This window comes from Chamaea fasciata, unplaced genomic scaffold, assembly GCF_029207755.1.
Source record: "Chamaea fasciata isolate MVZ Bird 193981 ecotype frontalis unplaced genomic scaffold, bChaFas1.0.hap1 SCAF_1, whole genome shotgun sequence".
In the NCBI taxonomy this organism is placed as follows: Eukaryota; Metazoa; Chordata; class Aves; order Passeriformes; family Sylviidae; genus Chamaea; species Chamaea fasciata.
In genome coordinates, this window is record NW_027094086.1 from 41,913,065 (window position 1) to 42,057,243 (window position 144,179).

Here is a 144,179-nt window from a genome sequence, read left to right on the forward strand (position 1 = left end):
TTTAAATCCTCCTGAAAATAGGCAAAACAAGCTAGGATATTTTTCTCGGTATATATTAATAATAATATACAGACCAAATGCTAATTCAACTAAAATCCTCTTGATCAGGTTAACTGAAAAAAAGGCTTCGGGGAAAAGTCTTATAACTGTAATTTGCAATATGCAGCACCTTTTGTCTAAGGGTTTTATAAATATTAAAGCCCAGAATGCAATACATCATTGTAGTCTTGACTAAAGGGAGTACTTACCCTCAAACAGAGAGTCAAGGTCACAGTCACAATTTCAGACTTCAGGACTATTCCTGATTCAACAACCATGTCCCGGAAGACCAGTAAGAAAAGTCATTGCAGACTGGACAAGGTTGCCCAAAGGTAGCAGTTATAGGCTTCATCAGCCTGCAGAATAAATGATCTGCATCATCCTGATTAGCCTGCAGATTGGGAAGGCATTAAGCATCATTGTATTGCAAATTCCTAATTACATTCTGCCTCTCATTCATGCAAGGCTCTTTGTTTCTGTGGCTGGAAGCCACAGTTTAGGGTTTTTTCTCAATTTTAGGCTTCTTAACGTGTTTTTCACAGAAAACCAATGTCTCAAAAATATATTGTTTTAAGAATGTGTACATTCTGGGATTCCTAGCAACATGAAGAATACCAAACCTCTGTGGATTTTAATGGCTTATCCAACCAAATTTGTTAATAATGGATTTAAAGCTGAGAAAGAGCCCATCTCTGCTGCTGGAAACACTGGGAGAATTCTGTCCTTAAATTATTTTCTGTGGTATGAAAATTCTCACTTTTCGATTATCCCTAGGTGCCTCTGTAAGTCTTTTTAAAATACCATATTGTAGCAACAAAATTTTCTCTTAATGTAGTCTCTCTGTATTTATACACTCCACCTTAAAACTAAATGCTGAAAAGCCACACATACATATATATATATATAATTTAACTATTCATAAATAAGAGTGACATTTAAGAAATTTACCATAAGACTGAAATCAGCAAGTTGCAGAGGAAAGCAATGTACTTTACAGAAAATGAAAAAAAAAAACCCCTCACTCTTCTTCCTCAGTCTTATGCCCAGATGTCAAAGAGAAGAAAGATGTATTTAAAGCCAAGCTTTCATAAGAAAGGTTTTTCTTGCATTTAGACATGCCAATCTTCTACATTCATAAAATATACATGTTCTGAGGAAAAAAAAATCTACTCTTTGACTGATAGAATAGTATAATTTGCAAAGGTTTGAACGGTTATGTTTAAAGCACTGAGATGGACTGCTTTGGTGTACAGCAGATATTTTTTCTGGTACCTGTTACATGTCTATCAATACAGAGTTGTTTTTAGACTTGTTAAAAACAAAAGAACAGAATCCATTGGCTAAAGACACTATGCACTTTAGCATTATCTCCAATTTCTTCCATTTCTTTAAGAAGTTTTAGAATCCTACTGCAAGCCGTGAGTCTTGTTTTCATTATCATGTCATGTATTCAGAATATTAATGTATGCACAGAAGTAAACGAGATACTGTAAGGGTTCTGAGACAAATGTGTATGCCTGTGCATGTCTCACTGTTCTACCTAGCTCATTACTTGATTTTTATTTTATTCAGTTGGTGGGGATGGGGATTCTTTGGTGGAATAATGTGTTCGCTGTTTTAATGTGGATGCAAGCATAAAAGCTAGAAAATTAATTGTTAGGAGAAAACCTGCTGAATCAAACACTCAGCAGATTTTTTTGTTCTTAAAATTATCTTGTATCAGCACATCGTTTTATGACTCATATATACTATAGAGGATGAATATTAAGATTAGATTAGAGAAGGCATTAAACTTAAAGTTGTGTACTTTTCTAATTTTTTAGTTTACCTTTAATAGTAAGGAAGGGTAAAGTCTCAAATTTCAATTATATGTGAAAGATATTGAACCATTATCCTCCACTGAGGCAACTGAGATTGGTTAGAAACATAGTGAAAAAAGCAGAAAAGAGGAAAGATAAAATGTCAGGTAAAAGATAAATGTTTGACCTAAATTCAACTTTTACCTATGTGGGCACATCTACATGGGGACATCAGTGTGCTAGGTTATGTCATGTTCAGCTGTCTCCATACCGTATATTAAGACTGAGTAATTTGCCCCATAACTAATGACAAGTCAGCTGCATCACGCAAAAATATTTCTGGGGCTAACATGGGAAATCACATTCTTGAGAAGTGAAGGAGTGTATGAAATTAGAGGGTGTTACCTTTCCTGCACCAAGACCCTCACACACCCTTCTCCTGAAGCCTTGTTCCTTTATGAACCTACTTGTGCATGGACTCACTAACTAAAAGAACCTCATATCCAAGATCTAGAGCTTCTTCTTAAGAGCCAGGTTGATTACTCTGCAGCTAACAGGCCCCTCTAGGCACCTCAGGCTGTCTTCATGTACAGCCTTGTGCTGGTGCTGTGTCTCTTCTGTGTCAGATTACATCTGAGCTCCTGCCAGGTCACCCAAGGCACATGGTGATCTGGTTTCCATGCCATTACCCAGTACATGGAGCTCCATAATTGGGTCAGGAAAACAGGGAGAAATATTTTAATTAGTGTCCTGGGTTGAAGTATATTCTATCACCATCTTCATGAACTGTTGAAACCAGGTGAGGCAGTGCTCCCTGCCTCCTCCACTCTGGCTTATCTTCTGTTAATGGGCCATCAGCACCTTTGCTACACAGCTCACAGATAACCCCCTCCTGGACTACCTCCTGTTAATGGGCCCATCAGGCCTTATCACATGACTCACCATCCCATTGTGGGATGCTCCGCCCAGAGGGAGAAACCAAGCATTCCAGCCTGGATATAAGCTGAGACTCTGAACACCAGAGGGGCGCTTACCCACTGGATTCCCAGAGGACCCGAGCTACCAGACCTTTCTACAGGATCACTGCTTCAGGAAGACCACCTCATCTGGACTGCTTCCATCACTACGCTCAGGTTGTATTCTGACTCTGTCAGTGGTCTTTTGTATTATTGCATCTATTTTATTTTACTTTCTTTCCTTTTTTTTTTCTTTTTTTTTTCCTATTAAATTGTATCTCTGACTTGGAGCCTCTCATTTGTTTTGCCTTCAAACTACTACATTTTTGGCGCCCAACGTGGGGCACAAGGCACTGAGAAAAGTCAGAATTACAATTTTGTATTGAAGAAGACACCTGTTCGCTATGATGCTCAACATGCTTACATGTGTCTTATATCTATCTCTCTATATTTTTCCACAACTGGGGTACTATCTGCCAGTCTTAATGCTCCTGCGTAGACCAGGGTATGGTACGAAAATTGCTTTAGTAGTCTATTATGTCCATTGCTTGATAAACTCTGAGGCAATGAACATTATTCAGAATATACACCCACTTTTGTTTTCTTGTTCTGGTCTAGGATGCTACATCTGGGGCCTCAACAATCTCACCCAGCCCCTGTGGGGAGGGGTGAAGAATGATTTTTTCCAGCTTTTCAGGCATGACACAGCAGTTTTTGAAAATATGGAATACCCTCTGGATGCCAAGGACAGCATGATGTTGTTGTTAGTCCTGCTTTGTCTTCTCTGCACGGCCCGCACCATGCTTAGAATCAAAACACTACATGGTGTGATACAGCGTGTTCTGAAGGAAGAGGAAGAGGGAAAAAGAAGCAGAGCAACGATATCAGTGTCTACACAGAATGTCACAGAGGTGAAAGGAACCAAAGGCAAGGCAACAGTGTCCTCATCTACACAGACCGTCACAGAGGAGAAAGAAGCCAAAAGTGAGGCAACAGTGTCCACATCTACGCAGACTGTCACAGAGGAGAAAGGGACTAAGGGTGCCATCAGCATCTCCACACAAACCATCACTGAACCGGAACAGCCTAAACCAGTAGCAGTTGCCCCCGTTCAGAAGAAGAAATCAAGGACCAAATCAGTCCGCATAGTGACTGATGAGAGTGCAGCAGGACCTTCACAATCAGCAGAAGAGACAGAGCCAGAAATCATCACTCGCTCTCTATCTCTGGGTGAGCTGCGTGACCTGCGAAGGGAATTCACCCGCCAGACCAACGAGTCCATCCTGACCTGGCTGCTCCGCATCTGGGACGCTGCAGCCAATGACACCATTCTGGATGGAAGTGAGGCCAGGCAACTGGGATCGTTGTCCCGGGATGTGGTCATTGACCAGGGGATTGGGAAAAGCCAAGAACCTCTCAGCCTCTGGCAGCGACTGCTAACAAGTGTGAAGGATAGGTACCTTTGTAAAGAAGACCTCCAAGTGCACCAAGGAAAATGGAACACAATAGAACAAGGTATCCGATGCCTGAGGGAATTGGCTGTGTTGGAAATCCTTTTTTCAGAAGATGAGAGATTTCCTAAAAACCCAGATGGTGTCCAGTGCACATCACGGATGTGGTTGAGATTTGCACGGCTTGGACCCGAGATGTACTCACGTTACCTGGCAACACTGCAATGGAGGGAAGGTGAGGACAGGGTAGGTGTCTTGGCTAATAAACTAAGAATTTACGAGGACACTGTCACTGCCCCAGTTCGTACCCATGTCTCGTCTGTGGAAACAAGACTGGCTGAGCAAGTCCGGAACTTGATTGAAGAAGGCCATCAGAAACTGAAAAAAGAACTTAAGGAAGAAATTTACCATATCCAGCCAGAGCCAATGAGAGTCTCTGCCATTAGGAGCAGGCGCTCCCCAGCCAGGGAGAGAGGATACACACCCCGAGGTAACCTCTGGTCTTTTCTTCGGGAGCATGGAGAAGACATGAGGAAGTGGGATGGAAAACCCACCTCCTCCTTAGCAGCCCGGGTACGTGAACTGAAAAGAGAAACACCTACCACAAAGAGCCCATCTAGAATCAATGTTGCTCCGGTCTCTCGTACACAGAACTCCAGACGGTACAGGAATGATGATATGACTGATCCTCTTGAAGGAACCTCAGAAACATATTTACAAGAAGAGAGCAATGTATGCCATGACCAGGAATAGGGGGGCCCTGCCTCTAGCCAGGTAGAGGAAAGGGACAATCGGATCTACTGGACTGTGTGGATCCGATGGCCTGGAACATCTGACCCACAAAGATATACGGCTCTGGTTGATACCGGTGCTCAGTGTACGCTGATGCCATCAAGGTACGTGGGAGCAGAACCCATTTCCATTTCTGGGGTGACAGGAGGATCCCAGGAGCTGACTGTACTGGAAGCTGAAGTAAGTCTAACTGGGAAAGAATGGCAGAAACACCCCATTGTGACTGGTCCAGAGGCCCCATGCATTTTGGGCATAGACTATCTCAGAAATGGGTATTTCAAAGACCCAAGAGGATACCGCTGGGTTTTTGGCATAGCTGCTCTAGAGACAGAAGGCATCAGACAACTGAGTACCTTGCCTGGACTCTCAGACGACCCCTCTGCTGTGGGACTACTGAAAGTTGAAGAACAACAGGTGCCGATCGCCCGAGCAACAGTGCACCGTAGGCAATATCGCACCGACAGAGACTCTGTGGTCCCCATCCATAAGATGATTCGTGAGCTGGAAAGCCAAGGGGTGGTAAGCAAGACTCGTTCACCCTTTAATAGCCCTATATGGCCCGTGCGTAAGTCCAGCGGAGAATGGAGACTGACAGTGGATTACCGTGGCCTGAATGAAGTCACACCACCCCTGAGCGCTGCCGTACCAGACATGTTGGAGCTTCAGTATGAGCTGGAATCCAAGGCAGCAAAATGGTATGCGACCATTGATATTGCAAATGCCTTTTTCTCCATTCCTCTGGCAGCAGAATGCAGGCCTCAGTTTGCCTTCACCTGGAGGGGCGTACAGTACACCTGGAACCGACTGCCCCAGGGGTGGAAGCACAGTCCCACCATTTGCCATGGACTGATCCAGGCTGCACTGGAAAAGGGTGAGGCTCCAGAACACCTGCAATACATTGACGACATTATCGTGTGGGGAAACACTGCAACAGAAGTCTTTGAGAAGGGAGAGAAGATCATTCAGATTCTCCCGAAGGCCGGCTTCGCCATCAAGAGGAGCAAAGTCAAGGGACCTGCTCGAGAGATCCAGTTTCTGGGAGTGAAGTGGCAAGATGGACGGCGTCAGATTCCCACTGAAGTCATCAATAAGATCACTGCAATGTCTCCACCGACCAACAAGAAGGAAACACAAGCTTTCCTAGGTACCATAGGCTTCTGGAGGATGCACATTCCCGAGTATAGCCAAATCGTGAGCCCTCTCTACCTGGTTACCCGCAAGAAGAACGATTTCCACTGGGGCCCAGAACAGCAGCAAGCTTTCGCCCAGATCAAGCAGGAAATCGCTCATGCGGTAGCCCTTGGCCCAGTCAGGACGGGATCAGAGGTGAAGAATGTGCTTTACTCTGCAGCCGGGAGCCATGGTCTGTCATGGAGCCTTTGGCAGAAGGTGCCGGGTGAGACTCGGGGACGACTACTGGGATTCTGGAGCCGAAGCTACAGAGGATCCGAAGCCAACTACACTCCCACAGAGAAGGAAATCTTAGCCGCCTATGAAGGAGTCCAAGCTGCCTCAGAGGTGATTGGTACTGAAGCACAGCTGCTTCTGGCACCTCGACTACCGGTGTTGGGGTGGATGTTCAAGGGAAAGGTTCCTACCACACATCACGCCACCGACACCACGTGGAGCAAATGGATCGCCCTGATCACGCAGCGCGCCCGTATTGGAAACCTGAATCGCCCTGGGATTCTGGAAATTATAACAAACTGGCCTGAAGGTGAGACCTTTGGATTATCCTCTGAAGAAGAGGAGGAGCAAGTGACACGGGCCGAGGAAGCCCCACCATATAACGAGCTACCAGAGAGTGAGAGACGATATGCCCTTTTCACCGATGGTTCCTGCCGAATTGTAGGTACTAACCGGAAGTGGAAAGCTGCTGTATGGAGCCCCACACGACGAGTTGCACAAGCTACCGAGGGAGAAGGTGGATCGAGTCAGGTCGCAGAGCTTAAAGCTGTCCAGCTGGCTTTGGATATTGCTGAACGAGAGAAGTGGCCGAGGCTCTATCTCTACACTGACTCATGGATGGTAGCTAATGCTCTGTGGGGATGGCTGGACCGCTGGAGAAAGGCCAACTGGCAGCGCAGAGGGAAACCCATCTGGGCTGCTGAGATTTGGCAGGACATCGCCACCCGAGTAGAAAGGCTGACCGTGAAGGTTCGACACGTGGATGCGCACGTACCCAAGAGTCGGGCTAATGAAGAACATCACAACAACGAGCAGGTGGATCGAGCTGCCAAGGTGAAAGTATCTCAGGTTGATCTAGACTGGCAGCACAAAGGAGAATTATTCCTAGCTCGTTGGGCTCATGATGCCTCTGGTCATCAAGGGAGAGATGCAACATATCGATGGGCTCGTGACCGAGGGGTGGACATTACTATGGACAGCATCTCCCAGGCTATCCATGACTGCGAGACCTGTGCTGCGATCAAACAGGCCAAGCGAGTGAAGCCTCTGTGGTATGGCGGACGATGGTCAAAGTATAGGTATGGGGAAGCCTGGCAAATTGACTACATCACCCTTCCCCAAACCCGCCAAGGCAAGCGCTACGTGCTCACCATGGTGGAAGCAACCACTGGATGGCTGGAGACCTACCCTGTGCCTCATGCTACTGCCCGGAACACCATCTTGGGCCTGGAAAAGCAGGTCCTGTGGAGACATGGCACCCCTGAGAGAATTGAGTCAGACAACGGGACTCATTTCAAGAATGGCCTCATAAGCACTTGGGCCAGAGAACACGGAATCGAATGGATATACCATATCCCATACCATGCACCAGCTGCTGGGAAGGTGGAACACTGCAATGGACTGCTTAAAACTACCCTTAAGGCACTTGGTGGAGGGACCTTCAAAAATTGGGAACAGAACTTAGCGAAGGCCACCTGGATGGTCAATACCCGAGGGTCCATCAATCGAGCTGGTCCTGCCCAGTCTGAATCCTTGCATACAGTGGATGGAGATAGGGTCCCTGTGGTACACATGAGAGGTATGTTAGGAAAGACTGTTTGGATTAATCCCACCTCGGGCAAGGGCAAACCCATCCGTGGGGTTGTCTTTGCACAAGGACCTGGTTACACTTGGTGGGTGATGCAAAAGGATGGGGACACCCACTGTGCACCACAAGGAGACCTTATTTTAAGTGAGAACTGTGTGTAGGATTTCATTATATATATATGTGTGTGTGTGTGTAGTTTAAGGAAGGTATTGATTTGGGATGATGTAGATGGTAATAGAATAAGGGGTGGATAATGTCCTGGGTTGAAGTATATTCTATCACCATCTTCATGAACTGTTGAAACCAGGTGAGGCAGTGCTCCCTGCCTCCTCCACTCTGGCTTATCTTCTGTTAATGGGCCATCAGCACCTTTGCTACACAGCTCACAGATAACCCCCTCCTGGACTACCTCCTGTTAATGGGCCCATCAGGCCTTATCACATGACTCACCATCCCATTGTGGGATGCTCCGCCCAGAGGGAGAAACCAAGCATTCCAGCCTGGATATAAGCTGAGACTCTGAACACCAGAGGGGCGCTTACCCACTGGATTCCCAGAGGACCCGAGCTACCAGACCTTTCTACAGGATCACTGCTTCAGGAAGACCACCTCATCTGGACTGCTTCCATCACTACGCTCAGGTTGTATTCTGACTCTGTCAGTGGTCTTTTGTATTATTGCATCTATTTTATTTTACTTTCTTTCCTTTTTTTTTTCTTTTTTTTTCCTATTAAATTGTATCTCTGACTTGGAGCCTCTCATTTGTTTTGCCTTCAAACTACTACAATTAGTCAACCTGCTGTTTCTTCATTCCTGATGTTCTGTGCCTGCCTCCTGCACAGACATTTCCTTATGGAGCAGCCCATCGCTGCCATGCCTGTCTTCTGACTTGACTCACACTAACCTTCCCATACAAGCAGTCCTTTAGTACTAAAAAAGGCAGCTCTGGAAGGATATGAGTTTGCTCTGGCTGTGTTATGAGTTAACATACAGACCAGCAGGCTCAATGACTCTGTCCTGCTGGTGTGATCTGATACAGGTTAGCATGTGGTCAGAGCATAATGAACCACATGTAAATGCATCAATCTCTGAGGGTCCAGCCTTTGCAGAGAAGTGGCTAAAATTAATTAGTGAGACTGCTCTTCAGAGGCATTTTGTAAAGCAAAAGGTTTAATAAGGAAAAATAACAAAATAACAAACATTACAGAAAACAAAAGATAAGCCACGCACAGGTGTCTGAGAAACCGCTGACACCCTGCTGGAAACACTCCTAAAAGCCGTTTACTTTCTTTGGGCCCCTTCCTAAATACTGAATGTTTTAGGAGGGACAATTTAGCTTGCTGCCAATAAGATCACCAAGAGGCTTTGAGTTACACTCTCAGAGCCCAATCCACGCTCTTGTGCTGGCAGTGAGCCAGTTACTGTGAGAAAACCACAGAACTTTCTAGTTAAACTTCCTAAAATGGCTAAAGGTAAACTGAAACAATTTCCCTATTTGGGAACACCTGCTGGGGGTGTGGGGAATGCATTCCTACAGTGATCCATCACACGTGGCTAGCGAATGCCTACTCTGTGGCCAGGGCAGAAGGAGTATAGAGTATTTGTCTGCATGTGTTGGGAAAGGTGAAGGGAACGTACCAGCAAGGTTTAAATCAACACTTTAGCTTTCTGTTTGGGAGCTTGTAAAGATAGATAACTCATTACATGAGTTTAATTGGACAGGCCTCCCAGCTTTGCCAGGTTTGGGAAAACAGTATGGCCCTTGCTACAGTCTCCATGTAGAGACTCCCCTAAGAGTGTTCTGCTCTTCTGCAGCACATGTTTGTTGCAAAGAGTAAGAGAATAAACCTCTTTTTTAAATCTACATTGAGCAACAACAGGAAAAGAAGCAGGGTCTTGCACTGCAGCCAGAGATAAACTCTCCAATGGGAAGATCATTGAGTAATGAAGACTGCCCAGGGAGTTATAATGTCTGTCTCACTGGGGGTTTTTTTGAGCAGGACATAACACAGCCATCTGTCAGAGATGATTTATATAGAGCTTATTCTGCCTTGGAGCAGGGCATAGTCTGACCGACCTTTTTGGATCCCTTCCAGACCAGTTTTCTGTTATTCTCCATGTTAAGGTGCTTGTGTGGATATGAAGTATCCTTTTACATATTGTATTTCTTTGGTACTCAGGGGGGACAATCCCTACCTCTTATAATTTATCTATTTCCTGAAACCAATTCCATTTCATTAAGTGTAATTACAGTTTAATACACTTATCTTCGTCCTATATGTACAGTATTCATATATATATTAAAAAAAAAATCATCTGTAACTCTGCAGTACTGGAACATAGCCACCTTTAGTTTTCCTTTTAATCTGAAGTTCACAGCTCTGCCAGAGTCTAGGATTAGGACTTTGCCCAGATCTGTCCAAACTGTAAAGGTGAAGGATAGAGTTGATCATCTACAGAGATGAATATTTATGTGTTGTTGTTTTAAGCGGGCAATTAAAGCCAGACTGAAATATAAGAAAAAGCTGTGGCACAGGGAAAGAAGAAAAAAGCAAAGCACAAACAGCTTTCTGTAATGGCTAGCTGATCACTGCCCCATGATGGAGTGCAGTATCTCTGGCGATGACCCTGTTTTTCTCATCCACAACCATGTAGAACCCAGTGATTCAACAGGTCATTTTAAATTGCTTTTCCTAACTGCACAGTGAGATAGGCAAAGGCAGATTATTTCAAGTTAGTAATGTCTAATGTTGTCTAAGATATCTTGAAAGCAAAAATAAATTCTGTATTAATGCATAGTGCCATAGGCACCATGTCCAATTCATTACCTTCTTCAAAGGGTTTTTTAATGGAATTTATCAGTTTCTATTGACTGATTAATAATCCAGTCTCTGCTTTTCTCTGGTGTTCACAAATTAGCTTGTGTTAGACATTTAATACACTCTCCTATATGTTATGCAGAGCATCTTTTGAAAAACTAGTAAGAATCAGATTGTGCATGCTATGCAGGTGCTATTTTATAAACAGGATATCCTGGCAGATTCTTTTTGTGCCAGTGAAATAGTTCTAACATGCTGACAAATTAATTGATGACACTATAAGATTGTTTTCTGCTCAAAATCTCATCACTACCATGCACATAAATTATTTTTACATACTTTCTATTAAGACACATAACTAAGTAAGCTATTCTTCACCAAAAGCCAGTCTCAACTGATTTTCTTTTAAAGCATGCAGATGATCTGTGAGCTATTTCATAGAAGAACATGCTAGGAATATTATTTTAACAGTAGCTGTGACCCACTAACATTGACTGGTTATGAAACATATAGTGTAGACCTCCCCAGAATTTATATCATTAAAAAAGGTGTATATGCATGTACATATGTATGCTTAGAATTTAAGAAAGTCTTTTATTATGCTTTTCTTCTTGAAAATCCCAGAAGGGGAGCAGAGTTGGGCTAATTTGTGTGTAATTACTCATAGCACTAGCTGAGTTATTAACTTCAGTCTTTACCAAAATACTATTGCTTTACCTTTCCCCCCATTATCTCATCTGATTGTAGTGAGACCCTTTCATTTTCTTGTCTTTGACATACAGCTGAGCTGCTGAGGTCAGTAACACTCTTCCCCTATCACCTCTCTCCTACTGCAGACCAAAGAAAATTAGAGGCAGAGCATGTTCATTACTGTTTGCTCTTGCTCCTTTCTCCTGCCCAAACTTACATCAGGTCCTTAGCTCCTCTTCTCAAAGGCTCATAATACTTGATGTCAGTGGGAGAAAAGAGAGACCCTGTTTCATATCCATGACCTGTTAAAGGGGCCATGTCATTTAAGTTGAGCTGGCAACATAGCTATAAACAAATAGAGCTGGGTCTGACTTCTGGGAAAGGTCATAGAGTGCTTTCTAACCATGGCATGTGGATGTACTTTCTGCTTTCCAGACCAGTCTGCCTCACACTGACCTGTGGACCGAAACCCCAGTCTATACCAGCCCCAACACCACACTCAGGAATTGTGTAGGAAAGATTTCTTGCCCTGAACTGAAGTTATGCCAGGAAGCATGCTAACAAATTTTTATTTGTTTCAGCAACATGCTGCAATTATGTGATGATTCTTGACATAGTTTTCTTGTCCTGTGTCATTAACTTGAATAGTTATGGAGTCAGTTGCTACACAAGGCTCAAATCCTAGAAGTCACAAGAAATTATTTGCTCACAGCACGTAAAGATGGGGCTGTATCTCAACCATAGTGACAAAAGCAACCCTGCTGCTACCATTTTCCCTCATGGAAAGCACTCCCTCTGGATCCATACCAACACCATGGTAGGACTTGTACCTAAGGGGCAGAAAGAAGGTTAACAGACCTTGACAGGGAGCACAGACTCTTTCAGTCTGCAAGGTTTGATATGTGCTATATCCTTCAATTGGCTTGTACAACCACAAAGAAAGACGCAGGCATACTCCTAGGACCCACCAATCAGGCAATCTACTTTGATGTTGCTGTGAATGAATGTCTGGTCTTCAAGTGCTACAGTTCCTTTTCCCAACTGGACATTTTCCAGAATGTACATTGCATGAATTTCAACAGATACTTTCTGCTTTTATAGTGTTTTAAAGAAATGAAATATTGCTGACTATTTTTATTACTGTAAGTGCTCTTGAGTAATAAGCTGATAAATAAAGTTTTGTAGTTGATTTTCTGGTTTAAAATAGGGAATCAATACATTTCATTAACAGATGAATTAATGGCTTCGTATTACCTACTTCCTATATAAACTTAGCAGAGAAAGGCTTTGATCCCTGACTACTTCCACATAGAGAATCTGAGGCTGTGGGTCTTACAAAAGGTAAGTTATTGCTCTCTTAAGTACCAGTCCATGCTTATTTAAATTTTTAATGCCTCATAAAGGCTTCTGTGCCTGCTATAGTCTTTCTGTCTTGTTTTCACTGTGCCCCACACAGAAATTTACCAAACACCGGCATCTCTCTTTCAGGAAGACGCAGAGTCCTGTGTCTTCTCTGGAATGGCAGGGTCGTCATCAGCAGATGCACAAAATGTTAGCCCAGGGGTGTTTTTTACTGCCATCATTATTCAGTGTAAGGTCACTATAATACTGCAGAATTTGCTTTCTGCATTTGTACTGCTTAGTGTAATATAAAAATAATAATAACCTGTGTACTTTGTAATGTACTACTGATTCTGATTTTACAGTCTTTTCACATGAGAAATTGCAGCTGAAATTCACCAAGAGTTTGCATTTTCCATTATTTGCATATTGCCAGTAATGTTAAGGTTTCTTGCATTTCAACAGGTAAGAAAAAGGCACTACATTGCCTTCTCATTAAGAAAAAAACTGAACTACATTTCTCTCTCATCTAAGCATTTTAGCTTTCCAAAGTGTTTTTCCCTTTCAGTTTCTGCCCAAATTTTTAACAAGCCCAAAATAATTGGGATAAGAAAATTTAAGAAATTAAATATTCTTTGTTATTTCAATCTGAGTCTTGTAGTGTGCTCATCAGTTTTGAAATTAGGGTTACTAGCCTCCAAAACATAGACTTTCAACACAAAATGGCAATACATTTGCACTCTTATTAGCTTTAATGACATGTTCATCACCAACTTCCTGATCTTCAAGCTGATAAAACTTATGCTTTTTTGTGCTTCTTTGGTTTTACTTAATTTTCCAGCAATTACAATCTATGTGATAAATACCTTCAGAGCTTTGGTAATTGGCTGATTTATGTGCTCAGTTCTGAAAGGGCAGAGATTACTCACCAGGGTTGTTTGGAGAATATCCATTAAGGAACAGAAGGGACGGTAAAAAAAAATCTCAGGTCCCTGGGCACATAGGATAGTTGTCTCTTAGACGTTGGGTTTTTTTATTTTAAGAAAAAAAAAAAAACAAACCTCAACAATCTAAATCACCTTGGGAAAATTAGGGGTGACAAAGAGCAGCTGTTCTTTTTTATGATGAACCAGCCTCAACATAAACAAAAGTGTTGAGGAGGAAAACAGAAGTCTTGGGAGCAGAAAAGAATTGTGATGCAGATGTTAAGCTTGATAGCAGATATGGCCTACAGTGAACTTTGTCCTGTTTTGGTGCATCACTTATATGACATTTATAATCACTCTAGTATTTTAAGGACACTGAGTTGTGATTATATTTAGGGTTGAATTTCTTATTTTAAAAAAAAAGAAAGGTCAATATCAAGAAAAGATAACATCTAGTACTGACCCCTACATGCTGAAATAGTATAGACTTTTGTTGTGCTGACTTGAGAAATAAGAGGCTGAAATTAAGAAATAACAAACATAACTATTTAAACTTTTATAGCACAGCTGTCTCCTGCAAAATGTTGTTTGGTCTAAAAACAAGGTGCTCATTTTGAGTACGTTTCTGGTGGGAAATTATTGGATTATTCAAACTCAAAACACAGTGTTTAGTACTGATTCTTCTCTACAGTTCTGTCTAGAATCTTGAATTCTATGCCACAGAGGGAAATTTGGAGCTAATGTTGTTACAGCAGGCATTACCAAGATTAAGTATTGGGACATAACCTGGGAGAAGAAAACATTTTAGCATGATGATTTTGGTATTTCCAGATCAAAATTCTCTGGAAAACATTTTATCTCCTGAGAGAAACTTAAAATTTTATTCTTTAGGATGAGAACACTACAGATTGTGAGAATTTACCCCCTGGCTAAAATCTGGTTTTCCAGCCAGCTCAGCAGTCACTCACTGTCCCCTGGAGCACAAGTGCCACAGAGCCCTCACTCTCCAGCAAGAAGTGACCAGAGAGGCAAGCAGAAATCTCATTAGCCAGCACTGCTACAACTCTATTTTAATAACAGCTTTAAATACAAAAAGAGGCCTTATACCTCAGCAACAATACAGCTTGCTTGAAAATATAGAATCAAGTTCTTTAGGTTCTGGAAAGAGGGAAAGAGAGAAAGAGAGAGGGAAAAGCAGAAACCATTTCTCCATTTATCACATTTAGCAGTTAAACTGCTTATGCTATATACACCTCTATAAACAAGGTAAAATCCTGTCCTGGGTATCTACAGTCAAACTCTCTTTGAACTCATCTGACATTTGCTAAAGTGCAAAATCTTTTCCATTATTTCAATTCAATATCTATATTGATCCTCTATTATAGGCAATTCATTCTTTTTACACCACTGCTCAACTTTTAAACAAGTTAAAAATTATTCCAAAACAGAAAATATAATCCAAGCTTGGGAAGAAACAAATAAAAGATGGATTTAAAGGTGTAGATCAGCCTACTGACTCCAATTTCCACTTCTGAAAACTGAAGATGATCTTCAACTTTCTCAGCTTTGTATTCTCTCTGATTTTCAAGTGAAGGAAATGAAACATTGTCTGGTCTCATTTAGATAATATCTGGACCTTCAAGCTAGCAAATGGATTTTCACGCTTTTCTTGCTTACCCGGGTTTTGGTCACTGCAACATAAGAAACATCTAAAGCTATTAGAAAGCATCCAGAGCAGGGCTACAAAGATGGTGAAGGGTCTGAAGAGGAAGCCATGGGAGCGTAGGAGAAGGAAATACAGGTGACCTTGCCCCTGATAAGTAACAGCTGTATTAATTATCCAATACAGCCTTGCCCCTGATGAGTCACAGCTGTATACAAAGATAAGTGTGATAAAAGGCAGTGGGTTAGCTGGTAAAGGAAGAGGAACTTTGAGGAAGAGGGAATGAGAGGCTCATGAAGCAGGATCCTGGGGAGAGAGAGAATCACTGTAGTGAGCTCGGTCTGGGTCTGTGGCTAGAGCTTGTTCTTGGAGCCTGCAGTCACGGTCTGGCTAGGTAAAAATCTGCATTCAGAGCCTGCAAACTAATGTATGCAATCATAGTTTAGCAGGAAATAACCAGCAGTCAGAGGCTGCAAGGGAAACCTCCAGTAGGAGCTTGCTGTAGCCAGAGTCAGTGAATGGTTGCAGTCAGGATGGCTGAGCTGTAAAGAGGAATAATCCAGGATCCTTTTCATGCTGTGATAAACAAGAAGTCTGTGTCTTGTCTGATTTCAATTTTCTAGCAAGAGCATTGCTGCAACGTATGAGGAGTGGCTAAGGTCACTCTTAGCCTGTTCAGCCTGGAGAAGAAGAGACTGAGGGGGAACTCATTGCAGACTACAACTTCCTCATGAGGGTAAAAGGAGGAGCAGACAGTGATTTCTCTCTTGTGACTAGTGACAGGACTTCAGGTAATGGTCTGAAGCTACATCAGAAGATATTTAGGTTGGATACTAGGAAAAAGTTCTTCACCCAGAGCATGGTTGTGCACTGGAACAGGTTTCCCAGGGAAGTGATCACAATACTTGCCAGAATCTAATATTTGGGACAACCTTCTTAAGCTCATGGTGTGATTCTTGGGGCTGTCATGTGCATGGCCAGAGCTGGACTTCGATGATCCTTGTCAGTCCCTCCCACCTCAGGATATTCTATGATTCTAAGATGTGCTGATAACCTTAGACTCTAGTTCTATATATTTGCTGACATGGTGCATTCAGCAAAAGCTAGCAAACTTCCCTCTGTTTACAACCTGTTGTGCATGTCTAACTCGGTTCTATGCCTCTAGAAAAATAAATTGTTTATCAAATTGTCCCCAAAAGAGAATGTTTTCTTAAGTTTCTTTTTAGGGAAATGCAGTGTGTCTTGTTCCTGAAAAGGGCTGTAAAAATCTATGTATTTTTAAATGTTTGGGGGCCATTTTGTTTAGGTATCCTGGGCTGTGCAAAGGTGACCTATAAACAGTACACTTAAAAGTATAAAGCAGTGATTTATTAGTCAGTTCACACAGAAGGTGGTGGCTGTGATTTCACAGCCTTCGAGGCTAGACATTAGCATGTTCCCCACCCCAACAAGATACTGAAGAGAAATTTTGCCAGTGAGGAGAGGATCGATCCATGGGGGCGGAGAGTCAGGGAGCTGGAAATGAGCTCCTGACTGGTGCTGAGCTGCTAACATGTGCCAGTTCCATCAATACTGACACACCAATAGCACTCACATCTGGATGAATCTCCATCACCTTCTTCTCTTGAAAGTTTTATACCCTGTTGGGCCAATATTTTTCTCATCAAATGTTGGGCTCCTCATTAGCCACGTCTCAAAAATTCTTAAAGACTTGGCAGACTTTGTCATAACTTTTTCTCAACTTGGCAACTTTCTCAGCAGTCTAAGTCAATGCTGTGCACCCAAAACATATCAGAGGTGAGCTGTCAATTCTTGAAATGTTGAGCTGAAGGTCTCACACCTAGTTTGTTACAAAGAAGGCTGCAGACAGAAGAGGGTATATTAGGGAGAACCGCCATCACACTACAAATCTAGATGTATCAGTCTTCAGTTTGCTCTAGAAATAGCAAAAAGTGACTACTACTTTTGCAAAACAAGGCACTGGCCATATTTTTGAACTGCTTTTTTTTTTCCCTATCAACCAGGGTCCTCCCTGAGACCTGTGTTATGATCATGTATCAACCACATGTCAGGCTCCACAACCATTAGTTAACTTATAAGCCATAAAATTATATGTTTTGATTAAAAAGTTATAGCCATCATCATTTGGCTAATGGCATAATCTTTTAATTTCATTCCTGCATTAGAATAATGATGAGCAATTTACTGCTTTTGAATACACACAGCAATAGCATGGGCATTTATTTATCGTACTCATTATCATCTAGGAAACCTAATCAAATCTTCCTATATGAGAAAAGTACCAAAGTTTATAACACCATTATTAAACAGCTTTGAAGCAAACAGGTGTGACAGATATAGGGCATAAAGACATCATTGCCCAACCATACCTGGCCTCATGCCCAGAAAGCTTAGGACAGTGAGTGATACCAAGGTGTCATTGTGGTCAAAACATGCCATGCTAAAGAAATTACTGCTTTCTCTTGTCAGGGATTTTCATGTGGATCACCTGCCTGGTTTTGGTGTTGAACTTACAATGTCTTGTATTCCTTTTATGTTGAGAAACAGCAAAATTCTCATTCACATTTAGCAGCAGGCTTATAGGGAACCCTCTACTGTTTTTTCCTGATTGCTTTTTTGCTGGTCTTAAGTAAAAGCCTCCTCTGTTGCTGAAGGGAACTAGACAAACACAAAATAAAGAGAATGAACAAGTTTCTAAAATATGTTCTTAGGGAAAAGTGAGACCTGAGCTTCCTTTCCTGGGTGGTTCAAGGCATACTTGGGGCTGCCCTGCACAAAAGACATTCTCAGAAAATGCTGAAAGATTTCAACTTCACATACTATGTATCCATACTCCTGAAACACAACTAGTTATTCCGCAGTCTCCAAGATGAAAAAAATAGAATTAATTTAGAATGGATGATCAGGGGACCAGAGATGAAGCTTGAAATAAGTATCATTTGAAACAGAGAGAAAATGTAGCACTGAGGATAAGGTTGGAGAATGTAAGGAACCCTGTATGTCCTCACTTCTTCAATAGTATGATCCTAAACATGTAATCAAATTATGTCTGCATTAAGGCATTTGGGTATGAAAATCTTCCCTCATAAGAACAAACTAGGTAAGCTGTTCACCTGCATATCCTTTCCTGCACCTCAGATTTATTGTCAGGTTTATTGGCCACTGGCTCTTGAGAGGAACAATTTGGGGCCTTTGAATGGTACTTTAATTTTGATAAAATGTAGGATTAATTTCAAGTCCTGCACTATTATTCATGTTAACCAATAGATGCCACTCAAGGCAAAAATAACTGTGTGCATTAATATTGAGTCATAGCCTTTGACATCAAGAAGTCTCATCTGGTAAGTCTACATTCTTAAGAACTGTCCTGAAAGATGTATCATTGAGATGGCGCTGTTTTGCATCCGGTCTCCAGATCAGTCAATATTAGTGGTTCTAAAGATGTGCAAAGTGTTTCTCTTGTTTGACAAAATGTCATACAAACACACAAAACCAGCCTTAGCCAAACGAAGGTAAGAAGGAAATTATAATTTCTTCAGTCAAATAAACAAGAGAGATGATGTCTAGAAAATGCCTTGCTTTGTTTACATAGAGACTGAAGGACATGATATAGCCTACTCAGATTCTGTGCCAGTTTAATTTCAACTGAAGAATCATAAAAATGTGTTAATAATAAGAACTTCTGGGAAGAATCTGATCTGTTAAAATGTAATTTCCAAACAGTTTAACCCCAGTACTACTCAGTTGATTCCATTATGTCACCCCAGATTTACCTCTGACACAAAGCATAGGATAATTGATGTCTTATATTAAGTGGGATGTTTCATTTTTAATGAGGTTGCTTGAGGATTGCAACTGGATTTATCCCCCAGGGTATTGCACTGAAGTCAGCAGAAAAATAGGGTAAAGTAAGACCATCCTATACCTTTGTAAAACTTACTTAATTTTTAAAAAGTGAAACTAATAGCAGTCCTATTGCACCACTACAATTTTAATAAATTACTTTTTTTTGTCATTCACTTTTTGTACATTGCTAGTCTTCTTAAATTGTATATTTTTTGTGATAGATATGTGTATTCATATAAAAGGTGTCACAAAGCACCCCTTTGTGGAGGGTCCTGTAGACTGCTTGGAGTGCTTGGGAAAAGCAGCTCATGCAAACATGGAACAGTGCCTCAGAGAGCACCAGATAGTGAGTGAAATTTAGTGCTCCAGTGTTCCTTCCCATTCCTGCTCACGTGCACCCATCCTGCTGTGTTTATTTCTGTTCATCTCACTCTTGCCGTTTCTGGTAAGGTGCCACAAGCAGTCACGCATGGTGGGAAGAACCATCAATAGTATTTTCCTCAGCATATAAACACAATAGAGCATTTTCCTCAGCAATAGAGCTTATTTTTAGGTTAGAGAGGATAACAGACCTGATACACTACCTTTATTTTCACCATATCTTGTATGCTGATTATCACAGGACCTGGGGCCTGTTTGACCTGGAATGAAGACTCGGAAAGGAAAAATCATGATGTAACAGGAAAGAGTTGAGGAGGGGTGGTATTATTGTTTTATCTATTAAGAGTTACCTTTTAGTCAGACCTGCAGCTGTGTACCTAAATGGGAAGAAAGGGAACTCAGCATCAAAGTTACATACTGCCAGGCCACCAAAACTTTGAACCTTCTTACAAGACTGCGGGAAAAAAAGAACAGTGTACAAACATGCCTGTGAGGTTTAAATTACCACAGTGTAACCAGAGTGTATGTAGCTACATATTTGTAAAGATTGCTTTGGTACCATATCTATAAATCCTCACAAATCCATTTCTGCAGGGGCAAAGGCCATTTTTGAAGGAGAATGTTATACCATGTTATAGAAAATTCATGTTCTGTTGTCATAAAAGTTTCAGGTTCGTTCTCAGTTTTGCTATTTTCCCTTAAATTGAGTTTAGATTGAAAACTACTGTGTTCTCCAGCTGTGAGAAATAAAACAGCCCTCAGTGACTGCTTGGCTATACAGCATAACCAAGAGCATAATTTGTTCACTGGCTCTAATTTGCAAGTTTCAATTAACGGTCAAAATACTCAACTTCTATTAGGAACTCACAAAATCTTGCTTTTTTGAAGGATTACATAATAAGGACTTTCTTCAGAACCAGAGTGAGGTAGAGAAAAACTTGATTTCCTGAAAAACTCTTGTGTCTTGACTCTTCAGACCCCTAGCACAGTTCACATTACTAAAGCAAAAGCTACCTCTCTCACTGATATTTTTGGGGACAAGAATATATAATCAAAATTCCACTGTTCAACAAAATTTCTTTAGGTGAATTAAAAAAAATCAACTCTAATTTTTGCCGAAATTTTTTTTAAAAAATTGTCTGTTTGATGTAGGCCTATATTTACCTGGCATCTTACCCTGCCCCAGAATCAGGGAGAATCAGACAGGGATATCCCTTTCCAACAGATAACATTGCAAAGCAGATCTGTATCACCACCTTATTCTAGCAAATGTTAAATTTCCAATAAAGGAAGCTTGAAGGTCTATGTATGTTTGCTAGAAATGACCACAAACTTAGAGGAGTTATCACTGTTACCAGGTTATAACATAGAAAATCAGATGTGTTTTTCATTGAGGCAGTGGACAGAGAAGATGAAGAAACTTAAATGAATCACCAGGTGCTCATGACAGGTCTTCTTTGTGTGACAACATAAGCACTTTAGTTGAGCTCAGGAGCTCTTCGGAAGTGTTTGTCTCTACTTGGTTCACAGGATGAACTGTGCTTGCATGTTGTGAAGGTGACTTCTTTAGCTAAAGACGAAGTCGCAGGGGAACCCCGAAATAATGAAAGGAGTCGGCAGAGCAAACACAGGTCCAATCAATATGATTACTGCTACGTTTCTCCTTTATTCTGTGTAAGATGGCAGGTTTTATACGCTCTATATTGTTTACACTTACAGCTACATTCTCACTGGTACATGGCACAGGGAAGAATGCAAACACCTATTGTTTAATAAACTGTTTAAGGTAGCTACTATGTCCACACCAATTACTATACTTGTTAACTACTATGAAACCGTTTGACCCTTGCAACACCTTAAGCGAATATTTCTACTGTGACACACACTTGGCACTAATTTCTATCTGCGCCACAACCTTACAGGCCTCAGGATGAGGCCCAGTCTGGATGACTCACTTATAGTCCATATCTGCTACATAAAGATAAGCTGGAAAAGTTACTCCACAAGCAAACATAAAATCTCCTGCTATTTATGAAGTCTACAGGATGAAACTAGAAAAACTACAAAATAAAAAATAAATAAATTTTTAAAGAGGTGTGGTGTTGCTATCCTATTAGGTTTATGCATTTATTTTACTGTGAGAGGTGAAAGGGAATCTAAATGTCCTTAGTAATACTTAAAATAACTGTACAAATACTTAGCAATCGAATTGAGATAGATCTGCTTTGAGCAGGATTTTGAACTAGGTGACCTCCAGAGTGCCCCTCAGATCTAAATATCCTGGTTACAGGGTTATGAGGTGGAGTTTAGTATTAGGGGTGACTGCCAAGGAGGACTGTAAATATGCTCAAGTGATTTAGTAGTTGGAAATAACCCTTGGTAAACAAGTGTGAACAGCAGGCTGGTAATCCTCTGGTGTGGACTTTCAACAGCATGTGCATCTCTGCTTGTGTGCCTCTACCCTTTTTATTTTGCTTCAGGAAAACCTAGTAGTAAGGTAGAGGAAATAAATTTACTCCTCGTATTCTAACCATGGGTTTGTGGTTGTCCCAGCTGCTTGCATGTGGGGACTCAATAAGTATAGCAAAAATTATAGGTACAGCAAATTATTAGGATGTAGTAAAGCTTGAGACTGATAGGAGATAGAAACTTGAGAAGCCAAGACAAGAGAATGTCAAAGAAATAATTAGGAACAGCAGTACATTAAACTTTTTATGAAATTAGCATCCAAATTTTGCTGGACTTATGCCAAGATGAAATGATTCAAAAATATGAGGTCTGTCCTTTCTCACCTTAAATGTTAGCAGACCAATTTGTAAAATACTAGTCAATCTTTATTCATATCTATCATTATTATGGATTCAAAATCTGTTTTAGAACAGCAAATAGTATCTTTCTTAGTGATATTTTAAAAGACACTTTTAATTACAACAAAATTCACCATACTCAAAGCTGTTCATTGATTTAGTTGTGCCTTCACTTAACCCAATATGGTTGATGTCCTATGACTCCACATTTATCTCACCTACATTACAAATATATTTATTTGAAAATCAGCTATTTTTTATTTGTATAAAACATAGAAAACAGTAGTTCTATGAACACTGAAAACAGTACTTCTGAGGGGCAGCTGAGAGAACTGGGTTTGTTTAATCAGAAGAGGAAAAGGGGGCTCAAAGGGGAGACCTTATCACTCTCTACAACTGCCTGAAAGGAGGCTGTGGCAAAGCCGGTGTCAGTCTCTGCACAAGAAAGAAGTGATAGGACAAGACAAAAAATCTCAAGTTGTGCCAGGAGAGGTTTAGTTTGGATATTAGGAAAAATTTCTTCACCAAACATGTTGTTAAGCATTGGGATAGATTGCCCAGGGAAGTGATTGAGTCACCAGCCCTGAAGGTATTTGAAAGGTGTGGATATGGGGCTTAGGGACATGGTTTAGTGGCAGACTTAGAGGTGTTAGGCTCACAGCTGGACCTGATCGGAAGGGTCTTTTCAAACATAAATGATTCTATAGTTCTGTACAGGTACATTTGACTGGAAGGTATTAAACACTTCATTAACATAAATCAAATGTTCCTGGTAATCTCAGAGAAAGTAAATAATAATTTCATAATAATTATTAACTTATATAATTGCCTATTTAATGGGAATACCCAACATTTTTGTGGTGTGGAAATGCAATAACACCTGTCCTGACAAAACAGAAGTTATTAAAAAGCTAATCTAATAATAATTTGGTAAGGAAATCTGTAGTGTCTTTGACATATTAGTATCGAGTAATTCTTCCTACAACACTAAAATTAAATGAAGTTAAATTAAATATGAGAACAGGTTAATGAAACTTTGGTCTGCAATTGTGAAATGGCACAAAGCATCCAAATGCCCAAGAATGACTATACTGAACTTCCATTTTACACATATGCTCATCTGAAGTCTATTATATGTAGTAGATTCATCCTTAATTACTAATTGCAGAAATGTTCACACAGAGACACACAGCTTCAGACACTCAGATTTGCAGGGAAAAAAAATGAGGGCAAGGAAAATATCATCTGACTGTTTCCATGATGAAAATGATATGGATTGCACTATTTCTCACTGCCATTCATTATTTTCTAGTTGCAAAGTTTTTCTTCGTTTTGAAGTCCCTAAATTTTTTTTGAGGTCCTTTCTTTTGTAAAATGTGGCTTTGTAAAAATCTTCAAAGCCAAACCTATTCATACTATCCAGTATCAATGCATATTTAAATTAGGAGATTGTGTATTCCTTTTCTGATGTGATGTTACAGAAGTTCTTTGCTGCAATTCAAGTCCATCTCCTCTCTGCAACAGATGTGGTTTATATAGGTTACAAATCCAAAATGCATTTAAGCTCAAAAAGATGTAAAAATGTTTATGGATCTAATGAAAACCCCACATTCTTGAAATAAGTAGCTTACTTTATTGGAAGAACTGTGGTCTTATTGAGTATGAAATAAAGTTTCCATGTTTTCTACCTTTTCCATATCATTCATCTCTCTCAGTGTATGTCTGCCTATAAACACAGCACAGAATCTATAGTGTTACCAACTTTAACTACAAAGGCATTGACAGAGTATGTAACTACTTGAATTGATAGAGTATTTAACTACTTAGATGAAGGTGATGTCTTGTATTTGGAAAAAAAAATTTGCAAGAATTTCCATGGGCAACTCCTTTACAAGAGTTTCCAAGACATAGGAGTGGCACAAAGAGGATAGAAAAGAGAACTCTGGTTGAAAGGAAATGGTTATCTGGACAAGAAAATAAAGCTATGGAAAGGCCTTCTGCAGCCAGATTTATGGGTACATTTGTGCTCAGCCTACCAGGTTACTGCTGATCAAATTCTCACTGAAAATTTTAGAAACTGAAAGAATTGAAGAAGGTGCAGTCTTGTGGTATTGCAACAGGTAGTACAAAAGCAAACTTTCAAAGGATGCTTCCAAGGAGGTCCTTAGTGTAAATAAAATTAATGTGCTTTCTTTCCATGCAAGAACAGAAGCTATGACAGAGACCTGTATCCTGTGAACAGAACAGTGGCAACAGTGAAAGAAGGCTCTGAAACTCTGAACCTTTTTTTAAAACACTAAACTACTATTTTTTAGAACAAAGGGTTTACCTTTTAAACACTGCCCCCCTCCCCCCCCCCCTTCTGAAATATCAAAATGTTATCTTTCATTTTAACTCTTAGAAGAAGAATTTTTGGAAGAAAGTCTCAAACAAACATGATCGTAGTCTGGGGCAAGGAAACTCACAGTGTCTAAGGCTGGATTTTCCTCACATTCAATGGCACAAAGTTAGAAAAGAAACAACAACTAAAGTGTCTGGCTTTCCCTCCCTCTTCATGGTTTTAATGAACAGCCAGAAAACATTTTTCTCACACACCAGCTCAAAGTACTGCTTTGTGACACATGGATGTTAATTGTAACTTTGATGTGATAAGTACATAAAGCAGCTGTTTCTGAAAATTATTTATTGCCTGATTTTTTACTCTTCATATGAATATTTCCTGAGAATTTTTACTTCAACACTTATTTAGTATTACTTCTATTTTCATCATGATTTTGTGAAGCACTGAAACTTCACTAAACACACCAACCCTTTCTCGCATATCAACCAAAAATTAATAAAAACATGCCAAAGGCAACTGCTTTTTAACTTCCATCCAGTTTCTCATTACCATTCCCCTTCTCATCTCTTCCTTCATTTGGATGCTTGGATCAGAGAGACACTTGCTCCAAGGCTTACTTCATAGGTAAACAGGCACTTGTTCATTTTAATGACTGTCACTTTCTCAACATGAATACAAGAAAGGGTTTACTCTTTAATTCAAATAATGGTCTAAGTATTATGAAAATAAGTTACATGTGAAGTATTTCATGCTGGGCATGTAATGGACTTGAGAACAACAATTGTTTTCAGTCCTGCTCACAATTTCTTCTGGCTGTCTGTTGGAAGATGTGATAGTCAGGGAGCACAAGGTCAACTAGTGAAAAGGTGCAGATGAAAATGCAGAAGTGCTAGGCCTGGGTGAGGATCAACTCAACATTTTTTGACATTTCTCATAAAACTGGAACTTCTTGGGCCTGTGGCAAAATCAATGCCTCAGTGAAATCACATCCCTGTCAGCTCTATTTTGAGTAGTTTCTCCAGATTCTTGAGGCTCTGGGGACTTCCTGACTTTAATAGACTTTCCTCTGTGACAGACCCTCCTGGCTCAGTTATCAAGACCCAGAGCTTCTGTTTTGCCTCATCAGATAGCATCTCATCAAAGATCAAGTTTAGACTAACATTACATTCAAAGTGCATCTATTGCCCTCTCAGTGTTTTCAGTGTGTTTGTCTTAGCCTGTATTTGTATTTGCATTAGAAGGTAGAATTAAGGAGGGGAAAAAGGCTTAGTTTTAACATTCACCACTGCATAATATCTAGTGTCACAAAATGCTAGCTTAACATCAGCAAACACATGTAAAATGCCACTGAATATTCCTGTTCTGCAATTACAGGATATTGTTATGCTAGCAATGACCTTTCACGGATTAGTATCAAATTAGTGTGGTGTTCTGAGAGCAGAATCATCACTTGAGATTTGGAACCTAATGGCAAAATGATGGAAGTTAAATAATCCTAAAATTCCATCCTGGATTAAGTGCTAGAAGCAAAATGGCTTCCTTTTTTCATCAAAAAAATGCTGTAGTTAGGACTGACAGTTTCACTCACCACAGTTATAGTCAGGGTGCTAGCCAGCTCCTTGGGAAGTAGGGAGGAATTTGGTGTTTCTTGCTACAAAACTGGATTTCAACATATTCCTTGGCCCAGTCTTCCAACTCCTAAGGCTTCCACCATGAAAGTACCAGTGCCAGTGACCCATGCTGGGTTCTCACTGTCCAAGCCAAACCTCACATTTGAACAGCAAGTCCCCAGCCTGCCCTCAGCAGAGCACAGAGTCTGGGTTTACACCCTGCCCCTAGGACTTAGCTTGCTAGTAACCCAGCATCAGTAAGAAAAAAAACACAGCCAAAGATTCACAGCTGTCCTAAAGATTCTCCTCAAGGTCTCTTCTTCCCCCCTCTTTCTTTTTTGCTTTGCCTTGAAAGCTACCAAATTTTTAATTCTCCCTCACAAAACAGTTAGCAAGTAATATTTGAAAAAATTCATAGGGGAAGAAAACACCGAATCAAACATAATTATTTGACAAAGAATTGACCTGTGGATATATTAAGAACAAGAGCAAAGAAAATGGAATAGCTGTCTGTATTTTGCCCAGCTTTTATCAATGTTGTATAACCATGTTATCAAGCAAGGTTTTGACAGCATCTAAAAAAAGAGACATATTTGAGGCACCGGGGTCACGCCACCAAATCTTGTCACATTATGGTCATAAAAATGTAGCTTTGCATGCAGAGCAGTGCAGACAATCACCTGAGCGGGATTATTGCAGCTTTATTACCAGAAATTCACTTTTTATCGCCCATTGCATGCCATCAAATGTCATGGTAAACAACTCTGAAAGGACATTTTAATTTCTTTACTAGTTTCATTTCATGTTCCTTATAAGCTCAGGTACAAAGACTATCAAGAAATTTAATGCATAACCTTGTCTTTTTCATACATTACAGTTGTTTCTCTCAGTTTCACCTCCAGTTCTACAGTTCTAAAAGTTCTATTTCTCCTTGTCAAGATATTTCCAAAGGGCTAAAGCCGGACAGCAGAGAAAAGACATAAAGCAAGAAGGAAATTATAGGTTATTTTAATCTGATCTCTCTGATGGCTAAAATATGATCTCTACAAAAGTGAGATAATTTTTTGAAGTCACAGAACCATCCCTTGACTCACACTGTGTTTCACTGTTTGTTATCAGTGAGTTTAGGACGTTTATATTTTGTGTATCTGGATAAAACACTCAAGCTGATTGTATACTCATATTTTATGAGAACCACTGCTAGAAGACACTGCAGCTGGCTTGTTTTGCAGGTATTTATTGAAATTTCTTTCTGTTAACCCTTCTAAATAGACTTGATTAACCCGGCAGACATAATACATAAAAATTTTATATTTTTAAAATCTTTTCCATTATTCTTTCAACCCATTTGTAATGTCACCTTATCTCTGCCCAAATGGTTGATGCACCTCTGGCCCAACTTCTGGTCAGAGGTGCTTGTCCCACTATGCAATTCTTCCATTTTCCCTGTTGCAGGTCTGCATCTCAGCAGCAAGGCCAAGCAGGACACTGTGACCCAGAGAACAACCCCATCCTGCAGATGGTCACACGTCTCCATGGCACAGCGAAAACATAGGATTAGAGAAGGGGATTCCCTTTCAGGAAAAGGAATGAAATCTGGAGATTTCAATGAGCATTAATTGGGCAAGCATTGGTCAACTTCCCTGCACTTCTCATCCCATCCACTTTTATTGTTTTCACTTGGTTTCAGAATTTTTCCGGTTTTATTTTTAACATTTCATTTCTTTAGATTCATATGCTCTCCCTTGATTTACATTCCTTCCCTTGTTCCCTGATTAAACAATATTAATTGGACTAAATTTGGCAAGTTTTGGTCCCTTTCATCGCCCATCTTTTCTTCTCAAGTCCAATTGGTTGTAGTCACTCCCTTTCCAAATTTTCTGATGTCTTTTCAATTGTGTTTCATTTGATTATATCTCCTTTCCAGAGTGTTTGTTCGACTTTGTGCTCTGATTTCAAGATTTCATTCCCTTTCCCGAAAGGAAATTTTTCCTTTCGGGAAAGGGAATGAAATCTGGAGATTTCAATGAGGATTAATTGGGCAAGCTTCACGCCATTTCCCTGCTCTTCCTGTAATCCCATTCATTTTTATTGTTTTCACTTGGTTTCATAATTTTTCCTTTTTTTAAACATTTGGTTTCTGCAACTTCTTTTGCTCTCTCTTTTTTGCCTTTCTTCCCTGATTATAGGTTTTTAATTAGGATAATCTTGGTACAAATCATTTGTTTTCCTTGTCCATCCTGTCATCTCAATCCAATAGGCTGTAGCCACTCCCTTTCCAAATCTTCTGATTTTTTCAGTTATATTTTATTGATCATATCTCCTTTCCAGAGCATTTGTTAGACTTTGTTCTCTGATTTCAAGATTTCATTCCCTTTCCTGAGAAGGCAATGTGGAGATAGTGTGTTGCTCTTTTATCAGTCTTAAAAAAGAAATAACACCACATCTGGAACTGACACCCAAGGAAGCAGAGGAGATAAGGCGAATGTCTCTCTGCAGGCTCATCATGCAGAATTAACAAGAATGTGTGAAGAGTATGGGACCTCCCAAGCCTAAACCAGGGAGAGCTGTTAGAGCTGATCTGGCAGATGTTCTGAATGAGTGCTTTGGTCACTTAAAGAAACACAGTGAAAGATCTTGTCAAAATCAAGGTTTGATATAAATTTGTGAAAATACTACTTTACAGAGTTTGATGACAAGGTTTACTCTATTACTTACTGCACAGGGCAAAGCATACAAAGGAAGCCAGTAATGTAAAACGGAGTAAGGGTGCAAAGGATATGGATGCAGTTAAGGGTGAAAAAGGTTTTAGCAGTACTTAATCATTGAGTACTTTAACATTCACAAAGTGATTCAACGGGATTTGCTACAATTATACCAATGATTTAACTATAAGTTTGAGATAGTAACATTTGTACCATATCCAATTCACTGACGCACAAAGGTAAAATTATGTATACCTATTTTGCACCTATGTGTTTAAAAGTACCTATCAAAAATTACCCTTGGGTTCAGTGAAATACTCACATCAAATCCCTTTGTTTTTCCCAGCAGGCAAGGGTTGCACCTTGAGGACTATTGAGAAATGTGGGGGGGTGGGTATAGGTTTAGGCCTCATTTTCACCGATGGTTCTTCAAGTCTTGCAAGCTTGAGAATTTGTGAGCTCTGAAAAGCATCCAATTCAGAGAGAGGTGCTGGCACAGCTACTGCAGTCCAGAAGAGCTCAAAGAGCCTCTCTCAGGTTGCTTTGGTTATCAGTAAGTTTCCATCCTGGCCATAACCCCACCCAGTAACTGCTAGGCTTTTTTCCCTAAGTGCAGTAACAATGGTACCATTCCACCAGGGCTAGAACTCACAGCAATACTGTTCCACTGCCAGGATAGAGTTCTGGTAAATGTTTTACCAAGGCTTTACAGAACTGCTTATCCTTTGTTTCACTTGATTGGTAATCCCATGTTTCTGATTATTCCCACGTGTACCATGCAAGATCTCCTGCTACAATCAGGGAGTGTGTGCCTTACAGCTCAGCTGGTAGGGCCCAGGAATGTTTCACTGTTCAGACAGTTTGGTCTAGGCTTAGCAGGGGCTTCTGAGATCAGACTCAAGGAGAATCCCATCCACAGGTGTGGAATATGGTCACATGCAGGGAGCAGTCGTGTGCATGCCCAGAGGCTGTCAGGATGTACAGCTGGAAATCTGGTTTCTCATGTTGCCTTCTAGCCTATCCTTTCAATATTTCTTGCCTAGAGCTTAATTTCTCCTTTTTTCCTTCCTGATTTTCATTTTCCTGCTTTTTCTGGTCTTGACCCTTTTTTTACTAGGTTTCTACTCTTTCTTGAAGCTGAAAAATAATACCCTGCAATCTCTCTCAGCCTTTTCTTTTCAGCAATTCTCATCTTCCTTACAGACACAATAGAAAAGACCTCAGCCTCTGCTTTTTCAATGTAGGGTTTGTGAATCATATTTTTCTATGAAGAATAATTTTCAAACCATTCAGTAATGTAGAAATTTGAGCATTTCAAACCTGGAAGGACACGTAAGGCAAATATATGAGCTCTGAAATTCTCAATAACTGCTTGCATTTTAATGTTTCATGATCTGCAGTATCATGCACGGTATTTTTCAAAGTTATGTGTAATGAAGGTGACCTTTTCACTTCTCAGAAAAAAAACCTAAATAATTAATTATCTGTCTGGTGCTAACATCAATAAACATAATCATAATTTCTTGAGCTTTCTGACAGCAGTGGGGGAAAACAGCGCATTTGGGTCTCGTGGACTTTGCTGAAGCTGGCTTCCTCTGGATTTACAGTGCTCTCTTGTGGCCAGATCAGGTCTCTACAAGACAATAATTTGCTACCCTAGGATCTGCAGGTTTTTTTGCCAGTACAGTCATTCTCAAGCTGTCACAAAATATTACAGTTGTCAAAATCTGCAAAAACAGATGTTTTAGAGAACTGTCTTCTCTCGGGTTTTGTTGTTGTTGTTCTTTTGATTTGTTGTTTTTTGTTGTTGTTATTGTTTTGGTTTGTTGTTTTTTGTTGTTGTTTTGTTTTGGTTTGTTTTTGTGGTTTTTGGGGGGTTTTTTGTTGGTTTTTTTTTCCCTGGGAAAACTACCTAAGTTCCCTAACTGATAAAATTATCTAAGTTGTTAATTTATCAAAAATAGCCTCCAAATATTTAACTACCTGAAAACATTGCAGAGAAAAGAAAAAGATTACTCCTTTCATTGAAATAATAATTTAATATGATCTTCCCTTTAACCAATATTAATATTTATCCTGGATTTTTTAATCATGCACAGGTTTTCACAGTATTACAGCATGGTTTGAGCTGATTGTTCAAAGCACAATCCAATTGGGCCTTGAACACTTTCAGGGGTGGGACATCCACAATGTCTCTGAGAAACCTGTTTCGGTGCCTGACCATCTTTACAGTGAAGAATTTCTTTCTTTTATCTTGTTTAAACCTACCCTCTTTTACTGTAAAGCCATTATCCCGTATCCTGTCACTACATGTCCTTGTATAAAGTCCTTCTCTGTCTTTCTTTTAGTACCTTTAGGTGCTGGAAAGCTGCTATAAGCTCTCCCTGGAACCTTCTCTTCTTCAGTCTGAATAATTCCAAGTCTCTCAGCCTGGTTTCATAGGAGAACTGCTCCAGCCCTCTGATCATTTTTATGGCTGTGAGTTCCCTCAGGATCCACAGATGTGTCTCGTTGGGTGCCATGGGCTTGTGCACCTTCAGGCTCCTTACATGGTCTCAAACCTGATCTCCTATGGTTTGGATCTTCTACCCAATATATTCTCTCAGTCTCTGTCTTTACCTGTTGTGATTTGGGCAATGTGGCGGAAGCACTTGCTGGTAAAATTGAGGCAAAAAGTCTTGGAGTACCTCAGCCTTCTACATATGCCAGGTAAACAAATCTCATATTTCCTTTTGAAGAGGGACCACAACCTTCCTAGTCTTCCTTTATTCACCAACATAGCTGCTATAGAAGCTTTTCTTGTTGCACTCAATACCCCTGGCCAGATTTATCTCTATCAAGGTTTAAGCTTCACTAACCTGATCCTTGGCAGTGAGGACAATTCCTTTGCAATCCTCCCAGGTTACCTGTCCTTGCTTCTATCCCCCTGTAGCCTTCCTTTTTTTGTCTGTGTTTGTCCTGGAACTCCTTTTTCATCTACACAGGACTCCTGGCATTTTGCTGACTTCTTTCTCATTGGGATGCATCACTCCTGATGGTGGAGGTGATCCTTGAATATCGTTCAGCTTTCTTGGGTTCGTCTTCCATCCAAGGCTTTATCCCATGGTACTCTACCGGGCAGATCCCTGAAGAGTATGCTTTCCTGAAGTCCAGGTTATATCACCTGGTCTATCACTTTTCAGATATACCACTGTCTCCTTGAGAATTGCAGGCTCACTATTAAAAAAAAACCAAAACCTAAAACTGAGGAAAATCATTCACCTTGCCAGTGTGTGTTCAGCCCAGATCTACCTCCATGCTTCCCCATTTCAAATGTACACTGAGCAACGTGTCCAGACCTGCACTTCCTCAAGCAAGCAGGTGGGATACAAGAGTGCCTGTGAGGCAGGCCCAGCAGGGCTGAAGGCAGATTGGTACCACAGAACTACACTGTGGTGATACTCATGCCCTCATGGTGAGGCACAGCAGGGCTAGGCTCCATCCTGCAGCAGAGGCTGCTGTTATCCCCATCACAGCACCATCCAGCTCTTCACAGTGCTCCCATTTGGAGCTATCTGATTATCATTCTCCTTCATTAAGCTCAGATGCAGAGAAAGGTGGGCAATAAACTACCATTGCACTTAAGAACACAACCAAATCAAATGAAGTAGTGGGAAATACCTTTTCCATTCCCCTGCAATGGGGCAGTACATTTAGGAAGAAAATGCTAAAGCCTGCAGAGGCATGGTATCTCAGCTGGTCTTCACTTCTGCTTAATTAAACATACACCATAATATCTTCCTCATGTACATAATACTAGCAAGGGTGACTTAAGTTCTCAAAATCTTTCAAATTCGTTGTCTGAGAGGCATTCACAGGGAAGAGACAAAATATTATTGGTGACATTCAATTATGCATTTGAATAGTGAAATCATTTAATTATAGAGTCATGACTTAAGAAGAATCTCTTAATTAGGCTATAACAGTTTTGTATTTACCAAATTCAACATCATCCATAAGCTAGGAAAAAAATATACACAGAGAAGTAATAAAGGAAACCCAGAATCAAGAGGAGAAAAAACTGAACACCTAGTTTTTACTAATTAGCATCTCTCACTGATTTGGACATTTTGCTTTTGAAAAAAAAATCTAATTTTATTTCACTGGTTTTATTAGTGCTGTAAAGATAACTGCTCAAAGGAAACATAAAATGCACTGTATCAAGTGCAATATTTAAGCCTGTTTCATATCCAGCTTTCAAAGAAAAAATTCAAGGACAATTTTTTTCTGTTCCTGATGTTGTTCTCTTCATGCTAAATTTGGATTGTCCTCCAAATATTTCAGAGTTTGAATATAACCTTGACATTCTTCCTTTCTTTTACTGTGTAGGCAATTTTAGCATGCCTCTTGAACAGGTGGTGAATAAATACCTTGGAAAATAAAGAAACAGAAAATTTACTCATAAGATTTTCATTTTTACAGACACTAGTCAAATTACTAAATATAAAAGAGAGGATAAGGCTTAAAAATCTTCCTTGAGATTATTACGTCTTTGGAGTGCCAAACTCCTGCTTTTAAAGAGGAGATATATTTGTTTCAAAGACATTTTAACCTTCTATCGGCTTGCATAATTAAAAAAGATGCTACAGAATGTTAAGTGAAGAACATAAAACTATTTTGTTTAATAATTTATTGGTTAACATTTTATAGCATCATTAAAATATTTCTTGTTATGATACATGCTAAATATGTTCACATGTACTAGATAACTTCAAACATCTTGAAATCTGAAGGTATAATTTTTAGTTCAGTACAGAGAACTATGCACATAAACACCAGAAAGTGGATGGATGAAGCAGTTTAAATTTTTTTCTCCTAATCTCCTTATATTTCAAACTTTTGGCAAGCCATGATTAATTTTTATCTCAAAGACACAAGAATTATGCAATCACTTTTTGTGTATACATATCATATGTGAGTTTGCATATCCTGTAATTTTTGTTTACAGTATACACAATTAAAATTGACAGATAGAACAAGTTGTAATGTGCTCAGTTTCTGAAATTTAAAGAGAAAAAGAGTCTGCCAGTTGGATGAGAATGCCTTTCTTAGTACCTTCACTGAGATTATGCAGTTTGATCTCTTCAAAAACACATCCAGAAATCTACTGCCACAAGGAATTTAATGAAATTTCCAACCACGGAAATGCTGTAGTTGAAAGTCACTGTTTATTTGACACAAGCAGAAGAAGAAAAGGAAGTAATTTTTAAAAAATAGACTTCACCATTTCTGCTTTCCATGATATTGGTTGTCTTTCCCTGGAGGCATTATATTTGTAAACTACTGCCACTGTCTGTGACATTCATGTGCTAATTCATGGAGCAGAGCTGTGAATTAATTAAGATTATGAGGTATTTTTAAGATAAGCTTTACCAAAATTTGTTTTACTGTATAAGCATGTTGCAGTGCCAGTATTACATCAGATGAGGCACAAAAGAAGACTCTTCTGCAAACCTTTACACTCAGGTCTTTCAATACATTCCGGTGTTACATAGTCTTTTGGTGTGGGTGAGCAGCTCCTCCTGTCACGTGCTGAATCAGATGTGAGCTTTAGTACAGTGAATCATCTTTTTTGCCTCTGGCTTTGCAGAGGGCCTCTTCAGGTTTCTTTTTCACGTAGCTGACTTAAAAAATGCACCCAAATTTCTACAATTCTTGTAGTTCCTCTTAGTTTTATTCTTTGGTGTTCATTTAGCTCATTGTTAAAAATAAATCGGTGGGCAGCTTTCAAAGAACACTTTATGAAAGGCAGGAACATATCAACACTGGTATGAGATAATATGAGATAGTAGTAAGGTGGCTCCTTAGCATTTCAAACAAGAAAAATTCAGAAATATACAGTTTGGCTCTCTGGGATAGAAGACCAAGAAAATATATGGGGTTATTTGCTTTCATTTTGTGGTGAAGTTTTATGGGGGTGGTTGGTTGGTTGGTTTTTTGTTGTTTTATTTTGATTCTGTTTGTTTGTTTGTATGGGTTTTTGTTGTTTTGTTTTGTTTTGTTTTTGTTGGGGGATCTGTTAGTTTTGGTTTTGTTTTTATTTTGGGGTTTTTTTGAAAGCAAGGTAACCAGAAGGAAATGCATTAAATTTCAGTGCAAGAAATCCTGAGGTATCAGAGCCTGAGGGTTGATGCAGTGTGTTGAGTACACTGCAGTATTGATACAATAGTGCACATCTGTGATGCCACTACACACAACCTGAAGACTTCATTGGAAAAACTCTATAAAATATCATAAACTTCATACAATACTCTAATGAACAAGGAAGGAAAGTCTTAAGCTCCATATTATGCGACCACAAGATGTGCTCTAACCCAATTTAACTCACCCTTTGATAAGTCCCTCTCTAGAGCTCCTGGCAGAAAGCATGAGTGGGAACAGAAGCAAGTGCTACTTCACTTCCACTATTGCCAAAGAATTGGAGCCTCAAAAACAAATTGCATCCACACTTAAAAGCACAAATAGACAAGGCCTCTTCCTGTGAATTGTACATACTTTGATGTACATATGTATGTGATTGATTTGTCTCTCTTATTGAAAGGAAGTTTAAAATGTAAAAAAAAAATTTGATTTCAATAAACAATAATTCAAGGTGGCAAATGGGACAGGCAAATATGAAAATACCCGCCTCTTAGAAATTTGCACATTTGTTTTGGATCCCTTTGAGGTTTCGCTCTAGAATTAGAGGCTTCCAAACAGAAAGTTGCTTTTCTATGGTGAACACATGGAAATTATGATGATGTGAATGCAAAAGCAAAATGCATCACTTCTGTGTATCAATGCTAAAGGATGAAGTATTTTATGAGTCATAAGCCTCTTCAGACATATCAAACCATACTAAAGATTAACTGATTTTCCAAAGTTTAGGCAGAAGTTGCTGTATATCAGAATCACAAGACAGTCATATGCTGGCAGATACAGTCATATCTTGCTTTCATAACATTAAATGCAGGATTCCAAACAGGGGAAAGATCAGTTGCAACCATGTACTCTTCGTTTCACTGTCTTATTGAGATGCGATACTATTTTCAGAAAAATAATACTCTTCTTTTTTGTTGTTTTCATCTTAGTCATAACAGAGAGACACACATGAGTCTTAGTTGGAACTTTTAGGGAGCAATTTTGGTTTTTCTCTGAGCTTAGAATAAATAAATCCAAAATATCTGCCAGTCATAGACACAGTGGCTATATTTTTAAAAATTCATCCAATATACCCCTCTGCTACAGTATCTTAGACATAGTCTCCTTCCCTTCTTTTATTACACTCCTAGGTTTAAAGAGGGATGGATTTCCCAAGTGTGATGAGTTATCATGGTCCCACAGACATTACATGATCTGGAATTCATCCATTCCTGAGTACTCTGGGACTGAAATATTCATTTCATGTAATGTAGAAGCTGGGAAGCACAACTTCTCTGAAGTCAAACTATTAATGTGATATCCATTCCTTTTTTTTTCCTTAGAAAAATACAAGGGCTGGTAAGAAAAGTCTCATTGCCAAAATCGTATATAAACATGAGCTCATCACAGCTTAGCTATACTCATGGAAAGGAAACTTACAGACGTGCTTAATTTCTTTACCTTTGACATTCTCTCTCTTTCTTAAGACACAAATTAGAAAGTAATCTTTCTGAACACAGTTGTTTTATTGCAGCATTCATTCCTACTTTTTTTTTCAGTGGTGTATACTTATGGATGTTTTTAACATTGCTATTTAAATTGTTATTCCCTTTAATGTCAAAGGAAATAAGCCTCTTTAAATTTCTTTACCTACTCCTTCCTTTTTTGACAATTTACAAATTGTCATTGTTCCCTTTTACATCCTTTGACACTGCTATATTTTCAATCATTATCTCCCTCCCTGTCTTCTTAATGGTTTTGTCTACTTTTTTTTCCATTTGCAATTGTGTCCCCTATCTTGTTATACTCTCTTCTCCTTTAATTTCATTTGCATTCTCTCCAGTGTGATTTTTACCCACCTCATTCGTTTGTGCTGTTGTGTTCTGTGTCACCCTATCTTTTTTGGAGTCTGTTTTCACTTCCCTTCAGATTTTCATTTATTTCAGTTTCATTATCTAGCCTTTCTGGTGAGGAGGGAAAATATCTATTTCAAAATGTATTTTTTGCCATTAAGCTAATCTTTGCATTGGATTTTAAGACAAAATATCAACACTTTAATGTAAATTTCAAACCTAATACAGTCTACAGCATACCATTGAAATTTCTGGGGTTATTACTAGTGTCAGCAAAAGATGCACTTTATAGGATTGGATAAAAACTGGTCACTACTTTTTAACAAAAGAGAGATGGATAGAATATGTCTGTATATGAAAAAAGAGTTTATTACATAAGTGTTCGTTTGACATAATGATAATGCCCTTTTCCCTTCACAAACTGTGTATTAGCATCCTTAAGAGAAAAAAAAAAAAAAAAAAAAAAAAAGAGCCCTTGAGAAGGAAGTTAAGCATAGGGATTTCTGCTGGCTAAAAGATGCTACATCCTTCTCCTTGCATTCTGCTTGTCTTTTCTCAGTCTACATAATTTCTGTGCAGATCAATGCAAAGCTGTAGGTGTTACATCCTAATTACCATTAAATTGTTTCCTCTTTTCAAACATTGTTGACATGGCAAGAAAATAGAAAGGATATTTGAGATGTCTGTAAAGCCTTTTCTTTTGGCATAGAGGTGTTATTCTTTCTCACTCTTTAATGGTGTGATAAGTAATACATGATAGGATACATATGCTGAATACCAATTTAGGTGAAAGCCTTCCTCATGGCACCTAGAGACACAATAATAGATTAAGAATAAGAAGCCACATAACACAAATATTGTTAAGGCGAACTTGAAAAGTAATAGTTCCAGAGGTGATTCAATAATAATAAAAATAAAAAAAGATGGAGTGAATTATCTAACTGTAAAAGAAGTAAAAAATGTTTTTGCCTCGTGGTCTCCCTCCACACCCTTCCCATACAGTCTTCTTTGGCTTTAGGCTGTTTTGCCAGTATTGCCCCCAGTGTGTCTAAATCACAGATTATAAGTGACAGAAATAGTGTAATTTGGCTAGGCCATGCATGGCTGGAGGTACTTTCCTCATCTTCTTCACTGAAGAAGTGGTTTTCAGGATGAAATCCCAAACACAGCATCACAAACTGTAGGTTGAGAGAGTCCCCTTAATTCAAGGTCAGTTCTCTCTGATCACCCAATCATATATCTACCTACACACGATCACCTCTAAGAGGCGGTTTGCCACATCATATTTGTGTTTCAGCAGAGTGGGTGGTTGCTGGATTTTGCTGTGTCTGAATATGTTTGGTGATCAGTTCTGTAGACCTGCAGCTTAACTTTCAAGAAGCTCTGGAAAGCATCTGTGATTTATTATCGGAGGTGGATGTGATTTGGTTTAGTGTTAGGTTCAGTGTTGCCTAGTACGCCGTATTTTCATATTTTGACTACAACATAGTGTCTTTAAGCAAGTCTGTTTAACATTTTCTTCTTCTATACCCATAGTTTCATATCTTGACTGCAACATAGTGTCTGTTAAGCAAGTCTGTGTAACATTTTCTTCTTCTATACCCATGCTGTGCTTGCAGAAAGGACATCTAGGCAGAGTAGTGACTTCTTTATTCCTGGGTTTCTGTGCTTCTATGAAATTAGACAGAGAAACTAAAATTCTGTGACAAGGAAATCACTTTTAAAGATGTAGTTTGATTCCACTAAAATGTTTTAACTAAGCCTATTTCAGTACGTGCTGAAATTGCCGATATCTGATTCTTTAGCAAAGTACTGATTCTAGCCCCAGTATTTGCATTTAGAGAGGACTTAAGAACCATAAATTTGCATCTGACCCTGTGAATACTGACTTTATGATTCACCCAAGTTACTTCATTTCTGGAAACCACGCAATCTTTCATTGGAAGGAGGATGACAGGCTGCTTTCTGTCTTTCCCTGCCATGATTCTGTCTTTGTAGGCTCATTAATAATCTTAAAACTAATTCTCATCTATATGCAGCTAACAAATGCACCTACATCAAAGTCATGCTTTAGAGCTGGACTGCTGATGAGGTCTGAGAGAAGTAGGATCCAGATGAGAATGTTGAATGTAAGGCCATATATTATATTTTCTGTACTGCCCTCAAACAGGAATATCTGAGTATGACTAATTCATTTTCAAAGCCAGCATTGACCTATCAGACAGATTCTTCTTTTCTCTTAAAATTAATATTTTAAGTGATCAAAAAGAGTCTATTGCTGTGACAGACACAGAAAGGCTGAAATGATAAAGGAAATGAATTTGCTAATCAAGGCACGGAGAAAGACCAAAATCTAAATTTCAGATAACAAAAGGCAATGGCTTGTCATGTGTCACTCACCAAGAAAGTCCCTTTGATAATACAAGAATAATAAATTATCCCATTCACCACACCTAGTGTTTTTCTATTAATTTACTTCAAGTTTAAAAATTAGAAGACACAAAACTGCCCTCATACATTATCAGAGGCTGAATACAAATAAGAAGGCCTTAAATAAGTAAATTCTAGGTGTTTCTCTCTGACAATGCACATGGTTGACTGTCGACCTTTTGCTTTCTGTCTTATCAACCTTCGCATGGATAAGAAACAGCTGTGGTGATTCTTCAGCTCTAATTGACCAGTACAAATCCATTCCAAATCAAATGGCAAGATTGGAATTTTTTTGTGAAGTGTGGAAAAAACCTCCAGAAATTAAATACTGTCAGTCATACAATTATAGAACCACGGAATTGTAGAAAAGTTTGGGTTGGAAGTGACCTTAAAGATCATCTAGTTCCAACTACACAGCCATGAGTAAGGAACATTCCATAACTCCATTACTCAGAACCCCATCCAATCTAGTCTTGAACACCTCCACAGATCGGGAGTCCACAACCTGTGTGAGCAACCTGCTCTAGTGCCTAAACACCCTTATAGTAAAGAATTTCTTCCAAATAACTAATCCTAAACCTACCTTACTTCACTTTAATGCCATTCCCCCCTGCCCTATCACTACATGACCTTCTAAAAAGTTCCCCTTCAGCTCTCTTCCCGGCACCCTTTAGGTGCTGGACAGCTACTGTGAGGTCTTCCCAGTGTCTTCTCTCCAGGCTGAAAAGCCCCAACTCTCTCAGCTTGTCTTCATAGGAGAGCTCTTCCAGGCCTCTTCAAGACTTGCTTATCCTCTGGACTTGCTCCAGAAGGTCAACATCTTTCTTGTGTTCAGGGCCTCAGAGCTGGACGCAGAATTCCAGGTGGGGTCTCACAAACGCAAAATAAAAGAGCAGGAGCAGCTGATTTGTCCTACAGGTCACATTTATTTTGATGCAGCCCAGGACACTATTGACTTTCTGGGCATGTCAGCAGGTCATGTCCAGCCTCTTGTCCAAAAAACACCCCCCTGTCCTTCTCCTCTGGGCTGCTCTAAATCTATTCTCACCCGGCCCATATTTGTGCTTGGGATTGTCCTGACCCAGGTGCAGAACTTTGCACTTGGCTTTTTTGAACTTCATGAAGCTTGAACAGGCCCAACTCTCAAGCCTGTCAATATCCTTCTGGATGGCATGCCTTCCCTCCAGATTAATTACAAGCTAGGCAGAAATAGTGCACAATATCAATGTCCTAATTCTGGCTGGGAGAGAGTTAATATTATGCTTATTATTTGGTAGAGTGCTGCGTTTGGAGTTTAATATGAGAATCATGTTGCTTTAGCTGTTGTTAAGGAATGCTTACCCTAAGCCAAGGACTTTTCAGTTTCCCATGTTCTTCCCAAGAAATTCTATGGTGCATCACTTGTGTCTCTCATGTTTTGTTCCTCTCTTTCTTATTTTCATTATTTTTATTAGTTTTCTATTTCACTTCATTTCAAGTAAAATGAGTAAACAGCTGTGTGGGACTCAGTTGCTGGCTGGGGTTAAACCACAGCAGTCCAAAAAGGCAGCCTCACTCCTCATGCCCCCTCCTCTACCACTCCCTCCCCCCCTCTGCCTGTGGGACAGAGAGGAGATCAGAAAATGGTAAAACCTGTGGGTTGAGATAAGAACAGTTTGATACACTTGCTCACCACTCACTGAGCAATGCCCCTCCTTGTCCACAAGCAGAGATGAGCCATTCACAGCCAGCCCTCTCCCAGTTCATACACCGAGTATAACATTCTGTAGCACAGAATATCCCTTTGGTTCAGGTCAGCTGTTCTGGCTGTGCTCCTTCCTTACTTCTTGTGCACCTGCTCACTGGCAGAGCATGAGAAAATGAGAAATTGAAAAGTCCTTGGCTTAGAGTAAGCACTACTTAGCAACAGCTAAAACATCAGTGTATTATCAACATTACTCTCATCCTGATTCCAAACCACAGCACTGTACCAGCTGCTAAGAAGAAATTAACTCTGTCCCAGCTGAAACTAGGACAATGAGAATATAGAATATATTTGTCAGACATAGCAGGATATAGCAAAAAAATTCATGTTATTACAATTTATTACTCCAGCCCAGAGTCCTGGTCCTTGGTGTTGGAGTTGATGCTGTAATAGCAAAGCTAGGAAGATTCAGTGGTGTGAGCCATGGAGCCACTCAATCAATTTCTGAGGAGTTCACGTGTTAACATATTAAAATTTTCCTTCCCTGCTTAAAATACCTTTTAATGTGATCCAATGAACTGGAACAGCTCTTACCTCTGATGAATGCCCTAATTTACCTGCGGTCCAGTCGGCTCCAGGTACAGGCTATAACTGCAAGTCTTGCAAGCTATCTCCACAGCTGCTTTCTCAGCAGGAGAGGATAAATTCTGCTCTTCTTCTGCTCTCCTCAAATGATTGACAAGAAATGTCTGCAAGGGGAACACAAGAAGTCACTTTCTTCAGCTGCTTCTTTCCTACACCCTCCACACACATACCCCAAAGTGTGTTCTAGTACAGGAAAGGTATGATCTAGAGAGAAAAAGTTAATAAGACATGAAGTGAAAGTATTTTTTAGCTGAATCATGCCCTTAAACATTCAGCCTACACATTAATCATTGAGTGACATCAAGGATTCACTTCAAAATTGGATCTGACTAGTGCACTTAATTTACCTACTGCACCAAACAGCTGTTCAGCTTCTGTTGAATTTCAAAGCAAATGTAATTAGTGCATGTTCACTGATGCTTCCTCATTACATTGCCAGCCCATATCATTGGAACAGTTAATTACTGCAGAGACAAAGGCTTGACTTACCTGATATAGTACATGATTATTCATCATTGATTCATTTTTTCTTCTTCACTGGTAATTTTGTTAACATCCCTGACAGTGCTTAAAAGTGAATCCCCTTGATCTTTTGTGCTATTATGTCTTCTCAACTGCTACTCAAATTCTACAGGTAGCTTAGTTCTCTAGATTTTATTGAGTCATGAGGTATCATACCAGTTGACACTGCATGCAACTGGAGAAATAATTTAATTACCTGGATCATAGCAAAATGTGTTATTCAGTCACTGTCCATCGCATCTGTCTTTGCACTTGGGGACTTTCCCAAGTGCATGCAGACCAAAGGCCTGCTGATGGAACCACCTTCTTTCAAGGATGGCTGTAAAATAATGCTGAGGAAAAGCAAGCTTATTCCATAGTTACTCTTGTTTTTAGTAGACCCACTCCAGTCCTACACAGGGCCTTTTTTGTTGGTTTTGCTTATGTTTGGGTTTTTTTTTGGGGGGGGGGGGGGGGGGGAGTTGTTGTTTTGGTGTTTTGGTGGGTTTTTTTATGGCCTCAGTACTCCATCACTAAAATGGAGTTAGCTGACTTTCCATCCCTGCCTACCAGATGTCACTGGCTCCTCTCAGATCCAACCCCTTTTCTCAAAAGCAAGGTGTATCTGCATGAAATGTGAGGACTCCACATTTATTGGTGACCTCTAGGCTGGTGAAGGACAAGTTGCTCAATACAGCTGCCAGTTCTGGGTGTTTCTGCAGTGCACGTGCAGATCAGCTCAGCTCAGCTGTGCTGGCATGGTAATAGACCATACTCCTCAGAAAGCCCAGATTTAGTAATTTACTGCACGTTTGACATCATTGCCAGACATATGCAAAAGAGCCCTAAGGCGTCCTGCTGCATCCCTCTCCCATCACATTGCAGATATACCTGGCTACTCTGGTAAAGGAAGGTCACTTAAATGAAAGGAAAGCAGGTTTTAGCAGGCAAAGGAAAGGCAGGTTTTAGTTATTTGCACAGCACTGCACATTCATTTGTCATCTTTTCATATCTGAAAATTTGTAACCCTTCACAGAAGAACAAAATGCAAAGAACCAAGGAAATGTATTAAAAAAAAAAAAAAAAAAAAAAAAAAGATGTATGACCATTTAGGATAGAGAAGCTATTGAAAGTTCTTAGCAATGATGCTGAAAGAAAAAGGAAATTTTTTTTAAAGTGAGATGTTCATTCAGGAACATCTGAGGATCATCTGAGGAACATCTGAGGAACACCTGAGGAATCTGAAGGAACTGGAACACTGCTCCTAAAGCAATTCAGGTGGCAAAAGTCCACAACATTATGCTGAGACTTAGAGGACAGTAAAGTAGAATTGAAAGGATTCTGCCACCTGAAAGAGACTGCATATTTTTCAACGGTTTTGCATGATCTGAGACATCAATAGCCTGACATTTATTTGGTTTGCTCCTTCTCTCTTCTCATGAGTATGCTTCTCTTTTTTTTATCTGTTTCTACTTCATGAAACTTTCTTATTATTATGCATTTCACAAAGGATCCCAACAAAAATGTTGCAAGAGCAGTCAACAAAAGATAAACTGTACAGCAATGACTGATCTGCACATCAAACTCATATGGTGGCTGGGAGATGCATAGAACAGCAGATATTTGCTTTTATGTGCTATACCTCTCAGTCTGACTTTCAGTGGGCTTAAAAGCCATCTCAATATTAGTTGATTTTTTAGGGGTTTTTGGGGGGGGTTGATTTTTTCTTTTTTAAGCTGCCCTAGACTACAAGGTTATTTTTGTGTACATCATTATATTCCATAAGAAAAAATGGTCAAGTGAATAAAATCATCATGTGGATGTAGGTAACTTGGCAGTCACTGCTGATGGGGGCAGAGATTAAGTCAAATTTAAGGCAAAGTTGCCTTTCACCTCAAGGATCAGCCTCTACAAACTGTTCAAGTCACTAAAAAATCTATTCTGTATGGGGATAAATAAATTGTGAATTAGGCAATTTCAAAACAGGTAATTGCCTGAAATGAGCAATTTCCAGCAGCTGGTATAGCCAGTGTTATTACCCACATAAATATTGACTCATATGTTAAGAGTAATTAATGAGAAAACAAAACTGCAATAAAGGAAAGAAAAAGTGAAAAGCAATCCTCCTAGAGGCCCTGAAGGCCTCTCTTTTCTATATTTTGTATTTATCAATGCACTAAACTGAATTTTGCAATGCACACAGCACACAATCTCTTAAAACAGTACTTCAGAGACACAAGAAAGATGTGGACCTGTTGGAACAAGTCCAGAGAAGGAGTAAGAAAAATCATTCATTGTGCACTTCCTACTTATTTTCCCAAGGGATAAGAACATGCTCACAAAAGGTACAGGAGCAGAATGGCAGAAGGGAGAAGCAGACAATAACACGGCACCAGCTCTTGCTTCTGGGGGCGGGAGGGAATTGACACAACTTTGAAGGAATTTCAGGGTGTGCACTTGTAGGAGTTGGTCAAGCTGAAGCAACTATAAACCTAAGGCCATGGGAAACCCCTTTCTAGTTGTGGTGAGTAGTAAAGGTTCATGGGAGTTTACATGTTAATGAAGTTATTCCAAATAAGGTTATGCTTTTATGATTGGTCAGTTATGTTGTACAAATATGGTTATGTTCCCAGTTCGCCCTTCTGATTGGACCCTTACCCTCAGACCTACCCCATATATTGTCACATTTTCTTCAGCTCTGGGTCTTTGAAGGAGCTCCATATGTACAGCTTATTTCTTTGTTTTACTACTAAAATCTTTGGTTTTTGGGCTCTCTTCATCATTCCTGCTTCTTGATCATTGACGTTAGTGACTCCCCCTGGCAGGAGTGTCCTATCCCTTGTCTCCCTGCTGGAGATTTATTGTTAAGGATTATTAAGGATTTATCACTGCTCCCTGCAGCTAGACCCAGGCAGCAGCATATATTCAAGCTGCATCTCTCTCCTCCTCCTTCTCTTCCCTCCTCACCCACATCTGAATTTTCTTCCAGACTTCATTCCACACCAAGACACTACTAATATCCTTACTAATGTTGTCTGTTCTTTAAAGCAGTAGTCCTGAGAACCTTGTAGAAGATACAGGAATGTCATAATCACCATTTTAGAAATGAGAAACATGAGCTGATACACAAACAGCAGAAATCTGCTGTGGAACAAGGACCTGTTTCTCAGGTTGGAATCAAGCATGGAACTTTTCTCAAGATGAAGTGAATCAAGCCTTAACTATGGAGTTACTTTTCATCTTAAAAACCTGCTGTTTGGATTCCTCTTCTATCATGAGTGAAAAAGATTAAAGGTAATCTTTAAAGTTTTAAGGATGTGACTCTTCCAAGGTTCAAACACCTCTCCACTTGAAATACAGGCTATCACATATAAAGTGTTCCCACAAAACGTTCGCTCTCTTTAGTGAAGTACATCAGCCACAAAATGCTTGCTAGCATTGATTTTGCAACAGGCCACTTCCTCTTGCAAGTCTTTATTGCTTCCACTTCAAAAGATGTAAGCTGGTCATACTGGTTACTCATTCTTCTTCCTGGTGATGCTTGTAACATCATACTCATCATTTTCTTCTTATCACCTGCCTCTATCACGTCTGCCATGAAGAGAAGTGAGATATCTGGGATCAATGAATCATGAATAACTATATCTTCTTAAAGTCTTTTACCAAGTACCTAGAGGTTTCTCAGTAGCTGTGAGCATAAGAGGCTAGGAGGATAGCAATGGGTAAGAGGCTAGGACTAAACTGAAATAGATGTTTCATAACAATGGATGAACCTGCAGCAAGGCTTTAAAACACAGGGGTAGCAGTGGAAAAATCTAGAACCCGAATTTTAGAAATGCACTAGCTGATTTAAAAGTTTTGAAATTACATCTAAGAAAATTACAGCATCATTTGAGTAAAGCACATCCATTTTTTTCTCCCTAACTATGTGTCTGTACATAGTACACAGTAAAATGCATGTAACTTGCTAAGAAGAAAAGAAGTTGTAATGTGTGTATGAGACACTACAGAGAAATTTGTCCTGTTTAATATACCTGCATTCAACACCTTTACATATATTTCCTTCAATGTAGAATCAGCCTGATTTCAGGAATATTAACCATGTCTTGATTAGCAGATGAAACAGAGGCAAGAAAAAGGATTGCAAATGTCTAAACTGCTTCATTTTTAGCATTTTCCTAGCATGGCTTTTGACAGGAAGTATTAGCATCCTCTCAGCTAGACATCCTTCAGGCCTAGACATCCTTCAGCATTTGATAAGACTCTTTTTAATAGACAGTTTAGCTGTAGCCACCCTACTTTAGGCCAGTTTACACATGAAGACACAAGTCAACTGCGAGCCTAAGCCTCAAGGCAGTCTCTAACCTCTTCCCATGCGTATCACTGTCTGTACATGCACAATTCATCTGTGGCAATGTGGTTTCTCAGTGTTCTTATCTATCTTATTCATAAACTTTACTGGTAGTGGTGTGTCCAGGAAAGACCTGCAACTCTGTCTTTTATAGCAGTGAAGCTAAAACATACAATTCACTAAGAATAAAATATGAACAAGCATTGGAGGAAAAGGAGCCACCCATAACACAGACACTCCACAAGTCAATGCAAATCCTCAGCAGCCTCTGTGGGGAAGGCTGCTGAGGTGCTGGTGAGACCACAGCACCAGGTCTCAGCTCTGGGAAAGAATGAGCAATATTAAGCAGAACAGGACTGCAGAGAAACACTGGTTTCATATCTCCAGAAAGGAAAAAATTAAATACTTTCATAACAAAATTGAGATTGCTGCAATTGTCATGCAGTATTGGAGGTATAAAATGATCTCCCCAAAGACAGTCACTCATTGTGCACTCCATACCACTCTGCAGAGCCAAATACTGATGAAACACTAATGTGGCATGTTTCTAAACAGGAAGAGCAGGAAAAGTACATGAGCACTGACCTATTGCAGAAGAAGTATTCAGGACCATGGAAGAGTATGCTAGAGAGACATGTCATCAGAAATTCAACTGATGATTCAGCTATACTAACAGAGCTTTAATTGAACTTTGAGATCAATGATGTACCCAGTTCTAGGCAATGGGCAGAGACAACTGCAGCTCACTTCCACCACAACCAAGAGGAAGCAAAATATGAGGGAGAAGAAGAGTGGCCAAGTGCTGGTAATATGGTATAAAACACTTTTGAAGCCAGCTGTTAACACAGAAATTAAACAAACTAACAGGCAAAGCTACTATTATTTGAAACGTACAATTGTTTATGCAAAGGCAGTACCATTGCCACAAAACATTAGTGAAGCAAATGAGCAGTTCAGCTGAAATGCTGTGTCTGACTGTTCACATCACGAAAGGAAAAGATAACAGTCCTTTGGTGCCCTCTCTAGCACCCTAACAAAGAGGTACTGTAAGGACATCAACTCCTCCAGCACATACTGTAGTCAGATGAGGGTTCTCACAAGAGTTACTAAGAAATTCAAACTACAGACAACCTCAGGACTGGTGAAGCTGCTGAGGAAGGAAGTAAGGAGAGCAGAAAGCCCAGACACCCTCAAACTCATAGAAATCAGAGTTGGCAACTGTGTTTTTTTTCATTTTTGCAGTCTTTATCATTTTTTATGCTGGTGGAAAGCCCTCAAAAATGTCTTGGATATTTGGGAAAGCTCCCATCAGGGAAAACAGCCCTGCAAAGAAGTCCCTGTGTAGTAATTCTGAAGATATACTGCTTGATTTGTCTGGAGCTAAAAAGGCCTCTGGTTGCAATGTCAAAAATAGGTTCTGGCATGCTGAATCACCAGTCCCTTGCAATCTGCACTATGTCTTTTGCCAGGTACTGCTGAAGGAAAAAAAAAAAGAAGGCTCCAGACATCAGCCTGCCCTCAAAACTATTCCAGCGTTAACAGATAAAGACAAAACAGGACTTTCAGACATCAGACCTGCAGCTGGCAATGATTATTGTCTAAGAAGATAGCAGAGGATACCACAGGATGTCTTTATCAAGCTTAACAGAGCCAGGAGCAGAGTATTAGCCTAACTCAAAGAAGCTGGTTCTCAGGAGAAGAGAAATCTGCACTGTCCGAAATCTCCGGGATCCTGGGAACTTCCAAATGGTCCTTGAGAAAGACAAAGTTCCTAAAGTCAGTGTAAGAAGTTATAAGAATAGCCAAGTGCAACATCTGCCTGCAATCCAGTGTAAAAGCAAAATATGAAGTTAGAGAGGGAATGAAGAATAGACAATACAGGTGGTGAATCAGCCTTGTAGCATTATTGTTATTTTAAGCAGAAGGGATTGCAGAAGGTGCTTAGGCCTCCGGATGAAGCAGAAGAGTGACACTGCAGCAAATCTAGCAGCTCTCATCTTCTGTTGACACTGCAAAATGATGACTTTATACTGAAACAGAAATACTAACTATGCTGCAGAGGACAGCCCAAAAATTCACATCATGTGCCTGAGGGCATTCTCCAAACACTTCCTGAATTCTGTCAGGCTTGGTGCTGTGAACACTTCCCTGGGGAACCTGTTCCAGCACCCAACCACCCTCCAAGTGAAGAACACTTTAATAATATCTAACCTAAATCTCCCCTGAGAGGAATTCAGGTGATTCCCTCAGGTCCTGTCACTGACTGGTCACCACAGAAAAAGATCAGTGCCTGCCACTCTGCTTCCCCTCACCCTCGTGAGGATGTTGCAGACTGTAATGTGATATGTACAATATATGACAAATAAGCATATAGAGAGGGCCCTGTGCAGACCTTGGAGCAGCCTTCCAGTTCCTAAAGGGAGACTGCAAGAAAGAGAGGGATTTTTAAAGGGTTTTATAGTGATAGGACAAGGGAGAAAATGGCCTCAAACTAAAAGAGGGTAGGTTTAGATTAGATATCAGGAAGAAAATTTTAATATAAACTGGAAAAGGTTGCCTAAAGAGGTTGTGGATACCCCCTCTCTTGCAGTACTCAAGAGCAGGCTGGATGGGGATCTGAGCAACCTGGTCAAGTGAAATGTATTTATGACAGCAGGGTTGGAACTAGTTAATTTTTAAGATCCCTTTCAACACAAACCATTCTATGATCTCTGTTGGGTGCACACACACACGCAGAGACATGCTTTTTCCAGAGCAGGAAATCTCATATGATGCCTTCATGTCTCACTTTGCTGTAGGCAGTGAACAATGATGATGAAATGGTACACAAGTCATAGGTGGCCGTAGAAAAGAATGGGGATGCGATTTAGCCGCCTCGTTGCCGCTGCTGGGACCCTTTCCTTTTCTTCCCAGACCCCCCATCACCGAGCAGGGCGGTGATCCATGATCCATGCCGGGGCCGGCAGCATCCCCATTTCCCAGGCTGGCCACACGGTGGGGCGGCCGGCCCGGTCCTGGCTCGGCGGAGCATCCGTGTCCCGGCGGCGGCTGTGCCCAGCAGGTGGCTCTTTCCAACCACGGAAAGCCTCGCTTCGCTCCCTGGATCTCGAGGGCAGCCTTCTCAAATCTTTTGTTCCTCGTAGGAATAACGCAACGGCGTACTGGAAGGTCGGCGTTGCTTTCCAGAGCGCGATGGCTAGGGCTGGGATGTAACACACTTTTGGGTAAAGAATACTTTTTACAACGCTGCATACATAAACAGGGTTGTATTCATTGGACCAGAATCGCATCTCAGTTCTGCTTGAGTAAATCTGAAATAGGTCAGCTGCATCCAGTGGAGATATTACAGATGGGAATGACAGGGGAATTTGGCCCATTGTTCAAATATCTTCATGTAGAAACAATGTAGGAAAATTGAACTGTGACCAGGTTCCTTCATAATGGGCTAATGTGACTCTAAAATGACCCCTCTTAAGTCAGTGAAGCTACACAGGTGTGAAGAAGAGTGCACACAGAAACCAGCACTGTTTGAACTGCTTGATCCAAAAGGAACCATTTTGCATCTATTAATAAATGCAAGTTTATATTTTAATGAAAATTATTTTCATATAGATCTATATAAAAAATAGACAGGCTTAGATCTTTAGGAGACACACTTCAAAGGGCCTTGACTTATTGGAAAGTTCAGACTCAATCAGACTTTTGCAGTTCAATCACCAGCTCTTAAATATTCCTAAACGCTGGCAAAGTTTCTGATTTTAGGAAAAAAATGTATTTAATGGTGAAAAACAATCAAAATGTGGAGATTCTTTTACTTGACTGGGGAAAAATCTTCCAAAATGCATGGATTTGTTGTGACCTTATTGAACTTAGGGCCTAAAAGACTGGAGCTTGGCATGACTTCGTAACAGCCCTGCATTAAATTTGCTGCCATTTCTGTGGATAGTTCAGGTTATTATTTGGAAAGAAGATCAAAATGTGAAAGAGATAGTATTCTTAGAATTTGTTTCAAAATTTATTAAGGCACATATGTTAGGGTGATGGAAGAGAATACCCTTGTCTGATTTTTTTTCCCCTCTATTCTGTTAATTTTGGTTTTATTTCCCTCTGACATCAAATCTAATCACATTTGAAGTACTCCTCAGTTTCTAGTGCTACTGAAGTTTTCCTGTTTCTGAAAGTCACACCATGTCTTTTCTTTCCAGGATATATCGGCTGGAACTAAGGGGGAAATATGAAAGCATAGGGTAACACTGAAGCTGAGTTGATATGTTCCACATCCAGCTGACTATTGAAAACCCACCTTTCTTTTTCCCATATTAACCATTTCACACTTTCCTTTGAAATGCAGGAGGCTCATGAATTACAAGAGCTATGCTGTAGGTGTGAGTTACTTGAGCTTCTACCTCTTCCAGGATGAAGTCGTCACCTGCATCAATAAACCTCCAGAGCTATTTTTGGTAAGCTCCGCTGGGCTCAGTGCCTCCTGGGGGTTCTTCCAAACCTCGCTGTGCTGCCTTCCATGGACTCCGTGGCAGTCAAAATGAGTAAGAGTACTGCCTGAGAAATATGGGAACTGTGATCCAACATAACTCATTTAATATTCTGAAACTATTTTTCTTGATTCTGCTGTGGTTTATCCAGATATTTAGCGTTTTCCACACTCTTGCTAGTATTGATGCTTGGTAGGGACACTAATGTTGTCATGAGAAGAGCTAAGCTACTGACAGCTTAGCTTGGGCTCTTCTTCCCTCTTTGATAATAAACATAATTCTGGCACCCTTCCATTTCCAGAAAACTAAGTAAGAAAGTTACTGCCCTTCTCAGAAAGCCTGACAAGAAAAGGGATTTGATGGAGCTGTCAGAAATGGGGAGACTAAAGTGAAGCTCACAGTTTGTTATCTGTGTACAGAAACAAGTGGCCCAATGTTTAAAAAAAAAGGGTGGGAAAAAAAGAAAAAAAAAAGCCATTTCTGCTGTAGGGTTGAAGCTCTGGTCCTAATCATTTAGTTGCTGCAAAGCACATGCCAAGGTTTCAGGCAGCAGAATTGCTTGGATCATTTCCTACTCACTTTGCAGAGTGGCAATTAGCAGCACAGTGGCATTAACAAGACAGCTTTACGTGAGTTTTCAAAGTAAAAACATAAAGAATCCCTAAAAAGACCAACTACTTGTAAAATGTGAGAGGGAAGCTGAAGGCCTGATTTTTCAGAGGTGAGTGCAAGGCTTTGTCTGCAGGCAGCGTGGCCATCAATCAGAGCCACCCTCCACATCTCCCTGGCTCCTGCAAGGAGGGGAAACCTCTTGTCTTCTGCACTCAACCTTTGTGTTGCCTTTCCTGCAAGGGGATGGATGCCACACATCTCCAAGTGCCCTCTCATCCACATTTGCCGTAAACACCCAGAACACCTGTTTGCTCTGACTCACCCACTCCTCATGCAGACTCTCCCTTTTTTTGTCAGCAGACCTCACTCAGGTAGTATGTGCTGCTAATATCCTTTCAGGACCATGTAATAACATGCCTTCTCTCCAATTCCTAACATCCTTCAATCAGCTCAGCCAGTGGGCTAACTGCTTACGCTCCTGTGATTTATATAAGTGCAATTAATTTAAACTGCATCACTCCGGTGCTATGCTGGTGAAAATGCCCCGAGAGGGAGAACCTGACTGGTGAATCAGACCCTTTACTTTTAGCAAACACACAAAAGAACAGATCCCGAGCCAGTGAAAATCTGCATGGCTCCATTCATTTCAACATACAAACTTAAACCAGCTCGAGGTCTGAATCACAGCTCATGTAACAGACTATTTAGATACAGACTAATGCCTCACATCCTGAAATGCAATGCTTTCCCAGAGCTGGCAGGGGACAGGGACTTGTCAGATGCAACAGAGCTGAGAGGGAAGCAGGACTGCAAATGAAACCTTTTAAAAGTGCTTTGTGGATTTCTTCATTTCTGTGGAGATGAGGAAAGTAACGGATTGTGTCTCTGCAAGCACTTTCTCTCTTTAGAAAAACCACCTCTCTTCCTTTTGCCCCAGCTACAAAGCAAGTACCTGCAAAGTCCCTTTCTTTGCCACTTTCCTTTTCCTCCCATAGCCTGGGTGTGTTCTCTACCACTTGGAAATTCATATGACACCTTTCACTAACAGACACCAAAGATAGATGCTGAACAGATGAATCTTTTTAATTAGTTCTTAAAAATGGCTAACATTCCCTGCACTTGTTTTGGTATTCCCCGAGATTAAGAAGTCATGCATCTTGACAAAGCACTTTGCTCTTGCATGTCTTAACAGACCCATTGGGCTTTTTTTTTTCTTTCTTTTTCTTTTTTTTTTTTTTTCTCTCTTTTCCTTCACATCTATTCCAACACCTGCTGCAAAAACGGGCTGGGGTGGTCTCTGTCAAACGTCCTCCATGCCTTCTCCCAAGAGGAGAGAGAGAGCTCCAGCGTCACACCAGCACGGCATGCCGGTATGTGCCCAGGCAGGTGTAGGTAATACACAACGAGGGGGGAAGGGGTGGGGAGGGCAGACCAAGAGTCAATCAGAGTGTAATTTGTGTTAGAAATTTACCAGCGTTCAGCTGTCCATATTTCCAAAATGCAAATATTCTAAAATTAAAAAACCTATCTGTAACTTAATATCTCCTCTAAATCAATCTAGATAACCAGAACACTCTGTGGCACATTTAAGAGGCTTTAATCTTAAATTAAATACATAGCATAGATTATACCTTCATAGGAAATCAAGAGGTCCTGAAATATACTAATGGAGAAGGACATGTAAGAGACATTTAAATTACCCAGTCTATAATTTTGGGGGGATTGCTTATCTATGCATCTTTTCACTGCTTTGGGTAATTAGGAAAATTTCCTTGGCAGTGTCCTAAGAAGATAGGCAAAAGAGTGACATAACTACTCCCAAGGAAGGTGAGGTCGAGGTTTTGCATTCTGCAGATTTTTAAAGTAAAAGAGAAAGTATTCTTCATATGAGCAGTCTGAAGCAGTATGCATATTATATAAAGACTATCACCCTGCTCTGAAATATAATCCTCCCAAGGCTTCTCCCACTCCTAGATTTAATTTGCAGTATCTGTCTGGTCCTTCTGCCTGAACGGGTGCAGGTTAGGGAGGCAGGCTGCTCATCTCCAGCCTTTCCTTAGGACCACTATTCAAAGGCAGCTCCCAAATGGAGCAGCCACACATTCAGTTCAAAGTCTTCCATTAGGTCTGCCGGCCAACTTGTTATCTTGTAGTGTCGTGTGTGTGTGTTTGCCCATTCTGCTCTTCGTGATCAGTTTGTCCCGTTGTAATTCTCATATCAAACATCTGGAAACCAGACTCGTTTAAAAGAAAAACTAAAAAGCAAAAGAAGAAGAAAAAAAGAAAAGGGGGGGGGAAGTTGGGGGGAGGAAAAAGAAAATAGGGAGAAAGGGGGGGGAAAAGGCGGGGGGGATGGGGAAGGGGGGGAAAAAGGTGGGAGGAAGAAGAAAAAGAAGTTTCGATGCCTATGACTTATCCAGGTCGCTGTCAGAAAGGAAAAAAAATCTATTTCGGCTGAATCAGTAAACTGACCTTTATTTTCAAGAATTTTGAGCAATACATTTTTGTAGACTGCAGTTCTACAGAGCCACATCCCCCCACTTCGGAGCAGGGTAACGCGCTCTGCTGGAGCTCTCTTCCCCCGTTCACAGCTGTCTCCAGGGGGAGGAGCTGAAACCTGAACCAAACCCTCCGAGTGGGATTGGATCCCTCAGCCAGCAGCCCCAGACCCCTCCCAGAAAAACAGCCTCTTTGGAAAAGTGCTTGAGAACATCCCAAAGCGATTGGAGGAGCGGAAAACCCTTCCCCCCTGCACCTGACTCGTGGGTATTTACAGCACTTTTCAAGGCGCCTCGGCACTGCCACTGCACAAGCGGGAGTGCATGGGCTGCGCGGGGCCGGCAGCGCCGTAGGGACCAGGAGCGGGACCGATGCGCCCGCAGTGACACCGCGTGTGCCTGTGCTGCGCCACCCGGGACCGCCGCGCCCACCCGCAAAGACACAGAGTCTGCGAGAAGCACAAACCCTGCATCCAAAATGCCACGCTCCTTCCTGGTCAAGAAGCATTTCAATTCGTCTAAGAAGCCGAACTACAGCGAGCTGGACACTCATACAGGTAACAAAACGAAATCTGGTGCCACCGCGTCGCTCCTGAGGCTGCGGTCGTTGCGTGGCAGTGCTGAGGAGGGGTGGGATTGCTCTGCACGCTGGAGGGGACGGGTTAGTTCATTGCTCGTTCTATTTTCTCCTGCTTACAAGGAGGGAGTTTTGAGAAATATGTCGGTGCTGACCAGAATGAATCATGAAAGTTTGCTCATCCACTTGAACGCAAGTTACTTAGAAAGGATTTGGAGTTTTCCTGTTCTGTATCTGTTGGTGGTGGAATTGAAACTTTGTTCAAATCCTTCAGGAAGTTTCACTGCTTCATTGTGTCAGGCTGCGCAGATTTAGAAGCAGCATGCCGCCTTGAAGAGACTCTTCAGCTGCAATTTGCCTGTTCAAGGGCACTGTATCTACCCATCAGAATATTTGTATGAAACAGTATTTCCTGAATCTCCCTTCTACTCTGATTACCCTACTGAGTGTTTCATTTATGCGGCTTTTAATCCTCAAAGTGTTAATTTTGCTGTTTTTCGAAGTACATTTGGGTTCTCTTACCTTAAATTGTTCTTCTTTCTCCAGTGATTATATCCCCATACCTGTACGAAAGCTATCCAGTCCCTATCATACCACAGCCAGAGATCCTGAGCTCAGTAGCTTACAATCCCATTACTGTGTGGACTACAACTGGGCTGCTACCGTCTCCGCTACCCAATGACCTCTCTCCGCTTTCTGGATACCCCTCATCTTTGGGAAGAGTCAGCCCACCTCCACCTTCTGACACCTCCTCCAAAGACCACAGCGGCTCAGAAAGTCCCATTAGCGATGAAGAAGAGAGAATCCAGTCAAAGCTTTCAGACCCTCATGCAATCGAAGCTGAAAAGTTCCAGTGCAGTTTGTGCAACAAGACCTATTCGACTTTCTCTGGGTTGGCCAAACACAAGCAGCTGCACTGTGATGCCCAGTCTAGGAAATCGTTCAGCTGCAAGTACTGTGACAAGGAGTATGTCAGCCTGGGAGCGCTTAAGATGCACATCAGGACCCACACGCTACCTTGTGTCTGCAAGATCTGCGGCAAAGCTTTCTCTAGACCCTGGCTACTTCAAGGGCACATTAGAACTCACACTGGTAAGAGCAAGGGTTACATTTGCAGTTTCTTGTTGCTATAACGTCGGGATGCCTTTTTTGCCATTTTTCTCCACAGGTGGAAAAACCAGCAGCATTTCTTAACTAGCCTTGAAATGCATCCACAGAATTTCAAATGAATCATTAAAAGGCTAGATTGTCCCTCTTACAGGGAATGGGGGGGGGGGGGGGGGGGTGCGGTTAGCATGGTCTCATAACTGCATACCAGATACTGGCATTAATCAGCATTGCTCCCTTGATAGTTTTAGGATGTTTTAGCCCACTTCTAGTAGCTGAAGCTTTTGCTTTAAGTATTTTATGTTAACTTTCAGGCTTGGGTAGTTGCTAACTTTAAGAAGGTTCCAACTGACTCTGAAATCAGGCAGCAAAAAACAGGCAATGCATGAGGGGCTGCTTTCTGACTCCTTAAGCAGCTGGCAAGTTTTGCATGTGCTACCTCAAGTCCTTAAGAGTTAGAAACCCATCATCAGCAAAGCGGTTGGGTTTTTTCTATTGAGGCAAAAATGGGTTTTGAGTATAACACTGGGTACAATGTAATGTCTGTACAGCTGTTTGCTGCTTTTCAGTAAAAGCCCTTGTTCCCCAGTAATTCACACAGCATTAAGCAGAAAATGTTCTATGGAAATATTTGAAAATGTAGGAAGGAGCCCAGTCTAAAAGTACTCCATGCACCTGTAGATGCAGGAGGTGTCAGCAGCTTGTTTTCAGAGACTGCACTTTACAACACATTCTCAATAGACTGGGGTTCTACAAAAGAGTCAGCAGTGTTGAAAGCTGCTGTATCTGTAGCCTGATTAACTTTTTATTAGACATTTTTTCTTATAACAAGTCATTCCTGTTTGTTCTTTTTTGTCTTAGGGTAAAAGTAGGTTTTACCTGTCCCAAACATGTACTTTTTCATTTTTTAAAAAGATTTATCCTATTTTCTCTTGATGTTTCCTTTGTAGGAGAGAAGCCATTTTCCTGTCCTCACTGCAACAGGGCTTTTGCAGACAGATCCAATCTGAGGGCTCATCTGCAGACCCACTCAGATGTGAAGAAATACCAGTGCAAAAATTGCTCCAAAACTTTCTCCAGAATGTCTCTTCTGCACAAACATGAGGAATCTGGCTGCTGTGTAGCACACTGAGTCATGCAGTCAATGTTTACCTGGACTTGATGCATTTCTCCACTTGTGTTCCAAACGATAAGTGGAAATCCAAAGGCGTTTTCTCGTCTACTTTTCAGCCAAAAAAAAAAAAAAAATAAAATAAAAGGAACCAAAAATCAAAGAAACCAAACCAACAAAACAAAACACCACCAAGCAAGCAAACAAATAAACCAGTGAAAGAACTTAGAATGTCACTAGAAATGAGCTTTAAGTAGTTTCTGTTCTGCCATACATTTGCATTCTTAAGTGTGAATTCTGAAATAGGGAGAAAGACGCCATGCATGACATTTCAAGTAGATCTAAAGGAAGAAGCATTATCAGCTTTCTTTATAGATGAAGCCAAATGTAGGTTGTCTTTTCTTGCTTAGAAAAGGCTTCAAAGTTAATAATACATTCCTGCCAAGCCATTTCAACCAAAGAAACAGTATTTTAAGTGGAAATTTTAATGAGAATACTACCCAAGTGAATTTTGCTAGACACCATTTATCTCAGGTGCCTTAAAAAGTATTCCAAGTTTACCTTAGTAAATGTTTAATATTCTTCATTGCTGTGTTTTTTTATTTTATTTTATTAGAAGCCAAGGCCTTTATTAATGACCTGAAATGCTTTAAAAATGCATAACTAAAAGAGAGAAAAAAGTATGAGAATGTACGAAAAAATTAAAAGCCACAAATTAACTGCATGTGCCTTAATAAATAAATAAAAAGATAATACTGTAGCTTCAAACATTCCTGGTGCATGCTTGACCATCCTTTAATATGGAATAGTTCCTCTAAACTTCATTTTTGTTTTAAAAAACGGGAATAAGTGCAAGAGAGGGGATCCATGGGAGTTTTACAATAATTTTTTTTTTAATGCACAAAGGAAATGCAATATTTTCAGCATTACCCCTCCAAGTGCCTTTTTTATTGATGATTTTGTAAAGTATGTGGACATAATGTAAATATTTTTATTTTTATATGATTGAATGTGTTATGAATGAAAGCAAATTGTTGCCCATAGCAGCATCTATAGATAACTTGAAGAAAGTGTGAAGTGAAATTGATGTTGTTTTCTAGCCACTTTTTTACAATAAACATTTTTAAGTAAGATTTCTGTTGTTTGGTCTAATTAAACAACCGTGTGTACACTTTGGAACATAATAAAATATGAATGTCTCTACAAGACCAAATGAAGATAAAAGTAAATTTCATATGTGAAGGCTTACTCCACAAGTTCCAAACGTTAGAAAGGAATATATACATTATATTTTAAAAGACTTTCCACCTTACAGTGCATTTTTCTAATTGGTAATTGGTGCTTTAGAACACTTGCTTTTCTCCTACTTACAACACTACGACAACATTGTGAAATATATTTTGTCAAAACCATTTAAGAGCAATGTATTTTTCTTGCATTCTAACAGATGAAAGGATGCTATTAGAGAGGCCTCATAGTATTTTCCCTGAGACTTTCACATCAGGGGATATGGGCCTGATCCAAAGCTCATTAAAGTCAGTAGAGCCTTACAAGAGTTCAGCAATGTTTGCATGATGCTCTTTTAAAGTAGTAAAGTCACAGTATAATATACTTTATATGGCAATTTCAAGATGATTAAAGATATTTTATTAAAATGTATTACATATCAGAACTGCCAAGTGAATGCATTATGACTGTATATCAGCTAATATATCACAGGAAAGAAATTATTCTGTAATAAAAACTAGAAATCTTTTTTCTTCAGATGATTTGACTAAGCACTCCAAGATCTGAACTACATGTAAGTATTACAACTTCAACAAATCGTGTCTCATCATTACTGACTGGTGTGAAACAACAGCATTTTCAACTTTTAGCAAAGTACAAAGCTAGAGAACAGACAGGCACCAGCTGGCACCCAGTCTGAAGACCACTATGTCTATACTAGGGTGCAACCGGAACAAGTAATAGCAAAAAATAAAATTCCAGCAATTTACCAAGAATGTTACTGATGTGTAAACACAAGATGAGCATTTCTTGAAAACAAGTGTGTTTCTGCAAAATAATGCAATAGATCATACATGCCTTCTGTCTCCTCCAGCCCAGTTCTGGAGGAGGGATTCAGCAGGACTGCACTGGAATAATGCAGGCAGTAATAAGGCACAAGTTTTGTACCTTTTATCCACAGAAAGCATGATACTGAAAAATGAGGCTCAAATGAAGATTTCATATTCTTCAAATATTATAACAATGATTCCCTAGGAGTTGCTAGATTTTTTTTTTTTTCAGGAAATAGCTGGAGAGTTCAAGAAAGATAGGGTTAGTGGGAATTTGTGAGGTAACATTTCAAAATGAACACATGAAGGCATCAAATACCCTTGAAAAGTTTCATGTGGTTTCTCTATTGATTTGCACTTCCATGTCATTTGCTTTGAAGTTTGTAGGCTCCAGCAGCTCTTTGTGCAGCTCCTGCTTCCCAGAGCAAAGTTTACTGGAGTATGAGCAAAGCTCTGGCAGTCAATAGCTATTTGTACTGTTCTAGGTTTGCTCTCCTGTGCTGTGCCACAAAGACGTTTCCATTGTTTGAATTCACACTTTAAATTCTCTGCACCCACAGTAAATTAAACAGTGTAAGAGCTTGACTTCTTGAGTGGAAATGCTACTGCTGTCCTCAAGGGAAATCAGATGGAAACGTCATCAAAATACAGTATGCTAAACCAAACACAAGTGGAACTGGTCTGATTTGGAGATGACAATTAAGATATGCTACTTTGCATGCCTGTAACACCTGTACTCATAAAACACAAAGATGGGAAAGGCTAGAAGCTCTTTTGGCTCATCTTTGTAATTGAAACAGAGCACTCTATCACAGATCCCAGCTCTCTGTCCAGTTGCAGCATAAACTTCCCAAGCGCTTAATTTCTCTGCTTTTCTTGTGTGACTGCTTTCTGTTCCCTGTCAGGAGTTTCCCCAAAACCTATCCCATTAATAGCTTTACCTCATTACCTTAGAAATGCCCTTCTGCACCTGCACAAGCTATTTATCAATGTAAATTGAATTCTGTTCTGAGCTGCTGGTTGATGACTCCTATGACTTTCTCAACACACAATGGAGAAGCTCCCTCCAAGGTCAATCAGCCCATTGAATCTCTTTGGCTATTGCAATATTTTCACAACACGTCTCTTATTCTATATCCAAGTAATCTTTTAAACTTTTAAAATCTTTCTTAGGAAAGAATAGTACTTGTACTTACTGCTTCTTTTCTGAAATCTGCCTTTTTTTTTTTTCCAGAATGCGGTCCAGATCCTTCCTTTAGGATGTTCTGCCAACCTACTTTCAGTGTTCTTTCAGTGTTCAGAGAAGAGCAGAACCACCTCAGCACTTGTGAAGTTACAAGTTAACTATGTGAATTTCTCAAGGCTGAAGGCAATAATTGATTCACTTTGGTTTCCATGTCTTTCTTCCCTTGCTTCTGTTTGGGCATGCTTTTCACTTCAGAGGCTGCAGAATGAAGGGAGATGTACATGAAATGAAGACAGAACAAAGTACACTTTTAGGCTCAAAGCACTACAATTATCCTACCATGTAATGCAGAGTTAGGAAAAGCATGTTATACACTCACCAAAGGCTCAAAAGAAGTGCCGCTCAGATTAAGGCACCATGAAATCTTTCTTCTGTATTTTGCTCTATTATTTGGATTGTTATAGTTCCTGTTGCCATTAAGCAAACTCAGAGCCTATTACTCTAAGCCCCATAAAATCATATAAAAATGAAACACTGTAAAGATCCCATAATTTCAATTAAAAAGAAAACAATGGGAAACCTGGTAATTTAGTTTTGATGTCTTGTGCTACAGCTGATTTCCCCTGCCACAAAATAAATCAATGTTTAATTTGAAAACATTTTTTTTCTTGAATAAGACATTTTCAGTTACGAGTGTTATTGCTTTCGAAATAGTGGGTTTTACTGGCTGTCTCAAGTGTTTGGCTTTGTCTTTTTAAAGTAGGTGTTCTAAAAGTTAGATTATATGAATTATAACTCTGGTACACAGAATTATGAGGAGTAGAAGGTGAGAAGTGCACTCCAACCTGTATATATTGTAGTATCAAATGATAACGGCAAGAAATAAGAACAGATTGTTCTAGTGAATCACGGATCATGGAATGATTGAGGTGGGAAATCATCTCTGCAGATTGACTAGTCCAACCCCCCCTGCTCAAAGCAGGGTCAGGAATGAAGTTTACCCCGGGCTGTGGTCAGATGGGGTTTTGACATCTCAAGAAATGGAGACTCCATGACCTCTCCGAGCAACCTGTACCAGTGTTCAGTCACACTTACAGTACCAAAGGGGATTTTCTTGCATTTAAATGGAATTTTCTGTACTTGCCCTGTCACTGGGCAGGACTAAGAGTCTGACTGTATTCTTCACTCCCTTACATCAGGAATTTATACACATTAAGAAGACCTTCCTTGAGCTTTTTCTTTTCAAGTTATCTCAGTGACTCCAATATGAGGTATGCTCCAATCTCTTAATTACTTATGTTGTCCTTCACTGGGCTCTGGTATTCTCATCTCAGCCTTGTACTGGTGAGCCCAGAACTGGACCTAGTGCTGCAGATGGGCTGCACCAGTGCTGAGCAGAGGTGGAAATACCATTCAGCTTCTCATGGGAGGCTGACAGGATGCATAAAATTTGTAGGAACAGCCAAAGCAGTAGAAAAGAAACAAAACAAAAAATTCTTTGTTGCTTCTTCCCAAAAATTTTTTTTTTCCTTCTAAATACACACAAAGGCCTCAGGAACCTTGAAGGTTGTGGAGTCTGGGACTGTGTTTTCCAGAACAACAGGAATTGCCCTGGCCCATTGCAGACTGCAGCATAAGGATGCCTCAGCCAAACCAGACTAGAGATTAAAAAAAAAATGTATCAATAAAATAGGAAAAACAAGTTCATAATGGTGCTGGTTTTGCATGCTTGGCAGTTTGGTCACCTTGTTCCTCTTCACTCACCTTTTCACTACTTCAAGAATGCCATCCAAAACAATGGTTTTTTTCTTCCTCTGATGCACTCACCATTTTGGGTACAAAAACAGAAGTGCTCATTCATGGCCCTCCTTCTTTTGTTCTCCCCACATCTCTGCAACACAAAAGTTATGCAACACTTGCTTTCTGTTTCATCTGTCACCTCTATCCCTTTTACCTGGGTACTGAATATTCCCATCTCTTGTTTGTATACCTCTTTGTTCTACTGTCCAGTGCATGCACTGAGTAGCTGTAAGGATGAAGGTCACAGATAACCCTTGCTAAGAAGGAATAAAAGACCTTTTATATCTTTCAGTTATAGATTTTTTTTTTTTTTTGTAAAAAGAAGACATGGAAAACAGGAATCACATGAGTACCAGCTCAAATTCACATGTTTCCAATATTTTTAGTAGCATTCACTCTGTAAACTTGGACGAGCAACCGAGGTACATACAGATATTACCTTTTTTTTTTTCTCCACACAAATAGACAGAGAGCTGCACATTTAAACTCACAAATCCTTTCACTTCAGCCTGGCTTGGGGGATCTACTTCAGAAAATCCCTCAGAGAGGTCCCTCATTTTGTTGCTAGAGCACCCCTCAGTTTAAAAAGTGGATTTAAATGCAAACACAAGGGTGCTGTCTAGCAGGGCAAAGTCAAAAGAGGGTGTTCCTCAAGATGTTTTTCCATCTATTTGGCATAGTAATGATGGAGAATGCCACACATTCTGGATCAGAATAGTTTCCTAGAAATTTATATTTATCTTACTTATCCTATAAAACAGAGCCTTTTGCCTGACCAAAGGAGACTACAGAAAGCCATTCTTTACTTTGCAAAGACCCTACATTCTCCTTTCCTCTCATGTTTTAGCCCATTCCATTACTGCTTTCTCTGCCTTGCACAGGAATCATCTCATTCCCAGATGCGTCTAACAGGGAATCAGAGTCAGGGGATCATGGATCTTTTAATGCTAGAGAGATGTGGGCATTGCTCTGGCTTCTACACAGACCCAGACATGGGACAACAAATGTTCCATGCTGGGCCATCAAATGGCAGCAGCTCCCTGACCGTCCCCTCTCCACACATTTTCAAAGTCATGACCTGAGAATGCAGGAGCTTGGTCTAACAGATCCCTCTCAGAGAAGTGCCTACATCTCCTTGAATCCAGTGGGCTCATCAGAGTACTATCAGACATCTGCTAAGACGCTAATAAGATGCAGTTGAAGTATAAAGTTGTACTGCAATTAGCTCAGATTTTGCACATGTCCCTAAACCAAAGAAAATTCCTTTGAATGTAACCTGCCCTCTAATGTGGGCTGGCAGATCATCCACTGCTGACAATGAATGAAGAGTTGGAAGAATGAAAACTGACAGCTATCAAGTAACTTCAGTGAAAATTAAATGAAAAACAATCAGCAACTCAAAGTAATAATATTATGCATAAAAGACTAATAAAAATCCCCCCATCTCAGTTAAATCTTCATTGTATTTGGCATTAAGTCATTAATTTTTTTACATTTTTTAAGTATTATAAAATATTTTGCAAGACAGTTCACCAAGATTTATAGCAAAGTATTCACTATTCATCTGTAATACATGAAACCAGGCCAGGTTGCTATGTCCTAAGGAAATTGAAAAAAGAATCTTGTGACTTGTGATGGACATTTCATGGTGTTTGTAAAACAGCTTGGCATCTCAGCCCAGATCCTAACTAGTTCTGACTGGACAAGGCCAACATTCAAAAACAGTCAGGATTTTTTGACAGCTCTCACTTAATGACAGAAAAACAATTTATTTGGAAAATGGCTTTCTGCTCCTAGGTAGTTTCAAGAAATTGTTCCACCCCTCTCCTTTGTTCCCACTTTTCCAACTACTGGCAGAAAAAAAGTAGTTGCAATTGCCGATAATTTCGTTTCCCAGGGACATTTTCTCAGAGGTTTGAAAGTCATGGCTGTAGTTTGGTGGTCCCAGCAGATGACTGAGATCTGCTCCTGAATATTTGAACCCAAATGCTTTGTCAGTCCACAGACAAACATGCCAGCTTGTCACACTGGCAGGACAACAGGGGTTCTGGAAACAAGGATAAGAAAAAAGGGGTCCCAGGGGCTGTTGAAATGTCAGTCTTCAATTAATAGGAGGACATGGAAGTTAGAAGATATTTACAAGCAGCAAAATATCAATTACAAATAACCTTCCAGGTCAGTCTTCTGTACCAGGAAAAAAATCAAAAATTCGGCACTGCTTAGCTTTGAGAACAAATTTTGACTTCAGTTAGGACTGATTTGATAAATCAGGTATGTCTCATGACTGCTCTTATTGCCACAAAATATAGTCAGAACTCAGGCTGTAGTAGATTTTTTTAATTACAGATGTAGAAATTACAAGAACATCCAAAATCATGATAAACTATATATATTTTTGTATCTACATAAAAAAGTAAAAACAGTAAAATGAAATATGCAGAATTAAAGTTGGGAAAATAGTTTAAGAAACAGCCCTGCCACACTGCTGGTTAGTTTTTATGTTAGCCTAAAGCTTTTAACCAAAAGAAAAAAATTTCATTGTTTTACAGCTAAAAAAAAAAAAAAAAAAAAAAAAAAAAAAAAAAAAAGCGAGAAAAAGTGAGTATGCTTCCTTTTCACCAAAATTGCACAGATCCCTGAAGGAAACTGAGATATTTTGACAATCATGATAGAGAGCTCCTACAGTTTTTATGTCGATGTGTGCCAATTTTGTGGAAGCAATTCAATGTACAGGGCATCCTGGGATGGTCCCATACTGTGGTTTTCTCACCTTGAACTTTGGATTTGCCCCTGTCAAAAGGACTTGAATCTATATGGATATTTGCTGACAGAAATGGAATAATCCTTTGTTGCAGTGTGATCCCATGTTCTGCATTACATGTATTTGTTCTGGTATATAATGCTAAAAAAGGAACATAGCCAAAAGTATGCAAGACTAGGTATCTTCTTCTTCCTAAAACACTTGCCTATTTAGAGGTCTATGGATCCTTTCTTCTAGTAAACCCCTTTTTTCTTGCTCTATAGTTGCCCAGGCTGAAGAGGGATCAGAATGATCTGTGATTAGTTCTTGCCTTTTCCTGCACTGCTACAGTTTCTGTGTCTGACTGTGCTAACAATGATAAGGGTGCAATTCTGAGTTTCTGTGGTAAGTTTATAGCCTTTTTAACATCTTTCTCCTTGGTCTTTGTTACATACTAATGGAAAGAATGCACAATGTGAACTTATTATTTAGGCCAAGTACAAGTGATCTTTGAAGGTATAATTCCTCACCATTTTTCAGATAACTTGCAGACGTGATATTAAATCTGAGCTCCTGAGTTTGAGAAACTTTTTCTGTTCATCTTTGTGTCCTGGTATCAGCTGGAAGATAATTAATTTCCTTCTTAGTAGTTGTTAAAGTGCTCTGTTTTGGATCTATTATGAGAATAATGTTGATAACACACTGTTGTTTTTGCTAAGTAGTGCTTACCCTAAATCAAGGACTTTTCAGCTTCCCATGCTCTGCGACCGAGCAGCTGCACAAAAAGACTGGAGGGAGCACAGCCAGGACAACTTACCTGAACTGGCCAAAGGGATATTCCTTACCACAGAACATGCCCAGTATATAAATGGGGGACACTGGCTGGGAAGTGTCAATCATAGCTCAAAACTGGCTGGACATCGGTCAGCAGGTGGTGAGCAATTTTATCGTGAGTCACTTATTTCTCTTGGGTTTTATTCCTCTATCTTTCTCTCTTTACTTTTCACCATATTTTTAACTCTGTTTGAATTATCAAACTGTTCTTAACCCACCAAGAGTTCTACCTCTTTCTTATTCTCTTCCCCATCCCATCAAGCATGCTGGGAAATGAGAAAATGGCTAGCGTGGTACTTAGTTGTTGACTGGGGTCAGATCACAACACTTTGGTAAATGTCTTTCCCCCTTGTTTATATATCCATGTTTAAAATAAAAAGTAAAAAATTTCACAAGAGATATCTGGAAGACAACCTGAAATTATGGCTCTTCTCTTTTCACTTTAAGATGATATGTTTGAGAAGGGAACTGCTGAATGTACAATGCTTGCTGCTTTGACACTGTGAGAAGAAGTGTCATAGTTCTTAAAGAAAATAAATGCCTGCTTGCTTCTTAGGTCACTAATGGAGAGGAAGGATCTGGTCTGAGGCATTTGTAAAAACTCAAATATGTTGCCATCATATTTTTGTCCCCCCCTTAAAACAGGAAACAGTTTTTAGGACTTCCAGTCCAGATAATATTTCCTTACTCATATTGCTTTGTTCCTAAACATAAGAGCTTTTGTCTGAGAAAGATCTAGCATTGTTCTTTTTTAGGAGCCCATAACTAAAATTTCAGCATTTATTACCTACACAGATGAACACTATAGTGTATCACTATACAGATTCCATGCAGTCCCTCATTTCAAAAGGAGGAAGACATATTTTGAAGGGACGCCATGTGAAGTCAAACCATGCATTTGTATTGCCCCTTCACCGACAGGGTATGACCAAGTCAAACTCTCTGTTGGCAGGACTCTCTCCTCCCTTGAACCAGAGCCACTCTTGTGAATGACTTGTCCTTTAGCTTTATTCTCATTCTCTTTGAATCTCTGGTAGTGGTGCTTAACACGTTGTCAGGATCCATCATGCTCTGATCTGGTGCAGCTGGGAAAAAAGCAGACCAGTATTTCAGTGAAGTATCCATAAACAATCCTTCCCTCCAGGAGATTTTGCTGATGTAACTGTGAAGCATTTACCCAACTCATAATGACAAAGTGTCCAGAAGTGTTTCTCCTGGCTGCCCAAGACAACTTGCAGGCAAATATCACACCACTAGACTTTAGCTTTTGTCAGTACAGGAGTGTTGGAGGAAAAAAGTAAAAAGAGAGAGAAGTAAGCATAAAAACATCAGTGAAACAATCTTGGGAAAAGTTCCTGACACAGACCTGATCTAAGGACAGTACAGCTTACACACCTTGCTCCAAGGGTTTGGCCTGAGGTGTAGCCCAGACATTAATGCTTAAATGGTACGATTTCGATGTGGCTTGTGATGGGAATTAGGGTTGGAAAATGTTCATTTAGTGGCAGAAGAAGAGCTGGAAGCAGATTGTCTCATGGTGTTACTACAGCAAATATATGAGTTAATCCTTTTGCATTCATTTTTTTTATTCCTTGCCTGGCTTTAGTGAGGATGAATAATGTCCATGTCTTGAAACACCTCGGTAATAGTTCAGCAGGATTGCTGTGACCTTTCCTCGTTGGACCAGTACTGATTAGCTGCAGATTTCGATGTGTGATCAGGTGACAAGCCAGACTTGCAGAGTCTGAACTGCTGCAGTTGCTGTTGAGGAATGTAAAACGGCAATTTCTGCTGCTCATTGAAGGGAAAACTAGTAAGCTGGTGGAAATGTAGAGTTGAAGTGGAATGCATTTCTTTAATTACTCCTTCTGATTTATATTTTGCATGTCACTACATATGCATGGACTATGTTGAGCTAGGAATGCTCCATTTTGAGTTTAACTGTTTGAACCTCGCATTAACTTAGGCCAAAGATGAACCTTTCAAGGTAATCTAAAGTGTAGACTTCTTAACTGATGTGAATGGCAGCCTTCCTGTTTTAAATTACAAGTTGTAAAAAGAGAGTTATATTGTCAATCAGACAGCAAATGATGCTGCACTGGCCTTTCTAGAAAAACAAGCAATGGGTAATAAATTACTTTATGGTAGGATTGAATTAAAAACAAAAAGTCCTTATCAGTGCAGTATGTTTTCTGGTCCACCTAGAGTCATCTGTTTTAATCTATTCCACCTATGTTACATTTGCCTTTTTTTTTTTAAATTGAAACTAGTCCTTTTAAGCATATATGTGTATGCATACAGATAAATATATATATAAATACATATATATATATAAATACATATATACAAACATATACACAAATCTTTTCTTCACATAAGCAGAGATAGAATTAAGTGACACTGTAAATGATACTTTATTTTTTGAGCAGTATTTTTAATATGAGGCACATTCCCGTTCTGTCTATTCCAAAATCTTACTTTTCATTTAAAAAAAAAAAAAACCAAAACAAAACAAACAAACAAACAAACACACCAAAAAAAAAGGAAAAAAAAAACTACAAAGCATCTCTTGTTCCTATTGTTACCCAGGAAAAACAGACTTTTGACAGCAATCAAGTGTAACCAGTAGACTTGTGGTCACCTTCAAGCAGCTGAAAAATATACCACAATGGCAGACAATTCTTAAAGAGAAATATTGGCACTGCTTCATCCAGAAAGGTTTCAATGGGAGCAGTCGCCAAGGACATGATAAATATTACTAGAGAAACCTGTTCTAGGGCTGACCAAAGCATGGAATCAAAGCATGGGAGAACATCATAGTGAAGATCTTCACTATTTAATGTGACCTTTTATCTTAGTGTTGCAGGCAACAGCCTACTGGACTACATTTGTAAAAACAGAAACTGTCACTGGCAGTAGGATCTTCTTGGAAGGTTTCTGAGATTCTCAACACTGAAAAAAATAATGTTTCTTCCACCTTCCCTTTCCATTCAGTTCCTGCTTCTGAGCTACATAAAATGCATGGCCCAATGAACCAGCCTGTAGACTGGCTTCCAGAGCCAGTATGCTGGCACCTAGTTCCCATATCAGTCAAGAAATCTTCCTTATGCTTATGGAATACAGGCAGGTTTTTTTCTTTATTCAGACTTTTCCCTGACTCTTTAATGGCAGCACATGACTACAGTGTCCCTGTGTAGGTTTACCATGCACCTGCATTATCCTCTTTCTCTAGCCGAAATTAAGTTGGGACACAGCTGAGGTTTTGGGCTTGGATTTCTCCTATATTTTCAGCAAGCTTCAGCAGAGCAAAATAAAGAGCCAGGTATCTTCCTGTGCACATTAATATATCATGTGCGCTCAAGAAATCTGATGCATTCAGGAAACACTGGTCTTACCAGGTGTGAGCAATACAGCTGTACAGAGCACTCACAGCATCACATCAGACCTACTCCCAATCTGCACTGAAGCAAGAATTCACATGAAACTATGAAGTTTTACATTTTCTAAACACTCTGAAACCTTCTGGAAAATCAAGATCAATATAAAAATCTTGCTTCTACATAGATGCCCTGAAAAAGGGGAATCTGAGCCATGCAGCTCTGCAGTACACCTTTTAAGAGAGATAACTGTGAGAGATAAGACTCTTCTTACACATACAAAGGATAGTCACCACAAATTCAATCCTCCTTCATCCACACTTAAGCCCAGAAGTTGGGAATTATAACCTCTCACCCCATACACAATCAGCATTCAGCTGCCAAGTGCTGTGCTAGTCTTATGCTAGAGTTTTCAAAGCACCAGGTTCCAGTGAATAGACACAGTCTTCTCTTTTCTGGCTCCCCACTAAGTAGTGCCTGCAGAACATGCCAGACAAATGCTGGAAAGGTCAGGGGGTAATGGCTAACAGGAAAGCAGATTCTCATGCTTCTATCCACAGGGCAGGGTGGATGCATTTCCCTGTGTACCCTACAGTCCCAGTCTCTAGGTGCACATCTGGTCACATTCGCACTGTGGGTCAGGTCAAAACACCAGTGAGCAATCTCAGTTTCCTAAGAGGAAATCTCGGGCATATAAACAAGGTGCATTTCACCAGGTTTCCAGTCCTAGAGTAGGGGACAACAAACACTGTAATGTGGGAATTTGCTCCAGTTCCTAGCTGGAGCCATTGTATCCCAAATTTTATTAATATCATATCTAAGCCGAAAGTCAAAAATGTTTCTGTCGAGAAAGCATTTTCCAAAGGCAGTGTGGAAACAGTGTGTTTTGCAGCAGGTTACAAGTGTTTCAAAGAAAGGACAGTAGAAGATCTGCACCTGTCCCTATGTCTTGTCCTTCAGGCTGCTCCGTTCCACAGGTAGCTGTCATTCTGCAAATTTTATGTGGAAAACTCACAGGACAGCAGACCTGAAGAGAATTGCAGGCAGTGACTTAGCAACAAAGCTTTCCACCTCTCTACTGCTATTTTTAAAAGGATTCGAGAAGCTTTCAGGAAGAAAACTGCACTTTAATGCCGGTCTACCTAAAATCTAGCTTCATGCATGATGACTAAAAGAGCAAATTTGGAAGGTGCCATCAAGGAGGTCATGCTCTAAATTCAAATTTAAACCCTCTTATCGGGCATAATACAGGCTTAAATCCATCTGCCTGGACTGTGCCTGGATTGATGTTTCTGAGTCAGAGGCCAACCTCCCCTTTTTCCTTTTTGCACCTGGATAACTTGCAGAAGTGGTTGGACCACCTGAAGGAGAAAAACTGATTCAAATTCGACCAGATGGGCAATGTCTAATCCAGGAAGGTCTCAGGACTCACCAGATACAAATACTCACATCAGGGCATGAATCAGCCATCAGAGGATGGCTTCTTTCTAAATCTGTGAATATTGCCTTATACCCCCTTACCTTTTATTGCAGGCAGCTACAAAGAAATAATTTGAATGCAACATGCACTGGAACAGGTTGCTCAGAAAGGCTGTGGAGTGCTCATCCTTGGAGACATTAAAAACCTGACTGGATAGAGTCCTGGGAAACCTTCTATTGCTGACCATGTTAAAACAGAGGGTTTTAATGAAACCATCTCCAGATATGCCTTCCAACACCAAGAATTCTGAAACTCTGTGGTTAAAAATAAGTAATAAAAAAGAAAGCGGGGGGGGGGGGGGGGGGGATTACACTTTTATGTGAACAAAAAAGTCCTAGAGAAAAATTAAATTATTTGGATCAGATTTATGAAATGTATTTATTGTTCCAGCCACGGAACTTCAAATTCATTTATGGTCTTAATTCAAGTTACTGAACCCTTCTAAATTCTAGCCTTGTTTTCACTCTATTAAGGTACAACAGAATTGATGGATGTGTGTGGCAGCAGTGTGACTGGATGTGAAATCATGTGCTTTCCCCTCACATGAAGAGGCACTTCAGCAATGACTAATCATGTATTTTCTCCTTTGCCAGCTATTCACAGAGGTTTTAATTTGCAAGGCAAGTTGCATAAGTTTCTTATTCTTTTTATTGTCATAGTGGTGAACTCCCTAAAAAGTGATATTTACTGAGGGGACTAGGTTCAGATTTATCTGAGATCTGTAGGAGATGGGCTAATTTCATATGTTATCAACCTGACTTCAAGATTTCTCAGAAATAAGTCTTCCAAGTGAAATTTATTGAAGTCCTGAATTGTTTTGCCCTGTAGCATTTAGTTCAGTAGATCTTTATCAATCTATACCTGTACATACATGAAAATCCATATACAAGGACACATGTTTACAACAGATTGCTGAAAGTCTCCACATCTGAGGTTGTTTCTGCATATTCATGAATACACCTAAGGGCTGAAATATCTTTTATATGTGACAGATTTTACCTTAATAATTTGTACAGCATAGCATTCAAAGAAATTACTTTCGTACAGATATTTATTTCTTGGTTCCCTGAAATGTTCTTGGTGTATTTAATTACAACAGATGCTATTTTATTTTGGTGAAGTAAATGATAAAATCTTACAGAATCTTTCAGGAGAAGTGAATGAGAAGATTGAAAATCCCACAGACTACTGCATTTTTTTTTCTATTGCTCATTGACATGTTTCTTATCATCCCATCCTCCAGGTCCCAGAAAAATCACAATAATAGGCAAAATTATTAAATAAGCATTGGGAACAGACAGCAAGCTGGATGTTGAAATACAGGATCCTATCATTAAAATATTTATTCTTATATCCTATTTATTTCTAATTATGATTTATTCATGGTAAAAAACCTTTAAAAGAGATGAATTAAGTTTCTTATCCTGATTTGGGTAAATTAGGCAAATTCACCACTCATCTTTGTTTTTCACTTAGTACACAGTCTATTTAAGCCTATATCAGTAGAGCAGCAAGATATCCCCTTTACTTCTTTTATTGATTTACAAATTTGCTGCATATATCAGTTATTCCTTCAGGGCTTTTGTCTTATAAAGAGAGCTTCCTCAACCAAAGTGGAAAATATTTGCCATCAAAATGAACTTGAGTATTTACTATTAGTTACACCTTATTTTTCCAAGGACATGCAAAGCACAACGAGCTTTATACCATCACAGACAATCATCTCTAAAACACGATATTCTAACCATACACACTTAATAAAAACAGTGTATTCAATTAAACCAAAGAAATTATACTGTTCTTAGCAATATCTCTTGTTCCACTAGGGTAAAAAATGAAAACTATAGATTCCTATTTAGTTTTTTATTAATGGCAATGGAAACAGAAACTATATATTCCCTCTAGTTTCCCTCCTCCCAGAGCTCTTTCTTCAGGCCAATTTGTTCTTGGTCTAATGTCTTCCCTGGTTTGGAATCCAAGGCTGCAAAATAGGCAGGAGCAAAATCTGGAAGAAGAAGTAGTGTTTTAGATGCAGCTCAGAGTAGGACTACCTCTGACCTGTACAGACTCATTGCCTCTGTGTATGTCATGCAGGGGTTAATTGACAACTGTGTAGGCAGGAGAAGTGAACGTGTAGTTCAAGCAGTGAAACACAACTGGAACAGACTTTTTCTGATTTTTTCTCCCAGGTTCTGTTTCACATTCTGAACTTTCAAATAAAAAGATTCCCAGGCTGTTAAATAGATCGTTATTAAGATGTTAAAGTTATTCTCCTATTTTTTAAAACTGAAGTCTCGCTTGCCCTTTGTTCATTAGACATCTGTAACAATGGCTGAACAGTCACAGTGACCAGAGCTTAGAAAGCAGCTTAAGCAAGTATGTGTTTAACTTTCTGCCACTGTTCAAATCCCTGCAGTGTAAAATGTATCTGATTTACAAGAGTTTGGGTTGGGCTTTGCTCCCCTTTTGATGCCCAGACACATGGCTTTCTACAGTCATAGTGTGAGGACTTTCCATTTTGAGACTTTTCCAGTTTTTGTGGTTTAATGAAGTGGTGCTAGAGGAATAAGGAGGATTAGAAAAATTTCCTGCTTTGGATTCCTCCTTTCAGTGGGAAATCTCTCCCAAAAAAAAAGCAATGCACCAGCATTTTACAGATCAAAATTCATTTTGATCTGAAAATGTTAGTTGCAGGATTTGTCATAATCAAAGTTTTCTCACAACCTTCTATTTGTGAAGAAGGAAAAATTACTCTTAATAATAAAATTATTAAAAAATAAAACCCTGATTATATACATTTTGTCTCATTTCACTACACACCAAGGTTTTCTGCAAATTCAAATAGCCTGACATTTATATTAAGCTTAAAATGTCATTGATCCAGTTCTGCAGAGCAAGACATCAGAGTCCCATTGATAATTTCTGTCTGTCAAGAGCAGGCTCTGGATAAATTAGCACCAGTATTAATCACAATAATACATCTATGTCTTGCTTCTGAGATTCTTGAGATGTTTTCCAGAAACTTCAAACTGGCATGATGTTAGCAAAAAAACATTAAAACATGGATCTTAACTCTCCAGTGAATCCTTCAGAAACTGAATAGCTCTCACAGCATAATATTTCTGACAGGAAATATACACTTGAGATGTTTTAAGCCTGAAATGTCACATACACAACAGAGTTTAAGCCTGAGAAGCCTCCCCTGTTTCTGAGATCATAACAGTAGTATTATCATTAAGAGGATAAAATGCCACTTCCTAGATTCCCATACCCCAATCCAAATGAAACGTGAGTCACTAAATGAATTTCATATAAGCCTAATGGAACAATTTCAGCCTGTCCTGGACAACTCTCCTCCCCAACTCCCTCACACACATTATTTCTGCTCTCTTGGTTTTCATATCCGCCTCTGCCCAATCACTTGTGGCAGGTTCTACTGGTAAAGCAAATTGCTGCTGGTTTTCCCCTTAGAATTACAGATCACTGAAGAAGTAGCCTGAAACATTTCCACTGGAGAAAAATGTGATGAAATTGTTAAAGGTTCAGCAGCCTTGAAACACTAGTAGACTATTGGCATGAGGATTATTCCCAGACATGATCTTTCCTTTGGAACCTGGTGTCGAAGTTTGCAATATTTGTTCGCTTCGTGCCTCCTCAGGATAGCCTGTCTCTCTGGCTGGTTTTCTTCCTTTCTTTATCTGAAGCTGGCATTTTTTCCACTCTCAATAATTAAGCTGTCTCGATGCTAGAGACATGCCTATTTTATCACATGTATGTCTCGTACACAGTTGAAAAAGGAGAACTCCAAGGGAGAAGGCGGCTGGCGTCTCTGCTGTTGAAACGGTTTCAATCTGGCCTGAATACTTTGCCTGCAGTGCTGCAACCCACAAGGGGGTCTTAACCTCTGAAACCTGCTGACTCAAGAGTAATTGGCCAGCATGATGCCACTGTGACCATCAAGTGGAACAAATAAAATTACCCACCATTTCAGTGCCATGATTGTCCTCTTCCACTGCGTGATTCCATGAATCCCCCCAAGGACTGACCTGCTCATAATAAACAAATTGTTTTCTGGGCTCCTTTTCCATTGCCTGTAGGGGAGTAACAAGAAGACAGAGCCAAGCTGTGTTAACTATATTTAATAGTCTTTTTTTCTTTTCCTTAAATTGCATCAGATGGTGAAGATGACTAGATACAGTATGATCTTTTAAAATTATATCCTCAACAAGCAATTAGAGAGCAGCATTTCTACAAGGAAAGTCGAGTTTACATAGCCATAGAAAGTTGTAAATTTGAAGAATTCAAGAGGATTACACATATCCAAGTTGGATGACTTAATTCCTCTTCTTGAGAATGACAGCTTAAAAGCAGGGATTCTCTTACTTTATACACAGTTTTGTAATTTGTTTGCATGAGAGCAAGCTGTTTACACTGTGCTACATAAAGGTTGTTGCCAAAACTTACTATCTCCTATAACAGTGTAAAACCAGAATTACTCTCATGATGGCAGTGGGTTTAATCAGATATGCACTGGTGTAACCGAGAACTAAATTTGGTTTTACACCCCATCTAAAAGAAGGTCACTAAAGATCAGAGGGGGAGGGCTAGGGGGAGGGCAGGATAGTGGGGAAGGAGATAGTTCTTGTTCTCTTGGTTTTCATTCTTTATGACCGTGTAACAGCATCCTCAATATCTGGATACATGCGGAGATAATACGGCCTGGTAAACACATCAGCAGAACAAGTAGTGTGAAACTTTATTTTAGTGTTTTCAGTAACTGCCTGAGCTGATAATGGCCCTAATGTGGCCACAATTGATGGCAGAAGTTCAGATTTAGTCCCAGTCCCATAAAGTTTTGTACTAACACTGTGTGAAATTGCAGTTATGTTGAGTTTTCAGCCTTCCATTGAACAAGAACAAAACTTGGATGAAGATATATGTGAACTGCTTCTTTAGGCAAGCAGGTAGAGGAGCCCAATGACTTTTGCAGAATCAAATCATGAAACAGAATAAACTGAGGAGACTGAGAAGTACAGTGAGCTACCCTGCCGTGACTAACAATAACCATCCTAAAAAACTGTTATGTATTTCTGAAAACACAGTTTGCTGTTGTTTGCCAGCTATTTCATTTAGACCCAATTTACTTAAATTGTGTGCCTAAATGTGGGCAGACTATGAAGCACATTGTTAAAGCAAGGTCTTGAAAAACCAAGAAAAAAAACTAATGCTGTCTTTTCCTTGCTGTTTTTTAATTGCAATTTGTGATCACATTATATCACTTCTAAATCCACTTCATTTAGCTTGTTAGGGTATTTTGAGGGGTATTTTACACACAGTTTTGGTTTTCTTTCTGAGTTTTGAAACCAATACAATATTTTAAAAAATAGTTAGAGTGCTAATCCAGTTCTTTCCATCCAAAGTAATCTCCAAGTCTGAACAGACCATATAATCTGGAACAGTTCTTGTAAATTGGAAGGAGTCTGACCCCTGTTTCAAATTTAGCATGCATCCTCCTGCTCATTTTATTTCCCAGCAGATAAGGAGTAAATCTAGTCTGCAATGCTTCTATCATACAGTAGTCTTCTTATCTACATACAGTTTCTTTCTCCTTAGTTCCCCTTTTACTGCTCCGAGCCTTTTTATGTCAAGCAAGGAAAAGAATAAAAGCAGAGAAATTTGTATTTGGGACCCTAAAACTGCCAAGATGGGAAGGACATATCGGCTGTGCTTTTCACCAATCTGCTTCTCTCATTTATACTCTGCTACATTACTTCTCCTGGCTGCTCCAAATCCTACTTTCAAGTGGTTTATAGTCACAGTAATGAAGCACATTTGTCTGCATCTCTGCTATAACGGAATAACAAGCATTGACTGGTGGATGTACTTGTCTTATACATGAAGCATCATTCTCAGTCAGACTGTATAACAGATAGATAAAACATGTGATACAAGAATTCCTTTCTATAAATAAACCCATGGAAAAACAGTCTTCATCACTGTGAGGTATTTGATTCACAGTGGAGAGCTCTTTGGGATTGGAGGAATGCATCACCTCATGGGAAGGATTTGAGACCTCAGGGGTAATATGTACCTGAGTATCACAATCAAAATTGTTCAGTGCCCAGACACATGTAACTTATCATGTTATGGAGCAGTCATATGCTTAAGCCCTCATATGTGAAAAGTTTTCCAAGTATTTTCATAGTCAGTAGGCAGCTCACGCATTTCCCATATCACACACACAATACGTAGATCATATGCTACCCACAGAGGTCTTTTGTCATGCACGGAGCTCTTTGGCTCTCTGCTCCAGAGGGTTTGGAGGGCTGTCATGTCTCAGAAGCCAAACCTTCTGATTGCATAGCATACGACTGCATAAACAAACATATTGAATACTAATGCACTAACACCTCATCCCTATCTAGAACTAGGTGAAATTGAAAGCTGAGGATGAAATCAGGGCAATGAAGATTCATTTCCTTTGCTCAGAGGTGGTGGCATGGTTTGTGGAATGGTATCTAGTCAAGTATCCTTGAACAGGGGAATTTTTCTTTTTTTTCCCTATTGTTTTCTCTTGAAGTTGGTTGTATTAACTGAGTCTTTCAATGGTCTTTGCTGGTACCCAGACCATTTGGGCAGACTGAAGCAAGCTGCCCAGCAAGGAGCTACTTGAACACCAGCAGCAGAAGGATGCTGGCTCCTGACTCACCAAGATCCCTGAGCAGGCTGCCAGGAACAGTCAGCACGGGCAGAGACAGGTATGTTGAAATCTGGAAGAGAAGACATTTGCACAGTTGGTTTTAATGCCTTAGGAACTATGAAAGGCTTTAGACTTTGCTAGGAAAGAGAGAAAACAGATACAAACATGAAGAACAATCTCTGGCAGATAGCTCTGCTTCTCTGTGAAACGCAATCCCCTAATAGTCTGGCAAGAAGATAGATCATTATGCAGTAATGACAAGCATTAGTCGCAGGTCTCAGTTTTTCAAAGAAACTAAGTTTAAAAATAGACTTCTGAAACCTTAAGGCCTGGAACCTTGTGCAGACATTAAGATTTGTCTGCAGCTCATCGCCTTACTCCTACATTTTTCCATCTGCAAACAACTGCTGCAAACCACTGCATAAGACAGACCTGCACTTTTTAGTTCACCATGAAGCAATATGTCACCTCTATTTATACTACTGTGATCTTATGAAAAAAGGAAATCCTGTCAGTAGTAATCTCAGATTCCTTCAGTTGTCATAAATTAAACTGTTCACTTCTGTCTTGTAACATGAAATTTTTACTGTGGTGCGCATACTTGTGCCTATTTGTACACACTTCTTAAAGCCTTTGTTGTATTTTTCAGTAAAATCCTAATGGGCAATTTACCATAGTAATTCTCTAAGAGTTAGTTAGCACCTACTGAGACATACACTCACAAAAACCTTTACTAACTCTTGCTGATTAACATATCCTTGATGTAATTATAGGCTTAAATCATAGGAAGTGTAACTTTCTTTCTGTGGTAGTCAAATGGCATCTGGATGCTCTGAGATCTTTTTTGTGGCCTTGCTACAGGAGTATCCATGAATTTGGCAAATGTAAGTGTAAACTTTCTGAGCCTATGTAGCCCCCTCTGTGAGACAATTACATATACTCTGCCCAGTTTCTAAGGAGGAATATGCAGCCTCCTGTCACAAAAATGAGCAGAGCTTATTGCAGCTCCAGGTAGAGCATATTAGGAGTCCATAATTAATACTGTACAACAGGGACAAGATTCTACTGACATTTTGCCTTGAAAAAGTGACAAAATATTTTCTGTTTTTCATCATTTTCTGTATCTCATACTGAACTCCTGTTGTCTCTGTTAAGGTCAGTGGTGTTTGTTATATTTTTGTAAGGCAGCCAAAGCAGTAGTAATAACAAATACATTAATTCTGCCTTATTTGACTAGTCCAGATACTCAGACTTTTTTTTTGTTTTTCAGGCACAGTTAAGTCACCTTTATTAAAAATAGAACAGGTTCATATTTTCTATGAGGATACCAGGAATCAGATTCTAGGAGTGATGTTGCGTAATTATAGGAATTTCTTGTACATATGTTGTGGTCTTAAAATATGGTCTGGTTTCAGAAACTGCAGGTAAACAAAAGGCATTTTTGTGTTTTGATCCACTCTGAATAGTCCTTATAACACTGCAGCAAACTTAGGGCAAACAGAAAAAGGCCAAGAGTCCTGATGATTAATGTGACAAGAAAATTAAGAGGTCAACTAAAGGCATTGCCATCATCCATAGTCTTTGTCACAACAGGTGATTTGTGGGGTGAAATCCACTGCAGAGGAAAACAAGACATAAACGTTGAAAATTCTCTGCAAGTACAACCTCGGGAAAGAGGGCAATGGATTTTGATGCCAAAATGGCATGTGGGTTTGAAGTTGTGTGAGGACCACAAGCCATGCAAGCACCTGGAATGTGCTGTTAGTGCATTCATTCACCTGTCTCTATAGCCGTGGCCAGTGACTAAATGCTTCAAAGGAATGAAAATAAATAAACAATGTAGCGGCCAAGATATACATCAAGGGAGAAACGGAAATGGGAATTCCTCCCCGGCCAGGGTAAATCTGGTAAAAAACAATCATACAACAAACAGAAATCACACACCCCCTTGGGAATACCAGTAGATCACCCACTTTCAAACTTGTACTTTTAAATCCTGAATTGTCATTTCTCCGAACACAAAAAACTCTTAGCAACATTGTAGTCTTTTCTGTTCACTACCTGTTTAAAAGGTCTTTCCAAGATATCACACCTAAAATACTTAGAAACCTCTGAGTCCCCAAGCCCTGGCTGCAGCGTTGGGCATCAATGCAGATTTACAGCTAGAATAAAGCCAGTAGATAATTCACATTGTTTGTCCAGCATGCTATAAATAGAAGATGTAGGTAAGTTAAGAATCTACAGTTCTTCCTATGGCCTTTGTCTCCTCTGCAGCATTCATCTCCAGAACTGCTCTGAGTCCATGGGAAAGGTGTTGCCAGGGGAACACAAAAACTTTGAGTGAAGTGCTTACAGCCTTTTGGACCTGGATGGATTTCAACTCCTATCTTCCATAAGTTCAGAAAATAGTCGAGACATTACTCAGTTCAGCTGCAGTGCACTCTGGGGAGATATGTAGGGGAGACTGTTTTACATCTTCCACTCTGGGCAGTTGTGAAGTCACACAAGGTGATAGGCACAAGTGTTATGTCATTGTGATGAAGGTCAGCCTTAGTTCCATCTTGCAGCTATGCAATTTTTCTTGCAGGATCTTCATTCCCCATGTATTAGGGTGTTTGTGTGGCTCTTTGGGGTAGATCTTTGTACTGGGGGGGGGAGGGGAGGCAGGGCAGTTTGGTTGGTTTATTCTTTTGGGTTTTTCTTTTTTTACCCAGTATTTTATCTTTCACTTGTAAATGCTTCAATGTAAAACTAGTGATACTGTAAGAGAGTTTCATTTATCACAGGACTTTGGTCATATCAGCATTTTGTGACTAATAACATTTAAGTAAAACATTGATAATACGGCTGCTGTGATAGCAAACCTGGGATAATAGAAGTGCTATCATTTTAAAAATTAATATTGCAGAAATAATGGTAGAATTGAGAGGCAGTTAAAGGGACAGTTTCATCACACTTTAATCATAAAGAGATTCTTGAAATATTTTTATAGAATTATAGAATCATATAATCACAGAATGTTTTGTGTTGGAAGGGGTCTTAAAGATCATATATTTAGAACCTACCTGTCACTGGCACGGACATCTCCCACTCTACCAGGTTGCTCCAAGCTCCATCCAACTTGTCCTTGAACACTGCCAGAAATGGGGTGTCCACATCTTCTCTGGACAACCCATCCCAGTGCCTCACTCACCCTCACAATAAAGAAATTCTTCTGTGTACCTAATCAAAATTTCCCCTCTTTCACTTTGAACCCATTACTCTTTGTCCTGTTACTACAGTTCAAATTACTAAAAAATCAAAGTATCTCATGAAAATAATTATATTGCGTAGACTTTGCAAAATAATAAATAGAAAATGAACATTCTGTCTCTATATGCAGGGTGAAGAAATTAAGTACATTCTTCACAGTGTAATTTTTTAACAAGACCAGGGCAAGAAGAGGGAGGCTCTCTTTTGGGTTTCTGGGGACTCCAGGTCTAGAACTTACAACACATAATCTCAGAAAACATTAGGTAGGCAACATAAATGAAGATTAAATATGAATTGAACACATTCCTGATCTGCTAGTGAGTGGTGATGCTTTTCCTTAAGACTACTGAGGAACCAAGAGTTTCAAATTAATAACCCCCAAAATTGGAGTACAAATCTTGCTGGGCATATAAAGAGATGGGCCCAGTTACTGGAATTTTTAAAACATTATTTTATACATGAAACAAAGAGATTCTGAGAAAGGAGAGAGGGAGGTGGTGAGAAGTATAACAAGTTACTCATCTGTGGCACCTGCACATCTTGTTAATTCATCTGTGGTGGTTTGCATGTTTGGGATTGTTCAGAATGGTTAATTTACCACTATGAAATCCCATCTTTTTAGTCAGCTGTACAGGGGCCCTCTCAAAATTCAAACCCAGTGATGACCTTTTGCCTAATGTATGAGGCCAAACAAACACAACGATTTTAAAGGCTCTCTCTGCTTATTTTAAGTGTTGTAAAACATGCTTTACAGAATATAAAGTGTCTTTAGTAACTTAAATTAAAGGTTTCTTTAGATTTTGATCCATTCCTTCTGGTGCACTTGTTTCCACAGATACATGCTTTACAAGAAATACAGCCTAATTTCTTTCACGTACTCCAGGCAATAAAGGAATAAACCTTAAAATAAAGCCTGATACTTCAATGCAATGAGAACCTTCCGGGAGTGGATGGGGCATCCACCTCCTTTGTTTCACACAGCTGTGTACTTCATATATCTGCAAGATGGATGGAGGCAGTGTCACTGGAGGCAATTCACACCTTTTGTCAGAGAAGGCCAAGGGAGACCATTTACATAATTTTCACAAGGATGATTTGGAAAATGCTTTCCCATAAGCTGGAAGGACCTTCAAAGCCTCGCTTTCAAGCACTGATGTTCCTTACTGTGAAGGATATCTTGCAATTTACTAATAGCAATATTCTTATTTGGCCATTTCCAGATGCTTGACTGTGGTGGAAATCTCAGGGCAGATGTGCATTTGAGATTAATTTATTCCTTTTTGTTGCCTTAGAGGACACAGTGGTAACATATTACCTCACGACAATAAAATAGCACAGATATGGGAAAGTCATCTACTCCCTCTCGCTGACAGTGCAGGCTTGCCCTCTGCAGTGTGCTCCCTAGTGCTTAGTCCAGTCTATTTTTAAATGGCCTAAGTGATGAGAATTTCTGCAGAGGAGAGTTCACAGGCAAGCCTCTTTTCTCTAACAAAGCTTTGGATAGATAAAGAATAATAATAGTAGTTCTATTTATTAAACTTTCTCTCTCACCCAGCAAAGTCCTTGGGGTGCTAAGCAGACACCTCAGACCTATTTCTTGTCCCACCCAAGCTCAGCAAAATTTTGAAGAGATCAGTAAACAAAAAACAACACTAAAGCAAAAGAGCTCTTTCAGACATGCCACTCAGGAATAAAGGGCTCCTATAGTAAGCATTGTTGCAGAAAACCCTCTCAGCAGAGCCCCGAACTGTTCAAGCTCTGTGGCCAAATTCATGGAGGTTTGTCAGTGCTTAGCAGAAGATTCAATGCTCTTGAGGCTCCTCAGTATCTCACAAATCTAGACCAGCACTAAGAGAAACTTAAAAAGATCATATTTCTGAGCAAGGCTATCAAGGAAAAGGAAAACAATAAGGAGTTGTCATTTTGCTTTCCTCACTTGCATTAAATTTATAAAGTCAGTGTTACAATTTTAATTATATTGAAAATCTTCCATTTGTATCTGCTAAATCCTGATTTACTTGTAGCTGCAGTCATTCTCCTTGTAATATTAAAAATGAGGAATGGAACCAAAAGCTTCACTATCATCAAATTCAAACAAATGTCTTCAGGAAAAAGCATTAACCAAAAGCTAAGTCAAGGGCCTGTCTTTTCCATCCGTGTTTATCAATGCTAAAACCCTACTGGTTGCTACTTGCACCAGAAGAATATTGCAACTTCTGTAGGGGAAAAAAAAAAAAGGTTATATTTCTTTTTGACAGAACCATTAAGGAACTCTGTAATGTTTCAATCTGTGGTCACTGCTCTGTTTTGCTTGGCTCGCTAAACCCTCAGCCTCAGCTGGCATTTCCTAAATTAACAGCACATTCACTCCCCACATTAAGACAGTCAGGCAAATGGTTCAGCCTAAACTAAGCAGTTTGACACTCATGTGCTTCAGCAAAGCTGAACAGCATCTCATGACGCTTACATGATTAGATGATATCATAATCATATGATAAAAAGCCATTAGGCCAGGACCAAAATCTAAAACATAGGTCATTATGTTAGATGTAAAAAAGCATACCCATTTAACAAAAAAAAAAAAAAAAAAAAAAAAGAGGAAAAAAAAAAAAAAAAAGAAGAAACAAAAAAGAGTTCTGACACCAGGGAACATCTGGCTAATATTTACATCTCCTGTTTAATTTGGATGCTTCAGTTTAGTTTTCAAGATGGCAGTGTATAGAAACAAATTAGGCCAATCACTCTATCCGCAGTTTAGAAAGCCAAGATTTGTTTATAGTTTCTCATATTAATACCTCATCCACTTGGCCAAAATGCCTCTTGAAAAATATACCTCAAACACACAATTCCCATTTAGTAACAAAGCCGTAATTCAGCATAATTCTTTGTTGATGGGATGAAAAAGGGAGTCATGTAAACTTGGGGTACTGAGATGAACAGATAAAGTTGAGCCATAGGAAATGAAACAGTCTTCAGTGCTGTAGGATTAAACTTAAGTCCAACAAGAAAGTCAACAGAATTAGCATTTTGTGCTCCATCCTACTTTCCTTTAAATCAATGGGATTTTGTCACTGACACCAGAGTACCACCACAGACATGTTCAGTGTTAAAAGAATGTGAGCTGGATACGAGCTTGCTGAATGAGGTCTGTTCCTGGGAATCTGCAAGTTTAATTCTGTGATGAGTTTGATAAAATGCTTATTTCCAAGAGCAGTTCAAAACAAGAAGCAATTCAGCAATGTATATGTAGAACTTCATAAAATATTATCTCTTAGAGGAAAACTGGCCAAGTGACAATATTCTTATGTCATAGGTAATTAGGTAAGCTTCAGAACATTCAAGTTAATAAAAGGAGATACCTATTTCAAAATACTAGAGAGAATCCAAGGCCCGAAGTCAAAACTTTTTGTTACAAACCCAGGACAGGCACAGAAATTATTTCACCCAGCTTCTCTATTTTTGGATATACAAGGGATCTACCAGGCCAAAATCTATTCAATATTACTGAGTATTTTTGGTGTTTGGAGGGTATAAATAACAGTATTAACATGAGTGACCTACAGTATCCAAACCCCAAATCTAGATAAACAGTCCCAGTGGTCTGAGCTCTTTCTAGGCTGCTCTTTCAAGAGGCAGAAGAAACGCCCAAGCAAGCTTGCTGAATGTTTCTCATGTCTGTTTAGACTGCCATGACAAAAACATAGCATAGACTCAAAAATCAGTGCTAAATTATCCAGCTTTATTCTATCAAACAATTCACCCACAACTGCAAAGAGCTTAGGGCTGGAAACAAACCCAGCTGTTACTCAGAGTGCCAGCAACATAACCCTGATGTCAAGTTTGTATTGCCCAGCAAGCCCATGGCCAGGGCTCACACAGCAGAAGGCTGAGGGGAGCCCTGTGTGTCTGGAGTGTGTCTGTGTGTCTGCTGCTGTCTGGTTCACTGAAGGCGGTAGCAGAGGCAGGGCTGGGGTGCCAGAAGCAACATCAGAAAAAGCAATGGGAGCAGCAGGCTGGTGCAGCAAAGGCATTAGCACATGGTGGTGAATGTGCTGAAGAAAGTAATGGGTTAGTTCCCCCCAGGGACCACTTCCTAAGGGCATTGTGGGTGCCATGGTATCACATTGGTCTCCCTCCATCTTCTGCTACCCCAGAAGACACTGTTCTTCAAAGCACCTCCCATGTCCTCCTGGCACACCTCTATGTATGCAGCACACATATTCAATCTGTACTATAAAAACACTCCTTGCAACATAGCCCTCAGCTATTTCCAATACTTCAAATTGAATAATCAGGACTGACATGGTAATTATGACTTGGGGTCACGGAGATACCCCACAGCCCAGAGGAAACCCAAGGTTTCTTGCAGGGGTGCAAAGTCCAGCTACTCATAGTGGTAATTAAGTGTGCCTGGGACTGGCCTCTGGCTCTGAGGCCAACTGGCAAGGAAAAGCACCCCCATCCCACTAGAAGAGGGGGGCTGTGCCCAGCTGGCCTACTGGGAATGGTCTCAGGACCATGATGACCTCTGGACCCTCTATGGCAAATGTCTGACTGCTCTGGTGGGCACGGCTCAGAGACAGGGACCAGCCTCATAATGCAGTACTGCTGCCAATCCACCTATTTTTAATCCAAACATCTCATTTACTAGTAAAACACTAGTTCACCAGACCCTCTTGCCCTGAGGACAGCTGACCCTGAGCAGGCTGGGGGCCAGAGGATGATCCATGGCCATCTTTTGTTTTTAGAGGAATAAATATAGCCACAAGGGCTATATGCTATGTGGGTATGGGCATGTGGTGCCTTAAGCCCTGCTTTTCCAAGGAGGCAGAGGCATGTGCCTCCCTGCAGTACTGACAGGGAATCTATGTCTTCATTCATAAAAAGTGACAGTTCAGATTTATTTGAAAGGGTGGGGTCACCTGTGTGCCACCTCAGTCACTTTGGTGAGCATGCATGGCATTTTACCCTCCTAAAGGTGATGAAATCGTGCCAGGTGCAGCAGGAAGTGGGTGTAGGAGGTGGTAGGGAGGGAGAACGGCTGTGCCCAGATTAATGATGATTCTCTGCAGCTCTGCATGGAAAAAAAATTCTCATGTAGCAGTGAGTGTGGGCACTAGAAATATTTCTTGTTCAGTGAGCCATGAGACAGAGGTACAAGAGCAGGTAAACATGCCTTCTTATATTCAGTCAGACCTGACGTTTCTCATGCATTGATTTATGCTTTCTACAGAACCAATGCAGGAGAGTACCAGATGAAAAGGGTGTGCCAACTTAGAGTTGTGAGGAGCCATTCCTCCTAACCCTACTCTCAAAAGTAACACTTTTATGAAGTAAAAATATTTTTTCCATTTCCTAGAGCAGCTGGTTTAGCAATGCCTTACTGATTTGCTCTTTGATATCCTCCTTTGTTAAGGCATTTAACATGCCTTTGCAAATTTGAGTGGCCAAAAGTTTGTCTTCCATATGAAAATCTGTTTCATTCTTTTCCTTCCTTTTTTTCCTCCTCTGTCTTTGTGGATAACAGAAATGGAGTGACAGAAATAGGAAGTTCAGGTTATCCCTTCCAAATTGCTCAGTCTGTGCTTCCAAAAATGCTCAGGGAAAATGAATGGGAACTTGCAGGCAGAATATAAAGCTTTCAGTGTTGCCGAAGTGACGCAGTCATTTAAAAGGCCAGCTTAGAAAACAGTATGTTTCTTCCTTTGACATCCTCCCAAGAATGTCGGCATCAGCCAACTTGCTCAAAGTGGCAAAAGTCATTACAGATAAACACAGTGGATTGTTTATTTTGGAAGGGGATTGGGGCATAACTCTCTGAAGTAAAGCACAGGGTGGTTCTTTCTTTACTTGCTGCGGGACCCAGCAGAGAGGCAAGGTGCTGCATGCTTTGTGTTCAAATGACTAACAAGACCTTTGTCTAGGCTTGAACTCTCATACCTGTTCTCAGTTCCTGACATACCTCGGATCCCCCCTACCGCCCGCTGAGCCCATGTTGGTGCACTCCTATGGTGAGCCGCTGGATACAGAATGCCACTGGGATCCATGGGGAAGACAAAGCCCCTCAGAAAGGAAAGCAGCCTCAGGCCACTCTAATTACAAGTCCCTGCACTGCTTGAAGGTACTCAGCTGACATGCCTGAACTGTGCAAAGACCTTCAAGTGAACTATTATACAAAGCTCAATGTATCACATGGTTGCGAAGCAGCTGCTAAGTCTCACTGTAAATGAGGCACAGAGATGATAAGTCACATACTCTCATATACAATGTGCTTAAGGAAACCCCCACCCTACAGATTTTACTGCCTTAGGCTAGGATGAAGCTTGGGAGGTGAAGGGGAAGGAGTGGGATGTGGGAAAGAGTTTTATGTGAAGACGTCCTAGTCTACATTAAGGATGTGTTTACTCCTAGTAGCTTTGGCAAGTTAATCATAACATGCATTTAAGTTCTTTCAATAACATCCCCCAAAGTGGATTTTTTCTAAATGTCACTTCCCTGTTTAAACCAGCATAAAACTGTATATCCAGATAAATCTTCCACAGGAGACACAGAAAGCAATGGTTGCTAACATTTGGGCTCTCCTTTGCCCACTTTGCCTGGATACATACAAGCCTGAAATGTATGTTTTCGGTTCAGATTGCAGCACTGTAAAGGACATGCATCTGATTGCAGACATGAAACACAGCAAAAGCAACATGATTAAGAAGAAAAATCTCTCAAAACAGAGAAGACAGATGCTATAACCTGCAGCAGTATATACATTGCCTGTGATCATCTTAAAAACTACAGAATGCTGTAGTGAAGGCTAAATGGCTGCAGAGTAGTGCCTTTAATGCACCCAGGAACGGCTTTCCCATAACCCAGGAATATCCTGGGACTGTAGTTTTTTCTGAAATCCCAGATCAGTAGAAATGTAGGGTTGGGAGGGAGCTGGACAGGCCATCCAACTTGTTCTGCTGAGATGCTGAGATGGGTGCTGCAGTCAGAGTCAATGTAATGCTGAAATGGGAACTCAAATGCCTCAGAGCTACTATTTCAGGCTCTCTACACTGTCAGTAGGTGGCTCATCTTTTCAAGATTTTTCATCCATCCATAATAAAAAGTAAATATATGCCTCTTGAAGAAAAAAAAAACAAAACAAAAAAAAAAAATCCAAAACAACAACAACAAAAAACATTCTGTATATCACGAAAATATTGCAAACCAATAATGCAAAAGCAAATTTGATTCTCTACTTCTCTACTGAAAATTTCTGGAAAAAAAATCATGCCATTTATCTACCTGGCATGTGCATGTTTCTGGACAATCATAGCCATGCTAGCCTTCCACACATTCTCCAACAATCTTCAGGCAGCAGTCTTGAAGCAAAATTTTCCCCATGTAAAAGATGAGCATATAAAAGTTATTTTTCAATCAAAATGTGATAACACATAACCAAATGTATATGGTTCCTTAGATTGTATTATAAAACCCTTTGAAGCAATGCAAAAAATCTTGTAAAGAGATGATAGTATGAAAGTATAGCAAGGAGCAGGTGATCAGAGGTTACAGGAGCAGGCTACGAGAACTAGACAGCCCTAAGTGCACTTGCAAATCTCACTTCTCTCTATAGATTTATTAGAGAAGAAAGACCTGTAAGACTAAAAGCAAATCTGGAGGCATGAGAATGACAGCAGGAGATTCACACTCCAGCCATTATGAAGGAAAAGACTTCATCATTAAAATTGAAGCCAGAGCTTTGCCTCCTTTACAGAAGGTCTCAAACCATACTTGGCTTCCTTGGCACTATCTGATTAATCAACCATTTGCTTAGGTGATTTGATCCTGCTCTCATTCAAGGCAGATGTGTCTCCCTTCAACTTCAAAGAGAGCACGATGACACCTTCGTGAACTGTGTTTCAATCTGGCTAACAGAGGGCCGCACTTAAAACATTTTCTAATGGAGATACTACAGAAAGCAGAATTAGGTCCAAACTATGTTAAAAATTCACTTTTAGCAAATAATAAAAAGGTTACAACATCCCAAAGTTGGACAAACAGGTTTAAAACTAGCACAGATGGCCCAATGTGCCTTTTATCCCTTATCAGAGACATTTATATTACATGTCAAAATACTGCAGAATACAGTGATAGTCAGTGTTGGAACTCTCTGTCTGGGTCATGCAGATTCATCACCAGCTGAAACAAAGTGTATTTTCTTCTGGAGTGGGTCACTGTTCTCCTCAATCATCTCACGCTTTTGTTGTGTTTATTTTCAGCACAGAGTTTAATCTTATAGATGCCATTTAACAAAGAATTTTTCCTGATACTAGCAACATATGGAAGCAGCTGTTTGTGGTTTTTGTTCATAAAATGAGTTACATCTTCCTTTAAACAAGACAGCTTTTTATTTTGCTGTTAAACCTGCATTTGAATCAGAACAAAATGATAATAAACAAGTCTAGAAAGGTCTCCAGCTCAAAGCAAGTTACTGTCCATGAACTTTGCCACCCTTTGCTTCTTATTTCCTAGCACATGACATTTGTCTGATTTGGAGAATAGCTATGACATGCAAAACACGAGCTAGATTTTGGCACTCATTTCTTAATTATTGCTATTATTGTCATAAAAAAAAACCCCTTGTGGTTGAAAATATGCTAAAAAACTTTAGTGTCTGATATGTTGCACATTGCCTTAGTACATAGGAGCAAAAATAAAACAGATAATGGTCTGTACAGCATGTTCAAGACATAGACTATATCTATATCACTAAATAAATCAAGGCCAGGGAGTGAACTTGATCACTGAGCTGCCTGTGCCAACTACCACTTTTCAGCAATAATGCCCAGACATGACTGATGGGAGAGCACATATGGTAGGGAGCACTTCCCAGCAAGTAATGTGGGTGAGATTACAACAGATTAGAGCTTGTACTGCCCTCTGATAGTACCTGCACAGGCTTTGTGTATTCAAAGATCTCTCCACACCTTTGCACTAAGGCATGCAACACAACCCCACAATTTTCACCCTATGAAACCTTGGTTCTTACTCATAGAAGGAAAGTCCTCACCTTACTGGACATACCTGAAGAAAATCACTTAAAGTAACAGTTATACTTTAGATCCACTGAAAAACCACATGCTCAGAGGAGACACAGCACCACATGCTGTATGACAGGGACAAGAGAACAGTCCCTGTCCATGACAGGTTTATCAGCATAAACACAGCTGTAATAGCTCAGATACTTGAAGACCTTTTGGGCGTGACTACTTGGAGAGAAGGGCATTATGTCAAACAGTATGTGAGAGGAAAATGTGATGAATAGCCCTGATGCCTAAACCTTCACTATGTCATTTGATGAACTCTAGTAGATCCTGCTGTGAGATGTGATGGTCTCTTTACAAAAGAAAGTAGTTTGCAGTCTATGTGGAGGGAAGGAATAGCCAGCTAAACTGAGGGAAATACTCTCTAGGGACATCAAAAATGAAAAATATGGATAAAGACATGTAGAGAAAGATGGCCCTAAGACAGCGACCAAGAAAAAGACAATGAAAGGAGTTGAAATACGTGAGTCAGTGAGGAGTTTCAAGCAGGGTGAGAAAGGTGAGAGGTGAAAGTCCCCCTGGACATGGACTCCAGTGAGGTATTTTAGGGATGCTTTCAGGATCGTGGTGGGTATGTGCAATGATTTAGGTATCACTGAAAAGCCAGATCTCCAGCAGTGTTGTGTCTAGCATTTTTGCAATAGTTGCTAATAGTCTAGGTAGAAGAACGGCTTTTGTGGAGCTTGTAGGTTAAAAAAGGCAAAGTTTAAGGCTGAATTGAGGATGCAACATTTTTGTGCCCCTTTGCTTTGGATAAACTGTAACACTGTCCAGCTTACTATTTGTAAATGGCTGATTTCTCACAGACAGGAAAAAAGTAAACTATTAGGAGGACATGGTAAGAAGGGAGACCTTGTGCTAATTCAAGTCCAGAAACCACTTTTGAATACTGACTCTTCTGTCAGTGATATGCTATATAGGTGCTATGTTTCCTGGGGGTTCCATAATCCTCAGGGGGAAAGGAAGTGGTGATACAACATTTTAAGTAGGTAAAATGTGAAAGAGAGTAAATAATAGAGGACTCCATCCAGATCAGATGAAAAGTTAATACAGACATATGTGAAAAGAATTTTTAACAAAAATTTTACCCAGTCTTAAATGCAATTTCATTCACAAACATGTAATTAAATATATAAATGGATTGATACCAAATGATGACAGCCAACTTTCAGCTATAAACAAAACTTCTCTTCTCATGCCTCTTATTTGTTGTTTATTGAAAGGCTTTCCTAACCCCTTTAACTTGCTTCCTTCCAATAGATTAATCAGTTTAATGCAACAACCTAGAAATAAGAAACATTCATCTATCAATCCCTTCCTTGCTTTTGACCTGCAGTCCCAGCTGGGAAATGCTAGACGTGCACTTGACTGAGCTTCTTACTGCTATTCATGGTTAGTTCTAGGACAGACGGACTGAAAATTTGCAGTAACAGGGCTAGGTTCTATGACCCAAGCAGTCCTTTTGAGTTCCATCTGTAGGTATTAACCTGTAACAAATAATTATCTCCTTTCCCTTAGCTAACCTGCATTGAAAATAAATCACAAATAACTGTACTGGATGGTGAAAAAACAGCAACAGAAGAGAATTAGGTACCTTGTTTTTATCCTCCTGAACACATGGCAGGAGCTCGGCCATAGGCCTTTAGCACTTGGCTCCGGCATATTTTCCTCTGATGGTTTCAGATGCTGTGTTTTCTCACCTGTCCTGTTATTTCTTTGCTGGGACTTAGCACTCTCAAAGCAGATTCAGCAGAAGGGAATGTCTGCCTATCAGTCTCTGCAATACACAGTCTAGGTTTACCTCACCTTCACTGATATCTTGCTTGCTAATGTGCTGGGACGGTCAGATGGTGATAATGATGTTTTCATATTTGCTGTTCTATAGGGAAAATGCCATAGTTAAAATATATCAGAAGCAGAAAAATAAGTTAATACTGTCTGGAAAATAAATACACTCACTAGGTCACTGATGGCCTTTGTGTGTAGTAAGCCATTACTGCCATTTTTATCTGAAGTTTTTGTAAAGCGAAGTAAATGAGGCATTTAAAGTTTTAAGTTTATCTCTTATAACACAGAGTTGATTTTTTGTGTTTTGTTGGGTTTTTTTAGTAAGCACTTTAAATTCTTTTGAAACACTTTACCCCCGTCTTTCAGAAACAAAACCAGAAGACAAATTCAGACATGCAAATAAAGTAAATTACCCTAGCAGAAATTAAGAAACTCATTAGTTCTTGCATTGCTGAAGCTTAGGTAATGTTTGCAGAGCAGATAATTTTTTAGAAATCAGAGAATATAGGACGTAAAAGAACCCCTAGTACTTTATCTAGTGGATCCCTACATTGAAAATACCTGCATTTTCTCTGACCCTTATTTGTTTTATAAATGTATTCTTTAAAAACTCTTGAAACTTCCTCAGTACCTCGTTCAGGTGCTTGTTATCCTCAGTGTGGTAAAAGGATTTTTATCTTTGTGGGATTTTTCCAATATCTGACCTAAAACTTCTTCATTTCAAGTTAAAGCAATCATTTTTTCTGTGCTCTGTCAGTGGACTTGGACAATAATTGATCACTGTCTACTTTAAAACAACCTTCTACATACTTGAAGACTGTTATCATGTCCCTCTCAGGCTCTTCTGTTGTAGACTAAACAAATCCAATTCCTTCAGTCTTTCCTCACAGGTCATGTTTTCTAAACCGCTTATCATTCCTGTTCCTCTCCTCTGGACACTCGCCAATTTGTCTGCAACTCTCTGAAAAAATGGTGCCCAAAGCTGGGTCAAGTTCCTAACTCAGAACCCAAAGCACCAAGTAGGATGGAATTCCTACCTCAGCCTGACACACAGCATATTTCTTCTTTTTTAATTTCTTTTAATTCACCATGGAATGAAGAAGCTGTTCATAAAAAGACATTGTGCTCTTGAGTCATCCTTGGTCTGTAGTCCATAGTCAACCTCACCCCGTTTTCTGCAGCTCTGCTGTCTAGCCAGTTAGTCCCTGCTCTGTGTTTGTGTGTGATTGTCCCTTCCTGGAAACAGTGCTTCACACAATTATTTACTGACACTCCTTTCAGATCATTCTTCCAATTTTTCACCATAACTTTCAATATCCGTTATGCCTTAGAAAGCCCCTACAATCCCCCTCATTCTCAGGACATTGGAGAGTTTGTTGTGACAGTCTATACACTCATCCAAAACACTGACCAGGATAGATTTACCAACTACCCGTTTTAATAATAGCTACTCACACCTGTTTCAAAACATTGACTTTCAGTCACTTTGTAATACTTTCATTTAGGTAATTTTCCTTTAATTTGCTTGTGAGAAAACTGTATGAGGATGAGTCAAAATGCAAGATTAACATATATATCGTATGTACTCCATCCCTTTATTTACAAAAAGGGATACCTTGTCAAAGAAAACAATTAGAATGCCTTGACATTCTTTTTCCTGATAAATCCTTATTGGGTTTTTTTTTCTTATCATCCCTAAGTAATTATAAATTGACTGCTTAGTAAATTGTTTCAGTATCTTTCCCATTATTGATATGAGGCCAGCTGGACTTAATTTTTCAAGTCTTCATCTCTCTGTTTAAAAGGCAGGCTTCTTTAGAGCATCATTTTTTTATTAGTATTCCCAAAAGGTATTCAGTAATGTTATAGGGGCTTCTTTACTAGTTCTGTTACCTGTTCCTTATTAGTGAGAAAAAAGCAACAGAGATGTTACATGGAGGTGTTTTGAATTATGTTCTCAACCAATAAGATATAGGTATACCACTTTTATCCCTTTTATGAACAATAATACCAAGTGAAACAAGGAAAAAAAAGTCTCTTTAAGATATGACAACAGATCTTTCTCAGAACGGTGAGCAAAAGTCTCTATAGGCAACATTTCTGATAAGAAAAGTATGATTTCTTCATCTAAATTACTCCTAAAATTTTATCACTTTCTTCAGACTAGCAATTGGACTATGATGTCCAAACATCCAGTCTCTCTAGGCTTCCCTAGAAGTGCCTTAATCAGTGGTCTATTAACTGTATTCATATTCTACTTAATGAAGCAATACAGCTGTTTTAGTTCTTACAATTAAATTTTGTAGGGGACGAGAGGACAGTGGAAAGTTTCTGAACCCTTCTGTGTCCTATAGCAAAATCTGGTTCAATTTAATCACATTAATTAATCTTCACTACTTACACTCTGTAAGTGCCAGAAGCCTTTGTTAAGGATCTCAGGCTTATTATTTTATATACTTCAAGTTCTTGTTGAATATCTCTTTTCTTTGCCCTCGAGTATCAGTGTAGCCCCTGAGTGAACCTAGTCTTGCTTTAATTTTGCCATTTTCTCCCTCAGTTACATTGGTAAAATGTCAAATTGTGTTTTTTCTGGCAAACACAAACCCTCTGAAACTGCAGAGAAGATAAATACTTCTGCCAGTCTCCTAAAGTCTGCGAAAAGATAATTAGAAGGTAAATGAGACAATAAAAAGTGTTCATTCATTTATCCATTTATTCTCCACATGTAAAAGTTTAAATTCAACTAAACAGAGGTGCCTCAGCTCTGAGACCTGTCCCCTTGCTCTGTGAGCATGCAAAACTCTTGACAAAGCCTTTCAGTTGGGCAGGGACATAGGAGAGCTGAGAAATATGTGTCTTCATCAGTGATCCTACTGATTGCCTTTCACAATGGTCTATTTTCTGCCAATTGCACTGGGAAGACAGAGAGAGATCCCTAGTAGAATGCTTACATGAAAAATATTAATATGAATAAATATGGACAAAATCTTACCAGCATGATCAGCTAGAGGACAAGGACCTTTTCAGTCAAAAATTACTTCTACCCACCACTCTAAGAGCCATACTTTTAAAGTTCTTCTATAACATACCTCAGAAATGATCTCCACAATAGAAAAGCGGCAGTTAAAAAGTTTCAGAGCTGTTACTGAGGAGAAAAATGTTAAGACAGACTTTTTTTTCACTACTGTTCCAGCATTTTTTAGCACTTAGATGATGAACACCATAAATTTTTAAATACCAGTGCTTAATTTCATGAGAAATCATGTATTTATCCAGAAATGGGTTTCATAAACACCTTTAAGGAACTAGGCCTTTATGTCCAAACACAGATGAAATATGCCACCTAAACAGACAATATGCGCCAAGTGGAGATTTTCTCAGTTTAGGTGGGACACCATTACTGACTTTCTCCGTTCCTACTGAAGGCATGCAGGACAATAGCTTGAATCTGCTTCATCAGGGTAAACAGAAGATGTAACTGTAGTCATGGTCTTGGTACCACTTTCTTATGTTTCCATTCTCAAAAGTCACAAAATTCAGGCATCAAGAAGGCTTCCAAACTCTGGAGCCAAAACCCAAATGAAATGTTTGAAGATAGGTCAGATATCGTTATACATGACTAAATTCAAAACTTCTGTTACAGCTGTCTACTGTCAATGCTTTTTCTTTACAAGTAATGCTGACAGACTATTATATTTGTGTCTTAACAATGTTAAACAATTGAACATATATTCAACTTCCAAAGTTTCTGTCCTCCAGCAATGTCTACAGCCTCAGGGTTTAACCTAAACTTATCTCCTGCTAAAACATGCAAATCTAGACACAAAAAGATCACACAACATCTTCACTGTTGGTAAAGCCAATTTGTCCTCTGGTTTTGCTGTAAATTCAAAGGGAGTAGAAACACCAATCTACCTTTCCACATTATTGACCTAGTATTTGATTTGGCAATATTTAAAGCTCATTGAGCTAATGATCTTACCAGTTCTGTGTTCTATATCACAGCATGAATTACAGAGCAATAATTCATACTCAAAAAACCCACTCATCCTTGATCTTTTGGCATGGTGCCTCAAACATGGTGCTACCTTTGAAGTATGTTGCATGTTGCTGTGTCTTGCTATTTATCGTATTTTTTACTACGATTGGAACTGCAAGTGTTCCAGGCTGAAGAATTTCAATAACCTGAATTGGCATATCTACTGTAAAGCCTGATTCACTTAGGAAACTCCTAATTTGTACTTAATAGCTCCATTCTACATTCACATACAGGACACAGATTCAAGCTAGAATCTGGAAATAAAAAATTGTCAGTCGGTCTTTATGAGTCATAATCTAACCTTTCACATAGGCTTCAAATTATCTATTGGAACTTTTAAAAAGAAAACACTGAAGGATGAATTTTTGGAAATTTTACTGGGAGAAAACTAGCTAGATTTTTACGCTTATCTAGAAGAAAACAGACCATAAAAGTCATTGCATCTTAGCAAAGGCAGCCTATTTCAGCACACAGGAATAATTTAAAATCACTCTATCAAAACTTTATATTCTTTCTTTACAAGATCAGTCATGTCAAAATACTTATATATATATATATATATATATATATATATATATATATATATATATATATATATATATATAAAATAAGGGGGGAGGGTTATAATTTTAAATTCCTCTTAAATTTTATTTTTAATTTCCAAAGATTTTCTCCTTACACAAGCATGTATAAAGAACTTCTACTGAACAAAAGTTAGCCTTGAGCATAATGTTGAAGTGTACTTAAAGACAAAATTTTGATGTCAGGTGCTTAAATTCAGTACCTCAGCACAAACTTCTAAGACTGAGCCCACTATAGGCTCTGTAAGAGTCAGGACCACAGAAAAAGTAGTCATCCTGTTCCAACATCCAGTACCTAGGCATCAGATTATTAAGTAGTAACACATGTCACCTACATGGAAAAATATTCTAGAGAAATAATCTAGAGTTGGTTACTTTGAATTGAAATATCATAGGGGGAAAAAAGCAAAAAATTTCTTCCTATTTCAGATTTTTAATATTTACCCAGATCTAACAGACCTCAACCACGTTTGATTTAACTGAAGTTTGTCGTAAGTGGAATTTTTTATTGCAATGTTTACTTGTACTACTTAGATAAGCCCTCAGAAATTATAACAACAAAAAAGCATGTAATACTCAGAGGTAACAGGTCACTGTAGTTGTGCAAATGATGGTTAGCAATAACTGTCTGCTCAGGTGTCTACTGAGTCTCATTTGATCCAGCAGGGTTGAGAGTATGCTTTTCTCAGCAGCCTTCCGGGTCAAGTAAGAGATGTAAGTATAAGCTGAGAGCACCTTCTCTTAAGTTAGTGATTTCCTGCTGCCATATGTCTGGGACAAAAGGCAGATTCAGATGATAACTTCTCCCTTCCAGCTCTCAAGACAACAAGACAGGTGGGCAGTGAGTGGCTGGCGCCCACACACTCCTTCTGCTGGCTCCTTGCCTCCTCCTCCCCCACTCAGCCCTCCAGCATCAGAGGTGAAATGTGGCAGGTTTTAGTTCTGGGGTTTTTTGAGCTCTCTCAGATCTGCAACATGACACATCATGTCTGCCTGATGCTCATGCACTGTTCTCCATAAGACTGGGTTAGAACAAAAGTCTATTATTTCATTTTGAGACTCATGTCTTAGATCATCAGAAGATTGTGACATGCTTCAAGGTTTGACAAAACAAAGAATCAATTTGTTAGAAAAACAGAACAGATCCCTTCAGTAGAAATCTCTCACTTTCATTTTAATACACGGCAAATAGACCTTCTTTCTGATAAGCCTTGGTTGGCAATGAGAATGCAAGACTCATTAGGGTCACGAGGCACAATGAATTCTGCCCTTGTAGTTTGAGGTGTTTCCTTTAGAAAGCTCCATAGAGCGTTGATCCTTCAGCCAATTCCCCTTGTTCTTCGGGCCATAAAATTACTCCACTGCCCTCTAACAACTTCAAAATTGTTGTAAAGAAACACAAGGTTTTGTACTGCCCAGGGCCCCTTCAAAAGCAGTGAATTTGGTAGAGAAAACTCAACAGACCACACCCACAGTACAGAGGAAAGCAAACCAGGAGCTTCCCCCCACAGCTTTAGTCTGATACATAACAATAATAAAAAGCAAGCCCCTTCCTAACCTTGTTTTAGCAGTCAATTTAAGTAGCTCAATAATAAATTGCATTTCAAGGAAAATTTTTAACATTGGTTGTTTATGAGGCTTTTCCATCTCTGCCCTCAATAGCATTCACAAAGTTCTCTTTAATGTATTCATTTATTGGATTATTCTTTGGTTTCTTTACTGATCTTTTAATGAAGCTGCAAATGAAAATCAGATTTTAAACTGTTCAGTACAGGAATTAGTAACTTTGTCACAGTTTGCTTTCTGTTGGTTTGTTATCCATGTGATAATTTTCTTATACAAGCTAATACGAATCAATCTTTACAGAAAAAGCTCATGACCTAGTGAAGCAAATGCTTTAGCAAAAGTTTACTTGTAACTCCCAGCTTCTCTTCCTTGCTTAAAGACAAACCAGTTCTCTCTTATAAAAAGTAAAAAAAAACGGTCCAGGCAACTGGCTTCTGCTGCAGACTTCCCTCCAGTGGAAAGTATTTATTTGGTGACCATGGTCAAGTTAAAGGTTACAGAGACCTGACCACAGGGATTTCTTGAGATCCAAGGGAAAAAGTATTCTTATACTGTATAGCACCTGGAATGGGAAGAACAAAGTGAGTAGCAGAAAGCGGCTTCTCCACAGTTGCATGCATGTCTAAAGATTGGTCCTGCCCTGCAAATCAGCCACTTAAATAGTCTTTCTCTTTCCTACAGTTCCACTGATGACAACCAGAACTCTGGAGAAAAAGGCCTACTGCAGTCACTTTTGCCAAGTATTCTTTTTTGTGCTCTTCTTTAACTGTAAGAGGTGTTGGGCTCTTCCCAATTGCTCATCCAAAGATATTTTTAAGAAACATTTCAGAAGTACATGCTATTTCACATTTCTACTGCTCCAGCAGAAATAGCAATACATACGTATATAGACATACACATATATCTGCATGAATATATGTATGTATGTACATGTATGCACATATACATCTATTAGACTTCAACACTAGGTTATCCTATTCAATAAACAAAAGAATATCACAGAGTTTTGCTCATGGTGATAGGAATGAGATTGGCAGTTTCCTCAGGACAATCAAGAAATAATCTCTGCTTGGGGCCATTGGCAGCCCCTTGACACATCTACATTACCATCATGTCTTTGTTGTAGCAGAGTATGACACTGAAGATCCTATAAGAAACTGCAACTCTGCATTCATGTTCTGTAATATTAAAAATTATAGAATCAATTAACTCATGGCTGGGGGAGAAATCACAGAAGAAACCAAAGATATACTTTAATTAAGCAACAATATCATTGCTTAGAAGTCATTCTGCAAACCCATCCATCTTTCAAGAAAAAATGTCCCTGGAAAAAAGTATTATTATAATATTTAGAAACACAGTTCACTAATCATGCATGGGTCTGTCTTTCATTAATGATGTTTCCAAAACTTACCAAGGTATTCATTATCTCTCAAGTCAGTGGTTCAGACCTTGTCTGCCTGGGATCTCATGCTTCATGGTAGCATACATGTAGAAAATCAATTTTGCACTTAGAAAATAGGGCATTCAGAAGATCATTTGATCACAAGTAGTCAAAGAACTAAAAATGCTAACTTTTTATGTAGAAAAAGTACAGGCTTACATTTCAGACAAAAAAAAAATCATAGCAGAGTCAAACTTTATCAGATTTATAGTCATTTACACTTTCAGTCATTAATTCAATTTCCGAAACAGTGATTAGCGTAAACTTTCGAACTATCGAGTTTTAAATTAGAATATACAGTACTACCAGTGAGATCTTCAAAGTAATAATCAATAATAATGTAACAAGAAATTTATCCTAATGTTTTCATCACTGTACATCTGATCATGTGCCCAAAATGGGATATTTTTCCCGCTCTGAAGTGTCAGGTTCAATGTACACATTTCAGGCAACACATGAAAAACACTTCTGGGAAACAATCAAGGTTTTGTGCTCTTTACTGAACTTAATAATAGTATTTCAGGTAAAAAGTTCATGTTTTACAGTGCTGGAGTGTGGCATGCAATGAGTTTCAATGAGGAGCTTTCTACAGGTTTTTAGTTTTTCCTGAGTTTTGTAGTCCCTCCCAGTAGGAAGAGAACTCCATGTTGGGAGCCTGACAGGGTTGCATGTTTTTACGAGAAAGGAGGAAATGTTCTTGACATGTAAAACCAGGAGTGTTTACCCAATCGTGAAACTGTGATCACAGCATTTAATCCCTTGGAAATAAGAAGACACATTTCCCCAGGCTGAGAATGAGCACAGAGGACATATAGACCAGTATGAAAGTAAGGAGTGAGGTCTGATGCAGGTTGAGGAAGGGGCATAAACATTAGTAAAAGAGCATAAGCACCAGTGAAAAAGACTGGAAGATGAAAAAAGCTACTAGAATATGCGAAGGCAGGAAGTGTAGCATTGCAAGAGAGTAGAGCGGCGTAGTCAGCAAAACCCTGAACAGTGACAGCAAGAACCCAGAAAACGCAGGAATTTCCTGGACCCAAAAAGGGGCAAATTTTAATAGCAGGATGGTGGAGAAATCTGATATTTTCATACATCTACACAAGAAGAAATCTTAATATTTGCAAAAATATAGCTATATGTGTACATGAAGGAGGCAGGAGATTAGGCAGAAGAGGTAAATATTTAAATAGTCCACTTACCGCTATGAGTAACCAGAAATTTTTCTAGAAGTGATAGCAAGAGAAAAGATGTCAGTTCTATGAATGGTTTCCGACATACTCAGCCATACCAAAGTGAACACAGAATAAAAGAAAAAGAAAAAAAAAAAAAGAAAAAAAAAAAAAAAAAGAAAAAAAAAACCAAGATCAGACTGTATTATGCCCCTCTCCCAACCTCAGATGCAGACACAAGTGCAGCATTATTTTTATTTTTTTTTTAACACAGGAATAAGATGCCAGTCCTTCAGCAGCAATCATGTAGTATTAACCTAAATTCAAGATTCATATTCAAGACAATACAAGATTCTTGTGCCTTGGTGCGTACATAAAACCCAGGCTTCTGTCTGTGCATAGTCAATGAGCTAAAATGTAGAAAATATGCATTTCTGCAGCCATGCAGCCTCACTCTCCTGAGAGGTATCTAGCCTGGACTATAGCTGGAGGGAGTGAAGGTAATGTACTTCAGCTAGTTTACTGCTCTGCTCCAGGATGACAATTCATGCATTTACAATTCAAGCTAAGGTAGAAAAATATAAATCAAATACCATATAAATTAATTTCTCTTCTGAAAAAGACATGATAAAACACGGGTTTTTCCTGACACTGAAAGTGAACAGGAGTTTATGCTGTAGTTATGTACTGTGTATAATAGTAATTACCAATCTTCCCCGGTGAATTTTAAGACATTTTGTTATCTCTAACAGGCAAGTTTTGTCACATCAGGTTGCAATGCAGAAGAGAAAATACAGAAAGAGTTAATTGGTAAGTGCCTCCTGTGCCCATAGATACTGTCTGCTCTGATGGCAAAGGCTTTGCAGTGAAAGAAGCCAGAGTAACCTACTGGAACAGGAAGAGGCTGGTAGCAATTAATGGGGAAGTTTGTTTCTGCTCTGCAGAAAGGCAATTGTCTAGTTAATCTCTTTCCTGCGGGGACTAACAATGACCTGCGCCCAGCAACACTGGACTGTTGTGTGACACTTTGCCTTCTGTGGGTTGAGAGCCAGCCAAATACCTCGCACCGCTCAGCTCACAACCATACTATTTTAAGACTTCCTCCTCCATAGAATTCCTTTGGTCCCGCTTGTTAGATGCCCACTTAAAATATATTTAGGGCAAGGACAGGTCCATGTTTCCTACTACATACTGTGCTTTTTCTTCTGCTGCTTTTTTCCACTGCCATGGTTCAGGGCAAGGGCTGAATTTCTACCTGTATTAAATAAGCAGCAGGTACTAGAGATGCTATGTTTTGTTATAGGATAATGAACACTAACTCCAAACCACAGAGAAAGCTGAAAAGTCACATTAGATTTTGTAGTTCAGCAAGTATTTGGACTTCTTTTGACAGTTTTCTGTATTTCACACTTAGTCATACATGCCACTAAGTTTAAATTACATGAATTAAAAACTGTTTGGCAATCTTCCATTGTGTGGAACTCTGTGGCAGGGCATCATTTAAGAAGCTTACTGTCGGACCAGTGCCATGATATGCAGACATGCCTGACAGCTGAATTCAGGCTTTTTCATGTTGTGGCTTACATTTTAATTACTTTGAAGAGTACTGTACTAAAAAGGAAATGCCAGATAGACTGTATCATGGCAGCCAGGGGAATATTGCAAAGCATCAGAACCTTCTGAGGTGAAACAACAATCAATGTGGGGAATGCTGGGTGGAGGAAGGGTTCAGGGATTATAACAAACTTAGTAATAAAAAAAAAAAAAAATTGTAAACAGCCCCTACTGCATGATCATTGCATTAGACAACATTGTTTTACCAGAAACCCAAAGGCAAAATTTGTATTGTAATTTTCATAGCATAAATGATTAGGCAAATTGCTAAAAATTTCTTTAAAGACCAAAACTTAAAAAATCAACATAAGAGACGAAAAATTTTTTGACTGTCCTTTCTTAAATGCTAAACATTAGGAAAACACCACAACCAGTCAGTTAAAAATTGATACTTTTTTCACTCATCAAAACACTAAGTGAGCATTTTTAAAACACAGTGAGGAAAAACTTTACCAGCTCCATGCAGAGAAAAGCATCAAGGAAGAATGAAGAGCTGACATTGTACAAAGATAGATGATATGCACAGGAAGGTACTCGTGTTTAGAAAGCTGAATATACAGAAAACTAATTGTGATATCCTTTCCTTTCTACTCAACTAATACGTGGACAAGTGAACCATGCTTATTTCTCCATTAGATGCTTCATTTCAACCTATATGAGAAGTGTACTCCATTATTTCCACCATTTGTACCACCCAACATGGTTCAAAATACAATTCAGTATGAGTTTCACAGGTTATGATCCATTCACTGCCCTTGATCTGGGTGAGGAACTCCCATTGATCTCAGAGAGAAATGAGAGAACGAGAAAGCCCTCAAAAATAAGCTGCAGACCAATCCTGCAGCAGCAGGAAACGGACTAGATCAATGAACATGTCTGTTCCATCTCTAATTTCTATGATTAAAGTATTTGATCAAAGGCAACACAAGGCTCTAAGCATTACCACATTCAAAGAAGGAACCATGTCCAAGGACTAACACATTTCAGTAAGTGAGAGGCAAATGCCTTAGAAATTCCTCCAGTCAACGGCTGCAGTTCCCTTGAATTTTGCCAGGTTATTCTTCTATGTAGAGGAAATCAAAGCTTGTTGTATAGACCTTCTAATTCTTGACAGACTATATCAGGTCTCCCTCCACCAATGTTATTTTTAGAAAAGGGGAATGTAATTTGTATCACTCTGAAAAGAATTCTACTAAAGTTGAATCCAGACAAAGGTACTTACTGTTTTAATTATCACTTGCAAAAAAATCTGATATAATGAAAGTTCAAAGTAAAATAAAGGCTCTTACGGAGCGGAAACAGATATATTATTCACGTAAGAAACACATATGATTAGGTCCTGGTTGTTCAGTTAGAAATGTGTGAAGCAATGAGCTATATGGGAATGACTGCCTACCTGCATCTTTTCCACTAACTTTTCAACAGTCCAGAGGATCAAGGCCTGGCTTGAGTTCTGAGGCAACACCATGACAATAATTCACCCTTCAGCAGACTCCTGTGCCTGGATGTCAGAAAGCAAAGAGTGATTCAGGACACCTACAAGGGCTTCCAGATCCTCAACCTTGCACAATTCTTGAAGTCAAGATTACATTCAGGCCATGTTGCAGAGGAATATGGTTTTATCAGTGCCTATTTATCCCACTTTTTTTGTTGGGAACTTTCTGCAAGGCAGATCATGATCTTGAAGCCAGACTCTAGAATGGACATTTAAATCCATTTAGGCATGTTTGTGGATCAAAATGCATCTTAGAGGTCTGCAGTTTTGAGTTTCTCTGGAATTTGCAGGTAGCTTGTGTTGCTGGTGCTTCCTCATACCGCCACAAACTATTACTTGAAGGGTTCACAGAAAGGAAAAGGGTCAGAGAAAGGAAGGGTTGTTGCTGTATGGAGGTTTTCCTTCTACTTCAGATGTCACTGTGAAGTTTACCTCTGTAGAAGCCCACCACTCTTTCTTGTTTCAAGATTCTAGAAGCCTATTTAAATCCACAGGTTTCTACCAGCACATCCAGCAATATAGAATCACTGACATGAAAATTCCACTCATGCTGAAATGAGAATAAATTCCTGGCAGGATGTACATTTTTTCCATACCTAGAATTTCTGTCTGTGTTTCCAAGAGTGCATATTCCATTTTACCTTCCTAACTCTTTCCCTTACACTTTGTAGCTTGCTAACACTTGGCATGGTACACACTTTTGCAAAGAAGAGGGTAACAATAGCATATATTTATAACAATACACTTCAATTAACAAAATATTGATGTCTGCTAATTCCATAAATAGGCTAGCAATTGCTGAACTGAGGTCCAGAAGAGTAAGGATATTATGATGAAATTTATGCTTTTGGGGTCATTCTGACATGACTAGTTTATTAAGACATGCAAATGAAGGTTTCAACCAAAATTAGTGGAAGAAGGAATCTGTTCCAACAATTTACAAGAGACAGGATCTTTGTTGTGCTCCTGTTTTAGGGTCCTGTTGGCTATCCATATAGTATCCATGTTCATGCAAATTTTGTACAAAAATCCTTCCTCATTATAAAATGTTTGGGATGATCACCCAACCAACTAGCATAAATTATGCAAAAGCCACACTCAAACAGAATGAATGACAGGATAACCACCTGTTTCATTGGGTTCCTCTTCTTCTTCCTTCTCCTTCCTCCTCCTTCTCCTTCCCTCTTTCAAGCCCCACACACTTTTCAGCAAATCACTGAATTGTCTCCACTGGCTTTCCGACTGCCATGGTTTTATTATGCTTACAATCATTTTGTGTTCTAGTGCTTGATTATACACAGAGACTCAGATTAAATACATTGATAGCAATCACCCTTGAAGGTATAACTAGGCACAAAGCAAATTGTTTTTTCATGCACGTTTTAATAGCTGCTCCATTTTATATGGCACATTCTTGGCTCCTGAAGGTGATCAGAAAAGGGCTCTTACTCTGAGGAGGGAGCATACACTGTAGCGTCACACAGAACACTTCAGCGGGTGAACAAGTTCTAACAATAGCATGGCAGAGCAAGGGCTGTTAAAAACGGCTTCTAATTTTACTCATCTGGAACAGTACTGTTCAGATCTTTATTTTTATCCTTCTTTACTCTGGGGACAAGGTGTTAACTCATTGGAAGGGTTTGGCCCTTGAAGTTCCACCACAGAACAGCCACAAGACAATTGCTCTTTCTGTTTGTCTTTCTTTACCATGAGTTACTCAAATCTTCAATTAACTAAACAGAGAAGTGGCAATCATGTCACTGTGAGACACTGGAGACTTGCAGTCAGTAATCCCCAGGAAGCAGCCTGACAACTTTGGCAACTAAGGCCTAACACAAGATTGCATGTCATTTTCCAAACAGATATTTCAGATTCTTCAGGATGCTGTTTCTGGATATATTTTGGCTCTAACTTCAATGATTTTTAAAATCATCATTGTTTCTATTCCCGAAATAAAAATATCTTGCTTATTAGACATCTTTTCCCTTCTGGAATTTAAATACAATTTCACTTCTGTTTATTGTAACAGATACTCACCAATGTTTTTCAAATGTATTGTGCAGACTTGGCCGGACAATTTTGATCTATTTATAAAACAGAGAAAGTAATCAGAAATTCTAGAAATTTAAGCATAGATACAACATCTTACAAAACCAAGACTTTTCCTGCAAGAGAAGATTTCTTTTACCTCTACTGTCAGTTCTAGGGGACATTTGTGATAGAAAAGCATTGATGATACAACAAAACATAATCAAGAATAGTAAAGTATCACTGTAGTTCACCTATGGAAAGAATTGTAACAAGGAAAATGAAAATATCTTGACAGTGAAGTTGGTTTTAGCAGAAAAAAAATAATTTTAGGGGTTTTTTTAACTAAAAGTTGAAAATTTAGAAATTAAGATGAACGGTTATAAGAAAATATTTTAAATACTAAAATTGAATACTTCTTTGCTGCAAACTTTTTTCATTGTCAGCTGACACTTATGTCAATTTTTTGTCCTTAGATCACGTGGGCAGTAATCCCCTTTTCCTTCTGAACTTCTGTAACTGAAATAACGCTTGGAAAATAAATATTGCAAAACTGAATCTCGTGAATTAAAAAAAAAAATCTACTTTGATTCTGTTTCCAGCCATTTCCATATGAGTATCATTATGTCAATTTAGCACTTTTAACTTTACCAATATCTACCAGCACAGGAGAACTTTGGGGATAATGTTCATTTTCAAGAATAATGAAAGTGTCAGCTTTGGTCTCATGTGAAATATTGACAAACTCAGGCTGCAGTTCAGAGTATTCCCATTCAAAAATCAATGAACTTGTGTTTTAACTCCCATTTCCTTGAGTGTCTGAGCTGTTGGCCTTGTGTGTGAACTTCTCCCTTAGCTTCCAGTTTGCCTCTACCTCTCTTTGCCTGGAAGACTTGTGTGGTCCATGTTAGCTCTGGGGCCTTCCTGGTATTCCTTCTAATTTATCATGTTTTGCAGGAACAACCAGTTTATTAGTCTTTTTCTCTTCATTGCAGAAATTATCTAATTTGGTCAATCAGTAAAAGCAGACTAGAAGAGAATTAAATGGAGCAATCACACAGTATTTGGTGTCCATCAGGTCATCTGTGTCTCGTTCTTGGTAACTGCTGCCAATTTCCTAGAGGGAAACTAAATATATGCAATATGACAAAGTAGACACCCTTTTTCACAGATCTCAATCTAATACCTGATAGGGATATAACTTCCTTCCATTGTGCAACTTCTTACGATGACAAACCCGTTGCCTCTTACTGTTTCTACAATCCTTTGTCAGCCTGTCCTGTTCTCTCTCCCCACTGAAGCCATACGGCTAGAAAGGTATCCGATCAGAGAACCATTTCTTTCCCTTCTCTTTCTGCCTTGCCCATGTGATCCAAGGAAATTGAAATAACTTACAACCACAACAAAACAGATGGTCTCCTTTGGAAACCTTTTTTTTCAATATTTGTAACTCTAGTCAAATGACTAGCCATGAAAAGAAGTAGTATGTAAAAGAATTAAAGCAATTGGAAGAAGAATGTTTCAGAGGAGCTAAGAAACAGAAGAGTCAGTGCAAATGTCCAGGTTTTATAGACCTCTTCCAGCCCTGCCAAACCATCTACAAATGTGTGAGTGGAACCAGTTGGATGAAGGATATTAGTATGCAAAATAAAAAGTACTCTATTTTTTCATATAACGAGTCTGCAGTCTCCCTTGTTCTCAATGTTCTGCAGTTCTGCCCTAAGCCTTTCTGTGCCATTCACTGTCAGGATCATTCAATAAGCCTAAGGTCATGGGACTTCACAGATCAGGCTTAAAATGAAGATGGAAAGTCCAAAACTAGCATCCTGCTTGTCTGTTCTAACAGTGAAAGTGAAAATTAAATGGGCATGGAAACTGGATTTCCTTGCATCCCTAGAAGTTTGCTACAGGCAGGCCGGATGTAGCTGTATTGCTGCTAACCGTGCTCTTTCTGTTATGTGGCTGAAGGAGGTCTGTCACTGCAGCAGTTTTCAGAAATAGTAACCTACTTTGAGAGTAAATATACTTTTTATAAAGTTTCAGGAAAATTGGAAGTAACCTTGCACTGTGATTTGATTTGGCACATCACCATTACACTGTAAGGAAGCTGTAGTGGATGGACACTGAAGTCCATCTTTTGCAGACAAAAATTATGAGACTGACCAGAAATGATTACACAGATTGGCTGAAGGTCTAATGAAGGATTTAGAAGAGGAGCCAAACAGACATGTAATATTCACTGAATGGCATCTACAGCTACTTGCTGTAATGATTTTCCAACCATAACAAGTCAAAGTTCGGAAGAGGAAAAACATTTATAACCAGCATCCAGAATAATGGAAAGTTCATACTTGTCTGTCTCCATTTTCCTGAGTCAATATCATCCTGCTACTTCTGCTTTCTCAATTAAGATGATTGCCATGAGATGGGAGCATTTCATGAATTGGTGATATAAATCAGGAGGACAACAATCAACAGAGGCGTGAAGAGATGAAATAGTTGCCAGTTTAGAGTAGCTTTGAGATATGATTCTAATTCAGTTTACACTATCAGCACAGTGGATTATAGGTGAGCGTGTTGTTTAAATCAGCACAGTGTGCTGGCATTTAGTTTCTAAAACTAGGAATTGTGGCTCAGAATTAATTCATAAAATCCTCAACCTGTTGACTTCTGACCTCCTCCTGAGGTACATTTGTCTTACAAGAGCTTTAAAATGTTGTAAAATGAAAGAGCCAGATGAACTCCAAAAGTCTGATTTTTTTTGCTACTGTTTTTCCACTTTGGTTGTTTTTCTCAACCCATTAATTCCAAAAATAGTCTAATGTTTAATCTTTATATTACAATTTGTTTATGAGAAGATGATGTCTGACTGATATTTGAACCACAAGAAATAACAAAATCTCATGCAGTAGAAATTTGAAATGTAAAACCCACGGGCCACACTCTTTGTCATAAGTTGACTCTCTGTAGACATCCATATTCTCTTTTTTCTCTTAGTATAATTTTTACTTTTCCCACCCAGGCAGATTACTTTTCATCATGGCCTAGTATGACATCATTCTTCCAAGAAAATGTAGGTTTGAAAAATTATACATTGTCATTACAGATTTATCAAGAACAATGTTCCAGGGAGCATCTGCAAATTTGGTGCAGGGAAAAATGGTCATTTCCTCTCATAAACATAGAAGAAATGGCAATATCCTGAATCTGTTCTGCGAAAATTCACTCCTTTTCACTGATGTTTTCTAGGTAGTAAAATTAGACCTCCGTCTGCCAATGTCAGGATGTATCATTCCATCTGTCAATGGCATTAGAAGGCAATGTGAATATCCAGAACAGTCAGCAGAAAACCATGTGCAACTCGATAGCAGTGGCACGGCAGAGAACAAGGAACTGCCTACAGACCCAAAAACACTGTTAGTGAAATCCCATTTATTGCCTCCAGTAGTCTTGACTTCTCCCCTCTCTGCTTTACATGCAATAGCTACTCCAACAAATGCAGTAAAACAATATTGGTCTCAAAATCAGTCTGAGAAGAGAATCAGACCTTAGTCTCCAAAAGTAGGTCAAGGACTCTGTTTGTCAATACAGGAAAATGTTGGAGCTGGCAGGCCATAAGCAGCAAATGGGCACAACCAGCCAGTGATACCAGCCGGTGGCACACAGCCATGCCCCAAAAGAAAGGTACTTTCAGAGTCTGGGCCCCAGAAGAGGAAATTAGTGGCCATATCTCTGGACACTCAAAATAAATCTTCTTCATCAGATCGCACTTTATATGCACTTGATTTTTCACTGGAGTTAAGTTTCCATTACCTTATTTTCCTTGCAGACTGAGGAAGAAAATACAAATTGAGTATTTTGGCACTTTAAATGAAAAAAACAGTGAATATGCAGCCTGAAGGAGCTCAGAAGGCTGATTTCTGTTCCCTCCAGTAGGTATAAGAAAAACAAAATAATGGAAGCTTGACCCAAGTAAGTGAATAAATTAATTTACTAGGGATAAGCTAATTTCTGTCTTGGACTGCCTGCAATTATGAATGTTTATTAACTAGTCTGTCTGGCTTTTGAAGGGGAAGAGTGCAGGAATCCCTGGAGCAATGCAGCTCAAACAGAATTATCAGTCAAAATATTAAAAAAATAAGTTCCAGCAGAATGCCAAACAGCACAAAACTTCCAGTGCTACTGGTGGGCTTAACGTTGCCTGAAGTGAGACAGCCTTGCACGCACAGTGGGCCTATTGAGTGCTCAGGAACCACTAGCACGAGTAAGGGGATGTCAGGAATGACTGGGTGCTCTGTCCTGCTGAGATAAAAAACAGGTGGTCAAAGCCCAATCCAGCAGCAGACGAAAGCATGTGAGTACACTTACTGACTTCAAAGGCACAGCCCACATGTTTAATGTTAAGGATGTGCTAAAGTCTTGCTGAACTGGAGCTCATGAGATTTCAGAGATCTTCACTCCCAATGACTTTGAGGTTAGCTGAAGTAGCCTGTTAAGTCTGTATTTCCCCAAATGACAGCATCAAGATTTTCTCCTGCTGTTTTGGTAAAAAAAAATAAGGATATCTTAGAAAACCTTTTCCTTTAGAAAGTCATCCAGTCTTAGGAGGGAACTTTCCCACTAACAGGCTTTTAAAAAAATTAGAAAAAAAACCTCCAAACACTAAAATTTTTATTTCCATGTTACCAATATGTTACAGATAGATCCATTAATGTCCATATCTCATATGTTGAGGCTTAGAGAATGCTGGAATCAGCAATGCAACAGCTTTAGCAGACATACCTTTTTAATCTCATCACTTCAAGATATTTTTAAGTTGCTCATAATTTTCATAGACTCTGTACACATAGAGATGTGCAAGTCTATTTGAGTGCAGAACCACTTTTGTACATGCAAGCCACACAGTTGCACAAACCAGGAGATAGATGCCCAAGTGGTCATTTGTATATACATAACCCAAATACAGACCAGCCTTGGCAGGAATACCTACAGCTACAAACAGTCACACTTAGCATATTTGAATGCAAATCTTGGTAATCCTTTTTTTTTTTTTTTAGATATAGGAATGTAGCGTGAAAAGGGAAATCCTGGAACTGCGAATCTATCTCCTGCAACCTTAGAAAATGTTGTGCCATACTGAGTTGATTGAGCTTCTTACTGAACTAGATACAACTCTTTTTTACCCCTCCTATTCCTTGTTAGTAAGTAATCTGTACTAATTTTCCAATCTGAATGTATTCATGTTCAGTTTTAGAACAGTTGCTTTTGAACAGTTGTTTACCTTAATCACCTCTTCTGACTTCCTCAGGCTTCCTGCTTTCATGTGTGTATGCTGAGAAAAAATTCATTTCTCTCCCCTCTCAATCTTTTTCTCTTTATGAACTAATTGGATTCGTATTTCTTCATCTGTGCAGGCACAGCCCTTAGACAGGTGTGGTGCTCAGACTGCATCACCCGAGGAACAATTCAAGCTGGCAGAGTGATTTAGTGACACTCCTGTGAGTCAACAGTTCTGCCCAACCTTTTCTGTGCCAAAAGTTGGTAGTCATCTGTCTTATGCTCTTTCCAGCAGTCACTGGCTCCTGGCTGTTTAAAGTGCTGCATTATAACTAGTGGGAAAAATAGCCCTGTAAGACAAAGATTTCATCCAAAGAGAGAATCCGTCTCTTAGAAATTGGATTATAATTTATTTTAACAATGCAATTTCTGCTCTGCAGTATGAACAGAGCACTTCACAGTGTTTCCCTGGGCTGTCATCAGATAGAAGTCTCCTGCTGCTGCCAGCACTTTGCACTATGAACACTGTTCTACGTATGCCTTTCATGTCTGTCTACTGAGTATGTTTCCTGGCTCATCTCTAGAAGACCTACATTTTCAGTTAAGCTTTCATGCCTACCCTAAATCCAACAGTATGATTGCTTGGCCCCCTGCACTCAGGATCATGTGTTGCACACCATAGCCACTACTCACCAAACAAAAATTAACATCCTGTGGTCTTTTATTATGAAGCGATTAATGCTGGAGCATGAGTCATTTTGCTGTTCCTAGTACATTTGTTTCAGCTGCCTGAAGTGTCTCATGAGGGATGGAAAGGTACTGTAACATACTTTGGGATTTTGTCTTCTGTCCCAGGGTCCCAGATGCTTTATATTCACAATAGGATATACTGTGTATGTGTCTGTCAGTCCCCAAAATGCTCATGAGCCTTATTCTTTCCTTCGTGATCAATGTAGTTTCAGCTACCACACTGGATAGGTGTTTTTATGTATTTATTATCAGCTTATTCACACATTGCTTTCTACTGGATTTGGTGAGATCATGTGTTCATGCCCCACCCAAAGGTAAAGAAATTGGATTTCTGTGTTTCAAAATCTCCGTAATTTCATCCTTTCCAGAACTAAGGTATCCCTTTCCCTGTGTATCAGAGCTCTGGTGGCAATTGCTGTAGTCTGCTTTCTTTACTTCTTACAGACTGTCTTCTAAAACCCTGCAAGGTATATTCGTGCAACACCTTACCTTGCTCTTCAGTTCTAAGAGGTGCCTAAATTCATCTCGTGTCCACTTGGGCAAACACCTTTGTTCCTCCAATGCCAGAGATAAGCAATTGGAAGTCTAGCCTGCCAGGAACACTGGCCAGCCTTCAATACCAGAATACAAGCTTTCCCTCTGTCTAGTTCCAGGTGCACTTAAAAATTAAGCAATATACAAATCCTGAACAAGGGCATCATCACCGTGCTTTGTTCATGTGAGAGGCAGTCAGACAGACACATCTGCTTTTCACTTACACCTGCCCAGTCTGGGTTGGCACAGAAGAAAAACCAAACAGCTTTACATTATCAGAAACAATCTTGTTGACTCTTTATTTTCTTTTTTTTTTTCTCCTGAAGACTTTTTACTTTTATATACGTGATATATATTTGATGTCCTCTGAATTTCAAAAACGAACAAAAAAAAAGGAAAAATACTTGTAATAATTTGCTGCGAACATTTAAGAGAGAGGGAAGCAGACTGTTGACACCAGAGTATCCCTTGGATGGTTTTTGCTGTGGGCATAAATATGTGGTGCATGGTCCAAAGGAATAATCACAGTTGCTTAGAAGTGTGTCTATGTGGACATAGTCACTATAGTTCCAGGCCTGCTTTGTTTGATAGTACTTAAAGCCTGATATATCACTTACATTTTTCTTTACTCCTTCAAATGCCTGTTTGTTGGTATCTCACCATACGCCCACTATGTGCTAACTGTCTCAAGAGTTCACAGGCTTCTGATAAGCATGTGCAGAATCTAGAAAGATAAGTTAGGCATCCTTATAAATCACTGAACTTCTTCCCACCCTTTAGTTCCTAAACACTCTACATTTTTCAGAGTGCAGCTGGAGTCTCTCAAAAGTCAACAGATGTCTAGGATCAGAAGCACAGGTTTTCTGACTGGTTCTGTGCTTGTTCCAACAGGTGTATTGTTACCTCTTCACTGCAGGACTAACAGTTCCCTCTGCCCACTGTTCCCTGGAGCTAAAGAAATTCTCTGTATCCTCACAGCCACATGTCCAGTGTGCTTCTACCTTCAGCTCACTATGAAGCAGCCTCCACCTCCTCCAATATATGCTTTGTTTGGCTTTGCATGTCGGGTGAAAGCCAGGGTTACTGTTCATCATTTTTCACATTGAGGATGTTTTGGTGTTGAACTGGAGCAAAGTCCAGCAAAGTCTACAAAGATCTGTAGTGCCCTATCTTTCTACATGGGAAACTCCAGATGTCATTCTTGTGTGACAGCTAATGGAAACTTGAATTTTTCTAATTATGGTTATTGCCTAAGATCAAGCCACAAGCATTCACACATACATAGTGCCATTCAATCTCCTAGAACAGGGTCCCTGCTCTAGCTCAGGGCTACTAATCTCTCCAATGTCTTGTTTTATTAATTTCTTGATGGCCTTTGCCTACCTATGGACTCGAGCTATTTGCATTGTAAAGTGCTTGAACTTGGTCACAATTTTGCAGTCTAACTTACTGTAACCACTGGGATAATACTAGGCCTGGCTATATAATATCATTGAAATTAGAAAGATTTCTATCCATCAAAGGAAATAGAGGAGAACCTAAAGAGTTTTACAGCAAGCACGAATGAAATTATAAGCCAGGACCATGCACAATATCAGGGGATCCCTGATATGATCTGAGTTTCATGTTAGTCTAACAGCAAAGTTGCAAGATTCATTTTCCCAAAAAAGCATGGTGGCTGCATATAGACTACTTATCCAGAGAGAACTCTGCTTTGTGCCATTGCCTATCTCACATGCAGAGATTATATGGAAAATATTTGTTGATATTGTGATAAACACCTCAACTGCTTGAACAATCATCAGCCACTGCTCCAAGCTTGACTGTGTGTGTGTGACCAGTGTAGATGTAGCCTACAGCACCCACAGAAATCTGTTCACTTTGTCATCCATGTAGCCTTGTTGCCAGCAGAATCAATATTTGTCTTTTTAGGCATTCATACTCTTTTATTTTTGTTCAGGTTGCATCTAGGTTTCTCTCTACTTTATCATTTGAGGACACAGTGTTTTACAGCCATCACATTAATTGTTTGAATCCTGGATATCCTTTATGGCATCTGGGACTTGTTTTATTCCACTGTTTCATTTCTAACTCCTCTCCTTGACTCTACAGAGACTACAAACTCTTCTGTGATGTAAAGTATAGTTGTACTTGGAAACCCATCAGTCCCAACATCTCTCCCTCTTATATTTTTTAATGTAAGTCAATAATGCTTTGTTTGATTTCAAGACCTAGTGTCTACTTTATTACCTACTTTAGGGTACCCCAGTAGGCAATAATACAAAAAAGACCATGTTCTTTAAGTGGGCCTTTTTGAACAGAGTTGGTTTCAAAGATGCTGCACTTGCAACCCAACAGCTGGGCAAAGGCTGATTTCCTCATGCTCCTCTCAAGCTCTTCTTCCTTAGAGCCTGCAGTCCTTAGACTGGGTATTAGGGAGAAATTATTTACAGCAAGAGTGGTCAAACACTGGAACAGACTTCCTAGGGAGTTGATTGATGCCCCGAGTCTATCACTGTTTAAGATGCATTTGGACAATGTTCTTAATAACATCCTTCAACTTTTGGTCAGCCTTGAAGTGCTCAGGCAGCTGGATCAGATGATCCTTGTAGGTCCCTTCCAACTGAAATATTCTATTCTGTTCTATTCTATTCCCTTTCTTAATGTTCAGCATAGGTTGTTGCGGGAAGGAAGCCACCACTTAAGATATTCTTTCACCCTCTTTCCCCTGGTAATCCATCTGGTAACAGTAAGCCAAAAAAGCCCTACCTATTCTTTCACCTCAGGTTCCAAGCTGCCTTAGAAAACCTGCAAAGAGGAAAGGGATCCTTGCTCCACTCCACTCAGACATAATTCAAGTCACAATCTAGAAACAGTTCTTTAGGTACCAGCCTTTAAACAATATCACAAAATGTCCATTGCTGAAGAAAGACATCTGCATCCTCTGGATTATGTAAAACAAACATCTGGCAGCCATGGCTTCCTCTTAGCTTTGCTGTTGTATGTAGAAAATGGAAGTCTCAGCTCCCACAACTGTCATTTGGCTTCAGCAAGCACTATGACTCCCCTTTTGTGAGAAATGAAGAATAATCTGGCTAAATCCCAGTTTCAGAGCTAGCAAACACCAAAGGTCCAGTCCCTCCTGCTGTTGCTAAAAGCTGACTTCCCACTTCCAGGGATTAACAAACTATGCAGACATTCTTAGGAACTGAAAAATCAACAGACCTCTGCTTTGCAAGCTCCATCAGAAATGAGTAAAGCTACTCCCCATTTCAATGCCATAAGCAGCAATTTTCAAAACCTTGGGTCAACAATGATATTAATATCAATCAGACTTTTGATTCTCATATTTTGAATCTTGATGCATCTCAAGTGAAGTGAAGTCTTCAGCAAAGTCTGGCCTAAGCAAATAAATACCCAAACATCCTATAATAATAAGCTAAATCCAGAGAGCTAGCACCCAGTAAAAGCAATGAAAAAGGCATCAGTGTCTGCAAGAGCTTTCTGGGGTCCCAACACTCTCAGGGAAGAATACGGCCCCGGTTCAGTCTGTATTCGCATAAATCATTCCCATACCAGAAGTCCCCGCTGAGGCTGTAACAATGCACACTGTATACACTGCCCTGCCATTGTCTCTTTTGCCTTTGCCTAGGGAAAACACACTGATTCTGCTGACAGTAAAGGCTCTGTGGCCACAGAGCTGAAAACTAGATTTTTCTCCAACACAAACAAAACTAAGTTAAAAGGGAGAGAAAACACACAGGGGAACAGTGTCTGTATCTCAGTAAAGCTATATCCTTTCTCTCCTCAACTATGCTCTGAGAGATGAAAACATAGGTAACACAGGCAATGATTACAGAGCCCTTTTAAAAAAGGAGGGCTGCACAGACGCTCTGAAAGTTTCTTTCCTGCTTTATGTGTAAAACCCCAAGATGAAACATATATCTTTGCTTTCTAAAGAGATTTATCTTATCTGTCTTATTACCTCAGGTTCCTTCAAGCCTCAAGAGGAAAAAGCTTTTTGGCTTCGTAATTAGTAGCATTCAGGCAGAAAGTGGTCATGGAGTGACATGTGAATTGCATAAAATAATTTGTACCATTGTAAGATCTCTCGATAATTGAATTATGGCTTCAAGAACCCATCTTCTACTAAAACAGTTGTCTCTGACGATCACTAAATTTTCCACCTTAAAGCAGACTTTTGGTATTTTTCCTGTAAATCCAGGTACTCCCTGTATTATTCTATGGGGGCTATCAAGCTACTACGACTACAGTAAGAGTCACAAGATTTGGTTTTTCTACCTCTCCCAGAGCATACATGCACCTCTCCCCACTAGATTTCAAGATTTTTTTTTTATCAGTATATTTATTATTTGGTCACATTTCTATGCCTTCACAGCTACTGGTAGCACAATGAATAGAAGTGCGGTCAGATCTGCTACTAGCAAAAAGGAGAATAACTGAGATGCAGCAGCTGAGGTAGTTTGTAGGGTGATTAGTGGAGGTAGAACAGGGTTTGCTTAATATACAAGTTTGCCTTTGACATTTCTCAGTGCACAGTCTGTCTCTTAAGATCAAAATTTGGTGATCTACTGCAACAATGACAATAAAGACCCTGTTAACCGCTGTTGAATCAATGGTCTTTGCACTGTATGTACAGTACAAAATACATGCATAAGCCTGGCAGCTGCTAAACTCATTGATATATAACACCAGTCCCAAAATAGTGATATTTCACTTCTGGAGCTTTATAAATTGTTAAAGAAATAAAATCTGCCTTTGGGAAATAATGTTTCTCTATGTATCATCGAATCCATTCCCTTCCTCCTCCTCTCCCTCTGAGATTAAAAAAAAAATATAGTGCTGAAGCTATTAATCATCTCTACTGGCACTGGAAACCCCTCAGAGATGTTCTTTTTGTGTCATTTCAGTAGACAGAAAGTCTAATGTACAGAGAGGTGATGCTGCTTTTTTTCTTTTTTTTTCTTTTTTTTTTTTTTTTGTGAATAGGGAGTCAGAAAAACATGTCCCTCCTTGATCTCTTCAATGTACATCAATATTTCTTTAGTCATATTAAAGTCGTTGCACACGCTCCAAGTGGTTTCAGTGAAAATCTCTGGGAAATGGAGCATGCCTGGGAATTTTTACTATCATTTTCTTGTGCAGAGAGGTGCATCTTGAAACACTATTTAAACAGTGTAAGCAATGCCAGTAATATGACTGAGTCAGTCACTCTGTCCTGAAATAAATAGGGTTTTGAAAACTCATTTGCAGAAATTCAACCTCCATTGCTTGTTTTTCACTGAATTCAGTCTCCCAGTCCGTAACTGGATAAGTAATGATCCAAGAACTAGATTTGTATGATGAAAATTCAAGTTGAGAATTTCAGTAGTTTACTTAAAGTTACTTTCCTCCTATTATTCCTGAGAGATACTTTCTTAGATGCTTTCCTGCTTTCTTAGATATTGGTCCTGGTTTTTTGCAAATGTTGATCAAGCACTTCTGAAACATCCACCCACTTCCATTTTTGAGTAATATGAACTGTCTTTTTTTCACTCACCCATCATTTCTTTAGCTTAATTTCCTTTGCTTTCACTTGAAGAAACAGAGAAAACTGGAAGAATTTTTTAGAGCTTCTGAGCTTCATATACATGAGCTTTATGTTAGAATTTCCATCAGTTACAGCAAATTCATAACCAAAAAGAGCCTTTTTCCCTCCCTCTTTTCTTCCCCCTCATTTCCAGAGGAAAAAAATACAACCCCCCAAAAAACCTAGGACAAAACTAACATTTTCTAGTAAGAGATCAGAAAACGAATTTATTCATGGAAGCAAGAAAGTAAAAAAACTGTGTAGGCTACGCGTTTTTCACTTTTAACTGTGCACAGTACAATCAAAGCAGAATTCCCAGCCATGCTGTGTTCCTTTCTGCTGCAATTGCTCTCCTCAGCAGACAGTCACCTTTAGAGGAAATGCCAAAGCATGAATGGTGTAGACCCACCTCAGCACATCACTGCAGCATCTGAAACACCCCTAGGCACTCTCAGGCACAAATACAAATTAGCTGATAGGAGTCTGAGTCCTTGAATCCTACTTGCTTAACTGACCATATGGGGAGCCTGTCAGTAACCATGGCATTACTCTGTGTGTGTAGTTAAGAGCATGGAAGTATTTTTGCAGCACTGGAACTAAAGAGGGAAAAGTATCCTGCTTTATCACAGCAAATTGTATCACTTTGATCTTAGGCATATTTAGGCCTTTGTAAGCTTTCCCTACTAATCTCTGGTTTAATAGGCACGAGCTGGATTCCTATTCCTGCGTCAGCTGAGGTAAGCACAGTCTCTGCAGAGCAGGTCTGAGAGTCTGTGAGACCCCAGAAAGGGGTGGGGGAACTCTGCAGTCACATATACGTTTTATTTTCCAACTGAGCCTTTTTCACAAATGCTCTGTCCATATACAGGCACATTCCAAGCCTGTCCTTGTCTCTGAACAGGTCCCTTCCTGCCTTCTGACACAGGTACCTGGAAATCATTTTTGCTGAAAAGTTCAAGCCTTGGTTTTCTCTGTGCTTGCCCCCATACTGAATCAGCATCTGCTACCATCACATAATACAGGTACAGACCTCATCCCAGCAAGGCCGATCGTATCATATCATCTGGCCTGGCATTTGTCTGTCACGCTGTGGCAGGGAATGTGATACCAAGCTGACAAAAAGCAGCACACGGCCCTGCCTGCAGAGCCCCTTTGTTCATCTAAGCCTCCCCTGCTGCTTTTGTAACTCCAAATGGATTTCTGATTCCCTATCTCCTGGCCTTTTCAAGCCAAATGGTTTGGTGAGATCACAAGGCAGCAGGTGCTGCTCCGCTCAACATTTGCACCTTCCAATCCAAACACACCTCTCCCCACCGACCCTTAAAATCAATCAAAGGGACTTATCAGTTTGTTTTAAGCTTTGATGTTTGTCTGGGGTTTGTTTATCTAGCAGTTTATTCCTGGGAGTATGTTCTTGACATCTTGGAGTAGGTGGTAATTAGCAACAAGGAAGAAGGGCTGAGATAAGAAGTGGAATTTGAAAGTGGTGATACTTGGTGAGGCAGCTGTGCCACATCCCCTCCTGCTTTCACCTCGACCACTGAGGAGTGCCAGAGACAGCAAAGGGGCAAACAGCAGCCACCCTGTCCTTTCAACAAACACTGCCTGGCTGTGTTGTGCTGCCTGGAGCGTTCCTCTGTGGAGAAGGAGCACATGAGGGAGCCTCTTTGGCCCTCTTGCCACGTTGCTGCCTCTTCTGCTTCACATGCACTCCTGAGGCTGCCTCTGAGGATCCCTTCTTCTTTTGTCTGAACAAACTTTCTACCTGTTAGCTTTGCTGCAAGAGCAATTGGCTTAAAAGAGGCACGAGGATGAGGCCTTGCTGCCATGTGACAAGCCATACTTCTGCTGTCTTCTACTAAGCAGCATACAGACCAAAGATGACTCAATTGCTTCTTTTATAGGAAGAATAAATGCTTCTGTATCTCTGCATTTATGGTATGGACTATATCCACGTGCAGGGGCTTATGTGGGGATGGAAACAAGCACACACATAGCCACACACCGTGCAGAGTGCCTGGTGTATTCACTCCAATACGGGCTAACTCCGTGCAGCCTCTTGCTCACTCCTCCCACCCTCCATGGGATGAAGAGGAAAATCAAGATAAAAAAGGTAAAACTCATGAGTTAAGAACAGCTTAATAATTGGAATATTATAATAATAATGACAAGTAGAGAGGGAAAGGGTAAAACCCAAGAGAAAAAGTGATGCAATCACTCACCCCACTCACTGATGCCCATCTTGTCCCTCAACAAGCGGCTCCCAGTCAATACCCTCCTGTTAATACAGTGGTCATTATGTTCTGTAGCATAGAATATCCCTTTGGCCAGTTCAGGTCAGCTGTCCTGGCCGTGCTCCCTCCTGGGTCCTTGTGCACCTGCTCGAAGGCAGAGCATGAGACCTGAAAAGTCCTTGATTTAGAGTAAGCACTACTTAGCAACAACCAAAACAACAGTGTGGTATCAACATTATTCTCATACTAAATCCAAAACACTGCACTGTGCCAGCTACTAAGAAAATTAACTATCCCAGCCCAAACCAGGACACATACACATACACACATACACACATACACAGACACAAAGAGCTGTGAGAGGCCAGAGCAAACATTTTTGCTCTGAACAGCCTTGGACTTAGCAGGTTTAAAAAATGAAGCCAGGCCTGCGCCTGGATTTTCAGATAGCCTCTATCTTTATAACCTTCTCAACAGAATTCCATACAGTAATGTAAGCCTTGAGTAAATAATATGGAAGAAAAAGCACAGTAACCTAGTCCCACACTGCATAGCCTGCAAAAGGATAGGGTAGCCCACATTGTACACATTGCATTCTCAGAAGAGAAAGGGACTCTCGCAATCATGATGCTTCTCAAGTATCCTAGAGGGCACAAAAAGATACCTATTCTCTTGTCCTGGCTTGTGGAGCACAGCCAGAGTTCAGAGAGTAGTGTAAAGCAGGAGGTCTTTAGAGGCTAGCTGAAATAAAGGCCCCTGGTCTGAGCTGGGCCACAAAGTTGCTTTCATAGGTCAGTGGGTGAACGCGAATGGATAATGAGAAGCCCACTATGTTTTGGGACAACCCAAATCATGATTTGTCTTATAAGTTGGATTTCATTTAGAACAACCAGATCATGATCAACTCCCACTTGCACTCCTCTATTTCCAGGGTGGGGACCAGTACTTTGATTCCACATTTTTATCATGTTTATTACATTTCTCAAGGCTCCAAAACACTGATGTTTCTAAAAAAGATGAGAAAGGATTTTTGATTCAAGTTTGGTTTTGTATTAGTTCTTTGGTTGGTTGGTTGGTTAGTTTTGAATGCTTTGTTGTTTGTTTGTTTGTTTTTGTTTTGGTTTGGTTTTTTTTCCCAAGGAAAAATTATGCATTGAAATTAACCTGAATAACTATATGAGTGAAAACCCTCTGCCTTTCTCCAGAACAGACTCTGGGCAAACTATTTCACCCAGCTGTACTCTGGAGGATCCCTGTGGGAGGGAAGCTCACTTGGCAAGGCACTCTCTGTTCAAGTAGTAGATGACTTCACTCTCATTATGCATATAATCTTTTCCTACACAGTGTACATCAAACCAAAATTATACTGCATGTGTTAAGCTTGTAAGTGCACCATTTTATAATGATCACATTGCTGGTGTCCCAGGGATGTTATAAAGGGGGTAATTCTGCCACTGCTTATGATTCTCTGTGTTGCCAATAAGCAGCTGGGCTGTAGTTTCATACACTAAGAGAGTACTTAATAAAAAACAGCCTCAGCTTTGAGGTTGCCCTTAAATTAGATGTCTTTTATGACAATTCTTGCTCTATAACAGTATCTCCATTTACAAGCGACAAGTCACCGTTCCTAAATACCATGTATAATCACAGTTTGCATTGAAATTGTGCCTCCAAAGCTCTGCAAATACCTGTCATTAGATATTGTGTTAGAACCATTTGTTTCTAATGGAGCTGTCTTTTCCTGCTGGCACTGATTTATCTAACAGACATCAGAATATTAACAGATGTCATCCTTTCACACGTGTAGGAAGACAGTATGACAATGTGGAGTTCATGATCCTGAGACTATTAAGCCCTTTTCTTTACTATATTATACATCACACACTAAAAAATAAACAGCAACAATTTAAAAAAAATTAAAAACCCTCAGCAACATCATGTATTTGCTTCTGTATACTCTTTACAGCTTATGAACATAAAGTTTCAGATCTGTTTTGTTCTACATGAAACTCAGCAACATAGTCCACTTTCTGTTCCAATGTTTAGTGTCAACAGAAGTTTAGGATCTAGTTCTGGTCCCCACTGAAGTCATGGGAACCTTATACTTGATGTTAATGGAAATTGGATCAGGCCAGTAACTGGAGACACTGAAAAGAATCCCATATGCTGCATAACAAATGAACTATCCACTGAGGTAGTCCCTCTGCACTGGGAAGCTGCCACTGGGAATTGCTGCTACCTTTCTGTGGAAAGGCTGAAAAAAAAAACGGATGTTAGATGTCAGATGTCAAAGCTGCAATTTTAGTGACACAGAAAATTCTAAAAACTCTAAATAGGACCCCACCAAATGAAAGAGCTGTTTGGGCTTTGACTGGGGAATAGAGACACTTGAAAAGAGCAAATCATACTGTTAATTTGTCCTTTGATAAAGCAGGTTAGCATGGTTTGACTCTGGTTCCCTGAACAATTGTGAGACAGAATTCTTCAGCTCTTCACATGTCAAATTTAAAGCAAAACAGAACAGGTTAATAATTTTTTTTTCTTTTTTTTCTTTTTCATGACTCAGATCCCACATTATTTGCCTAGCAGTTTCTGTGCTTGATCAGTTGTGAAAGTTGCAAAAGTACTTTGCCTGTTTTTTGATTTCTTCCAGAAGCTTTGCAAAGGGGACAGCCATTCTGCTGCAGTGTGTGGCATTTACCTCTTGTTAACACTAAAAAGGTGCATCCACCTCGGATCTAGTCATGGCATTGATATGCAGAGGCAGAACCAGAGTCAAAAAGAGGATGTAGTGATTCAACCTTTCTTGCAAAATGACTCAAAGAGGAAATTGCATGCTCTGAAATGACATACCTCACTGTAACCTGTTGTGACCATGCCTGCCTGCCATACTATACTCTATGTTTCTCTTGGAAATTAGACAGACATGCCAAGCACAATTCAGGTATAAACCAGTACAAAGGCAGAGAGCTTCCTCTTTGCCATACTTTAAGCAGCTGACAGCTCCCAAAATCTTGCTGTCACCATGATCCAATTTGGTGTCACTGTCACACCCAAGGGAAGTTTATGAGTAAGAGGGGTGCATGGAAATGAACACAAAATGCGCAGAAAAGTCAGCAGAAAACAAAAGGAACTGTGAAAAGGGAAAGAAATGTGTGCCTAGTGTGAATTATTTACTTCTCTTCATTCATAGTTGTCACAAAATAGAAGAGTAATCAATCCTTTGCTAGGAAAAAAAAACAGAAACAAAAACAAACAAACAAAAAAAACCACCCTGCAGGCAGTGGCAGGAGGTTTTCACATCAGAGCATCAGAGTAGGGTCTCTTCTTCTGTTCTAATCCTATAGAACAATAAAATGATTTTGTAATTAAAGCATGTCTATTCCTAGTCATTTGCTACAGACTTTCCATTACAGCTTGCATAAATTGCTTTCTTCTCTTGGTTTTTAAAAGAAAACTTCTACCTTGCTCATTGTGACAATGAGTAGAAATGAACATTAAGTTAGCACAGAACAAATGTCCTAGAAATACTGTTAGTCTTGTACTAATGCACTACTGCAGTTCAAGAAAAGTAGCTGGTTTATGAGTAGGACTCTTTGGTTATCTAATGCTCTGCACAGCATATAGAATATGGACTTCAGCCATGTTTTCTGAGAATAAGGTAGCAATATATTTATCTTTGCATGTTTGTGGAAACATCATAGAACACTGACATTTTGTTGCATTGAAAGAAGCCTGAGATTTCCCTACTCAAATATCTTAAAAATTAGCAGCAAAAACCACACTTGAAAGTTTCCTATTGTCCTTCTGCTCACTGCAAAAGAAAATTTATTATAACCAGATTCTTTGCATGAACTGAATTTTGCCTCATTGACTTGGGTGAATCTGTCTGGTTTCATCAAGGCTTTCAATACATACTCAGCAAGGCTTAATACTGATTCTGGGACAGGTAAGAGAAGAATAAAAGAGCTAACTAGGATAAATTCTCATTTGAAAATTCTCATGAATCTCAAAAAAGCTTCTTCACAGAATCATTGCAGGATTGCACTCCTGGATCATTAGTCCAACCTTTGACCAACCACTTGTCAACTAGACCACAACACTAAGTGCCATGTCCAGTCATTTCTTGAACAGCTCCAGGGATGCTGACTTCACCACCTCCCTGGAAAGTCCATTCCAATGCTTAACAACCCTTTCCATGAAGAAATTCTTCCTGTTGTCTGACCTGAACCTCCCCTGGTGGAACTTGAGGCCATTTCCTCTTGTTATAGAACTTGTTGCCTGAGAGAAGAGACTGACCACCACTTGTCTACAGCCTCCTCTTCGGTGGTTGTAGAGAGTGATATGGTCTCCCTGGAGCCTCCTTCTCTCCAGGTTAAACACCTCCAGCCCCCTTAGCTGTTCCTCATACAGCTTAACTCTCTAGTCCCTCATCAGCTTCTCAGGACACACTTGAGTTTTGGCCTCATCTGTGCTGAATACAGTGGGACAATCCCTGCCCTGGTCCTGCTTTCCACACTATTTTTTGATACTTCTCATAATCCACATCAAGATTTTTCTTAGAGCAGTGGTGATTTATTGTGAAAGGTTTGAGAAATTTAGTCAGTCTCTTTCTACATCAGATCCCTGGCTGTGAAATATGGCTTTGTTCCTCCATTTTGCACATGGTTTGTCTGTTTAAACTCCAGTTTCTCTCAAAGGCATATCTTTTCCATACTTGGTAGCATGTTAGCATTCACATTGGGTGACAGATCCACATATTTCTGTCATAGCAACAATAATGAGTCCTAAGGTATTCTTAAAGAGACTTAAACTTTCAGCTGCAGCAAAATTTCTTATCTTTTGTTCTAGAAAGAAATAAAAACAGAAAAATGTCCCTGGAACTGCCCTACTGACTCCAAGGGAATCTTCTCACTCAGTTAAGTTTAGGATGAACTGGATGTTTATACAAGCAAAAGGCATCTCACCAGAGTTTTTCTGAGGAATAAGGACTTTGTGAAATCTCAGTATCTTAGAAAAGTCATTAGGAGGCTGAAGTAACATGCTTTCTTAGCAAAGTCCTAGTATAAACTGTGGCAGAGGGAACTGATATGAGGGTTCTTGTAAATGTCTCATGAAAGGCTTTTACCAAAGGCCTCTTAGAAATGTGCCCTTTCAAAGAGGACAATAACCATGAAAATACAGAAGAGCTTATGATTTTATGTTTTCCTCATAGTTTTGCAGCATTCTGGTGTTTTATAGCACTAACAAACTATGACATTTGGCTTTCTCATGAGACTTTCCTAACTTGTGGGGATACCACAAAAGTACCAGATGACATGATAATCTGGCAGCATATATCGCTCACTTAGGCATTAAAAAGGCCAATAAAAATCATAAAACAACTAACATACTGAGTTACTCAATTATAAAAGTGGTTCAGCCAAATTTCATTTTTTCCTCTCTTTCCTTTCTGTCTGTCTCCCGTTTTGCTCTCATAGCACAGAGCATTAGTAGAAGTTCAACAAGAAGGGCCAGGCTTGCTCACACAGGCAGAAAACTTAATTTGGGGATCGTTTTTAGCCAACTAGCTATGACAATGGCCAGTACCCACTAACACTGTAAGACCGATGAGCAGATAATCTGCTTGCCACAAAGAAAAGGTTAACCAATCTACACAGCTCCTCTCTCTCTATTACTCTTCAGCTTGGCGCTGGAATATCTAGCCACAGACACAGAAATTGTTCTGTAATGACAGGCATCACCAAATATAAACAGCTGGTAGCCCTAAAATTAGACCCGCTGGCTGTCTCTTGGTTTGGGGATATGTTTCATTATACCTTCCAACTGGCAAGCAAATTTTAAAGTTAACTTAACCCATTACAAGACCCTTTTTTCTAATAGTTGAGCCTGCTACTTTGTTTACACTCTCTTCATTCTTATGAAGAGTTTTGCCAGCACAAAAAAAATAATTTAGCTAAAGCTAATTGAAAGTTTTACAAATAAAATGCATTCTGACAGATAACTAGAGCTCTTCAATTAGCAAGATTTTTACATCTGAAGTTTCTCCTCTCTTCAGAAAACCTCAGCTTCCAGGCGACCAGACAGAAGAACCATTCAGCAATAAAATGAACCTGAAATCATTTTCAATTTTCAGCAGCAAGGCCTTCTAGCCAAGGACTCAGACAACATACTACTTGTGGCAAGAAGGAAGAGATGATGATCCTTCTCCTCAGATGCATGCTAGTGAAGAAACCTGGTATATAGCAAAAAGCTCGGGCATAAAACACTTCAATCCCACATATTGTAATGCTTCACTTAAAATTAACCCTGTGTTTCTCAGTCAAAAATCTTCAGCTGTTTAGATTGTCATTAAATGTTGAAATGTCCTCTGGGGAAAAAAAATCAATAAAAGGAAACAAAATTAGCTGTAATTCTTGCACCTACCTATAAACCAACTGCTAGTTTTAAAGTTAGACATGCATGTCTGAACACCGGTCACTCATCTTTAATAAATATATATTTAGGACCAGATTTTTTGAACCTGCTTGGTGTCTTTTTTTGACCTCTGAGCTTGAAATTAGTTGAAATAGATGAATAACAAATTTATGTGGTTTTTTTTTTTAATTTTATGCAAACACTCTTTTAACAGGACAATATTCATTCTGTCCTCTCATATTTATCACCATTACTGGAGCCATATAACAAGCTTAGTAGTACTGCCAGATTCTATCAACAAGTTTCATTTCTTTTTCTTGCAAAGACTGGATGTAAAGCTGAATGTCTCCCACAAGAAGTCAGCAAAATGAAATTTTCTATATTTAGTTTAAAAGTTAACAATGACTGAGGGTCAAGATATTTGTTCTGACATTCACAAATGGGTGGGACTGCTGACACTCTAATAAAACTGCTAATTGGGGAAAAATTTAGGTGGGAAGTACACTTACACTTTGGTCACAGGAAAATCTGGCAGGCTCAAGGAACTTTGCACTGAGTGCAGAATGAAACAGTACCTCATAAGTCATGCACTGAAATGACATCTAACTGGGAGCAGCACACATCTGGCAGTGATGCATGGGAGACGGTGAGATACCTTTTCTTCCTCTCTCTTCTAAGCCTACCAGAAATCCCATAATTTGATTCTGATTCCCAGGACTGCTAGTAATACTAGTACACAGGCAGGGAGAGTGTCTTGAGATTTCAATTCAACAGCTTTTCCAGAGGTGGTGGTTGGCCAAGTCCATTCTGCGGAGTTGTGGGAACATCACGCAGGACCTTGCATGGGTCCCAAAACATGACGGCTACCACCACCTCCTCCTCATGGGCATTCATCTGACTTTTTCCTCAGGTTTTCAGGGAAGCAGGCTTCTATTCCTTGGCACCACAAAAGGTGGAAAATGGCCTGTTTCATGACTCTCTCAGAGTCTGTTAACACACCTTAATAACATCAAAGGTATAATTTAATAGTGAACATACATGACATCATTAAAAGATGTCAGAGTTCCTTTCATTCACTTCATTTTCCACAACTTCTTTATCTATTTGAGTTTGTAGCTTAAAAACTCATCAGTATTTCTCAGAAAATTTCATGCCTCAAAGGCCACCATCTCCATAAATGTTAAAAAAACTCATTCTGGGAGCACAATAGAGTACTGAAATAGTTTAAAAACACATTACTGATTTGATTTTTATGCCTATGTAATCTGTTTGAAAGTACATCAGTCTTTGAAAACTTCTTGGTCATTTTGTCACCTTCTCTTTCTCCCTTAAGCTTTTAAAATAAAAGGCAAATCTACTATTTAGTGCACTGCTACAGAAGCAAATTAAGGCAGAATTCTGCTTCATTATACAATAGAATTTGTGGTAGTTTGGTGAGTCCTAGTGTATCTCCAGGCATACAAAACACTGATAGTTAAATGGAAGTCAGGAGTGCATGACAGGTACACAGACTACTTTTCTAATGTCATAGGAAATAGTCCAGTCACACAATACCAAAGCAGAACTTGTTGGAAATATTTCAATTCAGTGTTTGGGGATTTGTTTGGTTCGGGGGTTTTTTCTTTAAAAAACACAAATTCTTTCAAACCAAAACTATTTGTGTGAGTTTTCACCAGATTTGTTTTAGGAGAAGTTTCTCAGGGTGAGGATCATTTTTTTGGTCGAAATATAAGGGTGGGGCTGGCAGACAGTGGGGAGAGACAAACAAATAACTTGGAACAACTGTGGAAACTCTGTCCCAGGTTGCCCTTTTGGTTAGGTCACCTACCAGAGTGTGGGAAAACTTGAGTTTATATTTCTGTTCTATCTGCTTCAGAATAAGGTCTTGGACTTACATTTCTTAACTCTCAAGTAAATTTAAAATCCATTAGGTGAACTGTGCCACAGGAGCACTCTCTGGACTGCTAATAGCTAATTTGTTCTTTGTACAAAATCAGTTTTCATTGGAATAGAGGATTCAAGCTGAGACTCCTAAATCAGTGTCTTTTCTAGTAGATTGTCACTATCCTGGAGAAGGATTCTGTAGCAAACAAAAATTTCAAGGACTGGAATTCGTGTTCATGGATGTTTCCGGTTCATGTTACAGAATGCCAAAAAGGATGTGTTGCAGATATTTTAAGGCAATAATAGAACCACCAACCATGTAGTTTTACTTCAGGAATGTAAAACCTAATGGGTAGATGCAAGATAATTCAAGGAAGAGTTTAACTTGGTTAAACTTGGTTGTAGAGGACTTTTGAATGCAACCCTTTGTTATTTGCTCCCTGGTTGCATTCAGTATCAATCTTGGTTTACCTTTACAGTATATATAAAATATTGCTGAAATACAACATGTTAGAGGAGCTCAGTCCAACTTTCTCCTTGATAACTACTCAGGCAGCAGAACCAACTTAAAACAGTGTCTGTTCCTCACCCAAATCATGCCCCACTTCCACACAAAGGCACACTGCTTGGGCACATGTTCCTCCTCTTACTCTATTTCTGTCCCCTTTGGTTCTACAAACTACAGAAATAAGTGCTCCTTGTTGATCCCTTTTGCAAGGATCTTGGAACTATGGATGGGGAGGCCTATCAAAGGGCTCAGAATAAAGTTTAGAACCAGCCAGAGGACAAAATAAATAATAGCTTTGCTCATCTCAAAGGTACAGAGGAAATATTTTGGTAGCTACTTCCTCTAACTGTGATGTAATTCTCTTGCTAGAAAAAAAATAATGTATTAACATAAAGAAATTCACTTTACACAGCAAGTACAATGCATGAAAGGAAACAACTGACTTAACTATCACTTTCATGTCTTTGTCCAGAACAGTGATGTCTAACCCCACACATGTTAAAAAAATATTTGAGCTGGCTCTGATGAGGAAGAAATGGACTCATGCATCTGCCCACAGAGTCATGGGCAATTTTTTTTTTTTTTTGCTAGAGATACTTTACTTTGAAAGGGAACTCAAAATTATCTTATTCAGGGAAGAAAATCCCTTTCTATTACTCTAAAAATCTCAGCAATAGTGACTGATTCCTTTTTTTGTGTGTGTGTTGCTGTGATATCACCGTTATGGGAGGATTTCTTTTTGGTATGTCCTTTTTTTTTAAATTGAACATGTTACATCAGAAGGAGACATTAGAAAGAATTTCAAAATACAGTAAAATTTGAAACCAATTTATAGTCATTAAAAGGCAATTTTAATGTATGTAAAAAACCTCATGAATAATAATGTGTATATTTACATGTATTGCAGCATTCTAGAAGTTGATCGTTATTGGAGGAAGAAGAAATGCTAGAAAAGTTCAGTCTCAACAAAGCAGGGGAAGGGGAAAGGGGAAGGGGAAGGGGAAGGGGAAGGGAAGGGGAAGGGGAAGGGGAAGGGAAGGGGAGGGACGAGGTAAGGGGAAGGGGAAGGGGAAGGGAAGGGGAAGGGGAAGGGAAGGGGAAGGGGAAGGGTAGGGGAAGGGGAAGGGGAAGGGGAAGGGGAAGGGAAGGGGAAGGGGAAGGGGAAGGGAAGGGGAAGGGGAAGGGGAAGGGGAAGGGGAAGGGAAGGGAAGGGAAGGGAAGGGAAGGGAAAGGGAAGGGAAGGGAAGGGAAGGGAAGGGAAGGGAAGGGAAGGGAAGGGAAGGGAAGGGGAAGGGAAGGGAAGGGAACGGGAAGGGAAGGGAAGGGAAGGGGGAAGGGAAGGGGAAGGTACCTCTGAAATGTGTCTTCTACCAAGTGCAATAATGACGGGTGTCCTGGAAATAGGCATGACAGCTAGTACAGTTGTAACAGCGTGACAGCAAAGGCCCCCAAGCAACAAGTGCAATTGATTAGAAAATGAGAACAGCATTGCAAGTATCCTGCACAGAAGATGAAAAGGCAGAGGAGTTCAATGCACGTTCACAGACTTTGTACAAGAATACACATGTAACTCACAAACAGGTTGTACCACACCACAAGGAGCAGCAAGTGCTGACTGCAAAGTATATCACCTGTTGGATACCTGAAGACAATGGGACCCCACTAAGGGACAGGCCACATCTTGCATATTGTCCTCCAATTTTGCCAGTTTTGCTGGCACAAGATCCTTCCAGAGCAGACATCAGGGATGGGGGTAGTGTGGTAGTCTTAGTGATAATCAGGATCTAATATGAGACCTAGGCTATATTTTGCTCACCCTTCCTTATCTAGATTCTCTGAACAATATAAGCATAAATCTTCTTTCTGTTAGACCAGGCTGAACTTCTACTCTGTTCATCCAATTGTAAGCCTCGGGCCAGAGCATAAGCTGATGGTGCCAAACTTTTTTCAGTCTGGAAAGGATTTAGTGAACAGTTTTTCATCTCCTATTTTGTCCCATTTTATACAGAACCACTTTATTAGGAATTCTGGAGTACAAAGCTTTAAGGCAAGGCTGTCCTCCTACATTAGTCATGCCAACACTTCTCAACAGCATGAGCAACCTGCAAGCCCATTACACAGCTGTGAGTGCAAAGCTGAGAAGACACAGCTCACTCAGAGTGCCAAAGCGAAGGGCAGCTCTAGGAACAGCAGCAGGGTGACCTGGCAGTGCTTCCACAGGCATTTCCCTGCTCACTATTGCTCCAGTCAGGTCAAGTATGCTAATGGACATCAGGGACATCAGCATGGCCGGTCTCAGATGCATCCACTTCTTTGCCTCAGATGCATCCCCCTTGCCTCCCTGACATGGCAGAAGCTGCAGCTGACTTCCTCAGGAGCTACTTGTGGTTAAAGTCAGTTATGTCCTCATGTGCTCAGAAATTATTATTCATTCCCTGCACAATGGAGCTTCAGCCTTTATCTGGTAGAGGGGTTGACATCACTAAACATAATTGTATGCAAAATCAGAGCACCTGCACAGCCAGCCCTTTCATATCCCTAAGTTTAGGGATATGAAACAACATTTTGGAAGGTATCCTATATGACAAAACCCATGCAACATTTCTAAATTCCCAGAGGTCATTAAAGCACTTGATTTCTATCCTAGTGAGCAGCATCTCTCAGTTTTCCACTGAGGGCTACATTAAGAATAGAGATGATAAGAACATCAAAACAAAGAAAAACCTTCACAACAGATAGCATTGGTGAAAAAGTTCTGGATTTTTTTTTTCAAGAAATTGCCTTTTAACAGAAAAAAAGCTGTAAGCTTTGTAAAAATTGTATGGTGTTTGGTTGGGTTTTGTTTCACAAAGGAGAATAAAAACAACAAAAAATTATAGGAAGATATTTTAGATATACAATGTATAAAGTGTTATGGGAGCAAGTAATATTTTCATCAAGAATGACAACCCTTTCCTTTCCTTTCCTTTCCTTTCCTTTCCTTTCCTTTCCTTTCCTTTCCTTTCCTTTCCTTTCCTTTCCTTTCCTTTCCTTTCCTTTCCTTTCCTTTCCTTTCCTTTCCTTTCCTTTCCTTTCCTTTCCTTTCCTTTCCTTTCCTTTCCTTTCCTTTCCTTTCCTTTCCTTTCCTTTCCTTTCCTTTCCTTTCCTTTCCTTTCTTTTTTTTTTCTTTTTTAAGGCAACAGAAAAATCATACCTTTCTAATTAAGCTGTCTGGTGAACTGGGATTCTATATGGATCTGGAAGTGGAAATGGAAATACTAACTGTTAGACTTGAATATAGTGCTGCCTAGGAAGTGATATAATGACAGTATAATTACTTTCTACATCTTCTATTTTGCTTTGCATTCACTAAGAACTCAGCTACAACACCAATTTATTTTTGTTGGTTTGTTTCAAAAGCATTTTTGGATTTTTAAACTGCAGACACATAGGTAGATGCAGGTCCAGATATCCCTACTGTGTTAAGTGATGCTTTCAGCCAGCTGAAAACTCTTTTTGATCTCTTTGATAATACCAGGAAAGCACTGATCTGAAAAGGCAGATTACCACCAAGGATTAGGCAGTACAATAGCATGCTGAGAATGCAAGAGGATGATGAGGTTTAGCAAACAAGTTTGGAACATATTTGAACTCAAAATCGAACCCCAGTCCAAGCCATGGCGAAATCAGAAGAAAAATGAAAGAGAAGAGAATTGCCTTGAAAAATTATTTTATGAGAGAGGGTGAAATTGTCCAGTTACTAGGTTCTAAGTAAAATCAAGACAGAGCTAACTAAGAAAGCACATTCTGCACAGAAGTCTTTACTTAGGCTGAGTGGACACAGAGACTCAGCTGCACTCTAATTTTCTTGAGACAATCCTTTAAGGCATGTGGCTGGAGCAGGTCACTCTGCTGTTGCTGCTGTCCTCAGGCAGTATAACACAGTGAAGACAGGATTTTACAAAGCCCTTTTTTTTCCAAGAAGAGATTTTTTTTCAGGACTAGCCACAGTAAATAGAGTGGTTATTTGGTATGTGAGATAAGTGTTGGCCAATGTCATTTGAACACACTAGTTTTCTTTCAGCATTTTGTCACTTGACCAGTTAAATGCTAAGGTTAAAACGCTGTTACACAACATGCATCCACCCTACTGTGTGTCAGAAATGTGAGGAATGTTTGCAAGAAAGAGCAGCTGGCGTACAATTCCTGTCACCAAACCCCAAAGTCAAAATGGATAACATTTCCTGGATCTGCTTAGCTCACCTACAGATAAATAGTTTGCAGGCAGTGTGTGCAAACAGGAGCAGAGTCATTAAAACTGAAGCAGGTCTTGGGCAAGATCCAGTTTGCATGTTACATATTCATAAAAAGCTGTGTTAGAATGGGTTCCAACAGTGCAAACGTCAGTGGAGCCTGCTGCAGCAAGCCTTAGGTATGCCACCTATGTGTCTGATTGCCTAGAGTTCAGAGCAACTTGCTGAATGTATTACCAAAGGGAATGAAAAAAGCTTGCAAAGGAATAGCTGGCCAGGTCCAATTTCTGGATGCTTAAAAGTACATGTTGATGTCAAAGGGGTTTACACCTTTAGGTTCTTTTCTCATTTGTTGTTTGTATAATTCTTGAGAATCTCAAACAGAAATACTTCATTTTGTTGTTCTTTCAAAGAACACATATTAATTTATGTTATAACAAAAATGTTCATTAAACCTTGCCTAATAGCACTGATTATTTGTTTATTTTCACTCTGTGCAGCCTATTTAATTGTGTGTACACATACCTATAATTACCACTTTGAAATGCAAATACACAGTTACTAAGGATAACCTTTCTCATTTTTCAAGCAGCTAACACCCCTTTTTTATAAATGTTAACCATATCCTAAGCTCCATGGAAAGCAGCACATTTTAAGCTCACCCCACATTGCAATGGGTGTCTCCTGAACCAAATTATCCTCTCTGCCACTGTCACAGCTTCCTTTTGTTTATTACCAGCCAAAGATCCTGATGAAGGCTATGAGATTCCATGGCTGAAGTACCTGCCAGCTGACCAAATTCTGGGACTCCTCTAAGTGATGGGAACAAAAATGGGTTTATTTTCTGTCATCAGCAGTGTCTCATCAAGCCTCCAACTCCACTTGTGCCTTACTCTTGGAAAGACCTGGTCTGGTACAGAACCATTTGTTACTCTTGATTATGTATCAGATGGTTTATTGCTGTCAGGTTGCACCAACAGATCGTACTCATGCTTCACTCTAGAATGAGATTTTTTTTCTTGAAGGGAGGATTTGGGAATTTGACTGAGCAAAATGATGAGCAGAAGCTATCACAAAACAATAAGTTATCACATAATTTACTTCCTAACTGTCAAACCCACAAAGTGCTTTCAAAATGATGATACCAACCCATCTTCCACACCTTACCCCCCTAAGCCCCAACCCTTCTGCAATTACAGACATCAGTGGTTACCCATGGAAGATTCTCTTTCAGCAGTATTTATGTGAACAAATATTTGCTTGTCCCCCTGTTCACAGAAAGTGCATTAAAGAGGCATGGCAGTTAGTGTGGGCTGTCTTTGAACATATGTTATGAATACTGTTTTGCAGGATTTGCCCAGCAGTAGATGAGAACAAGTAATGAGGAAACGAGGAACGTGGGTAATGAGGCCAGAAGGTGTGGAAGCTTTCCAGGAGCAGGGGGAGCTGGGTGAAAAAAAGCTTGCCTTACCAAAATATAGCCACAAACCTTTCTCAGGCTTTATTTGTACTCCTTAATGGTCACTCTTGAGAAACAGCATTTAGCAGAATGAGTGTAGGCACATAAACTTCCATATAACTCTTGTAATTCCATAAACAGGGTATGTCAGAGTGGGAAATTATTAGTGATTGACCTATCTTATTTATTTAAATGGGGGGTGGGGGCAGGGGGAGGTGGGGGGGAACTGTGTCTTTGGAATCAGGTTGAATACCTGTAACTGGAATCTTCTCATAGAGCCTCAAAGAGGTTCTTTCCCTGCATGCTTTTCAACCAGGTTTTCAGTTGTTTAAAGCATATAAAGATAAATAATGGGTTGAATTGTAAAAGGATTCTCCCTATCTCTTAATGGGCAGCAGGGTGAAGCTACCCAAACAATAATTTCAATCTCTGAATGAACAGATGACATCCCAGTTCAGCTTCAAGCCCTATCAAATGGTACTTTAGTAGAAATACCAGCAAAGCAGCAGAAAAATAACATACATATCTTGTAGATTACATAATTTATTTGGAAATGTTTTCATACAGTTAAATAAACTTCAAAAAACTACAGTGGAGCCTTCATATAAATTAGCTGTAGTGCCTAAAGTCCCATGAGCTCTGAAATGTTGAAAAAAAAAAAAAGAAAAAAATTAAATACATAGTGTTGCTGAGCAACATGGCTCCCTCTTAAACAACTTTCCCTTGTATGAAGTGCTTCAGAAAGGGACTACTGTGGAGTCTGTGTAAGTACTTGCCCTATGCATAGTGCGATTTTGTTACAATCCTTCAAAAAACAGCTGCACAGACTGTTACTGAATTCAATTATAAGGAGTCTCCAGGGTTATTCCATTACCTCTGTCTTTAGTTCACAGTCTCAAATCAAAACTTTAAGCTATTCTATTTTGATTTCATTCATTAAAAAATAATAATTTATATAAACTTTCAACATGGCAATGGCTCAAAAGCTCTTTTGCAGTCTCAACTGAAAAGTGTTGTAGGAAAGCCTCTAACATTACAAGATTTTGCTAAGGGTGGGATAGATTTCCCACAGTCCTACCTGGATTTGTGCTGGCTGCTCAAGGTCTTGGAAAGTGCAGAGCAGGAGGTCAGTTCCTGCTCGGCCCTGCTCTGGAGAGGGTCTGGGTTGATGCCAGATGGCCAGCCTTGTGTTGCTGGGCAAGCATCGGCCCCAGGAGGACCAGCCCTTCCCCTGCCTTGTGGGACCCCTCCTAGTGAGCTCAGAACATCAAACTGTCCCAGACTAGTAAAAAAAACCCAACAAACTTGTTTCTCATGAATCAGAAACCTCACTTGCTATTCTCACTGTCACCAGAGTGCTTAGGAACCATTAGGAATCGCATTGCTCAGTGCCGACTTCAGCTCCTGTGCATCTGCATTTCCTGTGCATAATCTATATGCATCTGCAATGTTTCTGATGGCAAGGAAAGGGTTAACCCAGGGAGCAGGTGGAAAGCAACCCAGCTGCAAAAAATTAAAAAGGCAGTAGGAGAACCCAGTCTGAAAGGTAGTAAGGCCAGCAGGCAGACCAGGAAAGGAGGGTTTGAGCCTGGGGGAAAACTGCCAGGGCCACCCTGGGGGTGGGAGAGCCAGTGGGCTGCTGTATTGAGGTAAGGCAGGTGTCTCCTGGAAGCAGCAGATGTGGCTTTGATCTGTGGGCATACCTGGGTGGGGAGAGGTTTCCACAGGGTGGGAACACACTCTGGGGAGCTGACCTGTTTGTAAAGTTTGGTTCAGCTAGGTTTCAGTTCTCCTAAGCTTCTCCAGGAGCTCACACAAGGGATAGTTTACCTGGTCAGAGCAAGGTTGTTATTTACACATTGATTTTTAAAGGTCTTTAGGCCTTTCCTGCCTGTTAAAACGGGAACTGAGAACTTAGATACCTCTTTAAAAATTGGGTCTTTCTAAAACTCCTCCCTCGGACCAGACCAGAGCCAAGCTTTCTCCTGAGGTTTGAAATGCTATAAATGAACCTTCTATATTGTTGCCTTATGCTTTCAACTTCAGGCACCTCATCCAGAAAGAAAAGTAATGAAAGACCTGAAGAAAATCGAGGGTTGGAAAGGAACAAAGCAGTCCTGTGGCTCTGGGTCCCGTTCCCAAAGTTATCGCTCACTCGCTGTGTGGCCTTGAGGAAGCCTCTAACAGGCCAATACTACTCCCAGTAAAGTCACTGGGAATTTTCCCATAGGCTCTAGTGAGTGCTAGACCAGGCCCTTAGACTCCTACGCCCCCTCATTACGCCCCCTGCCAAGCAGGGACAATAATATCCGGGTCTCACAGGGCAGCAAGGGGATTAATTTATTAATGTTCACAAAGCTTTCTCAGATCTACAGATGGAAGGCATTAGGTCAGCACAAATTTTTCCTAATTACCATTCTCATGGTATTTTCAATTGTCTCACTAAAGCCAAGGAGTTCCAAAAATCTTGTGAGAAATTTTGTTCTCTAAAAATTGGACCCCGTTTCTGGGGGATGGAAATACATATATTCAGATGGCACCAGAATGCAGGAATATTTACTGAAATAGGTCTCTGAATCCTTGAGGGTTTTGCATGAATCCTGAAGGCAGAGGAGTGTGCAATGCTCTAGGAAGGACAGTCCCTGAATTTTATGAAAATACATCCTAGAACTTTAGTCTAGCTGAGACCAAAATGTTCAAATTTGACTCTCAAGGCTTGCTGCTGGTGGGAATTCTTTAAGCTCTGCTCCCTGCTTTGTCAGAGTATTTTCTGAGGAAGGGCAGTCTCTGGTACAGGTTCTTTGTCCAGACAAGGAACTGAGGAATTCTTGCCCTCCCTACATCCCTATTGCCTGCTATGAGTTAATCAGGTACCAGGGCCAGGTACAGAAAAGCAATGAGGTCAGGCCAGTAGGCAGCAGGTAGGGAATTTCACTGGGGAGAGGTCTGCATGGGTGAGTAATAATATCTCATTTGGGAAAAGGAAGGATTACACTGCAAATATCACACACGTATTCACTCCCATGGATGCATGTATCTGTGTGTGCATATGTATATTTATATATGTATGTATACATACATATAACACTCCCTTACAACTATTCCACTTCATGTCCCCTGACCTGACATTTGCATCTGTAGGCTTTCTGTATGTGCCTTTTGACCACCTCACTGCTAAAGGCCAGCACTGGGGAAAATCCACAGGTGTAAAACTCAGCTAAAAAGACTGACAGAAACACTGTAGAAACCAGTATCATAAATACAGCATTTCCCTTTTCCCTGTCATCTCACTCCTTACTGAAGCATAACCGCACCCTTACAGGTAGAGAGCTTGCTGTTCTGCTCTGGGAAAGCAGGTAAATGTGAATGTTCCGATGGATCCATCTCTTTCATTTCAGGCATTGTGTCAAAACTGGTCAAAGAAAGGAAATTAACCTCCTCCCTCCCTCCCCCGACTGTGCACACACGCACAGACACACGCATGCAGAGCCACAGCCAAGGCCTTCGGCAAGCCAGCTGATAGCAATCAGTATTTTGAGAAGTGATAGCTCATCTGTAGATTCAGCATTCTTTTGCAGCAGAAGGTATTATGCAAACTAGCCCCATTAGAAAAGCAAACATCAAAGCAAAACATGTTTTCGAAGAGACAAATGCATAAACCATGTGGTACCTGACACTGAAACAGAAATAGGATAATTACCCTTTCTCTCAATGGAAAGCATAGCTGCAGAGGATAAAAAAGGTGCCTCATACACTGTGCCCTGTAGTTTCCTGTACTGTGCATGAAAGGGAGAGCAGTCAGCCAGGAACATGCACCAGGGGAGAGCCTTAAAGGGTTGATACCATCCTCCTCAGTGAAGGACAGAACACGAGCCAGACTGCAGCTGATTGTAGGGCAGCACAGCTAGCCCTGCTCTCGGCACCAGCTGGAATGCAAGGTGCCACTCCAGCCTTAGGGGAAGGGGGAAAAAAACCAGAGTGCAGCTAAGGTTACACAATTACCTGTCTTGACAGTGTGCAACTTATAAAAAACTATGCATACCGCCCTGACCATAAGTAGCCACAAAGTATGCTTCATGGGTCCTCTGACTGAAGTCTATAAACAGAGGCACCTCTCTGTAGGCAGATTTTTGCCTAGCAGTGGATGCTGTTACTCAGTCACTGCTACAACAAGGGAAAGAAAAACCCTCATGGACAGAATGGGAGATTGGAGATGTGAAATGAGGCTCAGATGATGCCTGTCACAGTGCTGGTAAAATAACCCCGCCAGGTCCCACTAATTCATCTAAATGAAGAGCCAAGTAAATCAGAGACTATCAGGACTTCTGCAAAGCTGAACAAACTTTCTTTAGGGAGGAAATATTTGCCAAAGTTCCCAGGACAAGTTAGAAGTACATACACGTGCTCTCTCTTTCCTTCACCTCAGCCCCCCTCTTTTTGTTCCTTCAGAGCCCATTTCTCCAGCACGGAGATCAACTATCAGGCCAGGAGAAAGAGAGAGTGTGAGATGGCCGACCTTGTCCTCCAGTGCCGAGGGCCTGTGGGTTTGGGCCAGGAACAGGAATTCCCTGTACAGACACTGAGTCTGCTAGAGGAGACAGGAGAGCCTGCTCCACAGAAGAGCACTTTGTTCACTGCCACCAAGGAAAACTTACACAACAGACACACACACAACCATGGAAATATGAATATTTTAAAAGTGTGTTTTTTCCTAGAATACACAGTGCTCTTATTTCCTTAGGGGGGCAGTTAAAATTGGGCAAGAGCATATTGCCAAATGCATAAGAGTTAGTGAGGATATTAGTCCTGCATGCTGTAGTTACAGAGAGCAGAGCACCAGAGCAAGGTCTGAAGAGATTAACAATTCAGAATGAATCACTGATAAATGAAACATCCACATTTAGCAGAGAAGGCAGGGATTTTTCAGTCTTCTCTGCTCCCTTAGTATTTTTCTGTCAATTCATCACTTCTTGGAAACTGCAAAGAGTTAAAATCCTTTTGTGCCTCCAAAGTGTATGTGCATCAGTGTTTGTGTGTGTACATAATTTCTACACTCAAAATCTGAGGTAGATGTTAATACCAGAGAGTGCTCTTGTGCAGCTGTTTTGTGCTGCATCACTAGCACAGGGTAGCCCTAAAAATGGCCCCAGCAGGGCCATGTGAATATAGATAAGACAGGGAGTTAAGACTAGTCTTTGCATTGGAAAGCCTAGCCTACTTTCACGTGGTTCCTGAGGTATCTTGTTAAACTGTTTGTAAAGGAATTGCTCTTGTTCCAGCCATCTACAAAGGAGATGCCACAATAGACAACCAGGCTTCCTATAGATTTAACCAAATGGTGATTCACCTTATCTTTATTTATTCCATTTGTCTTCAGAGTTACTCCAAATATATTTCTTTCTTTGTCCTGCCTAAATAGTGACCCCAGATGGATGGTCTAGACTTGATAGCCAACTTCTAGATGGCTAATGTTAACTCATCTCTCTCTTTCTAGTTCATACTTCCCTATAATACAGGGTTCATATCAGAAAACATTAAATAAAGATTATGAGTTGCTACCATTCTAATCAGAAGACATGTAACCAGAGCTTAGTGGTGTGTTTGCAACTGTGTAAATCCTGTTATTTTCTATGCAGTCAAGGATGCAACACTAACCAGCAGCAAAACATAACCCAGTGGATGTGGATGTAGTTCTGGACATGGAACCATGCAAATGCCCCAAGGCCACACACTGGAGGAGCCCAGTGCTCAAGGCTGTAGAAATGGAAGATGGCTGGAGGAAGACTTGATGGAGGCACCAGGCAGGTATTTCTATTTCACCCCTAACACCAAGTCTCTGCCAAACACACTGTGCCACTGTTTACTCATGGTCTCCTAACTTAAACTGGGGAACTGGCCTAGAAAATAGTCACCACAGGAAACAGAGTCGGCTTTATATCACCTCCTACACTGAGGCAGGAGCTTTTGGGTGAGAACCTCAGCTGTGGTCCATAGGATACATGGATACTTTACTCAGGGCTGACCAGTAAAACTTCGTTTTTGAGAACCGCTCCAGCACTGTGGTGCATATATATGCACTGACAGAGAGACTCTGTATATTGTACATAGGATCATGGTTTCATCTTTACTCCATCCTGATTTAACTCCATAAATAACAGATTTACTCAAAAATTAAAGAAATCTAAAATTCTGTACAGTACATTTTACAAGTCTGTGACTAGATGATAGTCAAAGAAAATATATCCTGATAGGAGACAGAAACCCTAGAATCCTATGAAGAGTGTTGCATTGGAGAAGCACTTTGTCTACGTTACAGATATCTTGCCATTCTTCTTGTGCCACAGCTGACTGGGAACCTTAGGTATCTCCACCAATAATATAAATATCTTCATATCCTAGTGTTGTATCCCCCACATGAGAAAGATTTAACTTTATAGATACCAGAGCTCTTAGCTCCTAAGAAGTATTACTGCTACGATATTCTTGAACTGATTTGATTCTTATCCACTACCTCTCCTGATTACTATCCTTGTCTCAAATTCCTCATGCACCACTAAAAGTACAGTGCTGTGTTGGCCCTGGTTGCCCACCAAAGCTGCACTATCACTCACCTTCTCAGCTGGACAGGGAAGAGAAAACACAATGAAAGGCTTGTGGGATGAGACAAGGATAGGGAGAGATAACACAGAAATTACCATCATGGGCAAAACAGACTCAATTTGGGGAAATTCTTTGCATTTCTTACAATCAAATCAGAGTAGGATAATGAGAAATAAAACCAAATCTTAAAAACACCTTCCAAACAGTCCTCCTTTATCCCCAGGCTTAATCCTAGTTCCAATTTTTCTCTATCTCCTGCCCCCAGCAGAGGAGTGGGATGGGGAATGGGGGCTGCAGTCAATTCATCACACACTGTCTCTATTTATTCTTCCTCCTCAGGGGGAGGATTTCTTGCACAGTTCCTGTGTTCTAGCATAGGTCCCTCCCATAGGGTGCAGTCCTTCAGGAGCAGACTACTTCAGCATGGGTCCCCCATGGAGTCACAAGTCCTGCCAGCAAACCTGCTCCAGTGTGGGCTCTTCACAGGGCCACAGGTTCTGCCAGGAACCTGCTCTTCCACAGGCTTCCCACAAGGCCACAGCCTCCTTTGGGCATCCTCCTTCTCCAGTGTGGGTTCCTCCATGAGCTGCAAGTGGATATTTGCTCCATTGTGGACCTGCATGGCCTGCAGAGGGAGAGACTTCCTCACCATGGTATTCACCAGAGGCTGCAGGGGAATCTCTGCTCTGGAACCTGAAGCATCTCTTCCTCTTCCTTCTTCCAATAACAAAAACATTTCTATATCAACTCTGCGTTCAGCACAAATCCAAAAAGTATCCCGATACCAGCCACCCTGCCCCAGCCAAAACCAACACAACAGGGCATTGTAGTGTGTGGTTGACCAGGGAATGCAAAGAGCCCGTTAGTTGTAGATGGGGATGAGGGAGGGGCATGCTTTCAGTAACTATCTTCATGGATCCATCAGCCATGAGGTCCTCCAGAGGCAAGGGAGTCACTGAAGTGGGAGAGGAGAACTGTAGAAATTTTCCAGTCATCTGGAAAAAACTGCAGAAGTGTTCAGTGCATAGGAAACTGAGGAAAATGCATTAGATATCGTAACAAAGGAAGAAGGGGAAGTCAGTGCACTTCTGAAAGTGGAAGAGTGAATGCCTGGGCTCAATAAAGCCAAGTCGAAGACTTGAGGAAACAGATTGTGTGGTTCAAAGCATTTTTGAACCTAACAAATATTAATTTTTGTTCAAGGAAAAGATTCATTTTCCAAGTTGGTTCCTATTTTAATTGGATCAATTCACATGTTTATAACTACAATTATCTGAAGGTATGTGATTTTTAAATATCAAATAAGATGAAATCCAACTTACTGCATACTTTTTTCTTTTTAATAATATAAGCCAAGTTTACTGGCTTTTGCATGAAGTCTGTAATTCAGATGTATACATAAAATTATCTTTCTTTTGTAGATTGGTATCACTACAAATTATTGCAGATGTTTCATCCTAACATAATTTATACTGTGATGGTCAAGATATTATTGTAATATCCACACACTGAACAGTGAAAGGAGTACACACAGGTTTTTATCAACATTAGACAAGTTCCAAAGGCCTGTGGAACCCTTTGCCTAGAGGTAAGTTGGCATGGATTGTAAAATATATTTTAGAGTCTGGGGGAATATTTAACATGTGTAAAAAGTTATGCTTTCATTTCTGTTAATGCCAAAGCTCAAAATGTGTTTCAAATTCCACAAGTACATCAGGTACTTGGAGGTCACAGCCTACTGTTTTGGTTTGCCTTTTTAGATACCTTTTGCATTTGCCAATAATGCACTTGGATCAAAAGTAGAAAAACACAGAGAAGTGGGAAAAAAAAAATCACTTGCCATTTTAGAGATCTGGTTGAAGAACATCACAAGTGCTGGAAGAATATTATGAAGTGTTAATCATGCATGAATCGATAACTATACAGAGTAGCATTCCTGATGGCAAACTGTTGCTAAATAGCATTTTCCAGAGCATCACCAGCATGTACAATTAATGCTGTTTGCTAGGCATCATTCCTGCACTTTGGGCAGTGACCAGAAGACCCTAATCTGCAGTTAGAGAAAATGCCCTTTCAGTGTTTTCCCCTTGGCACATACACAGAAAATTCAATTAGTGGCTCTGGAGGAATCTCAAGTCTGCCACATAGGTGGTCTGCTGCCTGCTGAAGAAGTCTGGATACCTTTATATTTGGGACATAATTTTTCTGTCACACTATGTTCGCTGCTCAGAATTTTCAAACTCACACTTTAAATCAAGCCTGAGGTTTCTCCAACACATAGTTTGAAAAAATCCTGAGGAACTATTTTTAGCACTGCCACAGAAAAGGTCAGAGGATCCCCACAGAGGTGAGGGTTAGTCTGTTACAGGTATGGCAGCTATCTGATTTCTAGGTGACTACAGGTAACACATTTCCTGTAAATTCTGACAGAAAGTCTCCTTTCTTCCAGTCTGAACTCTGCTTCAGTCATTGCAAAGCTAAATGCTGTGTCCCTGCCAAGAAAGTAGAACAGGAAAAAATCCCCAAACAGTAAGTGGGGCTGAATCTCAAGCCAGGATACTCAGGTTGCAGAGTACACGTGTGTGTGAATGTGTCTGTACAGACTGACAAGTATGAGTGCACACAGGCAAGAATGCACATTGCACACTAAAAATATGTGGCATCTGGGATGCACAAAAAGCAAGCCTTTATATTTCACCCAAAAAGCAGCAATTTGTGTTGTGAAGAATGGCTCTTCTGGGAGACAGATACCCTCTCAAACAAATAGAAAGAAAAACGGAGGAAAAAAAAAAAAAAGGCCAGCCAGCAAGAGAATAATAGCATGTCCAGGTCTTCTGGAGAAGCAACAGTCATGCTGCTGGTTGGCATAGAGAATAAATTAATTTTAAGACAAAGAAACAAAGTCCCTTCATTTCCTCCTGGAAAAAAGCAATCCTTAGCTCAACATCTCTGTCTTTGGATCTTGTGGAAGTGACTTTAACAGGTTCAGCTAAACAAACTTAGAAGTCTGCATTGCCTATGATGACTGTTGGAAAATATCGGTATTTTAAGGAAGGCTATTTATATTTTGTAAGAACTAGAAATATTTGTAGTACCAAAACTACTGATGATTCTCTAATTATGCATGAAACAGATTTTGTTTGCTTTGTTGACTTTGGACAAATGAACAGTAGAAGTTACCTCAATTCAATAAAACTGACTTGTTGTATTTGACTATGCCATTGCTCCTTAGAACCGTTATTGAATAATTTTTCAAGT

The 144,179-nt window shown here is 39.8% G+C and overlaps 1 protein-coding gene and 2 long non-coding RNA genes across 4 annotated transcripts; 1 reads left to right on the forward strand and 2 right to left on the reverse strand.

Moving 5' to 3' along the window:
• The first annotated feature begins 54,621 nt into the window (after positions 1 to 54,621).
• SNAI2 (snail family transcriptional repressor 2) lies at positions 54,622 to 58,336 on the forward strand. The gene is made up of 3 exons (XM_066181575.1): positions 54,622 to 54,965; positions 55,532 to 56,077; positions 57,043 to 58,336. Exons 1-3 carry the CDS (start codon positions 54,887 to 54,889, stop codon positions 57,222 to 57,224), a joined length of 807 nt encoding a protein of 268 aa, XP_066037672.1. The 5' UTR covers positions 54,622 to 54,886; the 3' UTR covers positions 57,225 to 58,336.
• Positions 58,337 to 60,178: 1,842 nt separating this feature from the next.
• LOC136302036 (uncharacterized) lies at positions 60,179 to 65,689 on the reverse strand. Its single transcript, XR_010723989.1, has 3 exons — positions 65,517 to 65,689; positions 62,211 to 62,337; positions 60,179 to 60,704 (listed from the first exon to the last, which is right to left on the reverse strand). It is a non-coding gene; the product is annotated as an uncharacterized lncRNA (long non-coding RNA).
• Positions 65,690 to 66,468: 779 nt separating this feature from the next.
• Positions 66,469 to 119,898, reverse strand: LOC136302030 (uncharacterized). 2 transcript variants are annotated; one of them, XR_010723988.1, is made up of 5 exons: positions 119,810 to 119,898; positions 105,446 to 105,492; positions 77,387 to 77,447; positions 74,661 to 74,768; positions 66,469 to 66,905 (listed from the first exon to the last, which is right to left on the reverse strand). It is a non-coding gene; the product is annotated as an uncharacterized lncRNA (long non-coding RNA). The 2 variants fall into 2 exon arrangements; XR_010723987.1 differs by lacking the exon at positions 66,469 to 66,905 and adding an exon at positions 72,659 to 72,682.
• Positions 119,899 to 144,179: the final 24,281 nt, after the last annotated feature.

Excerpts from the sequence above, each read along its gene's own strand:
- SNAI2 (XM_066181575.1), top strand. The coding sequence starts at position 54,887 with ATGCCACGCTCCTTCCTGGTCAAGAAGCATTTCAATTCGTCTAAGAAG. Across the intron at positions 54,966-55,531 it reads CGAGCTGGACACTCATACAG|TGATTATATCCCCATACCTG; the intron begins GTAACAAAACGA and ends TTCTTTCTCCAG. Across the intron at positions 56,078-57,042 it reads GCACATTAGAACTCACACTG|GAGAGAAGCCATTTTCCTGT; the intron begins GTAAGAGCAAGG and ends TTTCCTTTGTAG.